At 43.3% G+C, this 144,179-nt stretch overlaps 5 protein-coding genes across 9 annotated transcripts; 3 read left to right on the top strand and 2 right to left on the bottom strand.

Moving 5' to 3' along the window:
• The first annotated feature begins 53,600 nt into the window (after nt 1-53,600).
• On the top strand, nt 53,601-57,682 carry pim1 (Pim-1 proto-oncogene, serine/threonine kinase). Its single transcript, XM_041945558.1, has 6 exons — nt 53,601-53,994; nt 54,263-54,369; nt 54,504-54,554; nt 54,712-55,078; nt 55,625-55,801; nt 55,909-57,682. The coding sequence occupies exons 1-6, from the start codon at nt 53,913-53,915 to the stop codon at nt 56,121-56,123; spliced, it is 999 nt and encodes a 332-aa protein (XP_041801492.1). The 5' UTR covers nt 53,601-53,912; the 3' UTR covers nt 56,124-57,682.
• Nucleotides 57,683-78,207: 20,525 nt separating this feature from the next.
• LOC121612968 (glutathione synthetase-like) lies at nt 78,208-83,678 on the bottom strand. Its single transcript, XM_041946170.1, has 12 exons — nt 83,544-83,678; nt 81,719-81,864; nt 81,370-81,445; nt 80,605-80,744; nt 80,310-80,426; nt 80,036-80,116; nt 79,862-79,939; nt 79,580-79,646; nt 78,983-79,177; nt 78,767-78,848; nt 78,440-78,629; nt 78,208-78,331 (listed from the first exon to the last, which is right to left on the bottom strand). The coding sequence occupies exons 1-12, from the start codon at nt 83,676-83,678 to the stop codon at nt 78,208-78,210; spliced, it is 1,431 nt and encodes a 476-aa protein (XP_041802104.1).
• On the bottom strand, nt 81,032-105,716 carry gss (glutathione synthetase). 4 transcript variants are annotated; one of them, XR_006007166.1, is made up of 14 exons: nt 105,622-105,716; nt 104,645-104,786; nt 103,407-103,552; nt 103,155-103,230; nt 101,680-101,819; nt 101,126-101,242; nt 100,119-100,199; nt 99,827-99,904; nt 99,609-99,678; nt 97,322-97,516; nt 97,049-97,130; nt 96,286-96,475; nt 92,450-94,270; nt 81,032-81,042 (listed from the first exon to the last, which is right to left on the bottom strand). XR_006007166.1 is itself a non-coding variant. In XM_041946167.1 (13 exons), the coding sequence occupies exons 2-13, from the start codon at nt 104,774-104,776 to the stop codon at nt 94,147-94,149; spliced, it is 1,431 nt and encodes a 476-aa protein (XP_041802101.1). In that variant the 5' UTR covers nt 104,777-104,786; nt 105,622-105,716; the 3' UTR covers nt 92,420-94,146. The 4 variants fall into 4 exon arrangements, 3 of the variants coding, with proteins under 3 accessions (XP_041802101.1, XP_041802103.1, XP_041802102.1); XM_041946167.1 differs by lacking the exon at nt 81,032-81,042 and having other exon boundaries at nt 92,420-94,270; XM_041946169.1 differs by lacking the exons at nt 81,032-81,042; nt 105,622-105,716 and adding an exon at nt 105,405-105,504 and having other exon boundaries at nt 92,420-94,270.
• A 1,902-nt stretch (nt 105,717-107,618) lies between these two features.
• zgc:103759 (U8 snoRNA-decapping enzyme) lies at nt 107,619-111,390 on the top strand. Of its 2 annotated transcripts, none has more exons than XM_041946172.1 (5): nt 107,619-107,658; nt 107,841-107,972; nt 108,227-108,267; nt 109,868-110,105; nt 110,216-111,390. In XM_041946172.1, the coding sequence occupies exons 2-5, from the start codon at nt 107,841-107,843 to the stop codon at nt 110,459-110,461; spliced, it is 657 nt and encodes a 218-aa protein (XP_041802106.1). In that variant the 5' UTR covers nt 107,619-107,658; the 3' UTR covers nt 110,462-111,390. The 2 variants fall into 2 exon arrangements, with proteins under 2 accessions (XP_041802106.1, XP_041802105.1); XM_041946171.1 differs by having other exon boundaries at nt 107,636-107,723.
• Nucleotides 111,391-112,461: 1,071 nt separating this feature from the next.
• On the top strand, nt 112,462-143,829 carry arhgap4b (Rho GTPase activating protein 4b). The gene is made up of 24 exons (XM_041946166.1): nt 112,462-112,598; nt 119,567-119,893; nt 121,247-121,418; nt 121,528-121,690; nt 124,067-124,129; nt 124,245-124,418; nt 124,709-124,837; nt 125,216-125,437; nt 125,571-125,672; nt 125,867-126,052; nt 128,734-128,818; nt 129,519-129,546; nt 129,824-129,920; nt 131,680-131,740; nt 131,916-131,993; nt 132,946-133,074; nt 133,767-133,872; nt 134,030-134,257; nt 135,408-135,463; nt 135,672-135,843; nt 137,045-137,131; nt 137,438-137,545; nt 137,974-138,076; nt 140,561-143,829. Exons 2-24 carry the CDS (start codon nt 119,824-119,826, stop codon nt 140,765-140,767), a joined length of 2,826 nt encoding a protein of 941 aa, XP_041802100.1. The 5' UTR covers nt 112,462-112,598; nt 119,567-119,823; the 3' UTR covers nt 140,768-143,829.
• The last annotated feature ends 350 nt before the right edge of the window (nt 143,830-144,179 follow it).

The raw sequence follows: 144,179 nt of genomic DNA, 5'->3' as shown, positions 1-144,179 counted from the left end.
TTCATGCAGGCAATGACTCTGTGACAACAGTGGGTGCCAGTTTTTCATTTCAGAGTTGTAAGTAGTAAGTATACACCAGGTCAACAACCATTTTTCATTATATTTACCAGACACTTTTAACAGTCAGACACACTGCACTTTCCTGGGAGGTTATTAACGGGTGGAGGGGGATCAGAGTGGCCACATCTCATGATGTTTGATTCAAGAACAAATCCTTAGTTATCATGAGCGCTTCACACCCCTGTAAGATAAAAACACATGCAATGTCATTCAGTGCTGGCTTAAATGATGTGATGAAAATCAAAAGTGAAAAATGAAGTAAAATGATGGAAAGCCACAGACAAATGTAGAGAAGGATGGCAGTTGAAAAAATAGGTGGAAGAGAATATAATTAGATGGGAGAGTTGAGGAAGAGTTGGGGGGAAGGTAGGAGAAGAAGATGATGGAGGGATGGAAAGGTAAAGGGGGGAGGGGATGAGGAGGAAGGAACCAGGGAGGTGGGGGAAGGGAAGCACCAGTACAACAGCTGATGCTAAGTTATAATTGCCTCAATTAGCTGATAGGGCTGCCACGGCAACAGTGTTTGAGTCGTTGCCATGGGGACCCGGATGCACCGTCTTTCCGCAGCGGGGTGAAGGAGTGGGAGAGCTGATGATGGTGATGATGGTGTTATGAGGAGAAGGGTTGAAGTGAGAGAAGAAAGAGGAAAGAAGATGGATGGACTGATGCAGGAGGAGGAAGATGAGGGGGAAAAGAGCGATTTGTGTCTGATTGATTATAATGGAGGCCAATATAAAGAGCCAGCACACTAGAAAAGAATAGAATGGATAGAAGAGCTGGTCGGTAGATGAACGGATGGTGAGGGGGAAATCAATTACGAGAAATAGAAGATGTGGAGCAAAAATAGCCCAAAGTCACAAAGGAGATCAGGGGAATGAAAAAGAGCAACATTTTGATAGAAATAACAAAAAGACTGATTTGAAATGAAAATGATGAGAGGAGGGAAGAGAAGAAGGAGTGAATGGCTGGAGAAGCACGTGTACGGCTTGATATGAAGGAAAATGGGCCGATTGATTCAGATGGAGGATGGAGAAAGAGGTCGAGGAGAACGTGGGGAGAGAGACTGGAAGAATAGGAAGGAAACTGAGATGTATAAAGAAAGAGCAATTAGGAAGGGATGCTGATGTGGGTAGATGTGGTGGGTGGGTGGAGGGATACGGGGACTGCAGGATAATGCAGTAGAAGTTCATTGTTATCACGCTTCCGTTATTTTCCCCTGTCGCTCACTGAAAAGGAACTTCATTTTCCCTCAGATTCCTTCCTTTCACACGGTGTGTCTCGTCAGTACAATGTGATTATCTTCGTTCTCTGCTTGTCTTCAGGCTTTTTAACCGCTTTAGACCCAAACTATGTGCTGTATTTTACTGCCAAATGTTAAAAGAGCACTCCACTGATGTAGCAATGCACACCTCTAAAACCAGGACCAATCAAAATTGACGCAGAAGAAACAGAAATGTCAGACTCTTGTCACACTTTTCACACTACATCACCCACAACTTGACTTCTGCCGGAGAGATTTGGGATATGAAACACATGCTGCTCTACAAACAAGTTTTAGTCACAATCTGCATGGTTAGATACAAGCAGGGACAAACGATAAAAAAAAAATTGTAATTGGGTCAAGCAACCCGGCCTTCAAATTAAAATTCCCCCACGCAGGTCCCTAGACACTACTTTACACAGCAGAGGACAGAGAGTGATAGGGCAAAGAGGTGGGTGCAGGGTGAGCGTTGTCGTCTCAAGGGGTCAGCTATTTGGCTCGGTCCTCTGCGGCTGTGATTGGCTGACTGGGACCCGCGGCCCAGTCGACCAGCAGCCCAAAGAACAATCTGTCACTCTCCCTGATCTGCTTGAAGATGGATGTTGCCGGCCAGACGGCAGCTGTGGTGCGAGTGTGAGCGCGAGTGTGGGCGTGCGAGAGCCGCCGAGTGTGTGATTCAAGCCCAGCCTCCCCCAGTGTGTGTGTGTGTTTCAGTCTCGGCCCTCCTCGCACACACTGTCACCAATTTATGCGTGTCAAGTGTATCTGCACGTATGTATGTTTATACATGCCTATCCACTGTCAAACCGCCGGTGTGCCACCGCTCGCGTCACAAAATCACTACATCTTCAATCATGTCAGGTAGAGCAGACTTGAGATGGCGACTTGGCAAAGAGACACACGCTCTTCCCATATATATTCATGAAAGGCCATCTTTTCACTGCAGACGGGGTCTTTCGCTCTGTTAGTCGTGTGATTTATCGTCCCGCCACGCCTGAAGGTTTATATATATGGAGACGGGAGGGAGCGAAGCGCAAACTGCTGAGCTGCTTAGAGCTCTTCAGCTGTGTGTGTGTGTGTGTGTGTGTGTGTGTGTGCCAGCAGTGGATGCATTTTACACACACATGCACACGCGCACACCATCAGTGCAGTGTGCCACACCCCGGTCGAGCCAGTGTTATGTATGGTCTCCCCCCACTGTGACAGCTCCACGGATTTAATTCAGCTTTAATATCTTCCTTTGACTGATCACACACGCCAAAAGTGAGAGAAGCTGGTCCTGGTGCGTGCATGTCTCTTCCTGTCTGAAGCCGGGCGATCGCAGTGACAGGTGTTATGATGTAGATCAGATGGCACATATTAATTTAATGCCAGTCAAGCCCTCTCGCTGATGCTCAGCCAATCAGAGTCTCTCTGATCCAGATACGGCCGCTATGTTTTATCCCCCACATAAAATGTCATGTGATGCTAAAAGGTCTCAATTACAGTGACACTATACTTGCACAAGCAGTCAAATCACATGCACACGCAGAAAATACACACTTACGCTCATACTGTAAATGTAGACAGGAGACACACAAACGCACACTCGACGCAGCTAGGCTGCACGTTCCACGCTGTTAAGCACATGTAAAAGTGATTTCATGTCAGAAGCCGCAATTTCTCAATAAATCTATACTCATCTCTTAAAATGTGCTTTCTCTCTGTGGCCTTCCACGAATCAGAAGTAAAAAAACAACCAGCTCCAGTCCACATTCAGAGGGGTTCGGGTGCTTGGATGGGTCAAGCACAGGACGTTAACCGAGCTGAGAGTGAGAATGTGTTGAAAAAACATAAGTTAAAAGTTTCTGGTGTCTCATATGAAAAACATTGTGTTAAAGGCCTGTTTCCATTACCTTCACTTCCAAAAGATTCTGAAAAGACAAGATTTTAAACTGCTGTGCATTGAAGTCAGAGTAACCCAGGCTTGGACATTTACTACCAGGGCTGCCAGTGGGAGGGCGAGAGCAAGGTGGAAGCAGAAGTCCATGTTCTCTGGTACTATATTCTATTATAAAAACTAACCGTACTCTCTGTTCCTGAGAAATGTCACGGTAAATCTCACAGGAAATGTATAACACTGTGAAGAGTAGAAAGTTTTCATGTATTTGGAGACACTCATGTGGCAAAGAGCCCTTTGTGGGTGAGTTGAAAGGGAGCTCAGGTGGAAAGCAAACCATCTCCTGGACCAAATATTTGAAAGTGATTCTTAATAGAAAATGGCAAGAAAGAGATACAAAGAATAAAATCTTCTCTTTTCTTTTTACAAATAAAATCGGACCAAAGGTGGTTTGTATAAAACGCTAGCAGTCAAGATCTTTGGGATGAAAAACATACTTCACATTTAAAAGTCTTCAAGGAGACGCTGAAAGTATGCAGCATTAACCCCATGCTGGCTCTGCCTTCAAGTAGCGCTGCTATAACTTATGATTGTTTCCATTAACGATCTGTGAGCTATTATTCTCCATCAATCGTTGGTCTGTGAAATGTCGGGCAACTGTTAAAAAATGCCCCTCGCATTTTCAAAAAGCCCAAGGTGACATCTTCAAACGTTGTTTTTCCAACAAACAGTCCAAAACCCAAAGACAGACAGTTTATTATCACACTATCAGTTTGCTACCATCAGCTCTGTAGCAGTTCATATCAGCTAGAAACATCACTCACTACAACAGCACTGAATTTTGGACTAATGGTCAGAAGTGCAGTCAAAGGTACTAAATGGAAAAGCTTCACATTGATTTACTTCTCCAGAGGTCCTCTGAGGGGGGGATTTCTATGGAAATTGGTTTATCAGAAACATTCCCTGAGATTTAGCTCAATCTCTAATGATGGCTAGTTGCTGGTTCAATTCCTGTATTGGCAGGATAAATACAAGAAAGTTAAGTAAGGCCTATAATTACCAGCTGCGCTGCACAGCAGTGGAGCTGCTCAGCGGGCAGCCGGTCAAACTGTGGTCGTGCCGGGCCGCTCCCAGGTGTCATCACTGCTTATGTCCCCTTTCCAAGGTCAGAATGGGGGAGCTGCATCTGACAATTCAAATTTCCAAATCTGATAATCTGACATTGCCTGCTGCCCATAGCAATTGGTGTGCAGCGGTAAGGAGGATTTCAACTTCACCCCCAACCTCTTTTCTAAAAACTCTTCACTCAGCTTCTCCAGCAGCTTTTCGTATGAGCGACACCATGGACGCCTCTCGAGGAAAGCCAGTCTGAAAGCATGCACCGTTATCCCCGTTTCAACACCCACCAAAACCTACATCAAGGCAGACCACACACCATACAAACTACTGTGTTTCAAGCGTAAATGCTTTGCTGGGCGAAGAGGAGCACTGCTGACACCTCCATCTTCAAACTGTTTCTAAATGGAGAACGACTGGCCATGAATCGCCTTCATCTTCTATTAATTATCATCAATAACGCCTCCCTGCCCATTTATCTCTCACGCGCCCACTAACCACTTCTACTGATCGTCCCAACCCCCTCCATTACACACAACCCATCCCCCATCACGCATCATACACACATGCACTTACATCCATGCACATCATACACACACCAACCCCCATTTCCACCATCCAAATACCTTCTTCAATTGCTCAATCCCCTCCCCCTCTGTTCTCCATCATCACTCTCGCCCATTCTCTTTCTTTACCTCACCCACTCAACCCCACCCTCCCTCCCCCCCTCTTCATCACCATCCTTCACTAGTACTTGTATCAAACCCAATCTGACTACTCCAGCAAGATCTGCACCACGTTGTCCACGAAGAGAAGAGCGAAGGAAGTGAGGATCTCCTTGGAAGCGATCCGGCAGAAACGCTGACTGAAAGGAATCAGAGGTTGTCCTCTCTGAAATCCAGTGACAGCGTTGTGTTGATTGGTAGCCGCCAGCTTATTCAGAACTCCTATCCAATTAAATGTAAGCACAAGCTGTAGTCTCTCAAGATGACCCGACCCACATGCAGCGTCTGAAGGTTGTCGTTTGTTTCTGCCGCAGCATTAAAATGAACAAACAGGCAGAGCTGACACTTTCAAAGTCTCTTATGTGTGCAGGAGAAGCCAAAACGAGCGGCAAATACAATTCGGTCTTAGGCATTAGAAATATTGCTTTAGGGGGCTTTGGAAAATGTTGAAAAATGACATTGTGGGGGATTCTGTAAATTGAAGTGTGCTTTCATGAAAAATGGGCTATTGTCAGCAAACAGACCAGATACTTCTGTGTCATTGCGTATGATGGATGAGCACCCAGGTCCATTTTATCTTGACAATTGTGCTGTACTGCCAACAGCACAATAACATGTCTGAAGGCTCGAATCAAACAGTGAGCTCCAGTCCCAAAGTGCACAATACTTAAGATCGTGCAATAATTTTGGAAGAGTGAATATGATCTATCGTTTGGAATATGAAATGAGTTCATCAAGAAGACATTATGCTTTTCACTTTATCATATCGAAGAGCATACATTTCAGCATATTGCACTGTTGTAGTGTGATGCAGCATGAGAGCGAATCGCACATACAAACACACGCTAACAACGTTTCTCTGCACCCAAGACATCATGCAAACGAGACACACACACATGCACGCACATATAACACGGATGAAGCGTGACAGTGGTCAGTGAATGACGAGTTAGCAGGTGGCTTCCCCCCTGTGGAGCTGACACACAGAAAAAGAGCATCACTTAGGCTTTACAAACACACACACACACACACACACGCAATGCTCACAGAGAGTCCTCGATACCCGCCAGCCAGAGCGTGCGAGCCTCTGGTAAAGCCGAGCTGTCAGATGCCCCCTCATTCTCTACCTCTTGATTTTATCACTGTGCTCTCTCACTCCATCCCTCCACCTCTCTCTCGCCCACACACACTCCCGATACACTCCAAAAAAAAACACTCATACGAACATGTATGCAAACACGCACTCACACTTCTCACCCACACACTTGGAGTAGCTTCCGTGCAGGCCTCCTACCCTCTAGCATGTGTAATCTTTGAGCTAAAGCGCTATATTAGCTCCTCCATCGTTTTGATCATTGTGCATGTGCGCCCTGATGTGCTCAGTGCAACGGCACCAGCTCACAGCGTGCAGCGAGCAAAGGTTTGCCTTGGGGCAGCTTCCCCAGCTTCGCTTTGGTCCATACAGATTTTCTTCCTTTACCAAATGAGCATCTGTGTCGATATGTGTGAATTCCTTGTGAATGTGCTGCACATGTTTGTATGTTTATGTTGCACGCCCAAGGTTAGCTTCCTCTATTAATGGACATGGGCATGAGGACAATGTGGGTGTGTTTCTGCATACCAACAAGTAATCTTTTCCCTTCATTAATCTCCTGCACAGGATATACAGCACGGAGAGCAAGTTAGCAGATTAGTGTTGGTGCTGCGCAGGAGGAGGTGTGAGGGAGGGGAGCAGGTGAAGAGTGGCGTTTGCCTCAAACGATGAAATGGAGCTAAGGTCATCCAGGCTATGCAGGCTAAGTGTGAACAGTTTTTCCACAGTGTCGCCAACAAATACCCTGATGAATAATGTGTTATGATTCTTTTTTCACATCGGAAACTAGACGAAAGCCATCACGTTGACGATGAGCTAACAAGAACCTTGACGTGTGCTGTGGTTCTAATGCTAGCATTACTTCTGTAGGAATTAGCGCAGCATTAACATAAGATGTCAACCATCCAAGCGTGGACCACGTGTATAAATGGTAATTTTCACCTTCTGTTTCAAAAAGAATATTCTATTCACACCACCTTTGTTTTACAAAGCATCGCAGTACGGATGAGAACATGAAAAGTTCTCCAAGCATGCTGTGCCAGTAGGTGACGATAAAGTCTACGATATCAACAATACGGCAAATACCGGAGGAGAACATTCTGGACATGCATATTGAGCTTATTTTCCTTTGGTGGTAGTAACTTCAGAACACAAATAACTAGCTAATTATCTAGTTTTTTCTAGTTATTTGACACCTGTCTGGCACACGGCCTAGCAGTGCTAACCAAACATAAACTAATCAGCGGGCCGCCATTGTTGTTGTTTCAGGTGACAAAGCCATTTACCAAATACATACCAAATATACACAAAACACTGTTTGCTTGAAAAGGAGAGGCCCAAACACAGAGAAAAAAGTTAATTTAGTAAAATATCCGTATATGTGTGGTCTATGCCTAAATCTTACAAATGCTTCAATAATCTTCCCGGAGATGTTTGCTGAGGGAATGTTATCTGGCATTTTTTACCTGCTCATCTCAAGCTAAACCAAGACATAGTATTTTAACAAAAAAGATGAAACCATTCTAAAATTACAATAATTGATGAGCTAAAAGCGTGGTTTAAAAAACAGTTTCCACAGAGATTAAATCTAAAAAACGATTTGGAAAATTAGAACGGATGCTATGGTTTAGCAGCCATAAAATTCAGAGTTGCCTCGCATTCAGTGTGGCTGCTCAGGTATTGACTGTTCTCCTTTGTAAACAAGGAGCACATAGCTATGATCAAAATCCTTTCTTATGCTTGTTCCGTATGTGATGAGAGAGGAGAGAAGGCAAAGAACGATGGTGAGATTCAGCAGACCTAACCGGGCTGTGATAACAGCGTGTGTGCACGTGGTTTAGCTTCAGATTTAGCGGCTTTAGTGTGGACACAGTTGAAGGCGGAAAATGAACCTCAAAGCTTAAAGATTTAATACTTCTCTCCTGCTTTCAGTCGCCTTCATTGTTATTTTGGAAGCATTAAAGTACTGAAAAGAGTTTGCTGCCTTCATGAATTATTGTAATTAACACCAAAGCTCGTTATGTGCAGAGGTAATCATTCAGATTGGCCTCAGGTGAAAACGCTGCAGGCTTGGCTTTTGTATTCCTACACATATTTTATGTATGTACTCCACCAGGAATCTGTGTGGAGAGGACGGTATTGAGGAAAGATCAAGTGTCTGCATGTCTTCTTTCTCCTCTTCTGCAGGTGATGCTTGGGTGTATAGCTCAAGGCAATTAACCCTGCAGTGTGGAGATGGATTTACATAGATGTCGGAATGATTTCCTTCCTCCGAGCAGGTGGCGTCTTTGCTTTTCTTTTCTTTTCTTGTTTTTTTTTTTTTCTTTTTTTTTTGAAGCTTGTTCCTCTTTATTTCGGTCTCTTCCTCCTCGTGTTTTGGGCTCTAAAGAGCGGTGATGACTTGAAGGAAGAGGTTTTTTCCATTTGTGGATACATTCCTGCATAAGCAATAACAGGTACACACAATTCCTGCGTAATGATTTTGATTTCTGTATATAATAAAAACAAATAGATTAAACTGTTGAATTGCTTTGACCATATTTTGCAGCCGGTGAACTTCGTCCTCTTGGCAAAATACATTTCATTTGTTGCTTTTCAAGTATCGCTGGGAAGTCGACTGAGATTTTACAGTCAATGATGTCAGTAGTTATAAAACCTCTCCATTTTTCCCTGAATGAGAGCATAAAACAGCCACTTGGGGCTATTAATTCTACCAGGGTCAAACATTTATGAGAAAATGTGACTTGGTAGATACTCTTAACCGCTGAAGTCAATTTAAAGTAGAGCTGCTGCTAACAACCATTTTCACTACGCTTCATTTTGATTAATCAATGGATTTTTTGAAATGTGTGAAACAACAGAAAAATACCCATCACTATTTTTTAAAAGCCCTGGAGATGTGTGTAACTCAATCATATCCCTTTTACGACAATATCTATAAGGCCATAAAAAGCAACTTTTGCTTGAAAATTACATGAAACAGTTGATTGATTGTCAAATTAGTAGCAAATTAAGCTCCTACGGTCAAACACATAAACTAACTAATCATTGCAGTTTTGACAAATAGTTCATTCTTATTGCATTATAAACCTGGCTTGCTCCTGTACTGCACATGTCAAACAGCAGATTTCACGCCTATAGAAGGCAAGCCACAGTTTCCTGTGATGTTATTCATGGAATATTTACATAAGCTTTAATGCAATTTATGTATAAGAAACGGTTTTCTCTCATCAGTCTTCAGTCAGATTGAAGTGAAACAAGCTTGTCCGACAGGCTGATACCTCAGTGTATACATGCTGAGCTATAAATGCTGCAGAGCTGCAAATGTTACGTTTTCCGTTGGGGAGGCCTGTGCCATCCCAGTGGAGCTCCTTTGCTTACATACATGAATAACCCCTGACACACCACATGTCTGACAATGTATAATTCATGGATGCGAGATCAACCTTTGATCTCTGAGGACTGCAGATGGTATCAGGTCAAATTTGTGCACGAGGATTAGAAGATGAATTTTCCCCACGTTTACGCAGCAGCACTTTGATTTGGTCTCCATGGAAGACTTTTTTTTAAAAAAAAAAGTCTATTCGATGCTGCAAGCTGCTTGGCTTTGAACCACTTTACAGATGCAAAGAGAGGAGAGTGGGGAGAGACCCTGGACCCTTCCAAGGACTGACTGAGGGAGCAAGAAGGGCTCCATTAGCACTGCAGCTGTAAACACTGAACCTCACTGCTGCTCAGATCTAGTGTTTTTGGGATGAACATTATTGCTTCTTCTTCCCTCCCCCAGGTGTCCCTGGCATTGCAAAGATTTTTCACATTTTCAGGCGATGGTGGTTCTAGGTAGGTTGATGTCAGTCCATCCATCACTCTGGTCCAGACTGAAGTAATGTATCTCAACATTAATCTGGATGGATGGCCACTGAATTATTCTACAGATATTCATGATCCCCAGAGGATGAATCCTAATAACTTCAGTGATCCTCTGAACTTTCCACTAGTGTCATTATCATGTTGGAATTAAAATTTCTGGTTGTTCAATACAATAGCATTCCCATCAGCCTGAGCTATACTCTGTGTTTAGTGCTAATTAACAAATGCAGGCATGCTAACATGCTAAACTAAGATCTTGCCTGCCTCTGGCCATTGGATCTTACTTTTATTTATATAGTTGTGGGTTTTTTTGTTTGTTTGTTTGTTTGTTAGTCTTTATTACTGCTTTATCATGAACAATAGATGTTTGTTGAGGACATACATGTGGTTGTGCTTGAAAAATCCTCTCTGCTTCAAACTCGTGGATCTGTTTTTCAAAGCGACCTTGTAATCTATTTCATCATCTCACCAGTACCTGAAGCAACACATCACCAGCACAGTCCACTGCATTGTTTCAATGATGCAACGTGTTATATGTGACCTGAATTCTAGTTTAAAACATTCAATAACAGTTCTGATGTTATGTCGAAGACGTCCATGTTTTGGCTTGCAGAAATATCTACTGAAGTTGGCATGCTAACCAGCTAGCCCCCGCCTGTCCTGCCTTATGCTGCTTTGCACCAAAGAGGCATCAAGACAAAGAGCATTTATGACCTTTTTGTACACAATTTGTAAAGACTATTTTGGAAAAGACCTTCTCCTCTCCCAGAAAACAGTGGTTACTGTGTAACTCAATGTTTTAAATGCCTTTCTTTGAATGAATTTCTGTGAGATGCTGCTTCAGTCTAGAAGGCTCAAAGCCAATAACACTGTTAAAATATTTGTGCTGTGCTGTAGGAAGTCTGCAATTATTATTTCAAAAACGCTGTTAATAAAAGCATGAATTGCTTTGCCCTTTCAGACCTTGAGACTTGTGCACTGTCTCTCTTTCTCTTTTCTCAGAAACGCACACGTAAGGTCAAGCACAAGCACTCATCTCATACAATCAGCGAGCAACGTGAGGAGGTCAGGAAAGACAGAGGAAAGATAGTAAAGATTTATTCAGGGAGGAACGGCATGTTGAACAAGTCAGGGTTCAGTCAACTTGGAGTTTATTCACAAAAGTTCATTCACTGAAGTTCAGTGAAATACAGCTCTTTAAATATCAAAACTAACTCCATCAAATAACTTATAGATAAAACGTGAAAGAAGACATGACGCAAATTTGCAAAATTTGCACAAAATGAAAATATTCAACATATTTGAACAAAAACTTTGTGCGTGTTATGGGGTTTTGCAGGAGGAACAAAGAGCAGAGCTCTGGAGGAGAGAGCCGAGGACAAAGCTGGAGCTTCTGGCGAAATAAAGACTCAAAGTCACACCAGATTCTGCTCTGATCTGAAGCCATTTACCATTCACTCGCCTGCAGCAGAGAACCACCTGGGCGCTGACCTCCACAGCTGGGTGGTTGTAGTAAGTCTCTCCGGCCATGGTGACTGCTGACTGGTGCTTTACTTCATGAACAAACAGACACGAGAGCGGAAACTAAGAGGGACTGGAGGGAAGCAGAAAGAACCAGTGTCTCTGGTGAGTGCTGAGTTCACTCAGAGGCTGAACTGAACACAAACACACACCTTGTGTGACTAACAATGACTCATTTGGTCTGAGCACACCTGCTAAATGCTAACATCAGCATTTTAATATCCGCTTGCAATGCAACAAGGTGATGTTAAAACAACAGTTATTGGGACAGTTCACGAAAAGTGATGGTGGCACCAGAGAAAATGTCAGTAGATCATCAGAGTCATTCGGATACATTCTCCATCCATATCTATATCTGTACAAAAATTGTTGTGAATCCATCTATTTTGAGATACATATATATGTAAGATAAGCAAAAACTTTGACCTCCTGGTGACACTACAGCAAAAAACAGGAGATCACCAAAGTCATTAGGATACATCCACTGGGGACCATTAATGTGTGACCAATCTATTAATTGTTGAGGTATGTCAGTCTGGACCAAAGTGGACTGACAGACATACTATGCAGCTAGCATGGCTAAAAAAAAGTGAAAAGTGAAACATAGCATCCACGCAGTAACTATCCCACTGTAATATTACACTTCCCTTCCTGGTCACTATGATTCATAAAATGAAGTTGGGTTCCAGTCTTGACTAACAAAGCTCATAGTCTATCTAAGACAATAGTACATGCTGTATATTGAGTCTGGATCTTTAAGGGCCGACTTCCTTTCTCTGTGTATTATTTATGTTTGATGCATCAGATGCAGGATGAAGCACGTCCTGTCCTCAGCTAACCTCAGATATCTGAATCATGCATGTGTTGCCTATACTTGTATTTGCATATATGCCTGTGTGTAATTGAATGAGCCAACATGCCATCTGCTCTATTCAGATGAAATAAATGCTGGCAATAGGCAGGATTGACCAGTGGAAGCCCAGGCATTATCGACAGGCAATATCATCACTGGGACGGAAAGCAGAAGTTTAATAAAAGCCTGAATGAATAGGAACAGTACCTCATGGAGCATCAGTCAGCCAGCATGGGGTTTTAGTCCTTCTTAAATTCAGACTTATTTTTTCCCAACAATTCACAATGCATTCTGATCAGAGATGTCTACAGCTCGTGCTCTTTAGTGTGATGGATTTATGGTGTATGTCTTCCACTTCCCAGGCCTCAGCTTTTATTAGCTGAAGCTAGCATGACAGTTTGATCTTGTCAGACTCTGTGGCTTTGTTTTCTCCCATAGCGTCTATCATAGAGGTGTTTTACTGTGGAAGGCTCGCGTCGGATACAATTTGTGAATTAAATTGGAAACAGACAATGACGGATACGTTTCATATCGTGTCCATTTTATCAGCATCCTCACACATGCAGGCTGACAAATAGAGTCCTGCTGAAAATATATGTGTGTGCCCTCTATCTTTGTGAGGACCCAAGGGTTAGTAGGGTCTTGGCAATGCACTATGTCAATGAGGGTCGTCACAAGTATAAAATTACAAATGTGTGTGTGTGTATGAGGACCTGTGCGTGAAGCTTAATCAACAATTTAATTTGTCAACAGAATTCCAATTAGTTAGTTTAATTTAAAGCGTAAATGTAGTTTCTGACAAGCCCGGAGGCACGAGGTTTCTGGACTCAAGAACGCAGACCCACACAGCAGCGAGATTTTCAAAATAAGAATAATTTATTAACAGAAATCGCTCAGGATGTAATACAAACTAAATATGGCAAGAATAATCAAAGTACAACAAAAAGCGCTAAGGATAATAATGACTGGAAAATAACAAACTAACTACGGCACAAAAGACTATGAGGAAAGTAACAAACAAAAGGCTTAAAGCAAAAACTAGGCACTAAGGCTGAATAACAAAGTATAAACAGAAGACGCTAGGTAAGACTATTTACTAAGGCAAGGTAACAAGGTACAAACAAAAGGCGCAAGGCAAGACTAATCGCTAAGGCAAAGTTCAAACAAAAGATATAACTATATACTACAGACAAGACTTACAAGGTAATCAGGAGACAAGGATCATGAAAGCTAGACAGCAAGGCAGTACAAGACATGGCACGAGACAATCTGGCACAGGACAAAGGGAGACGCGGACTATATAAACACGAGGTAACAATGAACAGGTGGAGACAATCAGGGCGGGGTAGACAATCAGACAGGCGGGAAACACACCGGGAAGTCAAGGGCCTGAAACGAGAGGAGAGTTAGGTTTCACAATAAAACAGGAAGTGCAAGACAAGACATGACACTCATGAACAAAACACATTAACAAATCTGACGAGACATAACAGTTTCATTTTAATGTTCTAAATAATACAGCAACCATAACAATGTGACATACCACCACGTGGGTCAGTAAAAAGACATTAGCTGATCACCAACCCATCAGGACAAACATTCAGCTTTTTTTAAATGTTAAAAAACAGCAGTTTTATTTGCTTTCACCACAAAGTGATGCTGCAGTAGAAAACAGACTCTGTGTATGTTCAGTAACGGAGATGTTGACTGTTTACCTGTGAGGCAGCTGGAATCACGAGACCACAAGATCACATGAAACAACAATGGCGGCTCACAAAGAGGTTAGTGCGGATGCTGCTATAGCATCAGTTCTTCTTCACTGAAAGAAGAGCAAAGAGTGGCACTGAAGGCTCTTTCAATGGGAAAGTGGACATCATTTTGTACATTGGACATAAATGGGAATGGTTGGCGCAGAATTTTCCACTCTGGAACTCCTGGTGGCGCTGTACCAAATGACGGACGTTTTTGTATTTGTAAAAGGTTCTTCAGTATTCCTACACGCTGTCATGTATCCAGATAGGAATGGCTTCGAAAGGAGGAGGCGCTCTGTCCTCAATCTCTGGTTTATTCTCTCCTGCATCTTACTTGCTTTCCTCTTTCCCTCCCTGCACCCATCCCTCTATTGTCCACTTCTATCAAAAGGTTAAAGGAGGATTATTCTCCGGATCTTAAGCCCTGTACCTGACATGCTTCCTGATGTTATGGCAAGGAGAATCACATCAGCACTATATTTTCAGGGTGGGTCTATATGAGTTGACTTTAATTTACTGTGTAGTGTGTGTGTGTGTGTGTGGGGGGGGGGGGTGGGGGGTGGGGGGGGGGTGGGGGGGGGGGGGGTGTGGGGGGGGGCTGATGCCAGGAGTTCAAAGGTTAAATATCTAACATGGTTGCAGGTATTGATTTTACATCAAATGATGCAGCAGTTTAAGGCTTTTTTTTCTTTTTTCGTGTGAGCTTCACAAACATCTGTTATATTCAAGCCCTGACCAAACGAGTTCACACAATGCTGATTAAGCCTTTCACCACCAGGTAAATCTACTGTTTTCTGCAGTATTCTGCAGAGTTTTTAAATCTGATGTCTGTGACCAGCAGTGATTGGTTTGCCAGAACTGAGTTTCAGACATTTCAGGCCCTGCGTTCCTATGATACGTCTGTCAACTCATGTGGTACACTACGGGCTAGAGCATGTCAACGTTTTTCCTCTTTTCCTCATCGTACTGTTGAGTTTGTATTTCACCCAGTACAGGGACGCCACCTCTCACACTCTGGTGTGTGACACACACTTTCACCGTTAGTGTCGCGCTCTCAGGCTGCTCAAACAATTCTGACACCAGATGAACAGGTGATGATTTGCTTTCCTTTTTCCTTTTTGACACGTTGGCAATTAAAAACAGAACAAAGACAATGTATTTAATGTTGTAATCATCAGCTTCGTTGATTTTTGCGACACATTTTACATTGGGAAGGTTGTGGAACGCTCCAAAAACACCTGCTTGGATCATTCCACAGGTAAACAGGTTGATTGGTAACAGGTGATAGTATCATGATTGGGTATGAAAGGCACAGTCGCTCACAAGCCAGGATGGAACGAGGTTCACCTCTTTGTGAGCACATGACTGTACGAAGGATGTTACTCCGTGGACCAGGAACACTTTATGAAACCGTTGTCGGTAAACACAGCTCATCTGCAAATGATTGCATTCTGTTTTTATGAATGTTTTACACAATGTCCCAGTGATTTCACTCTGACTTTAATGCAACCTTCGATTTGAGCAGCTAGAAAATCTCACAAGGTCGACACTGTGTCAGTTAGTTTTCCTTTGTGATTAGTTGTGTAAAGGGAATTGTATTTACAGAGCAGCATAATGAGAACGAGGGAGTTGCTGAATGGGGTATTAGTATTCAAGTGTGTACGCATGCACCCTGCTGTGAACTGGGCTTGTGCCAGTATGGGGGGTTATATAGTGGTGGTGTACTGTATGGAGGCCATGTGTGTGCATGTACAAGACACACACATGCGCACACGCACACGCAAACACACACACACACACACAAAATATACCAGTCCCTGCTGTTACCACTGCGATTTCATTATTCGCTATGCACTCCACTCATAAAAGAAAAGCAATTATGATGGAGCAGCCCAGCCTTTGATGTTGAAAATGCATGCTGAACGTTCTTCATGCTCATGGTAGGCAATGTGTGTAGGCTATATGTCCATGATGGGGGAGGTGTATCTCATGCATTGAGTCATTCAGTCGTGATTCCAGCGTACGCGTCTGTATTATTGCTCTGTGCATATATGTGTGCATGCATGTACCATTTCACATGCATGTATGATGAGCACATGAACTGCGGCTGTTAAAAATGTAGAAGAGCTGCCTTCATATTCCCCATCAGTGTCTCATTACCTGTGCATAGTAAATCAGCAGGCTGATTAATTCCACATCTGTTTTCATAAGGAACGGCATGCATGCATACAGTAAGACTGCCTGTTGGGAGATGGATTGCAGACCTCTTAAGCCCCTGCAACAGTGCGAGTCAACCCACGGTGCAGCTTACAGCCGACATAAGCCACACCCTGCAATACTGATCAAAGTCTAAGCATTTTCAGATGGAAACACAGAAACAATGAATATGAATACTTCTTGGATGGATGCAGTCATATGTGATTTAGGGTGGATTTAAAAAACGAAACACCTCCATGGAGTTAATTGATATTAGTCACTTATTTGCTTAAATATCTATTTTTGCATTCAACAAGAAGGTTACTGTTAATCTTTGCATTACTGGGGGCAGCTGGAAACTTTATATGTCTCAGTAGCAGGATAACAGCAAGTAATCCGTGGTGGAGAGGTAAACTGAAGCATAAAAAAGAACAGCTGAGGATTTTTTTATCATTCCCAACTGTGCATTTTCCAACAGGGTAAGTATTTCCTGGAGTCCACCAAAGGAAAGAGAGGGCTTTCTGGGGGGGGGGTGATAAAACCAAGTAAGTGTATGTGTGTGTGTGTGTCTCCTTGCCTGCTTGCTTGTGTGTGTGTGTGTGTGTGTGTATTCACGTGGCTCTCCATCTCTGTCGGCCTGTGTACATTTACAGTTTGTGCTACTTGTGTGTGGTGCAACTTCCTGGAAAGCAGGTCTGACTAATCTGGCCACCCAAACAGTAACAACAACAACAACACGTCTGAAAGATGACCTGCAACCACGCCAAGTATACACACACACACACACACACACACACAGGCACACAGCAGTCTGCAGCAGCCTTCCTCTCAGTCACGGCCATCTGGCTGCAACATTAATGATAATGTGATCACAATGGATTTCGTTTTGTTATTGGATTATCTAAAAGGTCACCGTGTCGGACTCCTGTTTTGGTCATGATGAACAGTTTTCTAATTAACTGTTGATATCCATCAGGGAGGCTCATGATTACATTTAGCAATCTGCCAAAATTCCTAGAAAGACATGCATCCACGCACATATAAAGAAAAAGCAGATGAATGTTTCAACAAAACAGGGCAGGTCACAAACACTCAGCCTTTGTTTCATTTGATACCCATGTCTGTTCTTGTTTGAGTGGTGAGCTGTGAATGGTGGAACAGGGCTACCTTCACATGCATGTATTTCTGTTACAATAGAGGAATGAAGGTCAGGGCCAGACGGAGACAGGATTACCTGGGATTAACACAGACTATCACTAGCCAGCTAATGAGGGCCAGAGGTTTCCTCTCTTGGTTCTGCCTCTGGTGTCAGTGCCAGAGTATGAATAGCATTTAAACCTGCCACACGAATCCATGTTACATACAAACAAACCTAATCCATTTTTCATTCGTTCATCTTTTGGACCAATTTTGTCCCATCTCTATGGAAGCTCATTAACGATGGCTTTACTACTCATGTAGCTGACAGCCTGGTAGGTAAAGGATGGCCGGGATGATGCTCTGTTTATTCTCCAGTCACGTGACTGCCCCCGTGAGAAAAACGCAGTGTTTGATAGAAAATGTAAAAAAAAAAATCTAAATCAGATGTGCTGTCGTTTGATCTTTGTTGCTAACACTAACACCGCTTGGTTGTGTTAATTAGCATTTTAAATTAGTCATCAAGGAGCACTCCACTGACGAACATAACAGAACATAGCTGAATTGTCATGAGGAATACAACTCATGTACAAACAGTTGTACACAGTGATCTGCTGCTCTGGAGGGAGCTTTCTGAAGTCTGGAAAAATAACCCTGATGATGTCATGGTGATGTCATTAGGGTTAGCTCATCTTGGCCTTAACACTCAACAAAAAGCCCACATCAAGAACTGCATGTGTGCGCTCTGAATGAAATGAGCATTTAAGAGGCAGGGACTGTCAAATGAAAGAGCTCATCTCATACCACAAACTATAAGACAGGATATCTCACCCCTCTCAGAGTAAAGTAATATATGATCCTTGTCAAATGCAGTGAAAAGTGGAGATAACTGTACATACATCATAATTCATGCAGATCCTTATTAAATGGTGCCTAGTTTGTATAGTCTAGACTGAGAGATAGAGAGAGGCGGATAGACGGAGCAGGTGGAGGTGGAGATGGTGTTAAAATGGGTGTTTATGCTGCGGTAACGTCAGCCAAACATTCACTTAAATCTCTGAACAAAACAAAGAAAAGTTTAGTCTGTAGTGATTTTACAGTCATTGATCGATGGTTAAGTGTAACTTCAGGTTTGAGAAACACAAACCACGACGTCCGTCCACCGTTTGCATCACAGAAGCATTGTGTTCATGAATAGCTGCATAATCTTCTTTTTTATCCTATCAGTTCTTAGTTTTATAGAAGTCTATATTTAATGCATGCTTCTTTTCCCAGTGCAATCATACTTGTGGTCCTTGTAAATCCCATCTGGACTGTGTTTACGCCGCCTTTTAAAAAGAGGAGAACTTTCCCTGGAAAACTGACGGTCTCGAACAGTGTGACTTTAGAAGATCCAGAGAAATACACAATCAGCCTCTGATTATTGGTAAGATTAGTATCCTCCCTTAAATGCATATGCAATGAGGAGAGAGACACACGCTGCAAACACGAACGTAAAAGACATCCAAAGCATGACCTTAGTGAATCAACCACTAAATCAATTCAACCTGCATTGGATGGTTTTAATATTTATTTTGCATTTTTGCCATTGATGTGGTTTTATGTTGTACTTCCGACAGTTTTGTTTTGCTGTTTGGTCCTGGACCCTCGAGTCAAGTAAATGTTTTGAAGTTGAATCCTTCAAATGTGCCATTTGATAGATGGTTTAACCACTCCAGTGTCGTGTAAGAGTTCACTTTCGTGCAGACAGCGCCAGGAGAAATCCAAACCATACGGTGGCATGACTGCTGCGCTCTTCCCTCTAAACTAAAACAGAGTCAAAAACAACTCGGACTTGCCGTCTGGGCTTTTTTCATCACACGGAGGGTCATCAAACATGCCGTGTGGTCCTGGGCACCGTCCACTGCACTGTTTCTCTTCCTGCATGAGCCTGAATGAGCCGAAGCCTGTGCAGCTGCTGACTTCACTGCATATCAACTCTGAAAAGGATTTTTATCTGGCTGCGGTAAAAAGCTCTGAATCACAGCTGCTGATTTAGCTGGTTTCTCTGCCTACACGGTTGTAAAACACTTAACAGAAAAATGTTCAAGTGTAATTTTCTGTCCTTTCATATGTGAGAACGCTGAAGATTAGAGCTAAAGTGATGACAGTTTTGGTTCATCTTCTAAAACACCGTGAGTGCTAAGAACCATCATTGCTCTAAGAAAAATGAGCTGCTGCTAAAAGGGTGTCTGAATACTGTACCAAATGGAGAATAACAAGTTGCACAGCTGTTTTCAGCCACTCCCGCCTCGACATATTTCTCAGGCGGAGTCACTGACGGCCTGTTTGTGCCGAGGCTTTGTAGGCAGAATTTTTGTGGTTTAGAAACCGAGTAGCAACACATCGTTTCCATCCCTGCTGGTGGCTTTTAAGTCTGTCTGAAAAACCACGTCTGGCCCTGCGTGTCACATCATCCTGACCTACATCCATCCCTCCTCTGCCTCTGTATTCCTGTCTATGACTGTTTTCATGCGGGGGGGGAATGAGTTCATTCTCCGACCACGAGACAATACCTCACCCTTCCTCTCCAGCCCTCTGAATCACAAGCTGCGAGGAGGAGGAAAATATCTCCATCTCCCCTCTCTCTGTCCAAAACAAACAGCTGTGGCTCGCTGAGTGTGTGCATGTGTGTCTGCGAATTAGCCATCAGGCCTGCGGCGCTCTGACAGGTCTCCAGTTGCCCGCTGTCAGGTGGTCGATGCAGATACCATCCTGCAGGGGACAAGCAGGGAGGGACTGTCACAGCTCCACCGCTGTCTCAGTGGACTGACGGTCTGACAGGATAAATGGTTAACTGGTCCGCTAATCTGATTAGTCTGAAGGCTGACTGGTTGACTTACCGATTGACCCACCGGCTAAATGACTGGCTGGACAGCTGAATGACTGAATAACTGACTTGTGAAGACAGTGTGGTGGGGATGAGTTGAGCAGCAGCTCATGTGCGAGTCACACCTGGAAAGCTCATATGAGAATCATTCAGTATTTTAACATCCAGCAGTTTAGCGGTATCCATTGAGCGCCATCATTAAATGCACTAATTGTCCTCAGACAATATCCTGACTCATACACTGCTCTTTGATGAATCAACAGCAAACAAACAGGTGGGCTGATTTAATGACAAGCTCATTGGTCCTCTGACTGGCTGCTTGATTCCATTTGTGTGCGCACCATTACTGGTAAATGCAGATGTGCATGCGGTGTGACTCTAGGAATGGCGATGTCTGCCTGCCTGTCCACCACTTCTTTACCATGTTTTTGAGTCCAATAATAATAATAATATAAGTTGGTGCAACAGCCTTGTTACCTGCTTGCTAAACGGCCAATTGGATGGCTGGATGACTTACAGGTGTACTGGTCTGCTTATTTGTATTTTGCATGATTGAATAACTGATTTGTTGGCTAACTTGCCGGCTGGGAAAAAGCTGAGACAAAAGCTGAGATAAATGAATCCTTGGCCAAAGCAGGAGCCTGAGATATATGAGAAGAGACCAGCAGGATGGGGAGAAAGGAGACTTGGAGCCTTTCTCCCCTTCCTGAGAGGGGGAAGATGAGTGAGGAGCATAAGAGAGTGAGAGAGAGGACAGAGTGCTGAGAATCCAATTCTGTTCATTTAGGAGTGATTAGGTTTTGAAGACGGCTCTGAGCTGTAGCTTAGATCTGGGGAGATTCGCAGCTCTGACGCTGACCTCAGATGAACTGAACTGGCTCTGTAACCAATTGGCCCATTATGTCTTTTTGTCTTTGTTGACATTTTCTAGCACAGAGGGATGCTGAACACATGTGTTTGTTCCCAGTGATGCTCTGCAGCCTCTGATGAAGCTCCACTTTCTTTATCAACCAACTGTCAGTGCGCTCATCGTCTTTGCCACTTTATCAGATGTGTTTACGCTGCTATGCTAACTTAGGCCCTGTTCCCTTCAGCCTAAACCACGCCTTTAATTCCAAAATACACTTTCCAAAACAGATGTGACTGCAGATATGTCCTGCAGTGGCGTTGGAGGATAGATGATAAGTGGTGCAGCTGTAGTGTAGCCACCGCTGTGCATCACAGCACCTTAGGTTTTGAACTCAACAACCTACGGACCCTGCAGCTTCCCAAAACTTTTAAGAAGCTGTAAGGCATTGGTTCTAGGTTGTGCTTTGCACTTCGACTGTGTGGAGACAATACCACACAAATGCCATTATTCTTTATGCTGGTTTGGAGGCAGCTCTACTTGCAGGACAGACAACAATGGAATAAGTGGCTAATCTAGTTTTTCTGTTTGTGTAATGACCTATAAAATGTTCTATTTACAATGGAGGTCTGTGTCTTTTGATTCAGAAGACAGGGAGGTAATGGTGAAGAGCCTGGTGGAGAACTAACTGTGTGATGTCGTGTCTTGTTTTTCCTTTACAGAGAATAAAAAACAGCTATGTAACATTTAACCTAAAGAAATAACTCACCATTGGAAACACTACTGGGATATAAACTTAAACTAGTGGCATGCCCAACACTGTCCAAACAAAATACAGCACAGTGGAAACAAAAGACAAATACTACACCTTAAGTTACAGATTGTCAGGTGTCTGTAGCGGTGGGGGTGGGGGGGGGTGTGACTTGACACCACCGTTTGAGCCGTTACTTCCTAACAAGTTTGGTTTCTTGTAACCATGTCTATGAACTTTCATTATAACCTCAGCCAAGTTTAGTGCTTAAACCTAACCCAACCTCAACCAGAGCAGCGGCACACCAGAAAACTCTCATGCGAATCATTTTTAGAATGGCCATGAGTGTTTTGAAAGGCTCAAGCAAACAATGTGGTCCTCCAGACCAGAATGCATCCACACGACATTTAAAAGGCGATGACAAGCAACCTGCTCCATCATCCCGTGAGCAGGCGTACTGAGTGTGATCGTATTGCTAAATGATGTGGCCTTTTATAAGAGATGAGGCAGTCGGGCTTCACACAGTGGACAGTAACATAACCAGCTACATACAGTAAATGACATATAAACCAGAAGCTCATGTGAAAAAACTGTTTTAAATATGTTTAATGTTCATGTTTGACTGCTACATTATACGGGTCTTGTATGGGATCCTTCGAGCGGGTATTTAATAGCGGTATTCACCAGCTAAATCTGAAAGTCTCCATGGATTCTCTAACAGAGAGACTTTTGCATGAAACCAAGCGCTGTAAAATCAAGGGTATTTGCAGCTAATAAAGCCGAGCCAAACTCTCTCCCTTTCAATGGCTCTGGCTCTGAGCGGGGAGCTAAATCTGTTCAGGGAATCTGTTCCCGTGGTTCCTGATGCTGTACTGCTGCCATGCTGGCTCCGGTCCCACTACTCCCCTCTCCTCTTCCAGGAACCGGCAAAGAAACGATGGGCGCCGTGGCAACAGATCAGGAGTCATAGTTGCCGTTGCTATGAATATCGTGTCTGTTTCTCATTGTAATGCTACATTGAGCTTTTCCTCACATGTTGAAAGGCGGGGACAACATATTTTGTAATCTCTGTGTGTAGGTGTGTGTAGGAGCCATTGTGTTTGACGGATCATACACAGCCACACAGAATCATAATCCCAAGTCCCCCGAGCCCAGAGCTCATTTGCCAGTCAGGAAACACCATAGTGGTTACTTCACAACCTGCTGCAGTCCGTTGGTCACCTCCTGTAGAGAAAAGCATCCTGCATCTAAAAGCAACATTCAAAACCTCAAATCTTGACTTCGCTCACTTGTTTTTACGCTCTGCATTAGTTTTTGTTTTTTTGTTTTTTTTTTTGCATTTGTGTACATTCATGAGTGTGTGCATGTATGCTCTTTTCTAAGTATTTGGAGGCTGTGTTTAGACCTGTTTTTGTGCTCACTGGTATCATCACTTTGATAGATGGGTTCCTGTGCGGTTTCATAGTCGCTGGGGTTAATCTGGGTGATTCTCTGAGGTGGAGTCGCTCATCATGCACTCATCAATTATGCAGGTCTTGGAATGCATTGCATCTGTAAAATGTCTCCAGCTGTAGTGTACTATTAACCTCATCCAAACTCCGAGGCTTGGGCATCCCTCCCCATAAATAAGTAAGCAGAATGCTTGTAGCTTTCAGAAAACATACATGTTTAAATCAGTGACACTTGAGTTAATGTCAAAAGTATACATAAAAGTTGGTTTTGCGGAAGAATATATGCACATACACAGCGTGCTGAGGTAAACAGAGCAAACATGGTGGAAGCCTGGACGCTCTGGCTCAGACGTACAGGCAGCCAACACGAGTGAGAAACGCTCACCATGCAAAAAAAAAAAAAAGGAAGGCAAGCAGATGGTGATGGCAGAAGAAGAGAGGAAGCGAGACGGAGAGGTGAATCCACACACAGCTAGAGGTGGCGGCAGATAGAGACGGAAGAGAGAAAGACAGAGTCATTTCGGGACAGCGTGAGGGAGCAGAAGGAGATAAGGAGAGGCATAGAGAGAGCGAGCAGATGAGTGTGTGAGAAAACCACTCGGCCGCTTTAGACAGCTTGAGAAAATAGACCACAGAAACCAGCAGCGAGGTTCATCTCAGGTAACGGCTGCCGTATTCATCCAGACGGCTGATAATAAGACAACAGTGCAGCAGAGAGCCCGGCTGCTAGTGCTTAGTTATCTTCGTGGGTGATCATCTTCTCTAAAATTACATTGTCAGCTGAGGACTGAGTTGTCACACCGTCTGTTGTCCCTCTTTCAGTATCAGTCAGGTTGAGAGGACAGGTTTTACAGGAGGGTGGTTTCACATTTTAACAGATGAGATGATTGATTCCACGCTCATGTCTGTACATTAAATAAGAAGCTTAAGAATTAGCTTCATGCAGATCCCCATGCTATCTTAACACAGAGACTGGAAGCAGTCTGGCACTGTCCAGCGGTCACAAAATCCACCTACAAGATCCTTTTTGTCATATTTATTTGACACAGTGACTTCCAGGGGTCTTGTAGTCACCACCAGCAGAGGTATAGAGGAATAGAGGTCTACATGGGTCGGCCCGAATCTGAAGAGACCTGATCCGGGTGCCATGTGGTTTCAGATCGCCGTTTCATACAGTCATTATGGTATGTTTAACATTATGTGTAATGCCTGAATAGATCTGAGCCACACAGCATAGATCATGATAGAAGTGCTGTGTGTGTGTGTGTGTGTGTGTGTGTGTGTGTGTATGCGCGCGCAGGGGGTAAATAAAGAGCCAGACCAGAATCATCAGAGAGCAGAGATGATAGTGAAGTAGCAATGCTAACGTTAGCAGCCGTGGCAACAAATGAGCCATCGCTATTATAGTTCAAAATAGTAATTTTTATCGTGCAACAAAACGGCAAAGTTGCTTTTACGTGAGTCGCGATTGTCATCTGTCACCATGACAGCGAGCAGACTTTTCACATGAAATACCAAGTGGATTAAAAGTGGTGTTTCCATCAGCAAGAGAGGACAGACAGGAAACATGGATGTATTTTAGCAGCTTTCTTGGCCAGGAGGATGGATAATGCATGGGAGCCAGACACGGGGGAGAAGGCTACTAACGCAACAAAGACACAAAGTTTTCATTGTGTTTTCTCTATGCATTATCCTTTGTGTTTATTCTCCCCAAATACCACGGACCATCTTTACGAATGAGTTCACATCAAAACGCATCGTTTCACTGACTTTGTATGCTTGGGGTCGCATTTATGCACGTCGAGCACGTAAAGTGAGCGAAACGTGAGCCTGTGGCAGCTGGATTGAGATGTGACAGATGTGTTGGACAGACAAGTAAACACTCTTTGTTGCTGAGGCAAGCTAACCGTCTCCTGGTTGTGGCTTCATATTTAGCATACGACCATAAGAGTGGCACCAATCTTCTCACCTAACTCAGCAAGGAAGTAAACGTTTGTTTTTTTTATCACATATCCGCAGTAAAACCTCACTCATTTACATGTGCTGTATTGTTGCTTTTACCTGCGTATTAACAGATCGTTCTTTGTGGTTTCGGGGGAAGTTGCATGCAAGAGCTACTTCTTGGCAAACAGCAACGCTGGCAAGCTGCACTGCCAGCGTAACGGGCGAATGGCCAGGCTCCTGTTGGTCAAGAAACGTAGCTCCCAAAATGAAATCATAGGTTACACAAGAGACACTGTGTAAATAGGAGCCTCCTCCTCCTCTGCCTCCAGCAGCATCACCCCCAGAAATCTTTCACAGGGGTAGCTGGACTCAAAATCTTAGGGTGGCACGCAGTTAAGATATCAGAAGTATGAAATGCATTGACTCAGAGGGGGGTTGCAGCAATTTTATCAGTGTGGCCATGCCCCCGCAGCTCCACTGGGCAGTAGTCTTTATGCTAAGGGATAAGCTAAGCTAGCCATGTCCTGACTCCAGGTCTGCACTTAATGCACAGATGTGAGATTAATATCTTCTCATTTCACTCAGAAAGCCAACACAAATGTCGAGCTATATTTCTGTGAGATTAATAAGAAAGACAGCATCGAGTCTGGTGACACGACTATAGGACACAGCTGCAGGAAACTCTCCAGCTGCTCTATACATTGTTAGAGACACCAGCAGCATCCTGTTTGTCTTGCTGTCTCAACGCGCACACTGACTAAGGAAAGCAGCAGCAGCTGCATCAGCAGGGATGGTTATTATATCATATAGGAGCAAAGTTACAGACTTTAAAGGCATCACAGAAGTTTTTTCCATGGTTGCAGCTGCACTTTTTCTCCATCACCAGGAGGAAATTTTAGAAAAATCCTGCAGCACTAATGCAGCACAGGTGCTTGGTGGGTACTTTTGAGATGTATTTGGTGATGCAGTGCAACTCGATGCATATCCAATGGGGACAGCCCACTGTTCCAAAAGCCCAGTAGTCTGTAAAGATCCCTGAATGTCCCTCTGATTGGCTGCTGTTCGTTGCTTGGTTAGAGTTGGGGCTAGATCGTTAGGGGTAGAAATAAACCAGGTCTTCGCGGAATATGGGAGGGAAAGGGGAAACTGGAGTAGTGGGCCGTCATATCGATGACATGGCGCCTTTTGCTATGAGCTTCCCAGGGACTCATTTGTTGTTTTCTTGAGTCTGTGCGTGTCTGGCAGTTTTTATGTGTGAATTCAGGTCGTCTAATCCATCAGGCAGGGCACAGTCAGAGTGGAAGTGAGAGCTGAATCATTTCAGTTCTCCAGCTTGAGTTTCAGTATGACTGAGAGAAAACACAAGCAGGGGGGCTTTGATCGGAAGCTCAGTCATCTTTATCTGAAACAGCTTTCGTTTAGCTTTAGCTTTTATTCCCATTACTGCTGCAAGTTCTGCTCGAGCCGCCAAGTACTGTCAGCGACTGTTTAATCTTGTTATCTATCGTCATCGATGACAGTAAAATTCCATAGTGGGGTTTCCATGGAATCATAATATCTCAGCTGTGATCCAAAGGAATTTTGGTCAGACTTGAGTCTGGACTGAGATCAGCCCTGCAGCTGTTTATTACCACACCAAATTCTGGGAAAGGGACGAGGGGAGTCAGCCGCCAAGGGTCAGCGAGTGTGTGGATGAGGGAGAAAATATCAGCTGTACAGTAAAAAGGAGGTCACTGAGTTGGTGGAAGGGGAGAGTCGAACTCCCCTGCCCGTCTCTGTGTTTGTGTTTCAATCAGCTGTGTGTGGAGTCACTGAGGCCTAAGTGAGGGCCACACAAAGCAGAACGGCAGCATTAACCAGACACGGCCATGAAACAGACCCACTGCCTCGGAGATGCTGCATCTTCCTGGAACTAATCGGACCTGCAGCAACATGCCTCTAACTGTCCATCCTGCTTCGCTCCTGCGCTCCGGGGAAATTCCCTCACAAAAATCAGCCAAATTCTCCAAATTATTAACCCTGTCTTCAGAGAGATCGAGCTTCAGATTTGCACAAAGGAGTAAAAGCTCTTTGACCTAATGATTATTCACAGGAGCCACAGTTCACAGTGAGGGCATCCAGCTCCACTGGGCTTCTTTGTGTTCTCTGCTGTTTACTGCACCTTGATTTCTACATCATTTCATGAAATACAGAGTTATTGAAGGATTAAAGACTGTTGAGACGGCTTACTGTTGGTCAATGGCACAGACTTGCAAAAGCATTCATCTTGCCAAGTATTTTTTCCTTCAGTTATTCTTGAAGAGACAATAGAGAAGAGAGCAAATCAACATCTACATGAACTCTAGGCCTCCAAGATCACATTTTTCCTCTGCAGCTGACAGAATGGAGAAGCTGGATAGAACTAAAAGGAGACAGAGGTTAAACGTAGTGCCGTCACCTCATATACAGTTGGGAAAAAAATGCTTTCATTCAGTACTTTCCTTCTCTTGTGCACAAGCATAAATGCCACCTGTTGCTGACTGGCTTGAGCAACATTGTGTGGCTCGCCACCTTGTTTTCGTTCTTTCAGCTGCAGAGCCAGGGCTGCTCACAAAAAAACGTTTTCTTTCAGCGTACACACAGAACTGACAGCTAGTGGACCATGAGGAGATATTCGCTGATTTTCATTTTCAAAACCTTCAGCTTCACAGCAAGCTGCCACCTAAACAGCAAATGGCCTTTTCACCTCACTCACCTTCCTCACCTAATTGGAACGTACCACCTGCTCAGGTTAGCAGAGGGTGAGCTCGACAGATACAAAGCTTTAAAAAAAAACAAAGCAGCAAAATATTCATGTAAAAATGTTTTAGTAGGCTAGCGCATTTTTGGATGCCATGGGTGCCATGAATGCACCGAATTTTGTCAACGTCATCAGTGTCAACAGTTTTACCCTCCCCTCCATAACTTGACAGTGTCCAGTCACTTGAAGAGGGCCTAATGATAAACACCTGTTTTCAGTTTCACTGATGAAGCAGCTGTGATCCCTCAACAAAGAAACATAAAGGAACAAAAACCTTAACTCGCCACAGCAGGGCTGACACATTTTAACAGATCATACCCTTGTGGAGCTCTAATAGAACACTTAAATTACTCAATTTAACCGTGCTTGTGTTCTGTGATTCGTACAATGTGACTAAGACAGATTCACTGAAACGTTGTGCGCCTGTTCATTTGAAAGTACATTGGAACCTGAAAATGACTTTGCTCCTAATCTTAAGTCATCCAAAGGCATGTGTTGTGAACTTTAGAAAATCTTTGAGATCATAATGTAACGCACAGGGGTTTTATCAGTGTTAGTGTTCAGTCTCTCAGTGGTTTTTAGGGTGTATCTTTTCTTTATTGCCGTGAGAAGTCCTTTTAAGCTGCGTGGTGCTGCCTGGAGAGCGTCTCTGAAGCCTGAGGAATGCACTGACATCATTGTTTAGCATTCTGCCAGGCCTGAGGAGTTGGGAGTAGTTAGATGCAACTGGCTGACTGAATCTCCTCAGTGTCCTCCCCATGCTACATTATGGCATTCCCATATGTTCTGTTTTTTGTTTTTTGTTAGCACTGCACAGTGTTGATGTATGAGCACAGAGAGACAACGCTTTTCTTTGAAACCCTAATGGCTGTGGGCTGAAGGCTTGAACTAATGAGTTTGGTTTGGCGAAATATCTCCTGTATTTGGGGAAAATCAGTGAATATTAGTTGTATTTACACCTTGGGGCCATGCTGGCAGCGAGGCTCTGGGGATGATATGGTCGGTCTAGCCGTCCATCAGTCGGTTCGTCACTCAAACACTTTGGCCCGGGCTGAAATCTCAAGCACTACTGGGTGGATTGTTGAGACATTTTGTGAAGACATTCATCGTCACCACAGGATGAAGCCCACTCGCTATGGTCACCTGACCTTACCTCCAGTGCAGCTCTAAATGTGACTGTCCAATTAAAACTGGGTTCTCTGTGCATCTCTGCCAGCATGCAGCCAAATCAGGGGCTTCTCAGTGTGAGGACAGCAATGTGCACAATGTTTAAAACATCAAACACCAACTGTTTTACACATCCAACGTTCTGGTAAAAAAAACACACCATAAAATCCGTCATAAACGGCAGCAGCACACGTGTTGACTACATTCTGAGATGTCCCCGCGGTCCACTTTATGTTGGACAAGCTGGAAGAGCTTTAACCCCTTGACGCCTGAATTTATTTAGAATTATATTAAAAATCTTTGTGTTTTTGCTTTTAAATTGATCCTAAATTAAGAAGATTTAGTTAATTTTTCTGTAGCACATACAATAGATATAAATTTAGGTATGATGCAAATTAGCGACAACAGGCGTTAATGCTTAAATGCAATAAAAATACTTTTTTCAAAATTCATAATTTCTCTTTGGAGATGAATAAAGTATCTATCTATCTATCTATCTATCTATCTATCTATCTATCTAAAAGCCACAAAATTGTTTACAACTATTTACATTACAGCACCAACTAGAATAGGGCTTAATTGCAGTAAAAAATATCTTTTTTGTGTATTCAAAATTCATCCAACGAGAAACCAGTGCTTGCGAAAGGTTCCTAGGTGTGTGTTGAATATGCACAAACCGGCATTAGAGGAAAGCATGTGCGATTCGGCTGCAATGTGGATTAAAGAGGTATGATGCGAATTCGCGACAATCTGCGTTAAGGGGTTAAAGATTTGTGTATCTGAACACAAAACTGCAACATTCACACCAAACATGGACTTTGCTCTTGCTCTGCATTATGCTAACCCCTAAATTCTACGCATTCAGGCCACGTTCCTTCTGTAACGCATCTGACGGAGCTGACGGACACAATGCATGCAATTCCACTGGCTGCGTCTCAGAAGGGTCCGAGAAACAGCTCTCCTCTCTGCCCTGTGGAGAGAGCAGACAAAAAACGAAACCACTGTACAATGAAGGCTACTTACCTGTGGTAGAGGCACAGATCTCACGCAGAAATGAGCAAATCAACAAAATTTGAGCAAGACAACAAAATTGGGCAGGCAAAAAGCTCTGCTTCTGAAACGTGTCCTGTGGGGTTTGCAGCCACAGGGAGACAATGACTTAATCACTGTTCTAGGTTAACTATATGCACAGTGTACTAAAATTTATGTCCAATTTCAATATTACTTTGTTTCAAATGGTTCGGTACTAGAATTTCCCAACATTAGTGCTTGTTGCAAATGTGTCCAGTGTAACCAAGAAGGAGAAATGTACAACTTGTCTGAATCTCTCCTATTTGGCAGCACTAGCATGGTAGCTGTTAGGCAGTTGTATGGACAGGGGTCACGCTCCTGTGCATCCATCTCCGTCGATACAGCATGAGCCTCAGCTTTGACTGCGAACCAGAAGCAACGCCTCTGCCTGAACATGTCGACGACAGACATCAGCAGCGTGTCATCTTCAGAAATAATACCTCCACGCCCTGTAGTGGCGAGCGAAATGGGCTGCTGAAGACTACCATACTTAGGTTACAGAGCCGACGCTGATGACAAACCCACTGACGCCGGCATGCAAAAGGTCAGTGTTGTGCAAGTTCACACTTCCCATGAGCTCGCAACATGTTCTGTTCACACAGTTTAAAACAAACTAGTTCAGTCATTTCTTATTCTTTTTTTTTCTTTTCTTTTTTTTTTTGCAAAGGCTGCTGGCTTCCTACTACGTGGTCTGCTAAGTTAAACGTCTGTCTTCTTGTTGGGAAACAAAGGTAACCGGTCTTTTAGAAAATGCTGTGAGTTTGACTTGGGTGGAGGAATTGAATGGCCGTTGGCTCATGATCTTATCCTTTGTTCATGATCTCTTGTGATCATTATTCTCTCAACGATATTTCCCAAGACTGGTCGGATTCTTCAGCTCGACGTGTCATTTGAAAGTCTATGACGTCCGGACTTGTTTTTTCAGACCTGTGTGCACAATTTGCATAAAAATGTGTTTGTTTGTTTTTTTCTGTTGCAATCATTACTGATTTGTTCATGAAACTTCAAATATTCATAGCTGCGTCTGCACGGCCAGGTGATCAAGCCACGCCAGCATGACGGCTTTTTTCCCTGGATGGTGAAGTATTCAATGCCAAAATTTATATCAGTCACAATGTGGTTATTTTAGAAATATTTAATAATATTTTAAAATATTGATGTTGTTTGTTCAGTTCCAAATACACATGACATTTTCTAAAGTTCTCGAGAAATGACTCCCCGGCTCTCCTGTTTACAGTCTATGTACATGGTTTGTGTTTATGTAACGAGAACATACGAGTCATAAGTCAAAAAGCAAAATAAGACGTTCTTTGTAAAAGAATAGGAAAAAGCTGTTGCCTTGCCTCTGGTAATATTGGATTATGCATTATAGATGTGGCCTGTGCGACTGCTTAATCAAAACGAGTGAACGTGAACATGGACGTGTCACAGGGGCCGTCATGCTCTCCCAGGAAACGTGCGCTGACTGCAGGCCACCACAACCAAGCTGCGATATTATAAACAAACAGATGAGGATGTGCAGCGTCAGTCGCCCTCACCACCCCTCCTTCCCTGTGTGCACACACATGCAGGCGCTCAAATACACGCAGACACACATATGCAGTGATGCACACACAGGAACAAACACACACACACACACGGTGTACACATGTCTCTGTGGAGGGCTGGGGTGTGTTGCTTTCTGTGTAAGTCAGGGTGAGATAAGAATGGGCCTGGGCTTCCACAGAACAAGGAGGAGGCGGCCACATGACAGCTGAGAGATGGAGGGAGAGCGCGGCGAGGGGAGGGGAGGGGGGAGGTGAGCGATCCCCTCGAGGACCTGCAGTGAATGAGTGGCACTGTTTTGTTTCTGTGGAAACATTTTACTCTGTTTGCTGAGCACATAAAGATGAGTCACTACGACGAGGCTGAAGAGTTCCTTATGCTTTGTTTACCCTGCTCTCCATTACTGCTCACAGTTTACAGTCAAACAGTGAACTGCAATAAAGAAATTACACCCTGATGGTGAACTATGGATGTGGCATCGCTGCAGAGGACGCAAACCACTTTCCAGTCGTAAAACCAAACAGTAGCTCATTCTCCATCATCGCTGGCTGACAGTCAACACTGCCATCTCTATAAATCAACCCTGAACCTTGTTTAAAATAACTGTGTCATGATGCGACTTGTACCTGTGCTCGGAGCTTTTACTGCTCGGAGCTCAGCTGTTTACATGCTTCACTTTCACACACATACAGCATGCCAGCCTCTGTAACCTTGTTCAAGATCCCGTGCAATGAAAATGTGCTTCTCCGTCAGCCGCTACAATCCCAAAAATATGTCAAATATAATAGCCATGTTTTTTTATTTTTATCAAATCATCATCTCACTTAAATGTCGGGCCAGCCCAGCCGACCACTCCCATCATGTCAACACTGCAGATCCACCATTCAGCTTCAATTCAGCTGCACACTGTGCAGGGAAAAAACTGTATAACATGAATTTTCATCAAACCATGGGGGAAAAAAAGCCTTCAAAGCCGCTTCTGAAAGGAATCTGTCAACACTGTTAGTGTTACAGTCATGTGTTGTCATTCTTACATTTGTTATTCTGTCTTTTCTACGTCCCAGTTCAGCCAACATGTTTGATCTTCTGCAGAGGGATTTGTCAAAATGTCCTGCACAAATAAATGTGCGTTTTACATATGCATACACAAATAGATTTAATGTCTCAGGTTTTGGTTCGTCAGTGAAGGAAAAGTGTTCACTTTCCACATTTGCAGCCTGTGGCAGCGTCAGCGTGCCAGATCTGTGGCACACACGCTCTGTGTTCTGCCGACTCCCCGTGCTGTTGCTGCTTCTGGAGCCACACCCAGAACGCTGCTGCCAGTTACTACGGCATTGCACTGATAACCTTTCAGTCAGGTCACTTGGTTCATTGAATATAAATAGGCTCCTCTCGTCTGGCTAGCTGTTAATGAGGAGGGATTACCCCAGGATCTGTTGCTAGAAGGCAGAAACCAACCTGTGGACTGGTGGACATGCTTATTGGAAATGTATTCATTAAAGGTGTGATTTGAACCAGAGCTTCTATCACCTGAGCTGCCACAGCTGCCCCTCCTCTATGGCGTCCAACAAGTCAGTCAGTAGACAGCTGTGTCTGAGCACTGTCACACTATCACACCTGTTTAGGTTGAAGCAAGCCCCGCCATGCTTTACCCAACATGCTCTTCTTCCTCTCTGAGAATCTTGTTGTATCTTGTTGAAAAAAAAATCTCAAAAAGAAATTGAATAAGCACATTTCCCAAGATGTCTTTATTTCAGCATGACTTTTTTTGACATTTTTTAGGGGTTTTTCATGATCATACAGTCACTATTCTGGTGAATCTGCAAAGCACAATAATGGTTGTGGACATCATTGATCACTGGGGACTGTGTAAATGCTGAAAAGGTGTCTCCAGATTGAAATGTATGGGAAATAATCAGCATACTCAGAAGTCAGCAACGGTTGGTAAAAAACCACAAGAAAAGGATCAAACATCCAGAAACTGTTGAGTTGTTCCATCAAAACACAGATGAAAAACGTTGCCCTAGTCCTATGAAGATTAGTGCCCTGTATGACTTTCTGCTACTTACACTGATCACTGGTTGATTTTATTTAGTCATTTTTAAACAAATGGTTAACATTCATGTTGTTGTTAGGCGCATGCACAATGCTGCATTCCTCAAGCCTTACATATTGCTCCTGTGCATAAAGAGATGTGTAATTTGAGAATGTGTTTTACTTCACTTTAATGGAAAGAAAACTTTTTGTTGATAGTGTCTTGAGAAACTGAGAATTGCAGCAACAGGAAAGAATTTCTTGACTTTTTTTCTGGGTGGGACGGTTAAAGTTCAGGGTTTGATTGGCTGAAGCTCCAAAAGACTTGTTTACATTTCTCCCTCCGTTAAACCACAGCAGGATACAAAAGCTTTAACAATTCTTTATTCCTCCAGCACACCTTAACCTTTATGAATGAACGTATCCCCATAACTGGTGCAGCACGGGACAATATAGGGGAAATCCATTCAAATCACTTTAAGATCATCAAAGTGCACAAGTTTATCCTGGAAGCAGGTCTGCAGTGGCGTGTGTGAGCTACAATTAAGTCGTCATCTAAATAAACTGCGCAAGCAAAACAGTTGCCTAAAAAAAGTGCTTATCCAAATTGCCAAAAAATCTGCCGCACCCTGACTCCTTCCCTTCTCACACCCCACCCATCCCACACACACGAAAACAAACACACCCCAGGTAAGCGATCCTCTCGAGTAACTCATGCCCTTTGTTTTCTCTGCTTTCTTTTCACGTGTTTGAAAGTGGTGCAGCTATTGTTAACCGGTGCTTTACTTTCACACTTGCACTCTGACTCATAAACAGAAAGAGGTGTGTGTGTGTGTGTGTGTGTGTGTGTGTGTGTGTGTGTGTGTGTGTGCGTGTGTGTGTGTGTGTGTGTGTGGAGCCGTTGCTGTTTTCGTACATGGCTTTGCATGAGTCACATCCTCTTTGTTTTACTACCTCGTGGACGCTCAACTGATGTAGAGAGTAGCTGTGGGTCTAAAAGCATGAATCTGAAGCCCCTGTGGAGGTCCACTTCTCTATTCCGCCATTCTCTGAGTCTGAGAACCATCTGTCTGCCTCTCTCTCTCCACCTGCCTCCCACTCCTCCACTTGTGTTTACTTTAGTTGTAGGAATAAAGCGAAAATTCTCAGTCTCGTTTTCCCCAGAAGACAGTTCTCATTCTGCAGGTGTTTCAGTTTCCTGGTAGTAAAAATCTGATTACAAAAGACTTTTCAGGACATTCTACATATTTGTGGTGACATTATGTACTTCACTGGGGAGGACAGAACACACAGCATGTACTCTCTCTCCTCACCACATCATGAGCCATCCCTTTTCACCTGCACACCTCCAGGCAAAGTGCAAATGATGTGAGAATGTTTGACAAAGAGGTTTTTGTTCTGACAGCACCAAAGCTTCTGTTATTAGTCGGCACGGTTCCTAATTGTGTCTAAAAGTTGAGATTAGTAAATGCTATTAAAAAAAAGGACTCTTTTATTCCAACCCAGTCGTTGAGACACCTGTGTTTATCTGGTCAGATGCCGACATGACCTCCACATGAGCGCCATTGTCACACCTGATAATAGCGCTTCCTTTTTAGCAGCACAGCACACTTCATTGTTGAACAAATGGAAACTAGGTTAGAAGAAATCCCCATTGACAACTGATTTCCAGTTCCCCTCCTGCAAATTTAGAGTCACTTCCTCATACTGGACCTTGTGGACAGCCAGCGACACAGCGGCGAGGGTGTTGCTGTTGACTGGGACGCAGCTGTGAGGCATTGTTCCCCTGTGTCACCGCAACCTCTTCCCTAATGTGACGCACATGGAACCAAAAGTCAGTGTTTCGGATGTGTTTTGTTGCTCATTGCTTTGGAGAAGCTGTTTATGTTTTTATTTAATGAAAACAGGAAATACTTCAAATTGTGTCAGACAAATCGCAATTATGAGTGTGATGACTATTGTGTGTGTACACTGACATACAGTAGCATGTAACTACTTAGTGAAATTCTCCTATATTCTACACTTAAAGCTGCTGTAATGGAAGTTTTCTGCAAACACACTGTATCAAATCATGTGAGAATGTGAAAAGTTTGTAGTGATGAACCCAGAGAATTATCACATTACTTTGCAGCTCCCCTCTGCAGCTTTATAGCGACTTTCAGCTCATTGTTTAGCTGTCAGTTGCGCAACTTCACTGTTTTGGTTCAGTCTCACAGCTGTCATGGTACTGTTTTTGGTCCCAGCAGGCAGTTGGTTTCAGTAAAAAAGCACAAAAAGCCGCTGTACACTACCTGGCAGGCAGACACAGTTAGCAACTAGCTGGTGGCAACTAGCACAGTGGAGCATTTAGCAGCTGAAGAGCTGCAAAAAACACGTTATAAAGGAGTGAATACTGGACATACATATGCCAGGTGACAGAAACACTGCTACAGATGAATGCTAATTTTGCTCTGTAATTGTTCGGGGTGTAAATAAGCAAGTGTTAGCCAACAAACAACAAATTCTGTTCTTGCAGGTCAAATGTATTTACCAGTGTTGGCTAGTTGCTTGAAAAAAGTCATCCATTTGTTATTACATAGTGCTCATTGAAAAGGTTGTTACTTTAAGCTACTTTACTACTTCCTCATCAGCAAATGTGATGAGTTACATTACTCATTAGCTTGCTGTCGTGCAGTGTAGCCAGATGTGTCGTGCTATTTGCACCTTCGGCTGGAGTTTAACGACGCATGCATGAGCACACTTAAGTTGCGGCTCGTTCTGAGGTTATGTGACCGCTGTTCCATGGTGGCGAGTTTACATACGTTAGTCAGCTATAACTGACCACATGATCAGATGTTAGACTGACTTCATGAAGAGTTTCATCACGTTGAGAATATAAGGCTGCGGTCAGGCAAACATCTAGCTAAGTAGTATTACGTGAGATGTTATTAAGCAATGCAGGCGAATGTTTTCATTGATGTGACTGTAGCGCCGAGCAAACAAGTTTGAAACAGCCGTTCTGGGGAAAGGCTGCAGTGCAGGCAGAGGTCAGCTTATCTAATAGGCTGTGAAAAGGTACAGTAGCTCATTTCCTGCAGGCACTGTGGATGCAGCACGAGCCGGCCAAGGTCAACATGCTGGCTTTGAAATGTATCACACATGAAGAAACCATCAGAGGAGTGACTGATGAATGAAAGGATGTTTTTCTTCACTAGTTAATGTTAGCTGGCTGTCGATTTGAGAAAAAGTGAGTGAATTTACTGTGCCTCTCAAAGGCTACCAGCAGCAACAGGCAACTTTTAAGGTGGAATGGTCTCTTGCATGTTGCTCAGTGCGTGGGTTGATGTTGTGAATCAGTCCACGCACCTTAAATTCTATTGGCTGTCTTGCATGACTTCAGTGGTGATTGGATATTCTGTCACTAAGTAATGCATGACTGCCCGACACTACAACACTATCCTGTTGATGTCACTGTGATGCTTACAATGGCAAACAAAGCACAAATGTAATTTTATAAAACTTATTCTGCATTGTCTCTTAATTGTTTCCAGTTTAATCCACAGGTTAAACTGGTGCAAAGCCACAGGAGAGTGCATGCTTTATCTACCTGCACTTTTACAGCAGAGACATTAAAAAAAGAATCTCATCTCATGATTCTGTACATGAACTAAAGACACTCAGATTGTAGGGAAATAAAGAATAACAGGCACCCTGATAACTGCATGCTATATCTACTGTATGTGCATTAATACAACGTGTCCATGTGTGTTATAAACATGCACATGATTTGAGCAGTTTGGGTGCTTTCATTTCTTGCCCTGACTCTCAGAATCTATTAATTCTCTCATAAGTGACAAACACTACGCAATATTTATTCAGCTCAGCTCTCTTTCGTGTTCTGTATTCAGTTTGAGTTACAAAGCTCCTTACACAGACCCAAATATGCATCTCCCCTGGTGTGTCAGATGTGCTGTCATTACATGATTTCCATTAAAGTAACTATTGGAAAAGCATCATTAATTGATGAAACGCACAAGCGACCTGATTCCCAAGTAGTTAAATGAGCTCAGCGGGGCGCCGCAGCAGCCAGCAGCACTGCGGCTTCTGCACAGATCAGCATGGAGGCATTGTGGTGCTAACTGTCTGTGATGCTCTATTGTTGCTAAATGGCCGTGGTAACAATAGATCACATTCCAGTCCCGCTAGGCTGTGCAGCCACAGCCAGCTACTGTATCTGTGAAGGCAGATGAGAGGTGTGCCTGTGTGTCTGTACGTGCATGTCAAGTTTGTGAGTTTTCGCGAATGCTTTGGGTCTTCTGCATCCGCCTGCAGTGTGCATGCTTGTCTGTGTGTGGCCTGGCTTTGCGCTATGCCCTCTCTGTCAGCAGAGGAACTTTTCAGAGCTTGGCTTTACATGGGTGAACTCACCCTTGATGACACTGTTATGGCTCCATGCTGGGCAGCCCCTTCATCTGCTTCCAAAGTTGGCCTCTATTGACCGCCCACATGGAGAATAGATGAGGGAAAAGACAAATTACAAGAAAAACAGCCAAGTGGTGGCAGGAAAAGGAGACAGCAATTCACTAAAACGCTCCTAGACATAATATAAAAGATCTATAAAGTAGCAATAAGTCAACATTTTACTGTCGCAAAGAAACAAAAGATATAACACATCGAGAGTGATGGGGTTGATCCTGTGCTGTGCTGTAAAAGTCCTGTTTCAAGAACCAACCACAAACTGCAGCCAACAGTAGTCGATAAAAGTCATAGATTTTCCTAATGCTCCGTTAAGCTCTCTCATCCTAAATCTAAAATTTAGTCTCTTGCCCTGGGAGCCATGCTCATTAAAACGTAGTACCATGAGGGGGATCCATCAGTAATAGGCCCACAACCTATTTAGAGTCCTGACCCACAGAAGGCAATCCAAAAGGAATTTCCCCAGAGAAATGCTTCATTTTCATGAAGAAACACCACAATCTCATTTACTTCTTGTGATATTCTATTGATCCCTGGGGGAGAGATGTTCTTTTCACTTTGCTGTCTTCACACGGAGGTCGGTGGCCAGGGTCAGCGGCAGAGCGGCGCAAACGATGGAAGGGATCCAGCATGCGGTGAAGGACGCTTCGTCAGGTGCTCGCTGCCCCAGAGGCCTTGAAACAAGACTGAGTGCTGCCGGCGCCCTGCTCTCAATGACACCGCTGTGCTCCTGCATGTCCACACCGAGGCAGATCAGACAAATGTGAAAGTGTTTCCGTTGGTGTATTTTTTCTCCTCCTGATTAATTTTAATGCTACAGGGCACTTGACCGTGTCTGTGAAGGCATGTGTCACTATTTTGGAAAAACTGAGGCGTACGGTAACCACACAAACCCTCAGGCCGGCTGACATACTAACGCGTCTGCAGTCTGCTCCAGTTCCTCCTCAGTCCTGCACATGTGAAAATCAGCATTTCAACACAGCAGAATTTCCAGTGTCTGTAGCCGTTTTAAGCTGAGGGGTGTAGTAATACATCTCTGGGACGAGTGATCCGAAAGTCGGAATACATTCCTGTGATGTTGTGACTTCTAAAAGTGGCGGAGTTTCACGCCCAGAGTCGCTAAAGAGGCACTAATACACAATTCTGCAGTGAGAAGCAGCGTGAAGGGGGTCAAACTCATGATGAATCATTCATGAAAGATTGTGAACACTAAATCATGTGTTTCACCTGCTGACGCTGAGCAAAAAAGAACAGGGAGAACAGCTTATGTCTATTAGTAAACCATGTAAGACGAGAGGACAGCCCTCCTCTACAGGCTGACTGAGCTGCTGATTAACTGTAGAACAACCAAGCTGCTCTTCCACAGAGATCACATGTAAACTACTGTCACAGCTCCACGAGGACCGCTTGAATGGCAACTGCCGCAAAACTGATTTCAATTTCTTTTTTCAGTTTTGCAAGTGCACCCACCTCTGGACTTTGACATGACGTTTTCATTTCATTTGTTTTATTTCACATTCATATTCTTGTCTCCTTCACTGTCCTTGTTTCAGGCTGATTTTCTTGCTGGGTTTTGTCTTTAACGCGACATCCAGGCTGTCTCCCCTCACTGATAATGGTTGTTGGCGCTGCATGAAGACCTGCAGACAGTACTCAGGGCTGCAACGCTCCCAACATAGTTGTTGCATTAAAAAATCTCTTTAATCTATATTTTTATTCACACTGATGAATGATCTCATAAAAAGATGCTAGAATTTAGTACCAGTCAAAGACAAGACAGTAAAGCACAGCGCTCTTTGGAGTAACAAACAGAGTTCCAGGTATTTAACAGTACCTTTACACCTTAACAAGATGTATACATACCAATTCAATGTTTTGTTACAGAGAGCAGCACATCCTGGAACTTTGCCCTTACATCATGTCCCGCCTCTTTTGAGTGAAAACAGCTCCTCTAATTGGACTCCAATTAAGATACTTTATTTTGGTGAGCCAAGACAAGTAGAAAGCTCATTATTAAAGGGAAGGTTAGCTTAATTTATGTGAATTATTAACATTAACATTCAAGTGGACAGACTGACCAGACTCCATTCTAAAAGCAGGTGTTTTATGATAGGGTCATATATATTCTTTCACAGTGAAAACTTTAGTTAGGTCATCACTAAGAATTTTTTCTGATTCCCTTCAAACTACAGGTGCAATCAGCATACATGGAATCTACTCAGTAACATCATTAACTAACCTGTAATGAAGTGTTTGTCATAGCTACCCACTTCCGTCCTCTCTTTGGATAGCTTGAAGCCACACACCTCAGATAGTGGTGCCATTTGGCGACGGCCCTTTTGCAGCACTTGTTCTCGCCCAAAGGTGAGCGTAAGCGTTCTGACCACAGGAGAGTGACGTATGCCTGCTCTCATCTATACTAGAATTATCATAAGTGACACAATAACCAATTTAATCTCTGTTTTCCACTTCACACCCTTGTCAAGACCCACACAGACAGCAAAGAAGAGCTCCAGCAAGGGGTTGTGGGGCACACCTGCAGCCAAACATTACGGCCTGTTACCAGCAGTGGAATGACACACATTCACTTACTTTTATTAACGTCAGCTGGGCGTGCTTTGTGTGCTTTCGTGGGTGTTACGTAAAATACTCTTTTACTCCTCATATTAGTTCTAAACCAGTATTTGCACTTCAATGAAAATAAAATTGAATTAAACCAGTCGTGCATAAGTAAACTGTTTGACTCCTCTCTTCAGTCCTGCTTGTGGCACAGACCCAGAAAGCAAGCTAAATGTTAACTAGGCCAGCCCTTTTCTGTTTAGCTCGTTTTGGCCCACTAATATTGCAAGTCATCTTATCCATTGAATGTAATACTCCTGAATGCCTGCCCAGAACATTCTGCCCACTAACAGGGATCATGTTCTCCTACCCCCCTGCCTATATTATCCAACTATTTGTCTCTCGTTCAGGACTCCAGTGGGAAATGGACACACTGTCCTACTCAGTGTGAGCTGTGTGTGAGGGTTTTCACTGTTGTGAAGAACAACTGGTGTTACACTCCCATATCATATATCACAAAGAAAAATAATCAGGGACAATAGCAGAATTCATGGAACAGTGTGTATCATCTGTCTGTATAACTTATTTGTGGAAAATGTTGCATGTGGGGATTTCGATGGCAAACAATGCAAATATTGTTCAATATGTCAATATAATAGTTCAATATGTGTTGCATCTTATCAATTTCTGTATTGAGCAGTGCACACACAAATACTCCTGTGATAATACACTACACGCACATGATTTAACTTCAGTTTATGCATTGCCCAATTTGTGGCTGACATTCTTCCTGAGATCTGCAGATTGCTGGTGCAGAAGCTGTCACACACAGATCTTCTCCTTCACTTGACTGAAGTTACGTAAGCAGACAGATGATCGGCTTCGGGGCCAGAAGTTGTAAAAGCAGGTTGAACTAGGAGGAGTCTGTCATTGGCAGAGTGTTGCTGCAGTTCGGGCCCATACAGCTGTCTCCACCTGCCTGCATGGGATTCCTTTTTAAACTGTGACATGACAATGCTTGACTGATGGCATAAATGAGCAAAGAGTGAAATGTGAGGAATCTGACTGAGTTATAGCTGTGGGAGTTCGGGCGGGGCTGGTGACTGGAGTCTGTTCATTCCTTCACAGCTTACCTGCAGTAAAAGTTAAATGTAAACCAGGCTGCTGTTGGATGCATGCCTGCAGCAGTCAGCATATATTGCATAAGATGAGGCCTCTGTCATGAGAACCGGGGGCAGTGCTGTGTTTCCGCATGCGCCCCCATGAGCACAATACCTCCCAGCCAAGTGATGAGTGTCACATTTGTCATGAATACAGATGGAGCTGCTGCAGGGCTGCAGAATAGACAGGGCCAAAGTGGAAGAGCGAAAGGACTGTCGCTGCTCCAGTGCCTGAATCAGAATGAATGATCCAGGGGAGATGACAGAGAATGGGGATGATTGAGGGGGCAAAACATCAATATGTGTGCATGAATAAAGGGGCATAAAATGACGCTGAGCTGTTGCAGTGAGCGCAAAGGCGAGAAGTGAGAACCAAAGGGAGTGAAGAGTGATTAGCCAAGCTTGGAGTTTCGAAATGGAAACCTCTTGAATCAGCGGCTGACGTCTGCCAGCGTCTCAGGTTACAAGCTTTACTTGGACTAACAGGACTTGATGGCCTATATTTGCTTAGCATGCCCATGCTGTATGATTTATCCCTGTGTGATGCGTGGCTGTTCTTCCTTTCCCTGTATTTTCTACATTTCCTCTTCCAAACTATTTTCTTTTGTCTGTGTCCACATCATGTCTTTCCTATCACTGTATTCTCTCCATCACTCTCTCTCCCTCTGCCTTTGCGTCTCCCCCCTCCCTGTCCTCTGTTTGCTTAAGATGTAGTAGAGTCACACAGTAATTCTCCCAGGTAAGTAAACAGGACTCTCCCGTATGGCCACTGTTGATCCAGCAAGCCCTCCACTCTGCGCTGACGTCAGGGCCGGAGAATGTCAACAAAGGCTGGGACTCCAGGCCGTGCCTCTCTCACGTTCCCCTCACATTACCGGCCAGTGTTTACAGTGGGCCTCGATGGTGTCTGAGGAGCATGAAAGGAAAGTTCCACATCCGTGTGCGCTGCTCAGACTCTGCGGAGGACTCGGCGGTTTTGCGTCCCTTTTGTTTGACCTGAAGCACTTTGAGTTTAGCAGGCGGTCATCTGTGGGAGAGGAGCAGAGTAAACAGCTGCTTTGACGTCAAACAAAGGACTTCCTCATAAAAAAAAGAACAGTTCACATAATGATAGATCATTTAAAGCCCAATTAATCAGTAGTACTAAGTACTTTTACTCAAGTACTGTGCGAATGTACAATTTTAAGGTTCTTTTACTTCACACATGACAAAAAATATTGTTGATTTCACTCCATTACATTTATTTCACAGCCATAGTTACAAATTATTTTTGCTATTATGATTTTATATGCAAAACCTATGATCAACTAATAAAATATGACATATATATATATGACTCAATCACGGGGGTCCTTTGTCTGCATAACATACTTGTAATGGAGTATTTGTACATGGGCTCATGGGACACGCATGAGATTTTAACTGCTTTAATTTTAATTTATTTCCTTAATCTTTGCTTTCCAATAATAATAATAAGAATAAACTTTATTTGTATTGCAACTTTCATACAGGAATTGCATCTTAAAGTGCTTTACAACAAAAAAAATCACATGCACCAAGCGAGTGCTTCACACAGAAACGAGTAGACAAAAAACAGGGATAAAAATGTAAGTTATAAACAAATGGAAAATAAGACAGAGAATAAACTAACTTGATTGGTTGAAGGTTATATCATCTTGTCACATAATCAGATTATGATTAAAGACACAATGTTGGCATATCTTCCATTCCATGCAGGTCTAAACAAAACAAACATTTTAACCGTCATTCATCCAACCGAGCAGCTGCTGCATACTCGCTGGATTGCGCCAGCAGTTTGTGCTTCACCCTGTGCCTCCTCTGTCATTAACTTCCAAGGTCAAGGCCTCCAGAGCCATAAAGAGGTTGGTCAGTGGCGTAGAGTCGAGGGTGAAGGCCGTGCACCGCAAATGAGAAAGAAAGCGGCAAAACCAAACAAACAAACAAACAAAGAAAAAAAACTATGCGCAGAACTAAAATTATTTCGTTTGTGCACACAAACTCAGTTTTATTCAAAATGCAGAGTATTTCTGAGCAAAAGACAAAAGCAATGCATACTTTTAAGGACATCGGGAGCAAAATCTTCATTTCCTCAACAGTTTGTATACTGAATACCGGATGTTCCCCATTTTCAACAGTTGGTGCAGAAAAGACAGGACATCATGTCCTTTGAGCCCAGCATTAATTAGAAAGAGATGTTTGTTTACAAGATTTCCATGAAGTGGGTATTTTCATTCAGTTTTATCACATGGAGAAAACCACCAGATGTGAAGAACGGAGGGCATGTGTCATCCTGTCAAGAGAAGAGAAGAGAAGAGAAGAGAAGAGAAGAGAAGAGAAGAGAAGAGAAGAGAAGAGAAGAGAAGAGAAGAGAAGAGAAGAGAAGAGAAGAAAGGGTTAAGAGCAAGAAGAAATGGGATGAGGAGGTGAGGAGCAAAGGAATTTCTGCTCTGCATTCCCGCCTTTCCCTCCAGGGACAGCATGGCCAGACGACTCCTCATGCTTCCTCCTGCGAGGTTACTAGACACACACACACACACACACACACACACACACACACACACACACACACACACACTCACATGCTGAGAGGCCCATCAGCAGCATGTGCTGTCTGCACATGTAGAGGGCCAGCAGAGACAGGAGGCCGGGGCCACTGTGGGTGAGGCCAGCAGAATGAAGTTGTGTTCCGGCCATTCAAAGGTTAATCTACTCATCAGGCATCAGAAAAGGATCATGTAGGTACACAAACTTAACCTCTTCAATGTGAAAGGCCCCTTTCTGGTGAAGTGGAGAGGGACACTGAATATTCAGCACCGTCAACATGAATAATGGTGAATACCACTGATAAGGCTCGAATGGAACTTCTTTTAGCTCGTGCTGAGCAGCAGTGCGGTTTCACTCATGGACGCACTTTACTGTGCCGCCACAAGGTCAAACACAGTCTTGTAAACTGCTAATCATTTTAAAAAACCTTTGTTTACACAGTAATTCCAAGTGGAGATCCACTTACACTTTTCTTGAACTTCTATCTGGCTGTGCCAGAATCACTCCCTATTTACTACATAGTGCACTGTATTTACTGTCTGCCATTTAATTGGAGTGTCTGAATTCTCAGTGTGAAATTTAACCACTACATTGTGCATCCAAAAATTCCTGTGTCCATGGCATGCACACTATTTTCTACGAACAATCCCACAATGCAGTGTGTTTTACGGCTTCGAAAATGACCGCTGTGAGACTCTGAAGTTACCAGTGATGAGACAAAATGATGATGTTTATTAAGTGAAATGTGCTGCTGACTGCTGTGTAAACAGTTGAGTCATGTGGGGAGGAGCGAATGAGGGAGCGATTTTGAACACCTCTAGGGTCTTTATGAGCAGGTGGAGTATGCTCTCCTCATCTGTTGATATCAGCAGCTCTTATGATTTCAGGACCAGCCGAACAGCAGCCCTGACCTCACATCCAGGGAGAATTAATATCATTTCTAAAAAAAAAATCTGCATACAGAATCTGCTGTTTTTTCATCTCTTGTCAAATCTGTAATTGCCAAAGACTAGAAGTTTTCCAGTTGGAAAATTGCTCCAAAGCAGCTAATCTCAATACTAGTTATTTTATTGCCGCAATATCTGCGCGGGCAGGCTGTGTAAGTAGTTCGTAGTATTGCTATAGTTGCAACATTATTAGCTGTTTCAGCTAATTCAGCGCTCCCGTCTGTGGTTTCAGCACTCTGTAAATTGCTCAGCAACTGAGTTTCATGGTTCGAATCATTAGATAATTTGTGAAGAGCTGAGTTTAGGTTTGACAGCCTGGCCATTTGCAATCACCTCATCTGGACCAATGAAAGATAGACAACTCCAGATCCTACAATTAAATCCCTTTCTTTGTGTCCTGCAGGACAACACGCAGCACTGACGGTGTGGGAGATGGTGATGAATCTTGAAGAAATTACCGAAAAGTAGCATCTAGTGGGAAGCAGTTCCAACACGTGCAAGGTGAGCTAAGTGGACCACGAAGTGAGCAGCACAATGCACCCTCAGAAATGTTGAATGATGTAAAGGGACAGACTGCTGATAACCAGCGCTGTGTGGACTCACTGCAAAGGTGGGGGGAAAAAAACAAGTGAGCATCCGTGTTTGTAAGCTACACGGGGTCATGACATGCATGAGTCAGCAGCACATCGCGGTACTAACAGTCATCTGCTGTCATGGGAAACGCCCACCTAAAGGTGCTTCCACAAATATGTCCAAACAGGCAACAGACAAACAACATCGCCGTGGGAAACCTATCCTAAACAGGAATGCTGGTACACTGAAAAAATCAATTCAAAACCAATTCAAACAAGCTACCAAAATGCTGGTTTCGCTCTACTAATCCAGCTTTGTCATTGCTTTCCTGATGTCATGCTGGAGAAGTTACATGAGGCTCGTAGAACATTTACGCTGCAGGATATTTTATAATATGACACATCACAGCTCTGTTACAACACTGCTGGTTGCCAATGGCTGTATGCAGAACACGTCAAAACAAACAGCGAATCACAAATATTGTCAGGAGCGCAGCCCTTTTCTGGAAAAAAGTAACGTAAGTGTTTGTGCAGCGAAAATCGTGTGTTCATTCGACAACAGAGAAGCAATGAAAAAAGCAGGCCAGCTGAGCGAGCTGAGCCCCGTTGTTTGAGTTCAGTGGGTTCACATTGGCCATCTCACCCGGCAGTGTATGGGAACCTAATCAGAAACCTCTCAGTCTCTTCCAAGCTGCTCTGCTATAACAATCAAGAAGGGGAAAAAAACGTCTGGACTTCCTGATACGGGGTTTCCCAGGAAAGCAGCTTTGAGTAGTTTCTGGGCCATGACATCAGCGGCAGCAACACAGAGGTGTTTTGATTCGGCCGCAGGAGAAGGAGAAGCTGGTGGGAAAACCCCTCTGCCATCACGGCAGCAACAATAACTGCCTGCCCCACTCTCTGGGCCACAATGCAAATCAACTGTAAACAGTGTCGAGGGGGTGGGGGGAGTGAGAAAGAGAGGACGAGAGGTGGGTGGGGGCTGAAGAGAGGCAGAAACAAAATAGAGCAGCTGAAAAACTTTAAATGGAAAGAAAAGGCAAAACTAGCCGAAACTTCTCTACAGTCGTGGGGATTTTTGAGATGTTCCACAACTCTTATTCATTGGAGACAGGGCTGTTTATAGGCGGGTGTGGGTGCAACCTGCCTCTGATGTTGTTTCTCACGTGAATAAGTGGCCCATTCACGCTGCCTCCATCCTGCTCAAAACAAAAACAGACCAGCTGATTGCCAAACATAAAGAAAGGCCAAAGGCAAAAAAAACCCATTCTATCCCTGTGGGAAGTTGGAAATAATCCCACCGCCAACATTCTTCAACAGTGACTGGCAACAGTGTCACTGGGCTGTTTGTGTGACGGCAGTTTAATATGTCACTACTGTCTGTTTCCCACGTGGATGAATGTGTACGGCTCCCACTAAACAACAACCCCACCCCCACCCCGTCTCCTCTTAACCTCCGTGGGAAGGTGACACCAGAAGCCTTCTTCCTGGTTCAGCACATTCCTCTCTATCTCTGATTCACGTTCCAGAGGCACAGGGCTTCCCGCTGCCCCCAGTCCCCCCACTTCTCTCTGTCACCCTTAAGTCCATTACTGCACCGCTGGAAGGGCAGCGCTGAGGGTGGTGTTTTGGTGCAAAACCAAGATGGTGCTACAGACCATCAGACATCATCTCGGGCTGGCTGTGGTTACAGAAATGATCCTTTGCTTCCCTTTAGCTACTGCTAAACCTGTCGAGCTTTGCATTTTGCGTGGCCTCTCCACTGAGAGATCGAACACCTGAAACAGCGTTTCACGATTCCACGTCGAGGTAAACAAAAGGGCTTCTCATTTCTAGCCAACAACTACTAATGTAGGACTGGCTCCCAGCTGTATGACATGACCCCTGCAACATAATGAAGTAATTTTTCATGGAGGTTGTAAGCTAGTTAGCCAGGAATGCTAGCTTGCAGCCTAAATGAGCGCCAACAAACAGGCCATTTAATCCATTCCTCACACTTCTGCTCTCGTGTTTCAAAGCTTCACAGGTGTGTAACGATTGGACAGTCGCTGCTTGGTAGAGGGGTTTGGTCTGCATGTTTATTTTATTCTAGTATCTTAATTTTATTGTATAATCTTTCTTATCTTTCTTATTATCTTGTTTCTAACATGGGGGTTGCAATGCAAATTTCATTGACATGTCATGCTCAATGACAATAAAGAAGTCTTGAATCTTGAATCTAGTTGATTGCATGTGCCAATATATCCACCACACTGCTTACTCCATTACTAATGACAATTAGTCTTACTTTACAAAATCACAGGGTTAACTAACTTTAGATGATGATTTTTTGGGGGGAGGGGGTGACTTTTTTTATTCATATGTAGACTAATAACTTCTGGAAACAGTGTTATAATCAACAGGAATCAGAGGGATAAACTAGGAAGTGTTATTTCCTGTGCACATTGTGAACCCTGTGATCCCCCATATGGATAGGACTGCAGCCGACAACTGCCCGCTATTATTGCATCTGCTGGCAACCTTACAAGCATCCTGCCCTTTTTACACACAGACTATATCCTCCTCCTCAACAAGTACGACAATGGCCTTAAACAAACCTCATATGGGTCCTTCAGTAGCCGAACCCCTAATTGAGACAAGTGGGGATAATTTCCTGGAAGAACAGTCTGATTGGCGCTGGACAGGTATGCCAATAACCTCTGACCCTGAATCAGGCCTGTGCTGACATGAAAGTTGACCCGCGGTGACCTTTAGGGTTCTCTACAGGCCCTCTGTGGTGCTTTCCCACATAGGCCTGCCTTTGATGTCCACTGAAGCCTGTTCCCATGGCCCTGCTAGTCGAGACCTCTCAGGACCTGAAGAGAGGAGGGTTTAAGAGGCTACCTGAGGAGAGGTCAGGCCACACCAGAGTTTACCACACAGCTATGCCTTCTTCCTTTAAGATACCGCTAAAAATAATTCTCCACCCAACCCCGTCCCCCACACTCTCACACATGCTGATGTTTTCCTTATTTGGGGAGAGTTAAAAAGCCTTTGCGCCTAATTTGGAAGCATGACAGATAATGTTTCAGCGTTTGTGTTTATTTGTGTATGTGTGTGTTTAAGTGTGCATCAGTGGGGTGGTCGGGTTAGTAACTTCCAGGGCCCGTGTTCTCAGAGTGGACAGCTGCCAACCATAACTTTCTCCTCAGACATGTTTATGCAGTGAGATCAGCATTGAGACGGTCGGCGAGGTAACAATCATTGACAGCTTGAATGCAAAACCAAGGGAACTCTGGATCAGAACAGGTTACACTGCTCCGTTAATACCCCTTCATGTTTCTAAGCGTGCATTAATTAATTCCTGAGCGTCGAGTTTAAAGAAATAAGAAATGATAACCCTGAAAGGCTCATTGTCTGGCAACCCAATCAACATAACTGACACGGGCAGGCTTTGTTTGTCTGTGAGGAGCGAGGCTGCTCCTCCTGCTGAGCTGCAGGGCAGTATTACAACCCTCCTCTAATTATGGGGTTATCTTTATCAATCACTGTCAAGGCACATGCAACACCATAAGACACCTGGCTTCATTCCATTTCTGCAGACTGCACTGCCCGTCACATATCCAGGATGACGGGCTGCCAGTGAAGAGCTGCTCTGAGTGATTTAACATTAGCGCTTCAGAGGATGATTGCTTAATGGTCTCATTTGTTATGCCTGTGTGAAATAGCCTTCACAGACATAAAAGCTTCATTATGAAGAATGTAGCCTATTTTCTACATCATATTTCTGTTGAAGTCCATGTATATGATGTTAGACATGCACAATAATCCTAATGCACATATGAAGCCTAATTACTGCTGCGAAACGGTGAAAAAGTGTTTATGCGTCATTCAAACCTATCTATTCAGAGAATGTAATTTATCTGCATTACCATCGTTACAGTTGAAAGGTTATTCCAATCCACAGGCTCGCGTAGCCTCAAACAATTAGAATGTAAAAACAGCAATTATCCTCCAGTTGGGAATATTTGCACATCTCCAGCAGTGATTTGTGTTGTCTGTTTTAAAGGTACCGTCACGAGCTGTCTCTGAAGTATCATAACCATTACTGGGGAAAATTACAGAGAAAGTGCATTAACCCATAACACAGTCATCAGTGCATGCATCTTTAAAGAAAGGCCTGCGTGCATTCACTTATTTTAAATAATTACAAGTCTCATTTCCATACAGATAGTTAAAGCATAAAATACAAATAAATCAACATATCTCATAATTATATACCCTCCTGCACCAGGATGCTATGTGAATATCTCTGTTTGTATACAACATGCACGTCTCCATGTGAGTGACCACAGAGGCCATGTTCAATCCATGTGGGTTATTAAGAGCCATGACCCTCCCTGCTGCAAGCCCACACTTGTCTTGTCCACCTTGGCCACTTACAGAGCGGCAGCAGGTGGGATCTGAGGACAGCTGGAGAGGTGATTGGCTGGCCATCATGATTGATGAGCGAACAAGTGTTTTAAGTGCAGACAAGTGGCTAAGCCTTTTACGACATCCAGGAAGGAAGAAAAGAGTGAAGGAGAGAGGCAGATCTCCGAAAAGACAGTAGACGTCTTCGGCAGACTCTGTGATGTCACGTGGGGAAAGTGAATCAGCTCCCCTCGTGGTTAATATGTTGCATGAGAAGTGTCATAACTTTGTGATGAAGGGCGGGGGCAGTGTACCAGGTCAAGGGTGTGCTCAAGGGTCGGGTAGATGACAGAGTTTATGGGAAGCTTCACTTTGCAACATCAATTAGGACACAACATTGCACAAAAAGGAAACTAACTCACAGTCTTGAGATCGAGTGGAACATGAGCTGCTTACAGTGGACAATGTGCTCAAGTCACAATGTGTTCTTAAACTTTAAAACTCCATCACAACTAAACAGTTATTTATTCAACAGAGTATTAACAAACATTACATAGAATGCATACCTTTTATTACACATGGAAGAAGAAACATTTAGTGGCCTCATAAACAGTCAAAAAGTTCCAAATGAAAAATGCTAAAATTCAGAAACTGGACATATCCCAGTGAATTGTGCACATATTGATCATAGCTGAATATTCTGCATGGAGAAATACAATTTTGTGTTGTGAAACCTCCCTGTGGGCAGCGTTTCTATTTATCTAGAAAGAGGAAGTAATTCATAGAAGTATTATGTAAGCCAAGTCTTTTGCCATGGTGATATTTTCCCTTGTGGCCTCTATGTGTCAGTGTGCGCGCAGGACCGATATGTGACCGAAACGGTGCAAACTCTTGAGTGACAGGGACAAAGGCTCTTCATATATAGGGCGGCGTGAGTGACTGTGAATTTATTTGGTGATTGCCAGCGTAAAAACTGGGATGTCCTGCTCTGCAGTAAGAACCTGTTTCCCTCTCCTCGGGGGACACTGAGACTTCCAGAGATTGGACTGAGCAGCTGGCCTCAAAGTGAACGGTGGAAATAATAATAATCCATCCCTCTGACAGATGAGGTTGGATGGCTGTCATTTGAGCCCTGCTGATCATGCTGGCAGGGATATCTGCAGCACCAGAGAGATGCGCTCACTGATGGCATTTCAGAGGCCTGCGGTCAGTGCCTCACTCCTCACTCTCTCTCCCTCTTCACTTTCACACACCTCTCCAATGCCCCTGACTGGGCATGAACTCACATGCTCCTGCCTTCACCTTATGCACCTTTCAGGACACTATAAAACCACTGATGCTTAGAACTGATATTACTACTGTATAGCGTTATTCATAGATGTTTTACAGATTCAGCTGTGAATTTAACTATTAGAGGAGCAATGAGAGAGCCATAAATTATGAAACTAGAAAAGCAGGGTGTGGTTTGCGTACAGTGCACTAATCTATCCAGCATTCACACTTTCATGTGTAGTCATTGATTGTTGGCACTCAGGAGTCATGTAGTTCAGCACCTGGTTTGCATATTGTCTTCAAACATGTCACAGGTATTAAAGGAATTTGCTCCGGGCATCCCAAAAGCAAGTATGGACACTCCCGTTCACTCATTTTCATTCCAGTCAGCCAGAGTGACTTACACTATATGAACTAGTCCACTAACTTTTTTACAAGTGCCAAATGGTCATAAAGTTGTTTTACATTAAATGTATGTTTCTGTGTGCAGATTTCCACATGCTTGCGCATGCCACACAGTCAACACAATTGCATGCAAAAGGTTGGACAACTTTTATCACGGAGCATAGTGCAGCTGGCAAAAGACCATTAGAATAAATGAATAATAACTAAATACACATTTCTCTCACATTTTCCTCCAGTTTGAGAGATCATGGCATTACATGTTTGTCAAATAGGCCTACAACATATCAGCGCTGTAACTTTTTTTTGTTTTTTATAACTTTGAATGAAATTTCAAAAGAAAACCAAACATGAGTAAGACAGGGACGGGCGAGAGAGGGAGAGAGCATGCAGTTCACACAATTGCATGCGCGGGAAGAGGAGGGCGGAGAGAGGAGGAGCAGAGAGAGGAGGCGAGGGGAGGGGGGAGTAAATGGAAGTCTTTTTATCTCTAGTTTCCCACATCCTGTGAACGGCTGCAAACGCGGCCACCCAATTTGAAAGAATGAGTGGAATGCGCCTATTCTCCCCGGCGCGCTTTGATGCGCAGCCAGTGGAGAGGCATTGTCAGGCAACTCAAATAAAGACCATAGTCCCGGACTTCACTTCAGCCAATAAACCTGTGTGTTTAATGTGAAAATAATCAGGTAAATGGCAGGGGTTAGAATAGCTGGAATGCAGTTGATGAACTGCTCTGAGGTTGTATAGGTTGCGTGTCCCTTCGTGCAAAAAGTCTTCATTAAGCCGTGTGGATGCTTTAGAGCAGCCAACAGCAACAGTCTGTTTCTGCTCTCAAATGCAGACACAAGGGGAGAGGACCAGAGGGGAACATAAAAAACAAAGTAACGGGTTTAATAATCAAATATGGCGAAACTGCATCTTTTCAAATTGAACAGAATATACATGTAGGTTCAGTAACTTGACGCACCCTTCGTGTTTTTAAGGCTATTAATAATTCTCTGTTCTTATCATATTTCCTGAGTCGGTTTCCCGCGAAAGGAGGAGACGGGGAGGGTGCGCTTGGCTTTGAATTTGCATTTCCCTCCAACTTGAATTCATAATTATTACTTCAGTCTCCCCCTTTTTTAGCGCGTTTTTTATTCCCGCCACGTCTGTGTCTGGCCCAGCCGGTTATGAGGTTGGCTTTATTTTCATTTGGTGATTGACGTGGGTTTGGAACGCGGACCTGGAGTCCTATTGGTTGCAGCGAACGGAAGAGGGCGGTGACGTCGGAGCGTATTACTACAGCCTTATAACCGTCCTCCCCCCACCTCGTTATTTCCAAGAGCCGGTGTCTGACAGAGGCATTGGTTGCTCTGCCGTCTTATCAGTTTCTATCGTGAATTTTACTCGGCTGTTTACAAAACATTGCGGGGATCATCAGCTCATACGTCCGTACTCCGGGGCGAAGCTTGTGCGACGTTTCCTCGGATCGCAAGCGGTTTTTTCTTCTTCTATCCGGATGAGAGGAGCTCTACCGCATTTTTGTTGCTGCAACGTGGACTTAAACCTCTGTCGCTCCACGGGAGACGGGAGAGGCGTACTATCGGAATAAAATTACTGTCCTCGACCAAAACAGAAGACGAAGAACGCGTCCGTGGTCGGCCTGTGGCGGATACCCTCAAAGGAATGCTGCTGTCCAAGCTCAACTCTCTGGCCCACATCTCCACCGTAGACATGCCGGCGAAAATCCAGCTCCAAGTTCATCAAGGTTAGACGCCCTTTTCCCACTGAGTCGTTAATGGAGGACGGAGCTGCAGCAATGGCTGGCACAGTGGCCCAGTCCACGCGCCGCTCTCTCGTTTTCAAGGGCGGCAGTTCATTTTAAACCACCGCTGAGTTTATTTACCACAGAGCCCGTAGTATTATGTAGTGGTATCTTGATAGTGGCGGTACTTTGCGGTGGGGGCGGGTGTTTTCAGCGGGGGTAGCGGGGTTTGTTCCCGGGTGTTTACCGGCTGTGTTTATGTGTGTTGCAGTGAAGGAGAGGGAGCCTTTCGAGAAGCTCTACCAGGTCGGCGCCGTGCTGGGCAGCGGCGGCTTCGGCACCGTCTACTCCGGTACGAGGGTAGCCGACGGAGCCCCGGTTAGTATGCCTTATTATTATCATTATTGTGATTATTGTTATTATCATTAGACATGTCGCGGTTTCAGCCAGCCGCTTCATGTGCTGTGTTGTTGTAGCTTACATAGCATTTGACGCCGTCTCTTCTTTGCTAGGTTGCTGTCAAGCATGTGGCCAAGGACAGAATCTCCGAGTGGGGAGAGCTGGTAAGAAACGATTTCTACAACTATTTCAGTGCTAATGTCGACCTAACGAACATGGTATTATTATATATTGTTTCTAACGTGAAGTATTTAATGTATATTATTTTATTTTAGCATGTACACATGTAATAAACTCCAATGTTTATCGTTGTGTGTGCAGCCCAATGGCTCCCGGGTCCCGATGGAGATCGTGCTGTTGAAGAAGGTCGGGACGGGTTTCCGCGGCGTCATCAAGATGCTGGACTGGTTCGAGCGGCCGGACAGCTTCATCATTGTGATGGAGAGACCCGAAAACGTCAAGGACCTGTTTGACTTTATCACGGAGAAAGGTGCCTTATCGGAGGAGCTGGCGCGGACCTTCTTCCGCCAGGTGCTGGAGGCCGTGCGGCACTGCCACAGCTGCGGCGTGGTGCACCGGGACATCAAAGATGAGAACATCCTCATCGACCTCCGCACCGGAGAGATGAAGCTAATCGACTTCGGTTCCGGAGCCCTGCTGAAAGACACCATATACACAGACTTTGATGGTGAGTCATCGATGTGATGGATTTGTGAACGATTTTATTGTAATGTTAGTCCACGGTTTTATTGCATACAATAGGGTGTTAGGATTTTTAACGCCATGGCCATTTCAGCGAGTCTCTTCAGTCTTGTGATTTGTGCCCGTCGACCCCAGCAGGGATTCCTGGGTTGTGTCATCTCTGACATCCCCCGCAGCAGCCTGTAAATACTGGCTGAGTAGCTTTGCCTTTGCTTTGGCGCCCCCCACCGGGAGCGAGCGGCATTTTTACAACTCAAAGTTTGTAAACAAAGTCACATGTCTGCTCCCCCTCCCACGCGCACACTCCTCTATCTCACACAAACACACTGCCTCTCACGCTCCCTGGCACCTGAGCTCAGATAATACCCCCAGAAGCAGGCTCAGCTGATAAATCTGCACTCTCTGTTGATAATTTAACTTTGTCTGTTGTGCTTTCATTTTCCGTTTCGCAGTGAATTATAACAAGTGATTTCTATTAAATGTGGTTTCAGTTTTTAATGATTCTTTCTTTTTATTTCCTCCCACCTGACAGGCACTAGGGTGTACAGCCCACCAGAGTGGATCAAATATCATCGCTATAATGGACGCTCTGCCACAGTTTGGTCCCTGGGTGTCTTGCTGTATGATATGGTGTGTGGGGACATCCCATTTGAACACGACGAGGAGATCACAAAAGGGCAGGTCCTCTTCCGGAGGAGAATTTCCACAGGTAAATTCACACTGTGATGCACGTTTTAGTCTTTTGTTCTCATCTGTGTCATATTTCATGCTCTGCTTAGTGCTCCAGACTTATTGGCTGTCCTCCTCCTTTTCCAGAATGCCAGCAGCTGATCAAGTGGTGTCTGTCTCTGCGGCCGGCTGACCGTCCATCCTTTGAGGACATCATCAACCACTCGTGGATGCAGAGCACATCCTCCTCCGTGGTCCCATCCACCGTTCAGACAGAGAAGACGACCGCAGAGATCCGGCTGCACAGCATCAGCCACGAGCCCACAGCCTTCATGCCCACCCCTGTGGGCGTGGCTCGGTGATGGAGGCTCGCTCCGGGCTGCTCTGGCCCGAACTGGAGACTATTACAGAGGACTTATGTAACAGACTTGAAGCAGAGAGGTGGGGTGGGCTGTGCACCAGGTGCACACACAGGCAAGAGCAAGGTGTAAAGGACTATACAAAGAGGAGGTCGGCATCATGACAAAGCCGCCACCCTTTGAATGCATCCTGACAAGCCACACCCTCTCCACCCCAACTACTTGATTTTCCCGGCTGTCGACCCTCATCAGCGTCAGAACATCATCCTCTCTGGACTCTGATCTAGGCAGCGGGTGTTTATCAGTCTGTAGGAGGGTTTGCTCTGTATCTCCGTTAAGCAAATACAGTACATGTGCTGGCTGTTCTGCTGAATGGCAAGCGGACAGCGCATAACAGAGTTATGTAACCTCTCGCTACACTGTGCTCTCCTCTCCCTCTATTCTCTGTCACTGAAGAGTAGGAAGAGCAGAAGCGTTGGCGTAGGGGGAGGGGTTTCAAAAAGTGCCTTCTGTGAGATTGCTGGGGGACCCTGAAAATACTTGAATTTGTGGAAGCAAAAAGGCTCCTGTTCTCGACAACCTTTTTGCTCCTTACTCTGTACAAGGCTTTATATTGTTTATCGCTGTTTTTCTTTTCCTCTCATGGGCCTAGATCAGTAAAGCCTATGCCATTTACAACCACTACTATCACTACTTCTACTACTCCAATGTCATTAGCAACCAGTCAACCTCATCGCTCCGGCAGCAGCCCGTGCAAACAGATCATAAAAAAGAAACACTGGACTTACCTCACTCTCTTTACTACAGCATCCACCTCTAATCTACAACCTCCACTTCCTCCTCTTCTCGTGTTGTACTGTATACAAACACGAGGCTTAGGCGACCACTCGTTCACATCCACCTGAATGCACACCACAATGCAAACTGAACCATACCGAAATACAACATCCTCTGCTCTTCGCTTTGATTTTTTTTTTAATGTTTAAACAGTGCCTCACACAGGTCTTAAAATTCGGTGGAGACAAGAATTGTAAATAATAATGATATTTATTATTGCTGTGACTTCTTTCTCACACTCAATGAGCGCAGAATTTATTTATTTATTTATGAGAGAATTTGGGCTGTATGTGCTTCATTCCACAGTCAGTGAAGGGCCAACAGATTATTTAAAGACAAACAAAGACGAGATGAATTTTTTGACCATATTTATGGCTTGAAATTTTAAAAGAGCAGACGTGTGTGTGTGTATGTTTGTGTATGTCGTGTAAATAACGTTGTAAATAGTCCCGAAAGCACTTCCATCTTAATGTATCTAAACATTGAACGTCTACTGATGGTAACTGGTTCTGTTACGCTGTCGTCTGCTGTGTGAGCAAGTGAGTGTGTGTGTGTGAGTGTGTGTATGAATGTCTTTGTGTGTGTGAGAGAGAAAGGATGAGGAAACTTCTGGTGTCATGACTGCAGCTTGGATTGTTGTTTTTTTCATCCATTCAAATTAGAATTGTAAATTATGCTAGAAACTATTTTTATACAATTTCAATAAATATTTTTTTTAACTATGATCATTGACTTCCTTGCGTTGCTTCAAGCACCACAGTCAGCTGTTGTGACCCCGTGTAGCTCGGCATGGTGATAAATGTACTGTTAGCGCTGCGGCACACTTCAGATCAAGGTGAAACCAAATGTCTTACACATATCAGAGTCAAAGCAGGTGTGCCAGGATACAATTTGTTAGACTTCATAGAAACAGTAAACGTGAACATGATACCGTGTTTTAAACCATAAATAGATTTACTAGGTCAGAAGGAGCAGGTTTCCTGTTTGATGCCGCTGTAGAAAAGCAGCGTACATGGAGAGAATAGATGAAGAGATAAAGAAGACAGGCTGGTATCTTCTCTTATCTGCTCATCTGTTCTCTGTATCCGGAGGGTGTTTACACGTAGAGCAGCAAACAAGCTCAAAGCAGCGAACTGACTTTCTACTACCAACTCACATTCTGAAGAATGGTAAACAACAACAATATCACGATAGAAAATAGTTCATTCATGCAGGACATGGACTTTCTCACCATGCATCTGAGGAGGCACCTCATTTAAAGGTGAATGAAACTCATTTGCCCAATACGTCTATTTGAAAAAAAACACATGCAGGAAGAGAGGACAGTGCACATCCCGACGTCAAAAACCACAATTAGACATATCAGGATTTCAGCTCTGTTAAACCACTGCTGTTCTCTGCTTAAGTACAGTTTTGACGTATTTTACTTGAGGATTTTCATTTGATGCTACTTTCTGCTTTCACTCAACTACTTTTTACTCTACTACATTCTTCTGACACATTATTATGGGTGGAATAAACCAGTAGTGTAATCCTGCTCACATGTTTATACATCATTAATAATAATCCAATAATATAATGCATAAAAGTACTTTTGATACTTTAATTCCATTTTGCTGATAAAAATGATAAACTTAACGACTTAATGACTTAATGACTAACCCCTTAACGCCGATTGTTGCGAATTCGCATCAAACCGCTTTAATCCACATTGCAGCTGAATCGCCCAGCATTCCTCTAATGCAGGTTTGTGCATATTCAACACACACCTAGGAACCTTTTGCAAGCACAGATTTCTCGTCGGACCGGTCAAAGTGAAAGAACCCCTGTTCTAATTCTTGTAAAAATGTAATGGTTGTAACCCAATTTTGTGGCTGTTTTGATGAATTAATGAATTTTGAATATACAAAAAAGATGTTTTTACTGCATTTAAGCATTGAAAAAAGTGGACTATACTGTTTGTTTGAACCCTATTCTAGTTGGTGAACCTACATAAATGTATATCTATTGTATGTGCTACAGAAAAATTAACAAACTCCTCTTAATTTAGGATCAATTTGAAAGCAAAAACACAAAGAATTAATTAGTGGCACGAGGCAATGCACGAGCCACTCGCCTCTATAGCTCAAAGAGCTCAAAGAGCTATAGAGGCGAGTGGCTCGAGCATAGCCTCGAGATTACAGTAGTGGCTCAAGCGTAGCAAAAAACTGCAAAAAATTTCCCATAAGAAATGAATGGGGAAATTTCCTCAAATTTCAGCCCTTTTCAAATTTCCGCTGCCTCGCCATACTTTCTCCTAGAGCCTAATTTTGGCTCGAAATGAACCTCGGCTCACTTTTTGATATCTCTTACGGTTTTCGATCCCTGACCCTCTGAAGACTATAAAGTTTCTCAAAAAATGCTCAGAATTTGTGCCCCTAGAGTGGGTGATGTCATCAGCTAGAGTGCGAGAGGCAGTGAGAAATCGCCTGAATTTTTTTTTTTTTAATTGCCATAAACTCCAAACAGTGAATAGGAGACACATATTTTGGATCCTTTTGTAGACAAACGTCTCTTCTCGCCTCTGATTTCAATTTTAAAGGGTTAGCCCCCACCAAATTTAAATAAAGAGGGATTTTGCACCAGCTGCCCTGCTCTGCTGCTCGTTACTGGGCTCTGCTGAGGCCTGATAACGAGCCGTTCATTTGAATCAGGTGTGCTGGAGCAGGGATACATCTAAAACATGCAGGGCAGTGGTACTCCAGGACCAGGCTTGAGAAACAGTGGTATAGATAACACCAGCAGCCCCCTCGTGGCACTGTCAAAATTTCGGTGGCGCCGGAATTGTCTAGTTTTTTAATATAATTCTAAATAAATTCAGGCGTCAAGTGGTTAAATTCAGGACTTTTACTTGTGCCTGTGTAAAAAAGTAAAAGTTACACTGTTAATAGTATTACTTTTACTTAAATAAAGGCTAAAGGTGCTGCTGCTCCTCAGCCATACAGTGATCACCCTGTGCCAGGTTACAGCTGGAATTTGGGCCACTGCTTGTCTTCATGGGTTTTATCAAACTAACAAGCTGTAGTTGCTCTCGTGGGTTCCTCTGTTGATAGTGACCAGCAGGCAGCAGCCTATAATGGATCTGCTCTCCTGGACAGATAAGAGTTGTAGGTTTAATCGCTTGCAATGCTCCCATCTGACCCCTTGGCTCCCTGCTAATCTTCCTCCTGACAGCGCTGCTGGGACCCCACCTACAGCAAAACCAAGATTTACACAACAGCAAATTACGTGGAGGCGACAACGCTGCCGCTCCCATCAGCCCCAGCTGACGCTCCAGCCAAGCTCCATATTTTAGAGGCACGTTTTTCCCCTCAGGAGTTGGGTGAGACCAAAACAGAGCCAAAAGGAGAGTGAATGTTGCTCAGTGTCTGCTGGAAGCGTAGGAACTGCTTGCTCACAAGTTTACCAAACCAACTCAAAAGGTGATAACACGTCAGTGTTGTGTTTAGAGATGAACTGTAATGACTGTGGCCATCCCCTTACTTTTCCTGTAGCACCACCAGGAGGTTGACATTTGTGGTTTTGAGTGAAGCGGTTCGACAGCCATTGCACAGATCTTAATGAAATTAGGTTCAGACATTCATGCTCCCCTTCAGGATGACTTGTAGTGATATCTCAACTTTGTGTCTATTTCCATCATCAGGTCAAAATTTGAAATTCTCCAATGCAGTTAGCTTTATGACCAAACATCTGAAAAACACTTTAAGTACTAATTAATTAATTAGCAAATTTTGAGGATGTTATCATGCCGACGTTAGCATTTAGCTCAAAGCACGGCTGCAAGTGGCCAGAAATAAATGGTTTCTCTGTCTACACTAATACATCAAGTGAGCTTTCTTTTTTGTGCACTTGTTACATAAATGCTTTTAATAACTTCTCTGTCTCGTTATGTTGCAGAAATGCTTCAGTTTAGGGGAGCTGCGTAAGTAACACGTAGGTAATTAATGCTTACACACAACATCACTCATTTGTGATACAGGATTTAAGTCAAGATCATCCCAAGGGTTTTACTAATGCCTCTCCACTGGTGCACACACACACTCACAGAGTCCGTCTCCGGGGGTTGCACTCCTTCAGCACAATCTAATCCTCGGCCTATCCCCGATATCTGTTCCCCGAGCCTTCAGCATGTCTATTTAACATAAAGCTTTACCTTTCAAACATTCTCAGACATCTGTGTTTGACCTGCAGCTGCTCAGTGAATGCATTTTTTACATCACATAATAATAGACAGAGGTCACCAAAGGAAACCAGCCCTCAAAATACAAAGTCGTCTCCAGCATGAATTCAGATTGTGCCGTCAGTCTTGACCAATCCTTTTGATCTAATGCTGGCTTTCTTCTGCAGGTGCTCAGAAAACATACAATTCCCCTGTAGAGATTACAGCGCATCGGAAACCACAGGTAGTTTCCGCGAAAGTCACCGCCATTAATTTCCCCTGTCATTCTGAGAACCACACGCCACATCAAACCCTGCATGTCGGCCTGTGATGGTATGAACATCCTCAAATGCAGCCAAGACGTTCTGCTGTAGGTTCAAGGTATTTTAAGCTGGGAAGCAGGACTTCTAAATGTCACCTTCTAGCCTACTTCTTAAGAAAATGTAACTGACTGATCACAGCGGAACAGAAACTAAAAATAGAATCTGTTTTTGTTTGGCCTGCAATGAAAAGTGAGCTTATAATCAGTATTTTTTGATCAATTTATCAAATGACAATATGAAAACAATGTGACATGTAACAGTGGTCGCTTGTAGTGATAAGAATTATCACCTGAATCTGCAGCTCCCCTCGGCTTTGTTCTCGTAGCGTCGTTTTTGGCCACAGCAGGCGGCTGTTTTCAGCAAAGAAGCTCTACAATCCCTTTTTTTGGGAAATATACTTAGATAATTTCTTTTTGAGAAGCAGATGAGAAGAATGATACCACTGTCATTTATGTATGTTGAAAATAAGACTACAGCCAGCAGCCAGTTAGCCAGTTAGCTCCAGCATAAATACTGGAAACCAAGGGAAATGGATAGCCTAGCTCTGTATAACGGTAACAGAATCCTCCTACCAGGCCAGCACCACTAAAGCTCACTAGCTAACACTTCTTGTCTAGGATGAAACAGAAATGCAAAAACAAGTGGATTCAAACGCAGGTTATGTGTCTACTGGTGCTGAACATTTCAGGAAGTCTTGTCAAGCCGGGCCAGCTCTCTGTTTACCTCTGTTTCTTGTCTCCATGCTACGGCTACAGTCATTTTTCACGACAACAACTGTTTCATGTTATTGTTCGTGTTATCATGGCTTGTTGACTACAGTTTCCTGCACATGCAAACAGTCTTTCGAGTCAGATGCAGAGTTGGGTATTTGCATGGACTGCTGGTGAGTCACCCCCCCAGACTTCATCAACACTGAGTCATCACAAAAATAGGACACAGTGAAACAGAAACCAGAGACATTTCAGAACAGCACTGTCTGTGCTCGGCTTTAAGAGGAGCAGACACACTGTTAACTCGTTTGTGTCTCCTTGAAGAGACCCGATGTTAATGAGTCAGTGAGTGTGTCATTTGTTGTGATCGCATTGCAGGAGCAATATGTTATTCTGCTGTGTGTTCCTCACCCACAGCCGGTGTCACTGACCTGGGAATTCTTATCGCCTCACCGCTAATAACCGACTGGCTCGTCTTTTTCTTGCTCCCTATGTACTGCGCCTTCGTCCTATGAGGAAGACACGGACAGGCCAGCTGTTGCATTATGACCCTCCTCCCTGTTCCAACTCTTAGGCAGAGCCGGAGCTGCTCCTTCAGCCCTAAAACACAGTAGAACTGGATTATTTTCTGGTTAAAAGTCCAACTGAAAGCTTGCAGTCACACTTACATTTTATTGTACTTGTGTGGGCCGTTCATTCACCTACACTCAAGTCTAACCTGCAGCTCTAATCTCGACCTAAACCCTGAGGTGGAAAATAAAAAAGTACATTTACTCAAGCAATGTCTGCGCACTTTTGAGGTACTTGTACTTTACTTGAGTTTTTTTTTTTTTTTTGTGCAACTTTGTACTTCTGTTGCATCTGAAAGGCGAAATACTGCACAGATACTAATATACACTCAAAGCATATGATTTAGCCATACAGGTCGAGTCTGTGCATGCTGTTATAGATCTAATGTACGCACTCAATATAACAGCACATGCAAATGAAATTATTTAAATTCCCCCCCTCTGAGACATTACCAGACACTGAGTGACAGAACGCGACCCCATCTGGTGTGCTCGTTTCCAGAGCTGTGTTCGAACGCCAAGTAATTTAAATACAACGATGTATTCTACCAACAGGAACAAGGCTGGGCTATGGGATTGCCTGTGTCTCGTTTTGTGGCTAACATTTATATGGAAGAAGTTTAAAGGTCAGCACTGGACACTTACAAGGGCGGTGCCACAAGCTATTGGCTCAGGTGTGTGGACGACACCTGGGTGAAAATCAGGAGCCAGGAAATAGGCTTTTTTACAGACCACATCAACACACCTGTCCCCATCTTACAATGCTGTGTTAAAAACTGCATCTCGGCACTGTATGGATGAACCAGTGTGCTCCACCTCCAGAGAGGGAGGAGGGGCAGTACTATAAGCTGCTGGGAATACCATCACCTCTGGAAAACACGCTGACAGTTCAGTGGTCATGTGACTTGTACATCTGAGGTCATTTGCTGATCATTTGATGTCTTTGTGTGTATTTCTTGCCAGAGGAACTTCCTGTAACTTTTTCCTACTAGGGACGGAGTTTGGATGAACGCCGAAACCTCTTGTGGATTGTTTCCTGTTAATACTCCAGTATTTCTGATAAATCCCTGAATGTCTATTTAGTCATTTTTCATGCATTTGTCCTTAAATATCAAAATGTTGCATGTGTAGATGTATTTTTTTTTCATTGTCTAATTTAGATGCTCTCCATCTAATTCATATCCTGCTTTTAGACATGTTTTGGTTTCAGGCCTTTCAGAACAAGATTAAAAGACCCAACACTATATAAAGAGGTTGGCTCAACCACTTATAAACCAATCATTTAGCATTCTTCATAAGGAGCACTCTGCCTTTTGATGCTTTAAGTAGTTTTTTTTTTAAGTAAAAGTTTGAATGCTTAACCTTTGCTTGTAAAAGTATTTTTACCTTCTTCAAAAGGATCTCAATACTAATTCCACCACTCCTTATGCATTGGGAGGGGTATTCAAGCATTTTACTGCTGCTCTTCCATAAAGTTGGGGGACTTTAGAGAATAGATTAAAGAAAAAAAGCTTGAATTGAATTGAAGCCACAAGGAGAGATAGTCTGACTTTTAGTTACTAATCACAAGAATTGGTGGACAATCCCTTTAATTTCACACACACACGTTTATCCTAAGCTAACTCTCGGTAGAGACAGGGGCAGCAGAGTGTCCTCATCTTGGAGAATTTCCTTCATCTTTGTGTCTGGATGAGGTCACTTCAACCTCGTAAAGGCAGAAGTACAGGAATACACACAGACTCACCCACAGACATGAAGTGAGTAATGGCTGGTGAGCAGCCAGCGTCAGTGTCACTTCTTCCAGCAGAGCTGAGGGTGCGATGCTCCAGGAAAGGTCGAGATGAACTGCCTCCTCATGGAGCAACACAGTGTTCCAGATGTCAACGACGGGCTCCAACCCTGCTCCTCTTCACTGCTCGTCTAACAGCTAATCCACACTGCATGTGCATGTGGTTGGGGGGGGCACCAGACTGTCGGGGTGGTCTGGCTGCTACGCTCAGTCAAATTTAGCCTCCAGGGAGTATTTGTCTGTGGCCACATTGAAAAAATCTCTTTCCATAGATTAGGAGCTCACAGTTTCCATCTCTTCACAGTGGAATGAGTCACACAGTGATGTAGTGGTAAAGGTGGGTGAAATGATGGCCACCAGCTGCTGATCACCACCAAAACCTCCATTTATCCCATTCTCCTTTATTTATTATAATGCAGTCTGCTATTATGGAGGAGACGATGGATTGAAACTATTGGTAATTTACTGTGTATACTAATAATATATTCACCTCCTTCCACAGCCACTCTGACACATAATAAACCTGCAGGCTTACAGAAGCTTCTTCTAACTTTTTGAAGATAAGAAATTAGAAATTCAGTATGCAATGGTAGTATCTAACAAAATAACTGCTAAGTACCACAATTTAAATCTTGTCTGACTGATTAAAGTGATGCTAGCATGCTGTCAGTGGGGGGAAAAAAAGCCATTGTTGCATTGCTGTGTGAATCTGATGTCTACATCTCCAGGAATATTGTGAAAGTGAGACCAGTTGCCCACAGACTCTTGTTTGAATGATGTCATACATTGCTGCAGTAGTTTTTCTCATTTGACCTTGTAGATAAGTTTGTAGATATGCGCCCTCATATCTCTTTACTGGCCAGACAATCTCATCCTAACACAAAGCCAACACCACATTAATGCACTGTGCAGCGTCAGTTAGCCCCACCAATCTGCACCTTCAAGCAGTAGAAAACAAACGCCCACCGACAGAAAACAGTGTGTACAGTCAGTAAAATAAGAAGGCAATCAGGAGCTGAGAGATGAACCGACTGCTGCCCATGTGATTCACAGAGGGCACAGAAGGACACGTCGACCCTGTCATGCTTCATTATATGTGTTTGTTATTATTTTGCATTATCCCGAAGGTCTTCATTTACAATGTGAGCTATTGCAGAAGTCATATAAACTATCTATCCTGGGTAGTATAGCTGCGGCACAGAGCAATAACGTATTCTCAGAGCACCAGCAATGATGATTGTATTTTCTGTGAGAAGTACGTCTGCGGATTCATTGCAAATAGGAAACAGCGGAGTGTGAAATTAATGAAGGCAAACAACAGCAAAGAATTAGTTCACCCAGCGACGTTCCCATGGTGTCGTTATTTATTGCCTCATTAAGTAAGAATGTTCTCCTCTGTCTTCTACGCAAGCTCCTCCACTTCACTTTAATCTGCATGACAAGACAGCTGGCAGTCATTCTCTTTCTCAACTTGTAGTCACATGAAGGCGGTTGTGCTGTTGACTTTGTTTTCACATTTTTATGAATGACTCACGTCATAATGAGAGAGGAAGAGAAAGAGAGGGCGGACGGCTGCCCGCCCCACCTCGATAATCTCTCAACGGCCACGCTGGATCTCACGGGTAGTGGCCGTCCCCGGCCGCGCTACGCCCCCACGACGAACAGGCCTGGACACGGAGGGAGCAGGGAGGCATGAACACACGGGCGCCGCCATATTGTGCAAGTGCTCCTGTCGCAACCTTTTTTCCCACCCAGATTGTCCGTTGAAGTTCCCTTGAAAAATACCAGAATTGCTAAGAGATTATGGGAACCAGAGAGCACACATGTTCATTTTTTATGCGCCAGATCAGACAAAGCAGCCAGTTTTCACTTCACTTAAAGGAAGTGGTTCGACCTGGGTCGTCCATCATCTCTATCAGTTATGATACCATCAACATCTACTGTAATTGCCTGGACCTGGGCGCAGAAACACGAGCGGTCAGAAGATCAGACATGGTGCCTGAAGTGTCGGTTTTAATCGGTTATTGCAGAGCAAAACCGTGTACATGCACAGCTACGATAAATGTGGAAAGCTATGGAAGAACCAGGACAATTTGACGAATAACTAATACCTTCCTTCTCTTTTCCAAGGGAGTTGGGCCAATAAAATTTGTATTTTGTTCTGATGCTGTTTTTCATCACATCTGACTTTATGGAGCTGTGGATGGTATTTCTCTGTCAGTTCATCACTACAAGCAGCATATTTCATATCAAACATAGGCATCAGACCCACTGCTAATTAAAAATATTGATTACAGTAGCTGTAGGGACTTTAACATTGGACCGGGGGGGAATTCATTTGGATCAGGACCAGAAGGACTGCAGTCTTCAAGCAGCAAAAGATGAGCTTAACATCCCTCCTCTATCCACCAGAAGAAAATAACAGAAAGGACATTGAAGCTAAGGAAGAAATTAGGAGCTCGGAGCTGACAGAGGCCCGCTGAAGCTTCCCACCAAACACACTCGAACAGCCTCTTCTCTTTTATTTGTCTTCGTTAAAACATTTTCAGTAAGCATTTTTCCCAGGACTGGCCGGGAAGTGTGGGAGTCCAGGACCTCACTGTGGTAGCTCAGCAGCCCTGTGTTTGTCTCCAGGATGCCTGTTGGGTTTCCAGGGTAGTGGGAGTGAGTTGTCTCAGCCAGGGGTGACCCTGACTTTCTCTTTGGCTAATTCCCTGAGCAGCTGATAGGCTGTGGGAGGGGGAGGCAGCAGATCCTTGAATCTGAAAGGTTGTGGGAAGGGGAGATGGAGGAAGCTCCGCAGAACAGATTTGGACAAAATCACCAAGAAAGGGGTCTGCTTTGCATTCACGATGGTGTGTGTTTGGATTTTTGTCATGACCTGTGCCATGTCGTCCTGAAGAAATAGGTTCATATTTTGGGGACTACGCTCACCAAATCAAGTCTATTTAATGTATATGTTCCAAAATCACAGCTCAAAAATTTGCCTCAAAGGCTTTCCATTTTGTGAGGCATACAACACCCTCGGGTCAAAGGATGGAGAGAGAAGATGTACCTTCTCGAGTCTTAAATATGAAGTTGGAGGCAGTTAGCTTAGCTTAGCACAAAGACTGGAAACAAGGGAAATAGCTAGCCTAAGTCCAAAAACACTGACACCTGCCATCGCCTCTCATTATATATTATTTCACTGGTACACAATGGTTGCTAGCTTACCAAGAAATAGTAGCATGTAACTTCCTCTAAAACCGCAACCTGTTTCCTTGAACAGATTAAACCAAGGTATTGGTTAGCTTTAGAGAATATGGTTTGCAGATTTTAAAGATCTGTAGTGAGTCAGTCTTTGTGCTAATCCAAAATCATCACCTCCTAACTGTAGCTTCATTTTCAATTCCCCACAATGTGCAGCTATTCCTAACAGCAGTAAATTAAGCAGTATATATTAGCAGCATGTATGGTTTCACTTCACTCACATTGATTCCTGAATAATCATCACAGAAACTCCTCCTTTGAGCTCCCCTGAGTTTCAGCAGTACTGCAGAGCCGACCTCAACTCAGAGTGAGAGTTGTGTCGACAAAACTTTAACCCTGGGTAGCACCAAACAAGTTCATAAAACTAGACAAATGACATGTTACCTTGCATACCTGTCAGGTTAACACGACTGAAATCCGTGCTCAGTGGTTGGGCCAACCCCACCGCCCACACACACACACGTGAAAAAAGACATCACAAGAAGCATTGCACACCTATCAGAGAGTAATTTAAGAGCCTCGACTCATAAATTAGGAGTTATAGTAGATAACCAACATTCACTTGGTTTAATCATTGCTGCACCAGTAAGACTTTGACTGTGATATGTTTGCCTGTTCGTCTCTGTGACTGTCGCAGTGTTTTGGTATGACAATTGTTCGGGAAGCGTAAGAGCTTGAAACTGAAGGTGAAAGCGTCTGTCACATGCCAGAAGCTTGAAGCCTGGACAGCGTCAGAGTTATTTGTCTCAACAGAAGTAAAAGCTGCTGCTGGTGTCTGCTTCTTGACTTGCAGAATGAGGTTGGACCTGAGGTTACGGGAGTGGCAACAGCCAGAGGGCCAAACGAGCAGGCTTGCCACCAGGTCGACCAGGTCGACCTGCCTCATTCAGCTGGAAGAATCTTGGTGGGGCTAACGACTGAGTTTCACCTGAAACAGTAATTATGTTAAGGGTCATTGAACCGAGAGCATCACGAACATACAGGAAGTAGACTGTGTTAGTTGAAAGGGGAGAGTACACATAGCGTGTTTGCTAAAGGTGCCTCTTGGTTTTTGGTGATTGCTAATCGGCTAAAAAGAGGTGTAAGGAAGCCATCACCAGATGGGCCTGAAGGAGAGAAATATGACTTAGCAGCAGTACTCCCAGAACTCCCCTCCAACCTCTCCATCTCTGTGAGAGCAGGGGTTAGTTTTCCAGGAGATGCCAGGGGAGTGCCGCATTCCTATTGGCTGACTCACGGGCTGCACGTTGTGCCGACTGCTGCCACGTCCTTTAAGGGAAAAGGTCAGCCCGCTCTCCCTCGCTGTCAGTGGGTGAGAATATACAGCAACACAAGACATGGACCTAAAAATACAGTCACAGACACTGCAATGCAATGCAGGGAGAACGGTGAGCCTTTCCATGCAGTTACAGGAAGCACACACACACACAGCTTTGACACACAGATCAATAAGCTAGAGTAAACACACGCACGTTACTGGCCTTTGAATCATGCTGGTTTCTGTATGTTTCAGCACCCTGTGTTTCTGGCTGTCTTGCTGTGTGTGTGCTGTGTCTGTCTACTTTCCTTCAACTGGAACATATTTTACCATTTTTTTTACGACATTGTGAAAGGGAACACAGTGTATCTCTGCCCCAGGCTTATTCCCTTTTTCGAAAAACCCCTTTGCCAAATGAGACTCTGGTATGAAATGTCCTTTCACAACAACCATCAGGTTTGCCAAGAGGTTGCAAGCAGTAACGCAGTAACAATGCTAATCCAGAGGCTGGGTGTGTGCTCAGAGGGCGACCACAGCGCCAGCTAGATGAGAAATGTGATTACTCAGCCTCGGATGTAATTAAAGTTTTCCACCTTTGCACTTTGTCTTGCTCCTTGTCCCTCTCTTCCTGTCTGTCTTAACAAATATTTGTCATAACCTCCCCACCCACATGCATTCCCATTAGCCCCTCCCTCTCATGCTCGCTGCCTTCCCGTAAAGATGCTGCCTCACACACTTCCTCATTCCTGAAAAACCAATAAAGAACACCGATGTGGCAACGCTCAAGCTTCTGCTTGCTCGTACTGGCTTTCGGGGCTTTGATCCTCGGCGAGTGCGTTTGGAAATGAGCCATTGGGGAGTGATGTTTGATAACCTGCATTTCTTAACCGTGTTGCTGTGGATTGTCACTCAGAGGTGACTAATTCTTCAATGATTAATGACTAACTATGCTGTGTGAAAGTGATCCAGCCATAGTAAACAGGTTTTATTGAGATATATGCATTGCAGATTCAGACGCAGAATGTGAATTATTACAGATTAAGCTAGCTAGCAGTATGTAAAATAATTAAAATGAGCCCCACCTTTACCACACTAATGCATCATTATTATAATCCAGTAATATATATTATTCTGAAATGAGCCATTCTGTCCTTTTACATTTGGTACTTTTGTACTTGTACTGAAATAACACTTTGAATGCAGGACTTTTACTTTGAACAGAGTATTTTCACATTTATTCCACCACTGATTGCATGTGACAAATAAACTTGATTGATTAACTGTATAGAATGGCCAGGTGGTGGAGTGCCTCCTTATGTTTTTGAAGAGGCAGGACTATAATCTTCACTTGGTGTGTTTTTTCACCAAAACAGTCCAGTTCTAGTGGGTTTGGAGTGGAGGTGAATAACTGGAGAAATAAATCTCCTGAAACTTTTCTAAAGCACTTCAGCAATCCGCCAAAGAAACCAAAGAAAAAGGCCTCGGCCGGGCCGCTGGCTATCGAGCGTTAGCACACGTTCCCTCCGGCAAGATGGCAGCTAAACTCACTGAGCTCAGTAACGACTGCCGCGGCACTTTTTATACCAGAGGCCTCTTCTGCCAGACAAGACATGTTTGCGTATGCTAATAAACATTAGCTAATCCAAATAATGAATGAATGTGAATGTATTTAGTTCATTTGACTGTGTGTCAAATGTGGTTATTTCACAAATGTTAATCGTGTCAGTACGAACACTGAGATGAATAAAAATGTGTTATGAGTTACATTAGCATTCACCCTTTCCATTTTGTAATGTTTCAATGAATATATGATATCATGCACTGCATAACTTCATCAATTTGTAGTTGCACTGTTAACCTTAATTTCTTGAAATCCACAACCTACGGAAAAAAACTGTACGTAACCGAACTGATGCTCAACATACAGTAACTCAAAGTGTGTGGACAGGAGAGTCCACTTATTTTTGCCAATTTATAATCAAACTAAGTTGCAAGCATTGCAGCTGATCCTGCTAGTCAGCAGGTCAATGGTGACATTATACCTCAGTGAAAGGTATTATTAGCCACACCAAAATCCCATTTAAGTTACGTAACAATGGTAAGTTTATCCAAACCACAGATATATTAAACTGTCTAATTTGAAAAATATCTCGCACATCACTCAAGGCCCCATATTGTTTAAACAAATCTTTATTTATTCCATCAGCGTTTCAGCATCAAACCGGCTCTCAGGTCTCCAGGACAGCATGGATTACCAGGTCACACTGTTCGCTGTGTCCATACCATCTGAAATCAATAGCATTATCAGCTGCTACATTTACTCCAGGAATGATTCCTAAAAAAGATATTTTATTAAGGAAATTAAAATGACACAATTAGACCACAACTCTAATGTGCTGCATATATGGAATAGATTTTAAGAAAGTAATGAGAAGCGGAGTTATTGTGTTAGTGTCTTGTGGCCAGTGTGGACTAACCCTGAAATCATTGCACCCTGGTACAAAACCCGTTACCTGCTTCACACCTCTTTTCCACACGCACATGTGCTGATTGGATGCGCTCACTCCACAATGAGCATCCCAGCTGATTGAGCCGTGTTTCTCCCATCCTGCAAATGACTAATTTTCCAGCAGTGAGTGACATGAAGCACCGAATTTCCCGCTCTCACACTGTCGGCGAGTGCAGGCTTTCCAGCTCCAGGCAAGCTGACAGTAACTGCTGAGTATGGAGAGCCTGTCAGCGGCCGCTGAGCATCAATTATATAAAGCTCCCCTGACTGTACTCCCTGAACTCTACATCGGGCTGTTTGTTAATCAGTCATTAATAGCAGAGGAAACTGGGGATTATGTGGTCTGCAGTTTATAGTAATGAAGAACTCGAAAGGGTACAAAAACAGGAACTGACCTTGACTCTTCCTGCTGGCTGTTTGTGTGCGCGAGGCTGTGCGATTCTGCTTCCTCTGAGCCAACTCAGGTGGACAAAGCTTTGTGCGTGTGTGTGTGTGTGTGTGTGTGTGTGTTGGAGCTGGAATGTACGTCCATGAGATGGGAGTTCCTGTGTGTTGAAATTGTCTGTCACTGTCTTGACTGTTACTGGCTCCATTCACAACAGCAGACAGGATATTATCATCACAGAGCGGTGACAGAGCAGAGGGTGATAATTAACTGCAAACCATGCAAATAGGCCTCGTGATGAGAGTAACGCTACAAATATGAATATACAGTATTCATGTCGGACACCAGTAACAGTGCATGCAGACGGCGATAATGAGACACATATCAAATACTCAGACCTTTCTCCTTATAGGAGGCTGAGCTGAACAGGACTAACAGCACTCAAAGAATTTGAAAAAAAAAGTGTGTCAATATCCAGCAGTTTGTAACCTGCTGCTTGATATTTTTGCTCATGTTTTATAGGAGCTGTCTACACCTAAGACACAATAAGAAGTCACTTTTTGCTGTCCCAGCCACTGTACCAAACTTCATGACAATGCATTCAAATGGTTCTTGTGACATTTCACTGTAAACCTCATGGTGGCGCTAGAAGAGTCAGTCAGGAGATCGTGAGTAGGATGATCAGAAGTCAGAAGGATTCATCCTCCAGGAACCATTAACATGTGTACAAAATCCATCCATCCACAAGTGTCAGTGTTCAGTATACAGTGTTTACACTGAGCATGAGAAACCTGGTTATTCATACCCCGTCAGTCATCAACGTGTCATGTCATCAACGTCATGGTGGTGCCTGAGGAATCACAAAGGTAAGTAGGATGATCCTCAGGGTGCCACGAATGGACAAAATGCAATGACACGCAGTCCAGTAGCTGCTGAGGTATTTCAGTCTGGACTGAAGCAGTCTGACCAATCAACGGCGTGACACACACCACAAGCACGGGATTTCCTTGATGCAATTTTAGCATACAATCACTCAAGGGAGCTTATTTTAGCACCGTTATGAGTGTGATGCCAGTAATTCCGCATGTTCCTGGACAGAAGGTGAAGTGACGTCAGCTGTCAGCCTAACTCATTGATATATTTACCGTTCAGGGAAGAAAACCAACTCTGGTGCCACAGCAGGAAATCGGGAGTTGTTGTCACAGTCGGCGATGTACAAAGCAAAGAGCCAGGGGGCACACGTTCCAGCCAGTGACAGCAGCGCTTTTACTTCCAGCTATTCACAAAAAAAGTGGGACGCTGCATGTGCCATAGAAAAAAATGAATGTGACAAAAGCTGAATTGAAAACAGGCCAAAAACAATATCTTTCATGTGTTACCTCACCAGCTTCATTGATTTTGTAAACATCTGCTTATTCTGAATTTGATGCAGCAACATGTTTCAGACAAGTCAGGACAGGAGCAACAACAGACTGGGAAAGATGTGGAACGCTCCAAAAACACCTGTTTGGATCATTCCACAGGTAAACAGGTTGATTGGTAACAGGTGATAGCATCATGATTGGGTATGAAAGTAGCATCCTGGAAAGGCTCCGTGGTTCACAGAGAGGATGGAGCGAGGTTCACCTCTTTGTGATTATATGATTGTTTAGAGGATGTTACTACATGGGCTCAGGAACTCAGATGATTGCATTTTGTTCTTATCTAGGCTTTTTTGGAACCAGGGTATTTGTGGAAGTGGCAGGAACGAAGCAGCCAGTGCTGCGAGGTGAGGAAAAGCCTCAGTAATTCTCAGAGCAGAGTGATGCATTTCACAAGAAGCTGCGTTATGAATAACTACGTTCTCTCTCTCTCACACACACACACACACACAAATATCTGAATCTTGCTGACGTCGTTGCTCCCTAACTTTCCTCTCTGCTGAGCCGGAGCGTTCTGACCCACTTCCATCCTGCGACGACCCACATCGTGACTCTCTTCCGCTGTCCTCTGCATGTGCAGCGCTCACTCTAATCCACACACTCTGTGCTCACACCTAAGAGAGAGGGAGAGGTCGCTGCTTAAGTGGGCCAAGGCTTGTGTAACTGGCTTATTACGCTGCACTGACAGTGTTCGGTCTGGAGCGGGATTGTGAGCAGTTAGAGCTGTGTATTGGGATTTCTACAGAAGATATAACAGGGATTTGCTTGTTCCACTGAACATACAAATCTAATAAAACGTAAATCAGGAGGAGTACAATGCATTAAATCAGCAGACTGGCTGATCTATATGTGCAATTAGAAACAACAACAACAGAGAGAAAAGACACATCGATTAGTAAGACATGATGACAGACTCTCAAGTCGTTGTTGACTTAAACTTCCCATGATAATCATGCAATGCTGCACATGGAAAACAGACTGAGGCAATCCAAATTTGACAAACCTAAACTAGGCGAAGGTCTAAGGTTCACATCCGTAACCTTGCATTCACCCTCTCCATGGGACAACAGCTTCAGGGAGCCAAACACAGAGGTGTTTTTCTTTGGCTGCTCTGCCAGTAAAACAATGAACGCTGGAGCGTTTCCTGTGGGAGATTCTCCGGTGCTGACAGCCCTCACTGACAGCGACCTTCGTCTTTGTTTGATGACCTGGGCCACTTACTGGAATGTGTCACACTTGCAAGTCAGCACCAAAGATTTCTAATCATTACGAAGAAACGAAAACAGGAAATGGACAAAATAACAGCAATGCCTTATTTGAAGTCAGTGGTAATGTCTGAGCCTGGGCTGCACTGTGTTGGGTGTTATGTAAGGGGTAATGATCAAGCAGCAACCTCTGGGGCTGAAAAATGAAGCCAACAATTACAGACGCCAAAAACTGCAGTTCCTCAAATGGCCACTTGAGGCTGCCTCTAAAACTGAGTCATTAAAATGTCCAACTTCACAGCAGAAATACCCATGTTTACACCCTGGTACAAAACCCAATTTTGGTCTCCATAGAATATTTCCCCGTTCATGAGAACTACACAGGGCTGAACTCACTCATTCAATTTCTATGAATTCTTGACTATTCATTAAGCATCATTATGGGGTGTGGACACTTTGAGTGACAGCTAACCCCAAAGTTTCAACAACCAGGCTTCATATGGCCCACCTCTGCTCCACCCACGCTCCACCTCTTTGGCCATATTTGGATTAGGCGGGAGTTTGGTGGAGACAGCCAGTTTCATACAGTCTGTGGATAATACGTGGCAAGGTGTGGGTTCCATGATCATAATGGATGAACCACCTGACTCAAAGCAGGTACTTAACCATGGTCACTGAAAAATGAGAGATTCTGATTGGCTGAAAGGTGTGGATTGATTTTTAGAAACCACACAATGTAAAAAGTAATCTATGACGCAAGTGCTTGTTTGTCATTCTGAGTTAAAATGCCCATATTAAACTGTAGGAAACCAAGGCAACTGTAAAATGGTAAAACAGGAGGGGAAACTGAAGGTGAACTACGGAAGCCGAGAACAGCCAGGTCCGTATACATTTTTTTTTTACCGTTTTCTTGTGATAACGAATTAATTATTTCGTGATCTCGAGATAACAAAGACCATTTTCCCGTGATAACGAATTAAATTATTTGGTTCTCAGCATAGACTGGTTCTCGATTTCAGGGTTTCTACACAGACAAATCCCTAACGAAGGCTAGTGCTAATTTAGCACGATGTAGCTTGATAAAGTGTTTATTAGCAGTGATGTGATGAGTGTGTTTACATTATGGTCAGTGCGGCACAATGCATTACAGTGATCAACTTAAAATGTGTCTATAATCAGAGGAAGTATGCCCCTTTGTATTTAAAGTTCAGGGTTTCCCCCAGTGCTTTATAGGCCTGGCGGGCCGCCAGGCTTTTCTTGCCCCCCCACCAGGCTAAGCATCGATTGTTTATGATGAACGATACATTGTGAACAACAACTTGTGTTTAAAATCACAGTAACTAGCAAAGCAAACCTTGCTGTCGGCAGACCTAACGAGCGCTGTTCCCACTGCTCTATGCTGTGTTCATCATGTCAACGAAGTTTTGTTTTGTGACAGCTGTTTTTTAGACAATTTTATAGTATTTTGAGTATGCTTGTGCAAACATCTTGCCAAATTAGCAGCTAACAGTAAGACATCCTAATAAACAGCACGTTTACAATGAATAACTCCGGACCGGAGCAACACACAGCCTTCAGCAACGATGACAGAGATGACAGAGACAATGCAGAGGCGATTCCTGGTGGACTGACTGCAGCAGCTTCCTTACTAAACTGTGAGCTAACTGCAGCTGCCGTTGCTAACATAAAGTTAGCAGCGTCTGCGCTAATGTTAGCTCTGTGAGCACTCCTCTCTCCTGACTCAACTCTGAGTTGTCCAGAGCCAAACTCGGCTCTGTGTTCCCTTGTCATCAAATTAACCGCCCTCCTGTTGGAGGCTCTGTGTGTAGGCTATACGGAAGCCGAGAACCAAATAATTCAATTCGTTATCACGGGAAAACGGTCTTTGTTATCTCGAGATAACGAAATAATAATTCGTTATCACGAGAAAACGGTAAAAAAAAATTATACGAACCTGGCCGTTCTCGGCTTCCGTAGTGAACACCAAAAAAATGAGAAATTGAAGTGTCAAAATCTTAATGAGTTGTCTTGAACAAAAAGGAAAAAACACAGACAGGTTTATGCTGCCTGGTTACTGACAGTTAACCCACACCTGACAGCCAATCAGAATCTAGACTGGTCAGAGGCCATGGTATAATGCAAGATGTTTTTATTCCCCTCTCATACCCAAAGTTGAATGAAACTGTCCATTTCACTGGAAAAAGGTGCATGTACTTCTCAATATGGTATCAGGATCATTGACAAGAAGACAGAAACACAACCTGTCAACACTGTCACTTCACTTTCTCCTGCACTTAGTATCCATTCAGTGTCCAAGCATCTTTGTCTTGTTAATGGTAGAAAGACAGAGAATCATAGTCCTTGACTTCAGGTTGGGTTGTTGCTCATTAGTCATTACAAATAAGGATAAATAATAGATAATTACATTATTACAAGGTTTAGAAATTACCACAGTCCAGACAGCAAGTGATGGAAAGTAACAGAGTACATTAACTCATGTACTATATTCATTAGTACGAATACATGTAATTACTCATACATGTGTTTATTTTACTTTATACTTCTGTTCCAAGACATTTCTGATTTATGTTGTGATCCTTTGGAGCAGCCTGACCACCAGGCTGGACACCAACAACCTAACTGTATATAAAGCAGTTCAATGCTACAGTGGTAAAATACTTCATACACTCTATTGCATCAAGACCAAAATGTATTAATGTCATATATAATAATGTATCTTACTTCAATACAGAATGAGTACTTTTGCTTTTGGTAGTTAAAGAACATTTTACTGATACTTGTACTTGTACTTGTGTACTTTTACTTAAGTAGGCTTTTGATCAAAGGACTTTTGCATTGTAGCGTTGTTGCACTGGTACTTTTATTAAACGTTATGGATCTAAGTTCTTTTCACACCACTGCAGGCAGCTCCTATTTTAAGTCAAACTTTTAAGTTATATTCGCAAAGACTTCAGAGCAATTAAGGTAAAATCAAAGAAACATCTCAAGGCACATTAAAAATGTGTCTCCACCACTACTAATTTATTGATGCCTTTGCGGGACATTATGGGGAAATACGGCTTTATGTCTCCATCTTGCACCTTGGAATCTCAACATCTGTGCACACACTGCTGACATGCAGAATAAACAGGATGCACAAGGCTCATATGAACCCTGTTGCCCTGCTTGCCATGTGAGAACACTGCAAACCTTCCCGTGTGTTTACTTTATGTGGAAAATGCCTTTGGTTTTACTGCCATCTAGTGTTGAGCTTATGGAACTACAAGTTGCTGCAGTTTGATTAAAAACGGATTTAAAATACAGAAGAACTGAAGCTATTTCCACATAAGCATGTTATCTTTGTTCCACCACTACACTCTTCATACTGTAAACTGATAACCCAACCCCAACCCTAACCCACTCAACCAAACACAAACAACACAACCAAATATAGAAACAAAACAAAAGACAGAAACTGTGTATTTGGCTGCGTTTTCTCACTTTGCTGTGTTGCTTTTTTCTGTCTATGTTGTGAAATTGGTGAGCACATTTTCTTCATTACCTCGAGTTTTGTCTAATGCACATGTTTTCTGCGTTGAACTCTCGGGGCCACCGTACCCGCCACAAGGAGCGTTCAGATGAGGAACGGACTGTCAAACGCAGAAACTCCCCTAACTACCCCCGCATCATTGTGCTCGATGCTCTTCGTCTTCAAAATGTGACCTGTGACCTCATTGAGGACCATTTCTCCTGCACGCCTGCATGGAGAGACAGATGCATCATGATTATTGAGCAATCTGTGCCTGTATGATTTCTCTTTTCATTGACACCACACACGCATGCTGTACACCTCTGTGCACGCTCACCTCACATAGACTCCGAAGACTCCTATTTCAGAACAGACACAGGCGAGTTTGAGTGGAAGTCCTTTCGTCAGCAGGATGTTTTGTTCTCTTCTGGGTCGGATCCTGTCCATCAGAATATAAGCAGCTCTTCTTTTATCACTTTGAACCCCCTGCAATACTCGGACGATGTCCTCTCCGAAATAATTGTTTCCTGAAGTGGCAAAGCAGACGCATGTGAGAGCGCGCGTGGTCGATAGCTGACACAATGTTCCATTCAGTGGCTTGTGAAGAAAGTGCAGTACCTGTCACATGCTACCTTTTTCAGAGAGCATGCTGATGTCATCTTACCTCCTCCTTCTCTCTGAGGCTTCAGGACAAACACATGTGGGTTGGCCAAAGCCATGGCCACTGTGCGGTCCCCTTCTGGACCCTGAAAAGCATACCTCTGATTTGTCATTCACACACATACTGTTTTTTGTCGAGAAACACAAGAACTTTCCACGGGGCACCTTTAACGTAATGTCACCTCCTATGAAACAGCTGCGTGATGGGTTACTTTCTCACCATGTCCAGAGTGTAGAGGCCAGCGAACGTTGCTCTGATCTGCTCCACTACTTGGGGCTGGTCGGGGAAGAACTTCTCCAGAACTCCAGGTCTGGCGAGCACCTGCTGGACCTTCTTGGTTCCAGCCAGGTGAGTGCTGATGTCTGGACATTTCACAGCCAGTGAGCGCTCCATCAGAAGGCGAGCATCCCAAGTCTACACCATTCATGAAGTCTGTGTTAGAAATGATTCACAGCTGGAGGCGTTCCTCACTATCAGTTCAAAGGTTTTCTAAAGAAGAAAGGACTCCTTGAAATGCAAGTCAGCACGAAGTCATCAGGTGTCAATAGACACTGTGAATTTATGTGACTGGACATGTTGGCTTTTGTGACGTATCCTAATAGTACAGAACATGACCACAGGAATGATTCTGACCAGACTCTGAAGTCTGAACCCCTCAGCGCTTTAATGTCTTTAATCACGGTTTTGATTTCCCAGCATGTAATCTCAACTTTATAAGGTGACAGAATGCCTGTATTGTGATTGCAGCTTGTCTCTGCTGCCCCCAAGTGGCCAAAAATAGGCTATCGCAGCTTTAAAGTAACACAAATGTCGTACCTGTTGTGTGTAGTGGTCTGGCATGTAGCCATAGCGGTAGTACACAACAGCTACCTCCAGCCCATCTCTGCAGAGTGACAGGCCACAGGAACAGGAAAACATTATAACTTCATTGTAACATCATTTAGCTTAGCTTAGCACAAAGTCTGGAAGCAGGGGGAAACAGCGAGCCACAAATTGTTTTTAGATTTTGGTTAAGCTAAGATAAGCATGCTCACTCTGCAACATTTACAATTCAATTACACAAGTTTTACAGTTCTCAAACAATAAATGCACACCCACATAAACAATCTTTTGTGACCATCAAGCGACGCTCCTCTGGACACCTCATCGAACCTTCTGCAGATAAAAGGAATATTCCTGCTCGGAAGGAGAAAAAGGTTGTTTCTGCTTAACAACTGTGAAACTCTTGTTTTGTGTTTTCATGATGTCAACGGAAGTCTTTTAAATCTCCACCTGTTCCACAGCTCTTTCTCCATTCCACGACGGCTGAGTTTGCTAATCTGGAAATCCTCAACCAGAAACATGATTACCGCCCTGCGGAAGGAGAATGTAGGTCATTACTGATGTGCTATAGCTCAGTTAGTCATAAAGATTAAAAAAGCAGGTTATTACCCTTTTTAGTGATGGGTCAACACTGCACTAAAACAAAGTCATTCGTTCTTCCTTCTTTCTAAATATGCTGTTGATTAACATGCAGCATGTTGACCTCCACCGTCACTACACTCACTTCTGTCTGCCGTAGAGCTCCCAGGCCTTGGCAAGAGCGGCGCACATTCGAGGAGTGCTGTTGCTGGCCTGGACGCACTCGCTCTCCTCCAAGAGACCAACTGACCTCAGTGTGTGCCTGGCAGATGAGGGAGAACCGCGTTTTTGGAAAGCACAGAGAGGAGGCATGAGCACGATAAGTTGATTTACAATGATGCAGGCGCTCACCCTTTGTGAATTTAACGCCACCTTAACAGCAAACATGCACCTGAAACATTTGATGTTTAATGAAAACATTTCTGCGTGCTCTCAGATACCTGTGCACCACAGAGACACGGTCAGACACACTGAAACCAGCAGCAGCAATAGTGTTGATCTCTATTTGCTTCAGGGAAGAGGTCCCATCCTCTCCCCGATCCACCATGTAGTCCGAGCGGTTCAGGCCCACCACGATGGGCTGGAAAGAAGATGCACAGATTCACTCAGACAATCAACCGCTGCAGCCCCACCTGCACAAATACACTGCGGTCACTGCAAACACAACGCACCAACCAAATATTGGAAATTATGTGAATCTGATCATCTCAACCCGATCACTGGGGAGTGATCTCTAAGCACATTCCTTCTTTATGAACGCTGGGCAGCGACCAGGTCAGAGCTTAGTGTACGCTGACTGTACTATATAATGTTGTAGCTTTGGTTATATTGTTCTTAATGTTGAATTTACATGATGAGGTATAGTGGGATTTGCTGTTCTACTGTAGGTACAGCGTGTTCTGCATACCTGCCTGGGAATGCAGCAAACACATCAACTGGCCGGTTAAGACTCCCATCAATGATACAGCCAAGTTTATGTTTTTTAAGACACATGAAAAATACAGCAGATTTTCTCAAAATGGATGGCTGACATATTTTCGTTGCCCGTCACAGGAGGTGAGTAAGCACTGTGACACGAACGCATTTTTGGCTTTGGTACCTTCATGGGAATCGTTGACTGTAAGAAACGTTTCGAGTTCAAATACTCTTTCAAAGCCAGGATATACATAGATTGTATATCATAGATTGTAAATCAAGTTTCTTACCTGTGTCTGACCTTCCTGCTGCACTTGTCTGTATATGTCAAACAACTTCGCTGTGAAATCATCTGCCTGGATGGTGCTGTGATGTGGAAGGAGACAAACCATCAGTCTCATTAGACATGTCTAATAAACCTGTCTAAACCTGTCAATAAAACTCTTTTTTATTTTATTTATTGTCTAACTTAAACATCTGTATTGCCAGTCATGACTGGTGTGACTTATTTGTCAAATTTAGTCCTACACCTTCCAGAAATACTCATTTTATCTGGGTTTATATTTGCTTTGTTGTGGCCGGAATCTGCAGCAACCGCATTTCCACATCACCACCATGTTGCCAACATTGCCCTTGTACCCTGCGAGAGCCTCTTCCAGAAACTTTGGGTCCTGGCTAATCTTGTCCACTAGTGTGTTGAAGTGAGTTTGCACCGCCAGGGCCTGGAGGAAGGCGGCTTTGGGCACAGGAGAGGGGAAGAGGGTGAGCGGAGTGTAGGTCACAACCTGAAAACACGGCATGAGCGGCATTAGTACATTCTGCAAGCACTTTTCAAAAATGATTTGTCTTTCATTTGAACACAAAATTTACACAGTGGGACATTTTTTGTGTGTGTCAGATCCCCCTTCTACTCCAAAAAGAAGTTAGAATGTCACATAATTAGTTGCATGGTACATGTGTACTTCGGTTTCCATAGCCACACCTTAGTTTGAGATGCAAGCAATGCAGTTCTCCCATGAAAAGACCGTCCTCGAGCTGCATGTGTAAGCTGCCACAGAGGATTACTGGTTCCTGTGAGTGTGGCCTTTGATGTGGAGCTGTCGTATCTCTACAGTACAACTGGCTGAGTTTCATTACTGTTGAACTTTACCACCATTTACTGGATGTTAGGTTGTATGGCATTCATTTCACGAAGGCCAAATGCCGAATCTCACAAAGTTAATGAAATTAGATAATCTGTGCTTCTGCCCCGTGATCTGCCCCCTACCAAGATTCATGAAAATCGGGTCAGTAGCTTTTCCATAATCCTGCTGACAAACATCCTCCTCTGCAGAGGTCATGATACATTTTGTCTTCACTTCAAGCCCGTGGTGTGAAAACACCAATAGACCATGCCCACTGTTTAAGGCATATTTAAACCAGGACACCCCTTCATTAAAATGTTAAGGCAGCAGTCCACTTCCCACAACATGAAGACATGAATCATTTATGATAAACATACAAAAGAGATGAGACTGACAGCTGCTTATTTTCATATTCAGCAGGTACGGAGCAACCGTAGCATTCGTTTGTCTCGCTAAACATGACTCGACCAACACTGACTGAAAGCTGCCAAAACAACCAAACTCAAAGCAAAAGTCTGAATGTGAACCCTTCTGCATGCATTGAATCATTTTTTGTTTGCTTTGTTTTTTCTCACTTCGCTGAAGACAAAAGTTCACAGAGGCTGAGCTCTGCAGAACGTGACAGTGTATTGCTGCACAGCTGAGATCACGACTGCCACAGATACTGAGCACAGTAAGCAAATCAGTGAGTGAATTTTAACTGTTAATATGTGTCAATTTTAAAAAGCCTTCAGCTTTAAATGCTTCGAAAACAGTGAGTGAATAATATTTGCCAGCAGGATCAAACGTTTGCAGGATGTCCAACCTTTATTTCACAAGGACACATCTGATGTCATACTAAGCCATGCTCAGTAGGTATATTAACATGTTGTGGAGGAAGAGAAAATGAATCTTTCATCTACTACCCTGAAATGTTGGGCATACGAACTTGCCCGTGTTTCTACAGAGATTTCTAGGTGGTCCCTTGCACAGCAGAGGGTCCCAGCGTACAGTACGGTACAGTACAGATCTGCTGCTCTGACTTCAGTTCTCATGAATACCTTTGCCTTGTCCTACAACCTCATCAGCTTGCAGTCAGAGCAAACACGTCTGTTAATAACACACTGTCATTTTCTGCATTCCATTTTTCAACATCTCGAGTCACTTGACGCCTGTGCAAGGCTTCAGGTATGTCCATGACAGTTCAGCGTTTAAAACTGTTCTGCTGTCTTTCACACGGGAGCCGGACAGTCGCCATGCCGATGGGCCTGCTGCTTTCTTCGATGCGTTGTGTGTTTTATGAGTGAACCAAACCAGCCTCCAATGGAGGCGTACAACAAATCTGTGTGTTTACCCCCTACCTCAGACGAACTGGGGGCCTCATACGTGTGCATGATCATCCCAACTTGAAAAGCAAACTCTTTTGCTTCATCCGCTAAACTGGTTAGTCTGTCGGGATTTGTGATCAGTCGCTGGAGAACAGCTTTTGTTGCCATCGTGATGGGCCTGAGGGGTAAAACACAGCCACCTTTCAGGAAACAAGTGGAAGAAGATGAAAACACATGTCGATCCCTCACCCCCATCAGTCGCTGTACTCGCGCATGCATGCTGTAAGTATCTTGCAGCTGTCATTAAAGGAACGTTCCAATCATATTAATATTTCCAATGTCTTTCTTATTCTAACTCTCCAAGTCTGTTGCAGGCATTTTGGACATGCAACTAATATCAGGTAAGCAGTGTAAATAAAGCCTGAATGGGCCAGTGGAAGGTGTGATAGCCAGGGGCGTAGCTATAGACAGAGCAGACAGTGCAAACACACAGGGGCCCGTCCTGCATAGGGGCCCGTATCACGAGTGGGCGGAAGTGTGTTTTACAGTAAAATAAGAAGGCAATTAAGCATTTCAGAAGGTGTACAGTTGTATTTTTCTGTTTAATAAGGAAAATAGGTGCATGAATATTTCCTGTCTTGACATTTTGTGGGTTTATTTTATTGATTTATTGGACAAAAACTACGAAAGCTGATGAAAAGTAATTATCACCTCTTGATGTGCAAAGTGGTATTACGAGACAGGACGGGCCGCAGCTAGCTGGTTCAATACAAAACTTCAATACATATCTCTGCAACACAAAACACAAACATCTCTGGCGTAAGAACTGCTAGTTTGATAATTATAGTTAAATTTGGAACATTAAATCGCATTTACAGCACTTTGTGCTGTAAATTGTTTGCTGTAGGCCAATACAAAATCAATCTGCATACACTACATGGTAGTAACACACATGCTTACCCTTTACAGCCGCGAGTGCCTGAGAGCTCAGTGTAAGTGAGTAAATGTTGCAGCAGAGGCACAGTATCGGGCGCAAAATGATGACAAGTAAAACTTCATCCTCACTCAAACTGCTCTTACTCCGTCACACCCATGTGCATGTATGTGTCAGTCTAAATAAGCCACACCCTGCCAGCTGCAAGCAAGTCCATCAAAATGTCAAGCTCTATCTTATCTGGGTGCTACACCTGACGTCGAGTGGAAGATTGACTTCTGGCAGGCGGCCTTCTTTTCATCTCATCTCTGCCTCATTCCTTTCAGTTTTCACTGTCAAAATGAAAGAGCCGGTTTCAGGGCCGGTTTTTGCTATGGGCAATGTGTGCGACCGCCCAGGGCGCAATCTATGTGAGGGCCCGAGCGCCCTCAAAAAAACAGGCAAAACAAATCAACTAAAGTCAAAACAAAACTCGCCAGTTTTCTAGACTACCGCTTATTTCCATGTCTAGTTAGTGGAGAGGGCTGCTGCTGAGGGTCATACAGGTTGTGTGTCTGAGAGTCAGACAGGTTGTGTGTGTCTGTTCGGACGCTGTCCGAAGAGGCAAGGGGGAGGGGGGCGAGGGATCAACTTGCGACTGCAGAGGTTGGCAAGGGGGAGAGGGGGGGTTTATGGACTGATGCCGCCAGACCACACAACACAAACTGCTTCGTAAGCAGTTTGTGTTGTGTGATTGTCTAGTTACGTAATGCTTTGCATTTCGTAACTAGACAATTCCGGCGCCGCCGAAATTTTGACAGTGGTACGAGGGGGCTGCTGGTGTTATCTATACCACTGTTTCTCAAGCCTGGTCCTGGAGTACCACTGCCCTGCATGTTGTAGATGTATCCCTGCTCCAGCAAACCTGATTCAAATGAATGGCTCGTTATCAGGCCTCAGCAGAGCCCAGTAACGAGCTGAGCATCTGAATCAGGTGTGTTGGAGCCTGATTCATGCATTGCCTCATGCCACTAATTAACATAGAGATCAAACATGGAGTTTGAGCTCTCTGGACCCCAAACATAAATAATATAGGATAACATGCTATTTCTTAATCTGTGAATGACTTCTCTGCCAACAGAAATAAAACACTTCTTCATGCATAGCCCACATTACACACTGTGTAAAACATGAAATATTTCCTTATGTGGAGCATTAACAAAGCTTTGGTCATTTTTATATTTTGTAAATGTGTCCAAACTCTAGGCGCCATCGTATAAATAAACGAGAGACAGCATTGTTCTGCTTTAAAGTCTCACAGTTTGATACACGATCTTAAGCCACTTGTACATACATAATTTGTGTTGCAGCCACAGCTGCTACCCTCCAGCTGTGATTTTTGTACTCAAATGACTGGTAAAATAAAGTAACATGGTATTGTGCAGATAAAGAGCTCTATATTGTAAATTGGCAAACAATTTAATACTAAAATGCAGCGATACTGGACATCTGAGCAGAAATCTGGTCTGATTCAGTTCTCCCTGTAATACAAGGGTGCGTATGAGTAAGAGGTTATATTTACCTCCACCCAACAGCTACAAAGCCCACCTCCTCTCGCTTTTCCTCGCCCATCTTTTCAGAGGTCCACAGTAAGTGGACTTAATCAACCAAGTTGTAAAGCAATGTAGTGTTGAGATACTTTATAAATCTGCAAATAAAATGGCCAAAAACGGCCTTTCTGGAGGCATTCTCTATATATCTTAATATAAAAGTGTACCTCAGCTGTTTGCACAGACTGTACATGATTCCTTGTTCTATCCAACTTGCCTTTAGACAGTGACTGCTGAGACTCAGAGTCTCTGAATAGCAAAAGACAAAGAGTCAAAAAATATACTACCTACTTTATAAAACCTTATTTAATTTTTGATTCCCACTGTGAGAAATTTCCAAAGATATTATCATCATATTTTACCTAAGTGCAGTTCCCGCATCAAACCACACGTGTGTTACCACACAGTGTTTTCAATGTTATTATATAGCATAGTCAAGGATAACATTAGTGGTGTTACTGTGGTGATAAATCCAAATCAATATCAAACATTTTTTTAGTAGTAACTGATCATGATAAAACCTATAAAGCAGTTTCAAGTTTAACTGGGAGAATGTAGGTGATGATAATGTCCTGTGTGCCTCATGTGGTTCTCTACTGAATAATAACCGATGGGCTGAGTTTGTGGTAAAGCTAAACCACTCCTAAAGGGTTTTTTAGCCTTAATAGTCCTGTTCTTGCAGGAGTTGAAGGAGTTTGGTGGTCTGAAGAACATCGAGGCTGAGCTGCCCGACTGTGAGCAATGTCACGGTTCTGCATCTGGCAGCAGCTGAGGAGCTGGCAACTGGTCAGATCAAAATGACGCTGAGCCTGCGTGATGCCTCCGTTTTCTGTTTCTCAATGACTTTTTTATCGAATCATTTTCATGTTCTGTCCTTTAATTTTGACTTTTTCTTTCATATTTTTGACTTTCTATCTTATAACTAACGATTAATTAGCGTTCACACTACAAAAACATGTGGTCACATGCATCCCGGACCAGTTGTCAAGAGTAAACAGGCTCCATGACCCTGACATTAACAGCTTCTTGGCTGACGAGATCACATGTGAACAGCACTAAATGACCACAATGATGTATTGTGATCTGATCACTCAAAACCACTTTAGCCACTGTGAAACAAACATGTCAACATGTAATAACTTTGCCCCTTTGTCCATGTAGTAGAAGTGACGTATAGGCAATAACAAAATCTGAACACAAGTGGTCAGCTGGACACCTTGGAGACACAGCTGTGAGCGGGTGTGTGTGTCAGCTGCCCTCTTGTGATCGGGTCATGATGCATGTTAATGCCAGGTGTAATCAGGGCCTTTGATGCATGACTGAGGTTCTAACACCTTTTCCATCTACAGAGATGTGCTTTACAAAATGAATCCATGAGACGGTTTCAGAGGCTTTTCCTGTTACTTTTAAAATAAAATTATTTCATAGCCCGAAAGGTTAAAAAAATGGACTTGTTTCAAATCCTAATGTACTCTGGATTCTGAAGCAGTGACAATGAGCAGGCAAGTTCAGTTTTAGCTTTTTTTATTATTATTTTCATTATTAGTATTATTGTAATTATTCCAATACATTATTCCAACAACATATTATCATTATTACTATCAACAATTTATGATTATTAAATACAGTAACCAATTATGTTTAAACATTCATATTTATTATAATTATTATTGTTTGTGATGAAGCATTTTATGAACAATTTATTATTGCAGTTTTGTTGTTATTAATGATAGTCTATCATTGACTTATAGTAACTGAATTAAATGAAACTGACATTTATGTTATTTCATTTTATTTGACTTTATTTCATTTTATTTTATTTATTTATTTGTTTAATTGTTCTCCTACAGTCCAACTATAGGAGGAACTGGCTGACCACTGTAGAAGTCAGTCTTCATTGACGATGTCTCATTTTTTAAACATTTAAATCGTTTGCTTCTTTTGCTGTCCTCTCCTTCATCGTCTTCCCTTGACCTCTTCCCCGAGCAGTGGCGTGCACAGGGGGGACCGCCCCCCCTCGTGGCCCAATTGTTGAAAAACGCGTGCTAAAGTGCCACCTGGGAGCCACAACTTGCATTAAAGTGCCCTCTTGGAAGCCAAAACGCGTGCTTAAGTGCCCTCTTGGACGCCAAAACGCACGCTAAAGTGCCCTCTTGGACGCCAAAACGCGTGCTCAAGTGAAGTCTTTTTGAAGAGCCCCTGCTCTTCAAAAAGTCTTTGCACGCCACTGTCCCCGAGCACCCTGGCCGTGGGTCTTCCTCCTCCTTCTGCTGGCTGACTTCCTCCTCAGTCTCTTCCACAGCACCTGCATCCTAAGCCATATCAAGATTGCAACTACTATGAGCAAGATTGCGACTAGTTGTGGCTGCAACAGTGTCGGAGTCGCTGTCAGCAAACTCATAACACCGTCTTGATTTTTTGTTGCTGCTTCCCTCATCTTCATCTTCATCTGCATCTGTATCATGCTGTCTTGGCCGTTTCCTGGATGGACCAGGCAGAGGGCCTTCACCTGCAGCTTCAGCCCGAGCACCTGTACATCTGACTGGACTATTTACAGTATTCCTGTATTCTCCTGTATTATTATCTTTACAGTCAGTGCTCTCAGTGTCACAGTCAGAGGAGCAGTCGAACTTCGACCGTCTGAATCGTTTGCTGCTTCCCTCATCTTCATCTTCATCTCTATCATGCTGTCTTGGCCGTTTCCTGGATGGACCAGGCAGAGGGTCTTCACCTGCAGCTTCAGCCTGAGCACCTGTACATCTGACTGGACTATTTACAGTATTCCTGTATTCTCCTGTATTATTATCTTTACAGTCAGTGCTCTCAGTGTCACAGTCAGAGGAGCAGTCAAACTTCGACCGTCTGAATCGTTTGCTGCTTCTCTCATCTTCATCTTCATCAGCATCTCTATCATGCTGTCTTGGCCGTTTCCTGGATGGACCAGGCAGGTCTTCATCTGCAGCTTCAGCCTGAGCACCTGTACATCTGACTGGACTATTTACAGTACTCCTGTATTCTCCTGTATTATTATCTTTACAGTCAGTGCTCTCAGTGTCACAATCAGAGGAGCAGTCAAACTTTGACCGTCTGAATCGTTTGCTGCTTCCCTCATCTTCATCTTCATCAGCATCTCTATCATGCTGTCTTGGTCGTTTCCTGGATGGACCAGGCAGAAGGTCTTCACCTGCAGCTTCAGCCTGAGCACCTGTACATCTGACTGGACTATTTACAGTATTCCTGTATTCTCCTGTATCATTGTCTTCATCGTCAGTGCTCTCAGTGTCACTGTCAGAGGACCACTCAGGCTCCCACCATCTGAATGGACTATTTACAGTATTCCTGTATTCTCCTGTAACATTATCTTCACAGTTAGTGCTGTCAGTGTCACTGTCAGAGGACCACTCAGGCTCCCGCCATCTGCTTGTCTCGTCAGTGTCCAGTTCATCCTCCTCTCTCGACGTTGTCCCGGATCCTCCAGGCAGGGGGTCGTCTTCTTCTATTCCCTCTATTACCTGGTTGACTCCATCAGCAACTTCAAGTCCAGCACTAGCAACACGACCAGCACCAGCGACTTGTGCATTTTCATTGTTGTTAATGTTAACAATGTGATTGTCAATGTTGACAACTACATTGTTGTTGATTCCATAATTGTTGTCGAGATTGTCAGCATTGTCGAGATTGCCATTGTTTTCACCGTTGCCATTGTTTTCATTGTTATTGTCATGGTTGTCATTGTCGGCTTGGTTTTCATTGTCGTTACCATTCTCCAATGCTTGGAGTAAATTCAATATAACAGCTTCAAGCTCATCCATTCCATTTGGGTCAAAAATTAAATCGAAAAGATTTTCTATCCAGGCATCAAACTCAGGGAGAGGTCCCTCTCCCTGTCCTGATAGCTGATATTCTCTTTGAAGATTGATGGCTGGAAACCACTGGTTTCCACCATTCTGAGGTCCATCTCCTGTATGATCCATTTTAACTAAACAAATTGAACACTACTATTAGATGTAAAGAAAAGCTAAGTACGTAATGTGTTTTAACGCTTGCTCTGTTTTGATGTGTATAGTAAGTAAATGTAGAATTCATAGCTCCAGTCTAAAGACATGAGAAAAGATGCAGCGTCATAGTTCAAAGCCAGTGATGACGTCAAAGCACTTTGTTATGTTGTCATAGTGACCAGTGTTGTGTTGTGTTGTGACGTTCAAGAACAAACTGGTTCTTTTGAACGCTCGTTAACATGAACGATGGGAACCGAGTCGCAGTTGGGAACCGTCCAGCTGTGCGGTGCTTATTAGATGTGCAAATAGCATCACGCCACGTTGTGCACGCTGCCTTCACGTGAGTGCGCCAGTAACAAAAAAACAAAACAAAAAAAAACACAACACAGAAACACGTGAACGCAATCAATGTGGGGGCGCACGAGGGCGCCGCGCAAAACTAAAGTCAAGACAAAACTCGCCAGTTTTCTAGACTACCGCTTAGTTAGTGGAGAGGGCACCGTCACTGTCACGTCAACCTGCTGCTGAGAGTCATACAGGTTGTGTGTCTAACAGTCAGACAGATTGTGTGTGGGACGGGGGCGTGGGATAGACTGATGCCGCCAGGCTACACAACACAAACTGCTTCCAAATAAATTGTATTTCATAATTAACATAGACTCATATGTCTACACGTAGTTGATTGGGTTATGTGAAAAACGCAAAAAAAAAAAAAAAAAAAACTACGTTAATTTGTTTACGTCACGTGACCCCGGACTCTGGTTGACTGACAGGTGAACGGACGGTGTTGGCAGAAGGTAATGCGAAAGGTCATGTTACGGAGTCGTGTCTTAAACGAAGATCATGGATCAAACTAAAACACCAAAGAAGCCATCAGGTGCCCAGTTTCGAAGAAGAAAAAAAGAAGAAGAGGAGAAGAAAAAGATATGCAGATTTCTATGAGCGATAGGCTATCGGCTATTTATTAGCCTCTTGCTAATATGTTGCTAAGCTACAGAAGACGATAACAGACATTGCCATGGCATTTTGTGAGCTACATGTGATATAGCTTTTAAATAATTTGTAGTATGTTATGTTTAGTTAATAGAATGTTAACAAATGTTAATAAAATGTGCATTATGCTCATTTTAATTGGGTAACTGATGCATGTGTGATGTCAGTGTGATCTAACTTGCATGTTGTATCTTAATTGTAAATTCAGGGGCAATTCTGAAATATTTTGGGGCTGGAGCACTCACTGGCCGAAATGAGGACTCAGCCACAGAAATGGTCCTGGAGTCTGATGAGGAGCCATCTCATCAGCAACATGTTCATTGCAGGAGTCCTCAGGTGTGTGTGTGTGTGTGTGTGTGCGTGCATGACTGTGTGGGTGGTGTTATGTGTGCATTTTTGCATTTTTTTTACTTTTGTAAACACTATAAATGTTGTGAATAACATGCACACTAATGACAATACCATTTTCTCTTTGTTAGAAATGCCTCAATTAGAAATCCCACCAAATCCAGTGCCTGAGGATGAGCCTCTGTCTGCTGACCCTGCTAACTGGCCTTCAGTTCTGACTGACAGAGTTCAGAGACAGCTGGTTTGTAGAGGACCAAGTGAGGTAACTGCTGACTTTGCCTTCCCCAGGAATGGTTCTTTGTATTTAAGATTATATATAGAGTTGCCTTATTTTGCATTTTATTCGTCTGTTTTTTGTATTTATTAATATATTTAATAAAGTCATCCAAATAAAATAATGTACTGTTGTGTTGTTTGGGGGCAAGTCGTTTGTTTGTGGAGGGTTTTTTTTGGGGGGGGGGGGCTCGTCCGCCTCCACCACAGCTACAGCACTCTCTCCTGCCCGGGCTAGTGAAACCAAAAGTGCCGGAGAGGTCACCAGAAGTTTTCCCCATCAGTGTCTCCCTGCCTCCCCTGTGAAGGACACGGTGGCATGAACACATTTGGACACCCCTGGTGCTGTGACAGGCAGAGGGTCTTCACACTTCCAAACAGTATAAAGTCACATTTGTTTAATATTTAAGCAGGTTTGGGTTTTGTTTTGTTTTTTTTGTCTTTTACAGTTTGAAAATAACAAAACAGGAGAAGGGCCTGGAGCAAATGTTTGGGCACCCTGTGTGGTCAGGGGTTATTAACCCCACCTTTGGCAACTATCAGGTATCCCAGCTTGGAAAGGCTTTTTGTAGCCAGCTCAGAGTCGTTCAGTTCTTGTTTGAGGGGTTTTTCGCCCATTCTTCCCACAAAAGGCTTCTAGTTGCGTGAGACTCTCGGTCTTGTGTGCACAGCTCTTTGGAGGTCTATCCACAGTTAGCAGTCAGGTAATTAAACAAGCAGAGATAAAGAAAACAGCTATACACACAGATTTTTGTATTTGTTTATTTAACATGTTGAGCAGTAATTTTTGGTCCAAAGAGCGACATTTGGTTCTTAATTCTCCTCCATCAGTTCTGAAGACCTGAAATTAGTATGCTACTCTATTGCACGATCATAATATCAAGCCTCAAATGCATCATACTGTGGAACAAACTGTGGTGGATTTCTTGCAAATGGTCTCCACGCCATCCTGCATGTGTCGTCCTGCAGGAGAGTCCTTGAAGTAATGGTGATTTCTCTTTTCCCTCTTTTCATGTCTAATCATTTGCAGTGGTTCTGATTTGCTGTTACTTTGTTCTCCCTCTATATAAAACCATTTTTTCTACTTTAATATAACCCAAATGAACGAAATTAAAAAAGAAAATCTTAAAATGTTCATCACAACATTAGAACAATACAAACGCAGTTCGCTGTTTAGTTGTTTTCCCTTAAATGAAAGCACTTTGAGCTGTATTTCTTGAAAGACGCTAAAAATATAAATAATCATTTGATTTGTCTTATGTTTTTTTATAGAATATAATTGGTTATTTGTTATATAGATTTCTACTCTCTAACTGAAACTGGGGTAATTTTAGCCACTGTTTTTGCTGAGGCGGATTTAAGACATCCCAGCGTAATGTCAGCGTGTCTGTATGTTGAAAATAAACAGTTTGTTAGCTGCTTGTCTCAATCATTAAAAAGCTGCAATCATAGTTAAACTGATAAAACCAAACAAATCAAACGAGGTGAACAGCTGAAAACAGCTGTTTAAGGACACTTGATTTGTTTCTCCTTGAAACCTCAAGCACCCATCACTCCTGTTCAGCCTGATTTTTGTTCATACTTAATAAATGCAGGGCAACCCTCTCCCAAAGCTCTACAGTCAAACTGACCCGCCATAAACCGTCTACTTTCAAACCACACTATCACAAGCCTGATAAGTTTTCCAGTTACAGTCAAAAACCTACAATACGCTGTGTTGAGGACTGTTTGAATGCTGCAGTGGTGTTGAATTATACTGCAATGTGTTGTTTATAATATTCTTATATTTGAAACACCTGTCAGCAGGCTGGCTTATGTTACCAGCATGTTGTAGTAACAAAAGCCAGCCACAAGATGGCGCTTCAGCTCCACCTCATTTCCAATGTCAATGCAATCGAAACAATCGGCATGTCAATCGTACCAAAAATGTTCCCGGAGAGAAAAGTGATTATGTCCCTGAAACTCTGACAGTGAGGCTGTTCATATAAACATTGTATAAAATAAGATTCACATTGTGATTCTAAATTGACAGATTAGAGATGATGGCTTCAGATTGTCCATCTATTACAGAACTGGTCCTCTCTTCATTAGGGCTAAACAAAGGCTGCGACTGAATTTTAATTTTTGTGCAACCAAACCGAGCATGTTATTAAGTGGTTAAACTTGTTTAAGCCCTTGAGTGTGTATCTGAGAGCAGCACTGTTTACTGACAGTAAACATGGTCCTCACATACCCGTTTGGAAGCACTGATATTGATGATAATAATACAGACAAATGGCAAACAGCAACATGATTATCAGAAATAACACAAAGACATTTGTCTACTGCATCACCTCTAAAAGCAGGAGGAATCCCACAGGGCTGCTGTTCCTGTCAAACAGGTGGGGCACAGCGTCGTTTTCAGCAACAGTGACAGTGTGATTGAAAAGTGCAACCTTGATTTCACTGATGTCCATTAGCAAGCTGTTTTGTTGAAATGTCAGCAGCTAGGAGTGTGAGTCTCAGACGAGGAGAGGATTGTCCAGCACAGCCACTCCTGCAGCTACGCCTCCGTCTGAGTGCTCCGAACTCTTGGTCCTCAGCAGATGACCCACACATTCGTTCATGACCATGTCTTTACCTTGCCTGGAAGGAAACAAAGGGAATGACAGGTAAGAGCTGTAAATGCTGAAATACATCATGTAAACTAGGCGCAGTTATAATTAACAAAACACCAATCAGGAGAGAGCAGACTTGTAATCTGAAGTTGCATTTACAAGTTCACCCTGCATTATCCAGTGGTGGGTGGTGCACTGAAAATCTTTACACAAGTCAAGGTACAACCTCTTCCTCTCCTTGTTTTCTTTTGTTGCTGTGGCATCCTGCCATGAAAACACTGCTCCTAGTGTTTCATATGACATATTTGCAAGTTGTATTGGTGGTACTAAGACGACTAAATGGTCATAATCTGGGGATCTGGCGTAATCTTTACAATACATGACAATAAGAACACAGGAGCAGCTGTTGAATGAAGTAGGTTAAGCCTACAGAGGGAGGCCTGTGTGTCCCACGTAAAGCTCAGCAGGACTGTTTGATCCATCCACACCTGCTCTCTTCACGTTGCTCAAACATGAGCGTTTCCTCAATAAATAACAGCTGATAGCGTCCAGAGTGAAAGCCGCCATCAGTTTCACCAGCGACATGTTATTTCAGGAATTTATCACCAGGCATTGCTATAAAACAAACACCAGCCAATACAAATTGGGGAAAAGAAATAAGCTAATTTCCCATCTTTTTCCAATTTCCATGTTGCTTGGCAAGCGTTCTGCTAAATGTCAGTGAAGGACTGCACTGCTTGGCAGAAGAAACATTATTTGTTATCACTCATTTATTGCAGCTTTTTGTTGCTGTGTGTTTATTTTCTGAAACCTTACCGGATGTATGTAGTTTTTAGGTTTCATAAAAGCAATAATCCAGGCAAGGCCGTGGTTTCCAGTGATTTTAGAAGAGCTCAGGGGTTTTGTTAGGCACAACGTCTCACTCAGCCTCCTGGGACATACTGCTTTAGCAGACAACAGGCCAGCGGCAACAAAGGTATTAAAAGTAGATTAATGGCCAAAACAATACACGAGTAAAAAGTACAGTTTTAAAAATGTACTTGAAAGTTGCCATTCCTAAATAGAGACAAAACAGAAAACTAATTTTGAAATCATTTGCGACCCACCCCTGGCAACATCTTTTTTGACGGTTACGGAGGGACGTAGTGTCTCTGCCAACCTGGCAACTGTAAGTTCATAGTCACTCTCTTTTAGCTCTGTTTTTGGTCTCTACCAGCTGCTGGAGGAAATATCTGACTTTTTAGCTGCAAATCGCTAAACCCACTTTGTTCACCAGCTCGTCGCTGTGTCTGTGTGCTGTTTGATTTTCACTGAAAACAGCAGCCTGCTGTGGCTGAAAACGCTGCAATGAGTGCTGCAGAGCGGACTGCTAAACGACGAGCTGGAAGACATCACATGCTCTGCACAGAGGAGAACAGCTGAGTCTCTGTGGGTTCGACCTGTTTCACATTAGAAATACTCGTTTGAGCAAACATTAGTGCAGCTTTAAAGATAAATTGCCTTGATAGTTAATATGTCCAGCATGCTGGATCTGGGAACATTCACAGCAGTCTACAGCAACAAGTTTTCCTCTATAACATATCAATGAACATATAGTGGCCCCCACAAAGAGGACATTTGTCACTAAAAAGGGTTTTTCCTTTGTTAAATATCATCTTGAATTAAATGATCATTTAACATTACATCAGACTTGGCTGAACTTTGGGATGTGCCTCTGTGCAGGGTTTTGTCTCTCATCACACCGAGCTGAGAAGCTCCTGCTGCAGAGAGAGAGGATGAAGGATTATCAAGACCAACAACCCTCTCTGGACTTACTGGCAGCAAGTATATGTAAAATCAGGATAAACCTCATAACTCTACTGGTATCCTTTAACAACCTTTATATTATACAGCTCTATCTGCTAGCAGGGCAGTTCTGGGACATTGAGAAGCGGTTAAAGCTGAAATGAATGGACTAGTCCTGAAAGTACAAAAACTTTAAGATGCCATCTTGTCATAACACAATGTAAATGAAATATTAAAAATGTCATAGTGATTACATACCTGACATACGCTCCAAACACTCCCAGTTCGCTCAGACAGTTACTGATTTGGAGGGGAGCGTCTCGTCTCAGCAGGTAGTTCTGTACCGGGACGGGATGGATTTTATCCATCAGAATATAGGCCATCCTCTCTGCACTCCCCTTCACTTCCTGCAGGACCTGGCAGATCTCTGATCCATATATGTTGTTGCCTAGAAAAGCAAGCGTGTAATTAAGTGTGGAAAAAAACCCTGAAGAACTGGACTTGAAACCTCACTTGAACTTGACTCCGCATGCTAAATATGAAGCAGGAGCCAGGAGACGTTAGCTTAGCTTTGCGTGAAGACAGGAAGCAGCAGGAAACAGCTGGTAGCCCAGCTCTGTCCAAAGGTAAAAAAAATCCACGTACCAGGACCTTTAAAGCTTGGGAATTAAAATGTTATATCTTATTTGTTTAGCAGCAGTTCTGGCCGTGGCGTTTACTAACGTTAAGCTACTAGCATTTCAAACTCTCTTGGTTTCAGAAATGGTGAACGTGTGGCAGCAGTTGTAGGATTTGCTGCGAAGGGAAATTCATTTCTTTTCTTTTTTTCTGGCATTACTGCTTTACTGTGATGGTGACAGCTGGAGAGAGACAAGAAAGACATAGAGAGGAGAGAGAGGGGATGACATGCGGCAAAGGGCCTCGGGCTGGAATCAAACCCGGGCCACTCATGGTACGAGCTGTTCAGTGTGAGCTTCTGACGCCCTGTGGGAAATTCCTAAAGACGTTTCTTGCATCATACCTCCTCCCTCTCGCTGAGGCTTCAGGACAAACCCTTCTGGTGCTGCCAAAGCCATTTCTACTGTTTTGTCACCCTCTGGTCCCTTGAGACAACAACAACACAGACACAAAACAGGGAAGGAAAACTCGCCATTAGATCATTAGAATGCAACTATTTGATGGAACATTTCTGTACACTTTGATCCCTGAACACGAGTAAATGAAGCACCAGCAGCACACACTTTGTTCTACAACCTATTTGATGAGTAAGTTTAGGCATGTGTCACTTTCTCACCATGTCCAGAGTGTAGAGGCCAGCGAACGTTGCTCTGATCTGCTCCACTACTTGGGGCTGGTCGGGGAAGAACTTCTCCAGGACTCCAGGTCTGGCGAGCACCTGCTGGACCTTCTTGGTTCCAGCCAGGTGAGTGCTGATGTCTGGACATTTGACAGCCAGCGAGCGCTCCATCAGAAGGCGAGCATCCCAAGTCTACAATTCAAAAAACTCAAGTGAGTTTCTCTCCTCCTTGCAAGAACGCTGACACATCAAGTACATTTAAGTTGCAATTTCAATACAGCTGGACTCAGACCACCAACACATTACAATGCAGTGCAATAAAATCTGATCCCGTCTGGAACCAAATCTTTGAGTCCATTCCTACTGACCGACATTAGTACTGCATGAAAACACAGCCACTTCATTCATTTCTGTTGACACAGCAGCGGTGCTTCTGCAGAGGTCTCTGCGTCTGCGTAGGCCAATCAAACGTACAAGCACACAGTCCTGCTAGATTCTCTTAATTTTCATTTTAATTTTTTAAAACTGAACTTCTTGGGCCATATTTTATTGTCTCACCTGTCCCCAAAACAACATGACTGCAGCCACTTCCATTTCAACGCAGGGCTGTTTTGCAGCCCATTCAGTGTGTTTGATGCCCGCTCTCTCTTGGTCAACATTCCTGACATAACAGAGGGCACATTGGACAGCCAAGCATAAAGACGTTTGTTTTTCTTTGACTAGGGGCAGGGAACATGTTGCCCTGTGCTGAACGGTGACAGAAGAATGAATCAGTGCACTGAACACACTGTCAGCGAGTGTTCGATCAGTTTTGAAAAGCTGCTAAAAACATGCTTTACAGGTCTGCTGAACAAGCAGTAGCTAACCGGCCAATCAGAGTCCAAATAATATTTCACTTCTTATTATTACCTTAAATTCAATTGTGATCTGCTCCCAGCTTTAGCTTGACACCACTGGAGATGTCCAAATTATGTTTTTTGCTGCTTCCAAACTGAGTAAATTAGAGTATCTGATGACTGTAGTTCTGACCAGATTTTTATACTGTTCATAATACTGTGCATCAGTGCACTGACTGTGCACGATGGCAAAACAAACCCAAGCTTGATAAGACACGCCTGACAAGTGAATAGCTCTGCAATGAACAATGTGTTTATTAGGGCTGTCAAAATTGACCAAAAATGACATCCTCTAATTACCCACATAGGTTTGAGCTATTTATTTTTGCAAATGATGTGCATAAAAGGGAAAACCAAAACAATGACAGACTTGTATATTATTTCAACATAAATATATCTTTTAAAAGATCTACCTACCTACTCATTATAATATAAACAAAAATAAACAAAATAAATACTATAAAAAATAAAATAATGTCCTTATTGTGTTGTTGAACTATGCGCTCATTTCAGAGGTTTTGTGTAGAGGTGCCAGTTGGTGTCCTGGAAGTCTTCAATGTCCTGGACAAACAGGATGAGTTCCAGTCACAGCTCAGCTGATCATAGAGCCTATTTTCACATGTTTTTTGTGTCCAAGTGATGAATAGAGACAACAACTTTTGAATTTTTGTTCAGTGTCGAATGAGAACGCTGCAGCAGGCAGCTACGAGACAGGCTGCATCAATGTACATCCACTAAAAGTGTTTGTGCCACTGACAGGTTCAGAGTGTTTTAGGTGTCTCACAATATTACAGAAAGAATCTCTGCAGAGAAAGACCTTTTTGTTCAAGAGTAAGATCAGTTTTGTTTAACCAGAAATGGATCTTTGGTTTCAACAAGTTATTTTATTATCGTAAAACAAACTTCATTCACTGTTAGTCTTTTTACTGTTCTGATAATCATCACTAGCTCCTTATTGGTTGAAACAGAAACTGGTGCTGTGGCTCCTATCCGACATACAGTGTTTTCAGTGCGGCCACAGCGGCGGTGCAGTTTTTTCCCCCAACAATCAAATATCAATTTTTACAATCGAATGTATTCATATTTTTACAGTTCGAATTTTATTCTTCAAATCCAGCCTAATGGCAATATTGATTATTCTGCCAATTTATGTACATGTAGCAGAGACTGGAGCAGCGAAGAAGACAGAAGGTCTGTCTCATTTATGAATGTAACTGCAACTGTTTGATTTGGCAAAATTTAGACGCAGTCAGTTTATATTCATCCATTCCCAAATATACTTGAAGGTGATGGTATCTGCATAAAATATCATTTTCCATGTGGACTGTACTCCAAATAGTCAATAACTAAACTAAACCAGCATTAGGAATAAAGATTTTAGTAAAGACCTGTTCAGAATTGTAGTTCTGGGGCATGTAGCCATTTCTGAAGTACACCACTGCAACCTCTTGGCCATCACTGAAACGAGAGTAACATAAATGCACAGTCAAAATCAATAATCAGAATTATACCTTACCCCTATGCACTGTATAACACAAAGTTTTATAAGAATGATCAACAGTATACAGTTCATTCATTTAGATTAGACTGACTGAAACAGACTTACACAAACAGCCTCTTGTCCTGGTCGAGGGACCCCGTCTTACAAACATCGTCGAACCGCTTTCTTTTTGTGGGAATGTTTCTGAAACACAAAGACAACAGTGTGCTGGTTAAAAAAAGCTCCATTTGCACATCATTCACAGTTACCTGACAGCAACACAGTGGATCAAAGATACAGATTTGGATAAGTTTTACATTAAAATGACGTAATATTTCCATAACAAATATAATGTGGGCTAAAGCTATTGGGGAACAACTTGTTTCCGTACAAACAGCTCCTTGGCACTCACACGTACCTCTTCCACAATTCGCTCTCGATGTAACGCTGATCAAAGATGTTCCTTTGGTTCTCTTCCACCAAGAACATGACGATTGCTCTGTAATGACAACAATTGCTCCTGTAAAGCACTCTCACTGCTACCTTTAAACATTAATTTGCGATAAAAGTGCAGTAATATTGCTTTGACTACACTCATAAGCATAAATAATGCTGTCTGACGCACTATATCAACAGTCACACAATACCATAGATGTGACTTATAATGAATTTTAGCTTTAAGTGTCATAAGGATGCTCTGGAGTAGTTATAAATTGGAGGTTTCTGATGGGGCTTATAATACATTATGACTACTCATACTCACCAATGCACATCTAAGAAATCAGTAAGGACTCGTCACATTCTATAATACCACAACAGTCCATGCAAGATCATAAGTTATCGTTGTATGTGTCAAGTAAAGTGAAGTACATATTGGTATCATATAGGCTTTATAGCTTAAAATATAAAATATACACGAGCAGACAGAGGACAAACAGGGAGCAGAACTTGGCATGAAAAATGTAACATGACGAGGATGAAATAATGGTCACAATAATAAACATCACTGTGACCTAAATACTCGGTTTTCATAGGCATCCAAATCTGTATTTCAAAACTGTTAAATATGGCAAAGCGTGTTTATATGTATTAATGTGTGTACAGGAGAGAAGAAAATAATGCCAATAATAACACATGTATTGAAAAATAATTAATCAATGGCAATAATAAAGGAGGCTGGACACAACTAACTTAATAAACAGTTTCATTGTAAGTCACATTTATGATGATTCATGACGGTTGATATAGTGCATCAGAAATCATTATGAATGTATTATAATCCACCATGAATGCCCCCATAATGCACTACAGATGTGGTCTTCATAGAAAGTGTATCTAGCACTTGAATTTATGCCTAATAAAGACATCTGGGCATTGACAAGTAATTTATTAAGGCTGAATTCAGTGGATGTGTTTCTTTCCTACCTCTCTGATCCATAGAGCTCCCAGGCTTTGGCAATGGCCCTGGCCAGACCAGCTGCAGGGTTGTTGTCTAGGATGCGCTGGCTCTCCTCCAGACGGCCAGCCACCTTCAGGATGTGTCTGTCGGGTAAGATGAAGAATATTTATGGCAACATTAGTCACGGCAAATGATATATTATTACTTTCTGATTGTACTTTATTCCACTCTCTGTCAGTTTTTTCTCCATGTTGCTTAAAGCAACAACACACCACACCACAATGGCAAGAGGGATGGTTTTAATACAGGAACAGGAGCTGCCTAAAGGGCCAATCAGAGTGTATGGAATGACAGTGGACCAAACCTGACTGCCTGGGACGACTGCTGGGCCTTGTTAAGTGGCCCATGTAGTGTGAAAAGTGCTGATCAGCAATAGATGACACAGTTTTTCATCACCAGCTATAAAACGGTCATAATGAATTTTAGTTGCAACACTAACCTAATTATTTTCATCACGCTTCAATAACCCTCACTTTAAAAATGCCACAGTCTACAGATGATACGCTAATGACTGACTTACCGGTGTACATCTGGCGTGCGTGATGAGAGACCTCCAAAACTGGCAGCAAAGGTGTTGATTTCTATCTGCTTCAGAGACGATGAGCCATCGTCTCTCTGGTCCAGCATGTAGTCCGACCGATTGAGACCCAACATAATAGACTGGTGAGAGGGAAAGGATGAGAGTACTTCAATCACTAAACGGTAATGATCAAGGCTGAACATTCAGCGCAGACCTCTTTGTGCAGGCCCTGAACTCGAGCCTCTCGGCCCATGATATTGTGCAGAGCTGAAATAATAATAATAATAATTAGCAAATCAGTCCTTTTTACAGAAGATTAATTGGCAACAATTTGTACGGTCAATTAATCATTTATATTAACTTTAAAGCACAAATATCAAACTTTCCCTGGTTCCATCTTTTCAATTATAGGGTTTTGCTGGTTTTCTTTGTCTTTGCAATCCACATTTCATTTGGGGGTTTTGGACTGTTTATTAGAGAAAGCAAGCTATTAAATATCATTATTATAATTAGAAGGTAGAGGAAGAAATTGCAAAGGACATTTTTTTTCTGACATTTTACAGACCACTCAGTCAATTAATCAAGAAAATAATGTGCTGATTAAATTAGAACATTATTTCAATGATGGGGCCAGTGTGGTCACAGCAACTGACAGATCAACAAGGCTGACATCTGAACATTATAGTAGCAGCAAAAAAGAAGCCATACTGAGCAACAGGTTTGGGCAGTTGGACATAAAACAAAGTCCATCGCTGGAGGGGGGCATGCTATGCTGCTTTACTGTTTATTTTAAGGGTGAGCATGGTGAATTTGGCTTTAGCACATGCTAGTAGCATCTATAGCAGACCCACACGCTGGAGCAATGTTGGCATATTTAATGTAGCGTTGAACGTTAAGCGTCATTTGATGCCAACTCAATAACCAGACTAGTAGGTTGGATGTAGGAAACTGGTTTTTCACGTTGCTTTTTGTGCAGTTTCACACAGCCAGAGCTAACGTTATCTCCACACTTCATGCTGCAACAAAAAGCTGAGCTGGTTGTGTTGTTTCAGGAAAGCCTCCTCTGCTGCGTGCTGCGTCGGTATGTGTGTCTGCTGCTGCTGTATGTAGATGTTCTTGACAGACATGCCCTGACTGTTGTACTTCTATAACATACAATCACATTTCATTTAATTATCAACCTACATTATGAGGCAGGCTACTTCTTCCAAAACACATGCAGGCCTATACCTTATTTACATTCCTATATGGAGCCAATCAACACATGCAGATTCAGTTATATTGCTAACAGAATGAAAAGAGGTAGAATCATGTTTTGAGTGGAAGATCTGTTTCTTTTCTGTGATACTGTGACATCATGTAAAAAAATAATAATAATAATACAGTGACATAAATAAGACAGCATCAGAAAGGGCCCGTAATTGAACAGATTGAACAGATTAACCATCAATTTTCACAATCCCAGAATCACATACCTGAGACCTTCCTTCTTTTAGGATTTGTTGGTGGATCCTGAACAACCTCGCAGTGAAATCATCCACTGCAACTGTGCTATAATCAAAGGATGGGACTCCGTTAAAATCCTGAAAACCACTTTATCAAAATGTTACGTCAATTGCTGCAGACACACTCAGACAATCTAACTATAAAGTGATCTTTAGGAGAAGTTTGATCTTGACATGCTATGCTGAGTAAAAGGTCATAATCATTGGAGGCTCATGTGCTACCTAGCTAGAGCCTCTTGCAGAAAGTCCAGATCCTGGCTGATCATGTCTACCAGTGTGTTGTAGTGCGTTTGCACGGCCAGAGCCTGGAGGAACACAGCCTTAGGCACGGGGGTGGGAAAGAGTGTGAACGGAGCGTAGGTCACCAGCTGAAAAACAAGTTATAAGAAAAGAATACTGACATCACTGAACACAAGCGCTCTGTCCCAAATCCTGCTCCCTGAAGCAGAACAAATTCCCAACATGACTTCACATGGAGCATGCCTGTTCTAACAGCCCACTGGTATGGTATCATGTCCTCTCTTACTGGGCATGGCTCACTTTGTTAAATGACACATGTTTGCCATTATTTGCATTAACATGGAATGAGAAGGTGCTAGGTTGAGACTTATTTCATTCCCATTTGCTCACATTCTTTATGTGAAGCGTCTTACTGAACATTGACTCATTCATCCATGCAGTCTGCATGAATGAGAATGGAGCACATAAAGAGAGGTCTGATAATTACTGAGCTTGTTTCTTTTTTTAAACACTGATCTGATACCAGAAGACCTCAAATTGGCACATTCACTGTGTTTGCTGGTTTGTTAAACACTTTTTACTCCCTTTGCGCACACGGTAAGACAAGCTACTTGAGTGATTGCTTTATTGCAGTGCTCTCAAGTTACAACAAGTTAATTTTTAATCTCTCTCTGTGTACTGAATTTTGTACTCCTGCAGCCTTTACCTTAATCTGACAGTAATTAATTCAGACTCGTGCCGTGAAGCTACGAGTGAAACAAAAGTGCCATGGCTGTGTCACAAGGTCTGAACTACTAAGATTGTGGCACTGTGACTCTTACATAACAGTGACTCAGCCAACAGGTAGGCAAGGCAATTAAGTACCTTTTGCAGCTTTCTTTGTAGATGTACTCACTATTACTGTAACTACCCAGCAGACCAGTGACTAACTTACCAGTTTGGGACTCCTGTTCAAACAGTCAGTTTCAGACAGCTGTTGTCTGTGCTTATGGAAATTAAACTGCAGGGTTTATGAGTTATGTTGTATTGCAGGTTAGTGGCGTTTAAACATTTTCTGCCCAAGATGAGGGGCAAACAAATTAAAAGACAAGACAGCAAGATGCATCCTTCCCCTTCCTGTCCTGCCACAGTTGTGCCACGCAATGCTACTGTAATATTGTGTTATTTATAATACTACCATGGTCTGTGCAGGTAATGACACCTGTGATTTCACTTCTCACCTCCGATGAGTTGGGGGTTTCTTGGATCCGCATTAAGACACCCTGTAGCAGCGCTGCATCTTTTGCCACATCTGCCAGTTCTTCTATCAGCGCAGTATTCATTATCACCTCATCTGGTATGCCCTGGGCCATTCTGACTCACCTAAGATATGAAGAACAGTGAAAAGCTGCGGTGAAATAGTACAAGAGCACAGAGGAGGGGGACACACCTCGTCATTGGGTCACATAACCAAAAAAAGAAAGAAGAGGGTCTTTTTTTTTACTTTGAAGTCACATATTTCCATTACCGCTGCAATCAATCCTTCAGCATAAAACACTGGAGAAATTGACTTAATTGTTGATTAGCTCTACTTGCTGTATTTACACATTTGTGAGTGAACTAGGAACCACAGCAGACCCCAGCTGTGTATTTTGAGTTTTGCTTGAAGTCACCTTTTTTTATTTGACCACAGAATCTGCCAGTACTTTAACCTTCATACTACACAAAAGGGCCAACTTAACGCTACTGATATTACTAAAACACTCACAAGAAATCGTATTCCTCTTCTTCGTCACTATTATTATTGCTGTCGTTAGTGAGTAACGCCCTGTTGCACTCATGTAGCTCAGGAGTTCACAAAACGCTTCACACAAAGCCCGAAAACGTCACAAACATAATGATGGATAATAAACAACAGACTCGGCAGAACTAACGTTGCACGTAATAAGACATCAGTAAGTTAACAAACATTAACATAAACGGTTGCCCCTGGTGTAATACCTGCGTACACGGTACGTAAACCACAGCTGTAGCTCCACCTTCCTGACCCTAACTGGCCGCCGTACACACGCTGAACACCGCGCGAGCAGCCAGCGGCTGGTGGTCGTGGCTAGTTGACGGTCACCGGAGCGATAGCTATCGACCTCCGAGTTAGCAGGTTTCTCCGGTGTTTGATGTCTTGTGTGTGTGTAGCTCGGCATTAACCGAATAACATTACCTTCTGAGGGGCTCCTCTATCCTCTGTAACGCGGTTAAAGTGATGTAGTTGAAATGACAACACAGCCGAACGGCGTGTCTGAAAACCGGATGTGCTGAGTCTCTACGGGCTGGGATCTGGTCGAGAGATGCTATTGGCTAGACACAGAGCTGCTTGCTTTATTCAGCCAACCAGTGCTCACAACGTCATCAACACCTTAAAGTCCGCTGTCCGTGATGATGGTCATTTACCCAGGGTATGGTAGTTCTACATACCTGAAAACGCAACCGGACTTGAGGTTATAGATGATGTCAACAGTTAAGTCCGGTTCTGCACTGCTGTTCGGCTCCTCACTGTCTGCACAAGCGGTGGCTGTGGATGTTTATCAGCCAGGTCCTGCTGAGCAGTGGTGTGATGATGATGTAGAGAGGACTCTGCTGATACAAGCTTGAGTTGAAGATCAGATGCCGGCCGTCTGAGAGAGCTTCAGGGTCAGATCAGAAAACTCTGCCCTTAACATACAGACAACACAATATATAGCATGGCGTTTTTTCTTACTCCACCCATATCTTTCTTGTCTCAAAGACCAGGTCATGCTCTGGTCATTGCCCCACTAAGGAATGTTGTCCTTTGGATAATCTATATTTACCTCTATAGGAGATTTACGTCCTAATAGCCCCATAAACATTTTAACCTCTGGTTGATCTTTTCCTGATCTGACCCCACGTGGTCCTGCGTGGCCTCACATACCACAACCAAGAGTGGTCAACATTTTAGACATCACTTTACCCCTGATCATGCTTAATCTGACATATATTTGATATTTGATTGATCTGATTATATACCTCACTGACTTGGTGAGCTCAAAAATGCTGACTGAAGGATGATACAGCAGTTTTGTATATGATGTTGTGTTTGGTTCATATTTGAATGGTTTTGCCTCAATTCATAATAGTACTGCAAAAGCAAACAGTAATAGTAGAAATATATATATAATACACTTCCAGCCCAGTCTGTTGCCAAGGTGAACAGGTATTTGTAGCTCTCCACTACCTCTACCTCTTCTCCCAGAATGGAAATAGTGTTGAAACTACCCCTAGTCCTCCTAAAGCCCACAGCCATCTCGGTCTTGGTCACATTTAGGAGGATGAGGTTCTCACACCGTGCCACGACTGTGAAATGTCTGTGGAGTACAGTGTAAAGAGGAAAGGTGAGAGTAAGATCATGTGAGGTTCGCAGTGCTGCCAGCTTCATCCGTGAGACAAAGATGAAAAACTTTTTTCAATGAAACTGTGCATAAGCAAACAGTAATAGTAGAAATATGCCAGTGGCTGAATGCCAAATCAAACATCAAAACCTAATTATAAACCACATAACCAGAACAGGTCCTGCAGGTAGTGTAGTTAGCAGAGTGGTTAGGCTTGGGGGTTGGCGTGCTGAATAGAATGTACTGTTGCACTTCATTTATGGAAATATAACTTTTAACATGATATTAATTTGTTTCTTTATTTATTTTAAATGTTTGCCGTTATAAAATCAACTGTTGTGAATGTAGAATTTTGCTAAGAAGATACACAGCTTCATAATGTTATGCTGTTCTGAGCTGCATTTGTAGAAAAAGTTACAACAAATATATCTGTAAAAATCTTTCCAAATGTAGCTTATGCTTTTTTTTAATATCAAACACTGTGAATTATGGGCAATTACGCAAATTAAAACATTGTTAATGTAGAGTTATAATAGAGTCGACATTAGAATAAGAAAGAAAAGAAAATTAAAACAAAAAATATATGTAATATCTTATAAAAATATAAAAAATACACCAAAAAATCGTATGCACTTTGAAATATGTGAAACATTATAAAGGATTGGTGCAACAGGCTTCATAAATGCCCATGAAAAGCTGAATGCAGGTCTGGGTTTGCTGTTGTCAGCCTCCACACCAGCAGAGGGAGCTAAAACTTTTCTGATACAGTAACATTTCGGCTTCCTGGTTCTGCACAGCTTTCCATAGGCTATTCTGCTTACAAATCCACAGGCCTCCAAGCTAATCAAAAGGTTTCAGTAAGATCTGCTGACTCAAGCATATGAGGGAGGGACAGAAATTAACAAAAAGAGCAAGTGTAGGTGGATGATGTCACACTGGCAGCACATGACTGGGGGGAAGCCATTCAGAGTGATCAGTAAGCTCTGAACTGTGAATGTGTCATTTTGCTCTGTGTTTGTGTGTGTATTTGTAGATGGCGAGTGGACAGCTGTCAAGGGCGGAGGCCCTGGCGTGCTCGGACTGCAGGCATGCATGTCATGTGATGCTCTACTCTGACACGAAAACTCAGCTGTTTGGAAGAACTCCCATCAGACATATTATACTGGTGAGTGTGAGTGTGTGTGTGTGTGGAGGCAGTAGTGTATGAATGGAAATGATTGAGTCCTTGCATGCAGAAGTGATGTAGACCTTTGCTTTCAGTGTTTCTGCCTGTTTGCATAATTACACAGTCCTGTTTGTGTCTATGTACCTCTGCCTCTGTGTGTGTGTGTGTGTGTGTGTGTGTGTGTGTGTGTGTCTGTCTGTCTGTGTGGATGCATCAGTGTGCGAGTGCATAACAGCCTCTGTCACTTCCCACAGATGCAGATGCGCTTTGACGGTCTGCTGGGTTTCCCTGGCGGGTGAGTCTTTCCTGGTGCTGCTTTTGTTTCATCCTCTTCTGTGGACAGGTACATTTAGCTTCGGTTTGTAACCCTCTCTTTTTCTCCACGGATGAGTCCTGTCAAACGATGTAAACCTGTACGACACAGAACAACTATTCACACATTTTCAATGGGATGCTGACGAACAGTGGAACATAGGAAAATATGCACGACGGGTTCTTTTGTCGGGTACCTTATCTTGCTGTAAAAACAACTATTTCAAATTGCCAGACACATACTGCTTAATTAGAATTCAACTTAATATGAGTCACTTGTGCCTTTGTATCTGTGACTTACAGTCGTCACTGCCAGAATTTCTGAAAGAAGAAAAGTCTGAAAAATCATGATGATGTATGTAGAAGGCAGAAAAACTGCATAAGCAGATGGGAACAATGGGTCAGAAGCAGCAGTGTCCCAATTCCATACTGCATACTAAATGTATACAGTATATTCCATCTGGTGTTAGCATACAGTGTTCGTACTGAGTAAACGATATATTGGCAGCTGTAACAATGCAATGTTCCTTTACTTTCAGCAAAATGTTCATAGAATTCGTATTTTCTTGCCTTCTGGGGTATTTACAAAGCTGTTTTACCACCATTCAAAATTTGTTTCAGTTTTTTCTGCTGCGATCAGCTCATACATTTCCTTTGTGCAGTGCATCATGGGAAAACAGTGTTAGCAACATACTCAGAAGTATGTCCAGAATTGTTTAGTGCATACTACATGCTGACTTTTCAGTGGATATTGGAGGGATTATGAGGAAATTTGATTCAGCCGACGTTTCTGTGTCTCTCACCTAGCGCCATCGTAAAGTCTCTGGTTTATGACTTAACACCTGAAAAAGTTGAAAAGTTGTACTTGGTGTTCAGTGCTGATTAGGGCAAATATTAGCATGCTAACACTCTAAATTAAGATGGGGAACATGGTAAACATTACACCTGCTGAACATCAGCATGTTAGAATCGACATTAGCATTTAGCTCAAAGCATCACCGTGCCTGAGTACAGCCTCATAACTTACAGCTTTATGCATGGAGTATATTTTGAGTGAATACACGACATACCCCAGAACCTGCTTAGCATTAGTATGTAGTATGGAATTGGGACACAGTACAAAACTGACCAAGTACTGCCTCAAAAATGGAAAATTCTGGAAAAAGAAAAACATTCTGACAGAGAACAAACAATAGATAGTGAAAGTAGGTGATTCCACACGATGGTGTTTGCTGTGTGGCTGCTGTCTTATAAGGCCTCTCTGTTATTTTGTCTTATATGACATGGACTCAGCTCTTCATAAAGTTGGATTTGACTGTTGGAAATGTTCTGATGTCTGATACTACTTTTCATAATAGTTATGTTTCCTGAGTTGTTGTATGTCACTTGATTCGGTTGTCGAGATGACTAGTGACGCTCTTGGGACCCGGGACGAGATCAAACTAGTCTTGGGCTTTAAAATTCAATGAGCTTTTCAATCCGCTTGATTTATTCTGCACTCAGGACTCTCAGGAGAGCAATGTGGCTGGCACTGTTTATCTACTTCCATATCCGACCCTGACCTTTGACCTCTCACACTCCAGTCTTGTTAACCCATCTGAGGAGACCCTGGAGGCGGGGCTGGGCAGGGAATTGTTGGAGGAGCTGGGTGTGGCTCTTCCTATATCGGTAGATGATCATGTGGACTCCTGCCGTGCCCCCGCTTCCTCCCCCTCTTCCTCGCATCTTATAACTCACTTTTACGTGAAGAAGATGGAGGAGGAGCAAATTAGGGAGGTGGAGAGGGCAGCTGCATCCACCGCAACAGATCATGGACAGGAGGTAGCGTGTGTGTTTGTCCTCTTCCTTCTAGAATGACTGATTGCAGCCATTTACCTGATCTCATGCTCTGTTCCTCATCACCTGTTCCCTCTCTCTCTCTCTCTCTCCAGGTTCTAGGGATGGTCAGAATCCCCCTCTACACCATGAAAGGCGGGGGAGGCCTCGCGTCCTTCCTGTCGCACTCGTTCATCGGCAACGCTCGCTCCCAGCTGGTCGACTCTCTGCTGCGCTTCAACCTGATCGCCCCCGAGGAGTTGCACAAGGCCCTCACGCACTCTCTGAAGATTCACACACACACCGCAGAGGACCTGAAAGCGGCCCTCGCGCTCACAGAGGCGAGGAGGAAACGGTTTTGAAACACACCTGGCCCGTCATCGGCACATTATCTCCAGCAGGCACATAGATGCAGTTTGGCCACGAGCGATGTTCAGCACATCCCTTCAGTGACACACTAGTGCGATCACAAACACACACCGTCATTCTGATTCGGAGCTGCTGACTCATAATCGACTGCTGTGCATCAAACAGTTTGGGGAGCTGCTGTACCATTAATGGAAATAAAGTCATTTACACAGCCCATCATATTCCAACTGGATCTCCCCCGAATGTTGATTTCAAAGAGAAAAATCGTAAAAAGAATCGCATGATGTTTGAAAGCAATTATTGCACTGTCTTAACACTGCCTCATTAACGCTCTTTATATCTTAATGTCGTGACTATTGCATTTTAGTGATTCCATCAGGAATTTTGACACATCTGAACATCTTGCAAGCTAGTGAGAGCGCGTCCAAAATAGCAGACACAAAGGGCAACGCATGATAATAAAAAATGAACAGAGAAAACACGGAGCTGTGCTACCTTACATGGTAATGCATAGGCACCTTGTGGTATTAAGTGAATGTAAATTCCCGGATCAAAGGGGCAGGAAAGTACCCTCCTTTCAACGAGGGAGAATTCTTTGTCTGTCTCTGTGCTGCTCACATTTCTAGTGGTTTCATTTATGAAGTTATTGCGCGGCGGTGCTGGTGCAATCCGAGGATTAATTACGTCCGTGACATACTATAAAGCCTACAGGCGAAGATTTGATTCCGTTTAAGTGTACCCTCGGTGCGCATAACGCGCCTGCACCAGATGTTAGTAACCTCATTCCCAGACAATACTGCTGGCAGTGAGCAGGAGCAGAGACATGATGCTGCCTAATGTTGATACCCACTGTAAGTGTACAACATGAACCTACCCTGACATGTGGATATAGTATCATGTATATGAGTGCAATGCAGAAATACAGTTGATACAGCAAAAGACAGAGTCTATCCTTGATTTATTAATCATGCAGCAGGTTTACAAGCCAGCGATCACTGTGATAAATCAGCTACAGCGTTCGATAAATTTAGTGTATCTAAAAGATGCAGTGAGGGGATGAGAGATGCTGAGAGAAACACACTCATTCACTTGTCTTTTATTCAGCTTGATAAATACAATAGATTTGTTGTAGAGTCCTTGCATTTTACAGGGACTGGCACATCCATTAATCATGACTGCATACAGATTGAGCAGGTGTTGGTAGAATTACTGATGCAGGTCATTTTATTTGTGACGGAGTGAGCACAATGTGATCTGCCGTCGATATGTGTCTCAATCAGAGTGTGTTTTTCTCAGCTGTCAGAGGAAAAAATGCACCACATCCGGCGCAACAGACAGGAAGCAAAGGAGACGGTTTGTTCGAAACCCAGTTGTCTGTGGATGTGCTTATGCAAGTCTGTGGCTCTTTCTGTGTGTGCGCGCACATGCAGCTGCTCGAGGACATTCCTCCCTGAAGCATGCATGCATGCGTGTGGAAACGGCTGCATCCTGCACAAGAGTGGGCAAAGAGAAAGGATGCTGTCATGTGACGGCGCTGTAAGGGCGAATAATACAAGGTCATCAGGAAAAACGCTTGGAGAGAGAAAGGGATGGAGCGAGGGAGGGCAGTGCAGGCGAGGGATGGATGGATGGAGGGAGGGAGGCAGAGAGCAGGAGCGAGGGATGCTGAGGGAGGAAGACGGTATATTCATAGCAGCAGCGGTATTTATAGCCGCCCAGAGGACAGGAGAGAGCGGGAGGCGTGGCTTGGGTTGTGGCTTTCGCACTGCTTCACAAGGCAGAGAGGGAGAGAGGGAGGGAATGGGAGGAGAGAGGCAGCCCTGGCGCGAGTGAGAGAGGGGAGGCTATTTGGCATATTTGGCAGGAGAGGGAAGAAAGAAAGGAGGGAGGGAGGGCTGTTTTTGAGTGTTTGTGTGTGTGTGTGCCTGAGAAATTAGAGGGAGAGGGAGGGTGAGAGGGAGGGAGGAGGGTACTGAGCTGAGAGAAATCTGTCAGATTCAAACACACTGCTCTCTCTGTCTGTGTGTGTGAGTGTGTGTGTGTGTGTGTGATAAAGAGCAAGAGCGAGGGATGAGAGGAGAGGAGGAGAGCTGAAGAACAGATAGAGGCAGAGGAAGACCATAAAGTGAGGTATGTACGGCTGTCATGCTGCTCATGAATCCAATAACAACCTGTGTGTTTACATGTATATATCTGTGTGTGTGTGTGTAAAAGTGCATGCATGCTTGTGTACATGTGTGTGTCTCAAGTGAATGTGTGTGTATATATATATAGTTTACTGTTTTAAAGGGACACTGTATTCACTTGGGCTTTTCTAAGTGGACAAATGGATGTAGGCTTCTGTCAGGGATATCAATTATGTAATATGTGTGCACCATTTTCACTGCTCTGTGTGTGCGTGCGCGTGTGTGCGTGTGTGTTTACATGCTTGTGTAATTATGCCGAGGTGTTTGTGTGGCCATTGTGTGGAGCCTTGACCATATGGGGTGATTTACGGTCATTGTAAATATAACTCAACACTCCTGAGCCCTGCACTGTTAAAGCTGTAGAACCCCCCCTCCTCACCCCATAAACTAAACTGTATTGACAGCTAATTTACATTTTGTTATTATATAATGAAGATAAGCAAACGGCTTAAACATCCTTCTCAGAGGCATCTGCAAAGTAGCATTTCCTTTGTGCTGCTGGTTTCCAGTGCAACAACAAAGAATTTGATTGTAATGTAACAGACCAGCCTTGCCTGAGGAATTATAATGTTAAAAGCTCTTGTAGGTCTTCTTTTTTTTTTTATTTGATGAGTTGAAGTTTTCCTAATCCTAGGAGGAGGTCCAGTTTCAGCATCAGAAGCGGTGTCTTAAACATACAATATGGTTGTGCTAAGATTATGGCTGTCTGTTGACTTGTAGTCGACTGTCCACATTGATTTCAATCATAGCAATGCAGCTCAGAGGGTGAAATACTGTACTTTTCAAAATCGCCCTCAGAAAAGCAAGTCCAGCCGGCTCTGAAACGATGGCTGGCGCTTTTGCTTTTGCTGCACCAGAACAGCTAAGAAAACAGTTGCTTTGCACAGACAGAATGCAGAATATGCTTCGTACCAGTGAGGGACGTTTAACCAACAATGTTTTTCATTTTGCAGTGTTGGAAGACGCACTCAGACTGTTTTAGTAAAAGTAGAACTACCACAGTATCGAAATACTCTGTTACAAGAAAACGTCATGCATTCAAACTAATGCATTTGACTTAAGTTAAAGCACATGCCTATAAATAATGCTTTATTCTTCAGTACTCAAAATATGCTTTAAGGACTCATTATGCAGAATGAGAATAATACATTATCGACGTATTATTCAAGTGTGAGCATCACTTTCATGTAATGACTTTAGAATCTGCAAAGTAGCATAAAATGGAATAACTTCAGTACAGTTATCTCAAAATGGTACTGTGCAGCGCAGTATTTTAACTATATGTATGAGATACTTTTCCCCACTGTGACATTCACTCGTGCAACCTGTAGTGCAGTAGAACCTGGGTTAAAAATTGGCAGTGGAACCAAATCTAAATTGACCTTTTTTCAGCGAAACTCCGGTGGAGAAGTGGAGGTTTCAGCGGGGTCTGACGGGCAGATGTGGCCAACCCGACAGCTTCTGAGCCCTCACAGTGCCCGACTGTCCTCAGCTGTTTTCATTTCACTTCTTTATTCATTTATTTTCTATGTTTGCCCTCTGCCAGGACGTACAGTTATGCATTCCACAAACATTACCCATAAATGATCCTCTACATAAAACTCCACCATGGCAGGACCTGAGAAATGTAGACAGCAGTGGAAATTTTCTGTGCCCTTTGACTTTAATTTTGTAGCCCTGACTGATGGCAAATTATCCTTAGTGTTACTGCAATTAGTTACCATGGCAGGATCTGAAAGGCACCTTATCCTGTGTGTAAAACATACTTACCAAGCTACCTTGCCAAAGCCTATTAATTTCACCATTTTATTATAAATGTACACCTTTTTACTATGTACAGTGCTTAAGTCAGGACAGTGATGCATTATGTGCAGTTTTCCACTGCCACCTTGAAACTAGTCGTCCCTGTGATGTGTGTTTTGGCACTGATCAGAACCAGGATTAAGCTGCTGCTGAAAACTTTGGGTGAGATTTGCAGGTACAGAGTAATTCTCTACAGATCGCACGAGAGTAAAAACCTGTGGTAGCGTACTATGATATGGTTTCCTGTTTGCGATGCACGAGTAGCGGTTGAGAAAGAGCGTAAAGAGACTCTGGCAAGGAGCAAACTTTGTCAGTGACATTATGAGTTTGGATTTTGCTACTTTGCATAGCTAATCTTGCATCGCCCTAAATCTCATGACACGTTCTAAATGAAACCTGGGGCCGCAGCCAGTATGAGGGTGCTCTACCTGTTGTAGCACAATCGGGCCGGCTGCATGCGCCGCCTTCAGATCTGCTCTGAAATCCAGCAGCCGGTGAATGAGCGGACGCGTCAGTTAGCTTCCAGCCGTTCAAAGAAGATCAGCTTGAGTGTTTAGCAGAGGCATGCCTGTGAGAAAGAACAGGCTTAGAATCTGATTGCTCATGCATATTCCATCTGAAAGTGAGACTGAGTAACTTTTGAAAGTAAAAAAATAACACTTTTCTTACTCTTACAAATGAAAAGTTAAATTTGTCAGCACTCAGTTCAGCACAGTCTGGCGTTTTGTTGCTGTAGCCTTGGTTTGGTTTGACCAGTAGCTTCAAGTAGCTAATGTTAGCAAAGTCAACATGCCGTCTAACTGACGATGCTGAGTCAATTAACTGATGATGTGACTCTTCTACTCTTGTTCTACTGTTCCAGCATCTGTCATTCATGGCTACAGTGGCTGCTGCTCAGCAAAAGCTAATTGTAAAGAGCTACTGCAGCAGTTTTGAGTTGTTCCTTCATAGAGCTGGGCTACTAACAGGAGAGAGAGAAAAAATGGTCAAAATCCATGCAGCAGAGGCCACGGTACCCTGACTTTTTAGTCCAGTATGCTCCAAGAATTCCAGATCATACATTTCCCATAATGCCACTCATCAGCACCTTTGTCCCTGCTTAACACCCACGAGTATCAAACCCCACAACCAAGTTGGCAACACAGGCGTTCTGTTTCAAATTCGTAGCCTCCAAGCCAAACAGGACTCATCTATTTTCACAGTCTGAGTCGTACTTCTCAACACAGTAAGCTGACTTTGATGTGCAAAATAGGTGCAGTGCCCCTTTAATTAAGCCATCTTTCGCTGGAGGGACCTGTGCCATCGTTGCCAGACACTGTATGTCCATCCAAATAACATCATTTAAGAAAAGAAAATACATGACAGAGCCCAGCAGCTGTTGCTCTACCGTAAACTGAAACACATTTTAATCTCCCGCTGAAACAACTTCAGGTCATGGCGAGGTCTGTCGGACAGAAGCTGCTGTAAGCTCTATAATTTTGACAGCACAGGCTCTGTCTGTCGTTGATAATTTCATCTAATTCCCTCATGTCAGTAAGGTAACACGGTGCAAATACAGTATTAATCACTCTTCAGTGCTTGTATTTTGTTCTATGCTTTAATGTTTAAAGCCATTTTGAGTTTTCCAGTAAGATCTGCTCTGTTTTATTCTATGATATTCTTCCAGCGGTTTATCTCCCCGCTTCCTCCTGCAGCAGAAATTATAACATGCATCTTCTCCCAATCACGTTTGTGTCCTTAAGAGGCTCTCCAATCAGTCTGTCACACAGATGAGTGTCGCCCCTGACTCCACCTGACTCGTTAAGGGCAGCGGATGTATAGCTGCAGCACATCTGACAGCACAGATTAGCATGAGATCGTGGTCGACACTCTCGTGCGGCCTTTTAACATTCAGCTGCGCTGATAAAGACGACACTTCAGCGCCTGTGTCTGCTGCTGCGACTCAGCTGAAACCTTGGATTTCCCAAAAGTCATCTTTTCAGGATGTGAGATCATGGATCAGAGGGTGCCGCTGACACCCGTGTGTTTTCTTTTGGACTCTTTACGCTGCATTAGCAATGGTTTGGCTTAGTCCCAGGTTCGCATCTGAGGGATCGGGGGTGATTTTCTACTCACAGGAGGCAGCTGTTAAAAAACAATGCAGCTGCAAGGATTTGAAAAATGGGGACACACTTCTGCAAGAAGCTTGTCACAAGATAATGTACAGTAACAGGGTCAGCGTAGCACAGTGAGGTTGGCTCTCTCGCCAAAGTCAGGAAATCCCCGCTCAGTAGCGGCCGTAGCACAGTACGCCACTTGTATTGCAGTTTTGAACTTTTTCATTTTTTTCTTCAGAGGAAATTAACAGAAAATCCCCTTAGTAGCAATAAGGATCTATCACACTGCACCACATGTATCCTCTCTGGTCTTCAGTCTACTTTATATTCACTATGTGAACCACATGACCTCCTTCTTTCAGTGACCTTGACTTTAAGTATGAAACACTGTTCCCCGATAACCTCCATCTCCTTGCCCCCCATTCCCCCTGCCCCCACCCGTAAATCGTGTTCTCTCTTTTCCTCGGTCTTTTGCTGAATGTCTCACAACCCCTCCTCTGCCTCAGATCATTTACATTCGCTTTGTTCTGTGCAGATTAAGGTCGCACGCTGGTGAGGGCCTCCAGAGCCTCCAAGGTCTCGAGGCCCTCACAGTCTCATTTGCGGAAATCTCTCTGCATTTGTTCGCTGCACTTCTGCATAAACTCTCTAGTTCTGTCTGAAACGTCCACTGAATTGGATCACAGTGGACCACACCGTTTCAGGAGAGGAAATGAGAGTGAAGATCTAACAGCACTTCTTAGGTTCTGACTGATAGGCTTTAGTTATGCTGATGTTGATGTGTGCGACGAGTCAAATCTTTTAAACAATTCCTTCATGCTGTCAAACCTGCATCAGTGATACAGTTCTGTGGGTTACTGGAGACCACATGAAACCAGATTAGTGTAAGGCAACATTATATCAGGCGTGACTGTATTTTGGTCACGTTTTGCTTCAGTTACCCTTCATGGTTTTAACCAGACTGAATTTGGTGCTTGAGGCTGATTGAGGAACAATGTTACCAGTGAGAATGGCTCGTGTTGACACTCATTGCAGAACCTGTTGAGAAACTGACACAGGATGTGGCAAGTGAAGCTGCCTCTGTGGGTGTGTGCGCGTGCACGTGTGTGTGTGTGTGTGTGTGTGTGTGTGTGGACAAGACAATGTGTTTGTGAACTTATCGTTTCAGTGCAGTCTATGCTGACCAGTAAACATCCATGCAATGTTAGGTGTTATGTTATGTGCATGCAGGACTAATGTAGTAAATGTAGCGGGTTGGCTTTCTTATTCAACAGCATCCAGTTCTTGTCATTTAAAGGTACAACCCTGCCTTCAAAGGGGCCCTTTAGTGATTCAGTATTGCACTTCCATAAAGACAGACAGATTAAAAAAAAAAAAAAGAGATGCTGAGATGATTTTTAGTCCCCAGTTTTGTCTCAGGTGGGCTGGATCCAACACTTCCCATCATGCATCTCAGAGCTTCTTGTCATTCCACCGTCTCTGCGCGATGAACAGCCCCGTCTTTGAAATGGATTCCCCCTATCTGTCCCACATGCTTTCTGTTTATAAGCTGCGAGGTGGGAGGAGCTGTTTTGGATCTGGAGGTAAAAGTCCTGTTCACTTTCTCCCTAGACAGTGTTACATAATCGCCGTTGGAGCACTTCCACAGCTCGGAGTGAAGTGAAACCCTCGCATGAGTTTGACCACTGGGTCGTTTGTGCGAGCCGATTTGATTCACCCAAACATCCAATGTACCAACTCTTCAGACGCTAGCTGGAAGATAGCTAGCAACAGCCGGCTGTGTGTGGGAGTGTGCCCTCGTGTGTGTTTGTGTTCAAACTGACTGAACTCACCAGAAACTCTGGATCTTTCTGCTATTTCCCACTGAGCTCTCTCCTTTTTCGTCTGTACGTCTATATGTAAAGGAATTTTTGCTCTGAACTTAATAATATGTTTAATTTCCATCATTGACATTCATGTCACCCCTGGTGAATTCTCGTCTAATTGGCTCTTTCCCTTGATTTTATATGCAATTGCACTGCTTCAGAATTCGCCATGCGTTCTGTCTGAATACACATTCATGTGGGCCACGAATGACTGACTGACTGAAATACAATCTGAAGCTGCCACAAATTCAGTTTTGATTTTGGGTCAAATTTGGATGTATTTAGCAAAAGCTGATGTGTTTCGTTCACAAATGCAGCAACAAAGTGTTTTGAATTGGCAACAGCTCCGATTTGCGACATTTACTGGCTAATTCTCCACAGCAACAGTGGGGGCTGAGGCTCATGAGTACTGTAGTACTTTAACCCATTCACTATGAAGCGAAGTGGAAATAATAGATTCCTATGCCGATTAACAATTAGGAAAACATTCAGGAATTCTCTGTTATGATAACCCTGATGACGGTGATGATGATCAGTAGGACAGCTTACGGCTGTATTTCACAGGCTGAGTGGTACATCTCATGATGAGGAGACTGACTTTGACGTGTGAAATTGGTGATGTTTCCCTTTAACACGTGTAAACAACATCGATGATGATCACAGGCCAGTATGAGGTGGGTCTCCAAACAGTGTTTCCACCGTCCTCCTGTGGCCCCCTGGTTCTCATCTTTGACCTCTTCGAGGAATCTTGATAAGCTTGAACAGTGTGTAAAAGAACAATTGGAGGCATTTGCTTGTTTATGTGACCATTACCTTTATGGACACCCCCAACCCACGACCTCAGGGCACTGAATGTCCTTCATTACTGCTGTTAGTCATCACCTCTCATCTTCCCATCCCCCATCCTTCATCCTTCCTCACATCCCATCACTCTGGCCTCTTACTGTCCATCCTGGTCCTCTGCCCCCCCATCCCCACTGTCCCTCCTATTAAATCTCCCTTCTCTGGTGTCACTGTCTCTCTCCGTCTTGTCGCCCTGGCCTCATTTGTCCTCTTTGTCCGGCACTCTCATTTTTTTCATTCTGGTCTCAAGGAATCCCCTTTTGTTGTCATTCATATCCACTTCTTCTCTTCCCTTTATTTTTCAGGCCACTTCACCTATGGATCAGTATTCATATCAGAAACCCAGGGGACCTATCAGCACAACCGAAATTCCTCTCAAGCGCAGCCCGTCGACACTGATGCTGATGTCCTGCACGCAGCTGTAGAGCAGCAGAGGCCAAAGGGGTCAGGGTGAAAGGTCACAGACTGCAGAGCCGGAGCAGGCACTGAGGCTGAAAGGGTTTGTGAGGGGCGACTGTGAGGCTTCGAGAGGAATCAAGGTTCAGGGAGGAGGGAGTCAAAGATGATGACCTCGCATGGAAAGCTGAGGAGGGAGAAGGGGAGTCTGGCTGAGTACGAATCGCAGATGAAAGGTAAGTCACTCCAGATGTGCATGCGTACGCGTCACATGCTCGTCTCTGTGTACACCTGAGCCCTTTATCGCGCTTCTGCTTGTGCATGTGCTTTCCTTATATGCATTCATGCATGCAGGTAAGTGCACAGTCATGTATGAATGTGTGCAGTTGCTCTGCACAGTCATCTAGCCGTGGACTCTCACTGATTGTATTCGTGCATATACTGTGTGTGCTGTACATGTGTGCACTCACAAACTGATGACGTCGCCCTTCTCTGGAACGTGATGACAATCCATGCAGAGTCTCCTACAGTCGATAGGAACACAGCATGCTTTCGATCAAAGTAAAAACATGAACATAACCAATATTGGTGTTGCGAGATTTTTACATGACAACAGCAGTGTGTGTGTGTGTGTGTGTGTGTTACATACTGTGTTTTTGAGGGTGCAGGCCATGGTTGGGCGGCTCTCTGTACTGTACTACAAGGGTGTATTTATAGCCAGTATTAGTGATGCTGTCTCCTCACATTCAGTCAGCCCCGGGCTGTGTACTCACACAGAGACAGAGAAAAAGAGTAAGAGGGGAAGAGGGAGTGGATGGACCGGGGTGGGAGGTGAGGAGGGGGGAGGAAGAGTGAGCCAAGAGCAGGTAAAAAAAAAAGAAAAGGGGGACAGAGAGGAGAGGGCAATGTGAAGGCGGCGTTATTTGATGATGTTTGTATTAGCCTTTTCAAACCAAAGTGCAGCGCCGGGCCGTGTCACTACTGCTTAGCTGTGTTTGCATACAAGCTTGTGTGTGTAATACAAGGTTATGTTGGGTTATTAGAAGTGAGCTGTCTGTCCTAACCTATATGTTGCTGTCAAATAAATACAGCGGTGATCACACCTCCAAGTGGACAGCATTTTATTAATTCTTGTTACTTGGAGGAACTGTGTTGAGAGACAGATTCAGGTGAACAGTGTGATCGTGTGCTCTGATTGGATCATTTCGCATGATTAGTTTCATGTGTGTCCATGCTTTATACACATGCTATACGTGTCCGTACTTTACATGTTATGCCTGTGAATTCATGCATTTGCACGCACGAGCAAGTGTGATATGCATGGATCTGTTTTTAGCCATTTATTAACACGAGACATGAAGACATGACATGCACATACAGTAAATAAAACTTCACCAGTAATCTTGAAATGGAATCTTAGAAACCTCCTCCACTACTCCATGTAGTGTATATGTGTATGTGTCCTCCTTGTGTTTGCATATGTCAGTATGTGTCCAGGGTGAGAAGCATGCATTGACTTAAATTACTGTCTTCTATCTGTCTCTCTCGCTCGGTGTCTGTCCATCTCTGCCTGTCTGTGTGCGTGTCAGACCTGCGGGCCCAACTGACCGACCAGATCAAGATTTTAGACTCTCAGGTGGAGGTGAAACAGCAGCAGCTCTCAGACCTCTCTGAGTTTCTCCGACGCAGAGGCGACATCGAGGCTGAATATGCTCGAGCCCTCGACAAACTCACCGAGAGATTCACCCACAAGACTAAGAAGTAAGTGTGAATACAGCGTGGGAGTGCACGTGCCTCTTTTCTATTTCTCCTGTGATTCTAGAGTGTTTCTTCAGGCCATATCTCAGTAAGGATGTCTGTTTTTCTCCAGGAAGGAGCAGTGGGGTCAGTCTGTGTGTCAGGTCTGGTCTGTTTTGCTGACTCAGACGCGTCTGGAGAGCCGGGAACATGCAGCGCTGGGTGACACCTGCTGCAACACACTCACACAGCGGTTGACGCACAGTACGGAGGATACACACCGTCTGCACAAAAGGGTGAGTGGATGTTTGGCGTTAGGTCACGTGCATGCAGAAATGCCAGAGACAGGTACAGGCCTCTTGCCCCAGTGTGCAAATAATCCACTCAAATTCAACAAGAGTCTTATTTTGAGGTCATCCTCCTATCATTCCTCAGAGCAAATGGCACAGGTTACTGCTGAGATATGGAGATGCAGTTTAAACAGCATATTATCTGACCCTGAGAGTGAAGGTGAATGCCCCGTTGAAAAAAGTTATAATTAAATTCTACTTTTTAAAGAATGTACTAAGTACACTTTGTGCTATTCTTATTGCCTTCAAGCATACTCAAGTGTACTCAAGTAGTCCTTGAGTAATACTTGAGTGTACTCTGAAGCTGCTAAATTGGCACAAGTGAAAATAAGGATTCATGAGCATTCAAAACACACTTGCAGTACAATTGTATTATATCAATGTGTTGGAAATATACTTGAAGTAAATGAAGTAAAAAAAGTCCACTTTAATTAAGCATGTTAATAGTGTATTACAAAGAACTTGAAGATTAGTATACTTTTATAAGTACTTTGAAATATCACTTTAAGTGTTGCAGAATTAGTATGTTCATTTTTAATACATTTAAGTAGAAGTTAATGGCATCTATCTTGAAGTACACTCTTTAAAGGTTTGTGTCAAACATACCTAAAATTAAGCACAAAAAGTAAAAGGGTACTTATAATGACTTCTCTACACTTAAATTAGATTTCTAATACACTAAAGTCTACTACTTTTTGTAGAAAATGCCAAGAACATTTGCAGCCTAACCCTAACCCTCAACGTTAAACTTTGACCTATTCTGACCTGATCTTTGAGTTTTTGTGCTCGAGATAATACATCAGAATAAAAAATTATGATAACCAGCAGAGACAGCCAAAACCATTCAAATAAGGCTGTAATTTTTTTGCATATCAGATTTAAATCTTGTGTTTTTAAATCACATATTGATTTCAGGAATGTTCTGCAGACTGTCAGTATCTGCAGCGTTGAGACACAGCAAGCTGATCACCACAGTAATATCAAGTTACACAAATACACAACTGGCATCACTCGGCTCTGTCAGCTCCATCTCCTGTAAGAACAATAAGCTCCAGACTTTTGTCAGTGCAGCCAGATTCATTTTGTAATACAACACAACACTGAAATGAGTCCAGTTGTTATTTACCAGCATTGAAAAGTGAACAGACTCACCAAATAATCTATTGTTGACACATACTGAGCACAATGGAAGTCTCCTTATAAATGCCCCTTCATGTAGGCCTATTTGTCCTGTTATCTTGGTACCGCAGTCGCATCTGCAGTCTCATTCATTCTCTAAAGTACACAGGCTCATCTTACTGGTTGTCAGACACACTCTGTACCCTCTCAAAGTTTAAAAGTGAGCAGAATTCTAATTATTCCACTTGAGTCGTTTCAGAGCAGCTGAGAGGTGTCGTTAGGCCTGACGCCAAGCAGACCCAAAACCTTTTAGCTTTAAATTCACCGCCAACATTATAGTGAATCTGTTATTGCTAGCATCAAAGCAGCTCTGTGCAGATCTACTAAATAACAATAAGAGGGCTAATGGCTACATTAGAATAAACATTAAGCATTATTTTTATTGAGAAATATAGTTCTTGAAAAGTAGCTTAACAGCACATTTTTCTGTAGCGACATTTGTGTATCAATTTACTTTTACCAGTTTTCAGTAAGTCCATTCTTTATTCAAGCAGCTTGACCTTCTGGGACTATTCGCTTTCTTGCCTGGAGTTAAACGAGAAGATTGATACCACTCTCACTGTTGTATGCTAAATGTGAAGGTATAGCCAGCAGGCAGTTAGCCTAGCTTAGCATTGGCTAAAACCTGGAAGCATGTCACTCAGTAGCCTGGCTCTGTCCAAAGGTGTAAAAATCCACCTACCAGCACCTCTAAAGCTAACTAACTAGCATGTCATTGTTCAGCCTGTAAAAATTCAACTGCATTATAAAAATGATAACAGGGAGGTGCGTTCTGGGGTCTTGTCACCCTGATGTCAGGCAATTAGCACAAAAGTCTAACATTGACCAACTTTTTTACATTTGAATTTCCGTACTGATTAAATGAGATATAAAAAAGTCAGTTTGTGGACTTAAGAGGTGCTTGAGATGTATTTCTGAACTACAGAGCTAGAGCTAGGCTAGCTCTTTCTGCCCATTTCCAGTATTTTTGCTTAAGCTAATCACCCAGTGGTTCAAGCTCCAACTACAAGCTAGCTTCTACAAGTATCTCCTCATCTAACTCTCTGCAAGAAAGCAAAGAAATGTATGTCACCACATTTTCTTTCAGATAGTTTTTACACAGTCAAATGTTTTTATCAAACAATCTACTTTTGTAAATTTCAGAGCAAAGAGGTTGGCATCCAGATGCAGGATGAGTTGCTAAAGGTCACCACTGAGCTGCAGACGGTGAGCATTTCATGTTGGTGTCCTTGCATGTAATAATGCAAAATAATGTAATGATTCACTGACACTGGAAATGCTGACGTGGAGTATCCGTTATGTGACACGTGTGCAAATTAAGGCTCTGAAGACATATAACCAGTACCACACAGACTGTCTGATAGCTGAGGGGAAGCTGAAGGAAGCCGAGCGGTTGGAGGAGAGGCACACCGGCAAGTCAGCTGAGCTCGGCCTCGGCCAATCGGGGGGGCAGAGGCGGAGTTCCGTCAAGAAGATGGAGCGATTAATGGAGAAAGTGAGTGTGTGTCAGACGTGTGTGTGTGAGAGAGAGAGAGAAAGAGAGAACAGGAAGTCTCAGAGTGGTTTTCCTGTTGTTTGTCGGAGTGTGTTCAGGTGCATGAATTTGACAGTTCTGTAAATGCACATCTCCTGCATGCCTTGTGTATGAGTGTGATGGGCTATGATGTAGGCATGGGCACATGATATCATAATGTATTGTCTTTTTATCAACACATGTGATTTTAGGTACGTATAATATCTTCTAACGTATGATACTTGTGTGTGTGTGTGTGTGTGCGTGCACAGAGGCATGGCAGAGTGCAGGAGACCCAGCTGAAGTGTACCAAGGCTCGTAATGACTACCTGCTGAACCTAGCTGCAGCCAACGCAGCCATGAACAAGTACTACCTGCAGGACGTCAGCACTCTCATCGATGTACGAAACACACAATTTGTGTTGTTTAAGTGTGTGTTTGTGGGACTGAGACATTCAGTGGTTGTCGGTTACCCTCTTTGTGCCACTATTTCCTGTTATTTTCAGAGAAACATGAAATGCTGAGATAATATGGGGAGAAAGAATGAAGTAGTTTGGAGTTTCTGGAGAACTGTCTGTCCAAAAACAGAAAGCCTCCTCTCTCACACTTTCTGACACCTCAATCGCCACATAATGTGTTCTTCTTTCCACCCTTTCTTCTCCTGCTTTCCTTTCACTGCCTTTCCACCTCATCATTTCCTGTCTTTCTGTCCATCCTCCCTCCCATACTCACTCACTCCCTCCTTCCATCCGTCTCTTCCGTTCCCTCCCTCCTCGTAGTGCTGTGACCTGGGTTTCCATCTGTCTGTGGAGAGGGTGATGAGGTGCTACCTGGCCAGTAGGTGGCGCATCCAAAAGACAGAGGAGACGGGGCTTAAGCAGCTGGAGGCTGCTGTGACCTCCCTGGACCAGGGTGGAGACAGAGATGCGTTGCTACAGCAACACGACGCTGCCTTCTGCCTTCCATTCAGATTCAACTACCATCCTCATGAAGGGGACCAGGTGAATTCACTGTACCTCTGGTGCAGGTGTATAATTTCCATGGAATTCAGATGAAGCCTATGCAACAAACAGCACCACATTGGTTTGAGCTTGATGTTCCCTTGTATTATTATATTTTCTTTGTGTGTTTTAGGTGTGTGAGGTGAGTGCAGAGAGCCAGGTGAGGTACGAGCTGGAGACCAGGTTCCAGCAGCTTCAGTCTCGACTTGCTGCCGTTACCTTAGAAACAGAGGAGGTCAGATTATTATTCTCATTGCCTGTTTCCATAATTATCTGTTTGTCTGTCTGTCCCTGCCTGTCCGTCACTCACTGAGTGAATGAGCGACAACGGCCAACTTTACAATATAAACCATGTATTAAAATTGCTTTGACAAAATAAGAAACGAATCGACCGAAGTAACAAATAAACATTTCTTTCCCTTTTCTCAGGTCAGTAAAACGCTAAAAGCCACACTCACAGCCCTGCTGGACAGCATGTGTGAAAGCGACTGTAACCCCTCCCCCGACGTGCCCAGCAGCCTATCACACGAGCCCCCTGGGGGAAACACCGCACCAAAACTTACCCTCGCCAAGCGTCGAGCCAATCAGCAGGAGACAGAGACCTACTATTTCACAGTGAGTTGTTGCTCTTGTCTGGAGGTGGATGCATTGTTCTTACAGCATCTTCAGCGGTGGTGGAAGCAGTGCTCAGATCTTTTACTTTAAAGAAAGCAGCAGTACCACAGGGTATAAATAACCCAGTCATGTACTCAAAATTTTCCGTAAAAGATAAGGTAATCTTTTATTAATCCCACAGCAGGGAATTCTGCAGCGTGACAACAGCAAAGGGGATGGTGCAACAGTAAGATATGATAAATAAGTAAACAACATAATCAGTAAAACAGACAATGGTTGAAGTCACATTATTGCACGTGGTAAATATTGATGTTGCCACGTTTTGTATACATGATATTGCACTTGGATCAATCGGGTGTGTGCAGTCTACTGGAAGCAGTGTCGAGTGTCTAAAGTCTGACAGCAGCAGGAAGGAAGGAATCACTCAGGGTGAAGCAGCCTGTCACTGAAGGAGCTGTCAGAGTGTCCTGTACGGGTTGAGACGTGCGCACCATCAGGGATAACAGCTTAGCCATCATTCTCCTTTCTCCCACCGCCTCCACCGCGTCGAGGTGTCACCCCGGGACAGAGCTGGCCTTCTCAACCAGTCTGTTAAGTCTCCTTCTATCAACAGCTGCTCGAAGATGGCTGATGCTCTCCTCTACATCTGTGATCAGGTCAACGATTGCAGAGTCATTGCACGTGGCAGTTAGCTGATTTGTGCATGGGGTCTGCAGGGTAGAGGGTGAGGAAGGAGGGAGTCAGAACTGTTCCCCGCCAGCAGACAACCATATGGGACTCACAGTCCTGTATCCTCACATGCTGTGGTCGGTCGGTCTAGTTGTCCGTAGTCCATGCTCTGAAGTCGTCCACACCTATGCACTTCAACTTGTCCCTCAGAAGCGTAGGCTATACGGTTTTGAAAGAACTGGAGGCATCAAAGTGCTCCCAGCCTTTACCAGGGGAGAGAGGGATCGATGCAGGGGGTTGATGTTTGTGTTATCCATCCCAAAGCCAGGTTTACAGGTGATCTGTAGAGGGCCCATTGATAGGCTCCCCAGGAGGCAGAGGTAGACAAGCCCCAGCCTCTCCAGGTCTTCGTCAGGTGTGGTGTCAGTACCATCAGCGTGTAGCTGTTGAGGTCCTTGGGGTGCGGAGTCTTTGGTGCTGGTACCACACAGGATGTTTTCCACAGCTTTGGCACACTCTCCTGCTTCAGGCTCAGGTTGAACGGGTGCTCACCTATCCCACACAACCGGTCTGCACAAGACTCGAGAAGCCCTTCTCACTTTGATCCTCCTGAGTTCTTTCCTCATCTGGTTTGTTGTGAGGGACAGACTGGGGTAGGAGGGCTGTGTGCTGGAGGTTGTTGTGGGTGGCGAGGTAGGGTATTGGGCAGGAAATGCAGTGGATGGAGGTTGCAGCAGGGAGGAGAGAGAGGCAAATGACCAACTGTTGGTTTCTTCAATAGAACCCAGAGGTCTCTCAGAGTTGGTTCCTTGGTTTCTTTGTAGATGGTTTAAACACTGCCAGCCTTTCTCCCTTCCTTTTAGCGTAGTCTGACGTTAGCACGGTTAGCTATGTCTCTCTCAATTGCATAAGTGAATATTCCTGCTGAGTCAGCACTTGGCAAAAAAGTAAATATGCTCAAAGTAAAAGTAAAAGTACTCATTATGCAGAAGAGCAAATTTCAGAATAATATATATTATGTCATTGGATTATAATTATTGATGCATTAATGTGTTCATCACTTCAGTGATACAGTAGGTAAAACTAGGCTAATTTCAGTTATTTTATTTTATTTTGTTTTAGCATCATGCTGTTAATGTCCTTTAAACAAAACTTAAAGCTGGCCAGTCGCTGTGGCTGCTGACATGATTTATTTTTTGGAGCAGTCTTCATATATAAAAATCTAATATATCATGACTGATCCCTGTGTTGGAGATCACTCTAATGTCCTTTGATAGAGTGAATAGCATTTCCACCCTGACAAGGATTGGCTTCTTGTGGTTTCTCACTTGCCTCGGCACACAGCTTCCACAACTTCTCAAATCCATAGTTAGTAATGCTCACATATATTTCTTATTATGCTCAAATGTATTTGCGCAATTATGTTTTGACCTTGCTGTGAGCTTTCTAAAGTGGATTTTTCACTGCTTTTCTGTTGCATAACAGCTTAAATGTTTTTTGTGTTCACATTCCACTTTACTGTTTAATATAAAGTATATGAAAGCTTCCTGTGAATGGAGGACATACCAGAAAGGTGAACACTGACCATGAGAAACATTTAAATGTACTCTGGAAACTGGTTTCTACAGTATAACATTTGACATAGATGCTTTTCAGTTGGCCCTATAAGATATTTGACTTTATTATCAAATGATTTTATCTATGTCTCACTCCGGAATGAAATACACAAACCCAGTTTCAGCGCCTGTTGTCATACCGGCACACCACTGTGAACTAACAGACTGTCTTAGCATTTCGTTGGTAGCGATAGACTCATTGATTAATTTATTCACTCCTGACACATGAGCTAGATGATGGGAGTGAGTAATGGCCTTTTGAAGAACAATAGAAATGGTTTGCAGCACTGTGGAAACTGGTGTGATGATTGCATGTTTTGAGAATAGGAAACTGTGCTTCAGCCATTGAAGAAAAGACTGTAATACTTGATCATTTTGTTTTATTTCTCGTCTCAGAAAGTGAAGGAGTTCCTCACCAGCAGTTCTCTGACCTCCAAACTTCAAGCCAAACATGACCTTCTACAAGATGCCATACAGAAAGGTACTCTCACACTACAATGTGAGATGACAGGAAGGGCAATATCTGCCGATGTTGCTAATGTTGCTAATGCTAATCTTGAATCTGTGAAGAATCGGTACAAATGATGCCACTGCTGACTCTGACTGCGAAATCTCATGTTAAACTTTTGAAAGGTTAAAAGAGTGCCCCACTGATGAAGCATTGCATTGCTTTAACACTGTAACACAATGGACAATGGACGAAATACATCAAAATCAATAGAGCAGAACCAGGGACATCATCTACTAAATCCACACGTTGCTCTTCCTTGTTAACTCCTGGTGCTCGACCACCAATAATCTGACATCCAGGCATGTTATGATGCTAGCAGCTTGTGTAGCCTGTGTCAAGCAGAGATGAGGAGTGGGCTGCAGAGGTCTGGTGAGCTCACTCCTCTGTAACTCCACACCTCCACATATATTTGTCATTTTCAAACTTGTAGTCTTCAGCCCCAGGCGACTCAAGTGACATCACTTGAGGACTTTGATGAGGACTTCACACAGCTCCCACTGGAGCCACAAAAGGCTTTATACGACTTTTTCACACATGCAGCAGCACTCCCAAAGATCTGTAAACAGACTTTAATGTGTAAAATCAGCTTTTAATAATGCTGCACATTGTTTGCACCACAACCCTAAACCAAACCTTCCTCTTTCACTTGTTTTCTGTCTCTTTCTTCTAGCTGAGGCTGTCGACAGCGACCCTTCCAGGTAAACAGTGTATTTACACAGCAAAAAAAGAGAGTTCGACTGAGAGAGGCATAGAGACATGGAGAGAGCAGAGAGGACGAGGAGAGGAAAGAGATTCAATCAATTTGAACCCAAATGCAATTTTTGACCATTTCCTGCTATGTATAAAAAGCAGATTTTTAAAGGGGGAAATGCTAAAAAAAAACTGATGATAGCAATAAGCAAACCTCATTAGAGCTTGAGTATTAATACCCACATGTCAAATGGCATTAAGCATTTTATTTATTATATTTCCCAGAATGCAATGTGCTCGCTCAGTGCGTGTTCGGAAGTCCAGACCTGTTTCCCAATTCTGCCACACACTCTTCACCACAGACATAATCTCCTACATACAGGTAACACACTCTCTCTCTCTCTCTCTCTCACACACACACACAAATAAGAGAAGTCCCTTTGAAATACACCCTTGCTTTTACCTCGTTTTTATTTGCTTGCTGCACTGCTGTTCAACCCTCCAAAGGAAATGATTTAGAAAAGCCTGTCACACTGATGCCGAAGAACTGGTGGGGGATTCTTGCAGCACATGCACACTCTGACAGTCCATCCCCCCCCAGTGTACTGCTGCATTCATGTGTATGGTCATGCTTGTAGCTTATTGCTGGCTTTCTCTCCTTTCAATCCATTCCCCCCTTTTATCTCTTCCTCTCTTGTGAAAAGGATTAAAATGCACTGGCCTCTTTGCTGCCTCCTCTCTCGACTCCTCTATTGAGTGTATGTGTGCCTATGTGCGCCTCTTCCCACTGCCTCTAAATCTTTATTCCCTTTATTTCTTACTCTGCCTCCTTTTGTAATCTGTGCTTTTTCTCTGTCTCTTCTCTGCTGTGCTTGGCTTGGTGCAGAAGAAGAAGGAGAATGTCTCGGACACAGGTACCAAACCCCATCTGTAACAGGCAGGCTGGTGTTTCCCACAGTGAGCAGGGCCGTAGCTGCCACTGAGGACCCGCAGCTCACGTCTCTGGGTTTTTGTTAGGGAATTTTGAGTTTAGCAACCAACCAACAGCAAAAAACTGTGGAATAATTCATAATTTCGGGAAATACGCTTCTTGACTTTCTTGCCACGAGTAAGATGAGAAGACTGATGCCACTCTCATGCCTCTACAATAAATAAGAAGCAGCCAATTAGCTTAGCTTAGCATAAAAAGTTGAAGTGAGAGAAACAGCTAGCCTGCCTCTCTCCAAAGGTAACAAATTTTAATCCAGCCTGTAACTGTTAGTAAAACTACACATTCCCATTTATATAGTTCCAGTTTTGTATGAAATAAACAGAGGACTAGCTGTATAAGCTAACAGGGCTGCTAGTATAGCTTCACGCGTAATGGACAGATGCAAGACTGGTATCGATCCTCTTACCTAACTTCTAATCTTTAAAAAATGTCAAACTATTCTTTTACTCCACTTGTCATGTTGGATGTTTCGTAGGCTGATTCCAGTACTTTTAGACCCAAAATCTGAAACATAAATGGCCAACAAAATCATGAAAGAAATAAAACACAATTCTGCATGAAAGTGTCCTGGAAAGAACGATGAAATTTGGCACTAATTGCCAATTTAGTCTTATTTTAAGGAGCTGAGTCAGGTGAATTTATGAGCAGTTGGCAATTTCCAGAAGAATTTCCTTGAAACAATTCTTCATTTTCAACCAAACTTGCAGTAAAGTAAAATTGAGCATGTTAATTCAAAAAAAATAAAAGGTAAAAAAAAAATCAAAACATAATAATTTAATTATCTTAGAAACTCATTTTGCGGTCTGAGAGGGTTTTGAGGGGGCTTTGACTCATGACCTCAGTATTTCAGAGCTTCTGGTTCTGGCCCTGACAGTGACATCATGCATTGTACCTGCACCTCACATCACAAAACACATCAGAAAGCACTTGGTGATTTTATCCCTCACTCAGTGTTTTTCCTTAGCTCAGCTCCGTAGCCCCTCTCCTCTGTTTAATCACTGTTTTCCTTGTATTGCATCTTCTTTCACACGTTTTTCCTCCCGTTACGGCCGCTATTTCCACGCCGACCTCTACCTTTGCATCTGCTCTCTCCTCCTGACTCTAACACTCTCCTCTCATCTCTCCATCGCTGCTCGTCTGTCCTCTCCAGAGCTCTGGGCAGCAGATTCCTGTGGTGGTTGAGAGCTGCATCCGTTTCATAAACCTTCACGGTGAGTCAGTTTTATGATAAAGCAATGAGCCGTGCTGAGAGAGCGCTGGCCAGTGAGAATGAGTAGGTGGAAGTACTTGTTTGTGGATGTGCGTGCTCTCCTGTTAATGGAATATCAGAGATCAATCAACATGCAATATAATGTCATTGTGTGTGTGTGTGTGTGTGTCTGTCAGGCCTCCACCATGAAGGGATATTCAGAGTTCCTGGATCACAAAGGGAGGTTAATCTCATCAGAGATGCATTTGAGAGAGGTAAATGAGCTTCTGATATTGCAGGACATTTTCCTGTGGAGAAAAGCACATTATTCTAATAGCTGTTTCACACCTCACATTTTCCAGCCTCTCTAAACTCTTCACTGAATTGATGTCTATCGAGTGATTAACTTCCAAATTTCAGAAATGTAAGAGAAATCTCAGCTGAACACTCCTAATTCTATTGTTCAGGCTCTATAAGTCTCAATCCTGAAAGCATTGTTGAAGAAATTCTTGTTGTAGATTTAAGAGAGTGCTAATTCTCTGAAGAATTACAGACACGGTGTGATGAATCAGATCTCTTTACTTCACATGCAGCATGGAGAGAAGACTAGTCCACAGCGTTCTCTGCCAGACTTTCAGATCATTCACCTTATATAGTGATAGATCAAAGGAAGGCAAGTTGCTAGACTCATAGAATGCAAAAGACAAGATTGACCAGTTCCTGGAAGGCTTCCTCAGTCAACCATGGCCCGAGTGTTGGTATAGATGTTATCTGTTAGTTGGCGTTTAGTGACCTTCACCTCACAAAGAGTCATAAAAAGAGTCTTACAAAGGGTAACCTTATCAACTATTGTAAAAAGATCATCAAAGAGTCTGCAAAGAATTAATCCCTCACAGCATATTGAGCACACAGGTGGTGGATGTGCCATGCTCTGGCCCGCTCTTGCAGCAGTAGCACCTTTAGCTTGGTCATAGGTGGCAGTGAACATTAGTAGGGCTGAGAGGCCAGTGAAGGCTCAAATGCTAATCACAATGATCTAATTCCTGACTAATACATCACTTACAATAATTAGACATTCTGAGGAACACAGCTTTACCTCTAACTGCAATGTCTTGCCCTTTTTCCTGGAGCCCCGCTGTGTATAACTACATGTTTTGTTTCTGCATGGAAAAGTGCACATCGGCCCTTGTTGCCACATTCATCTCACGTCTGTTTTCCTCCCTGAAGGAGACGATCCTCTGTCAGACAGTGAGTGTGACCTGGATTCTGTGGCTGGTGTGTTGAAGCTGTACTTCAGGGGCCTTGAGCCTCCTCTCTTCCCTTATGACAGCTACTCTCAGCTCCTGGACTGTGTCCGTAAGACGCCTTTATATTACTTTATATACCTCTGTGCCTGTGCGTTTCTGTTTTCAGAGCACTCACATCCTCTTTCACTTACTTAGTTGTTGATTGTATCACATGGTTTATTCTACCTCAGTTCAGCGGCCTCACACAGTATGGGTAAACATTTTTGCATATGAGTAAACCTGCTAGTTTTGATTGATCTTTTTGCAGCTTTAGTAGCAACCTTACACAGCAGCTACCACTTTACTGATGCTCCACACATAAAGTAAGTTGTAACAAATATGCATAGTGTTGATGCAAGGTGGTGCAACTTCTCCTCTCTCTACTGGTGCGTCTCACTGTCTTGTTTGCTCTCTGTTGTTATCTCTCTCACTGTCTCCCTGTTATTTCTCTAGGCGTATTCTGTTTTCCACAGTTTCTGAGTCACAATTTGCACAGCTAATCCAGGTTGTGAACCTGCCTTCAGGTTGTTTACACACCATAAATACTTGGATTTCCCGTCAGTGGCCCGATAAATCCACCCAGCCACCTCACCTCAGTAGTTTAAGTACTTCGTCACAACATTTCTCTAAGTCAGAATAGAAGGTGATCTGTGCATCTGACCCCGTTTCTGCTGGCAGCATGGAGAAACTGTAGCTGCATCAAATCAAACTTCTCATCATCTTTGCTTTCGCTCAACTTCTCCTTGTCTTTGTCATGATCAGAGATCGAGGGGGTGACGGAGAAAGCTGCCCAGATTAAAGCGATTGTCTCCACCTTCCCACGGCCGCTCCTCATCGTGCTGCGTTACCTTTTCGCTTTCCTCAATCAGTAAGCTACAGCTTAACACAGTGTGACTTATGAAATATTATTATTATAAATATTTACTATGGTATATAACTCAACGCCGGAGTCCAAAATAACAATTCATTGTGTGTGTGTGTGTGTGTGTGTGTGTGTGTGTGTGTGTGTGTGTGTGTGTTCTCAGTGTGTCCCAGTACAGTGACGAGAACATGATGCAGCCCTACAACTTGGCCGTTTGCTTCGGTCCGAGCCTGCTTAGGGGAATGGATTCTGATGACGCTGTTGCTAGGCAGCCGCAGGTCAATGACCTTGTCAAAACCATGATCCTCCAACATGACATCATCTTCCCCAGCCAATCAGAACTGCCGGGCCCAGTTTATGAGAAGCACATGACTCTGGAGCAGGAGTACTGGTGAGGGAGGGGTGTCATTGATATAAACCAGTTGTGATGAAATGCTGTTAGCATCGACATGTGATTGTTGAAAATATAAGGTTGAATATATGGGCCTCCGGAACACTTTAATTTAAATAAATAAATGGAGATGAAAAAACTTTATTTTTCCTTATTACTAATCAATTACATAAAATTAATTACACTATTAGCTATTAAGCATTTTAGCTCACAAGCTACAGCTAACAATGTTAGCCAGCAAATGCTGTTTTTTTTGCTTGCATTTATTTTTATGAACTAATACTCAAGGAAAAGCATAACGCTTTTTGTTTCTGTATACACTCTGTAATGCACACTGTGATTATTTAGCTATATATGATGTATTTAGTTGTATGTCTGACTCGCCTGGTAAGCTCTAACATTTATATTTTGTCAGTTTCAGGGCTCGTGTGTACATGATCTCAGTGCATTTGTTCAAATCTGGTTCAATGGTTGAATTAATCTGCTGTGAATATGTGATCCATCCGGCTTCCATTATCTGTGTTTGAGCATGATGTCATCTTTGCTTTGAAAATCTCCCCTTATTGCTGTCCTTGGATGACTTGTAGTAAATGAATGACTGGGCAACAGCCTCACATTGCCCCAGAGATGTGTTGGTCATGTTAGAGTTTAGGACTCTGATGGTTCCAAGTATGTAGAGCAGCTTCCCCCTTTGCTCCTTTTTCATGGCTCATCCTCTTGAAACAGATTTTCATGCCATGCCAAAGGCATTTCTGTGCAGCTTGCAATGCTTTGTGTAAAAACTGTTTAATACTATTAAGCTGATTGCTCACTAAAGTTGAACACAAGCCTCCAGCCTATCGACAGTGTCCATGGAGACCTCTAATACCCGCTCAAGGGGAATTCAATAAAACGTCCTCAACATTTATATAACATAATTTTTGACATTTGAAAGAGCATTATCAGTGATTTTGTCCCTTGTTTTCTGTAGAACAGTGAGGTTTTAGGGTCATTTGAGAAATCTGGCAGCTGTATGAAGCCTTATGTGAAACCACAAAAGCGAAGTGAGGAATTGCACAAAGAAAGCCGGTGGTGTCACAGCTGGGCTGAGTGTCAGACAGAAGTGAAACTGAGAATGACCACTGACTTTTCCTTTTCTGCTTGTCCGCAGTGAACCAATCACAGAGGAGGGAGATGGAGAGACTGAGCATCTGCCCAGTGAGGATGGTGAGGCCGTACATGCACACACACACACACACACACACGTGCGCGCCAGAGTTTCCATTAGACATAAGCTCTGCATCACTTGCTATTCTTCCCATGAATGTACCACAAACCAAGTCACATTTGCATTTTGAATAAGCGTTTTAAATTAGGATTCATCGGCATGCCTGAGTTGATTGTGAGCGTGCTGTGTGTTTGCATTGGTGTACAGAGTGGGAGGCGGTGGCTATGTTCGACTACGTGGCGCGATCTCCAGCAGAGCTGTCCTTCAAGCTCGGAGAGCTTCTCATCCTTCACAGCAAGGCCTCCTCTGATTGGTGGAGAGGTGAAGTGGGAGGCGTTAAGGGTCTCATCCCACACAAGTACATCAGCGTGCTGGACGGGTGAGTGACATATCTACTCCCGAACCATTCAGGCAACCGTTGCCAGCGTATTCAGAACCAGTGCCAAGATGATTTCCTTGATGACACAAGTGGGTCTTAAAATGGATGCTGGAGGCCTCTTTCCCAGTTTGAGACAGAAAATTTCATTCCAGTTTTGCCTCCTATAATTTGCTGAATTTGCCTTCCAGCTGAGTCAAATACTGTTTCTGGAGTGCTGCAAGGACTGGCGTGATTCGTTTGCAAGAACCAAGAACTGCAAAACTTATTAATTTAGAATTTTGATATGTCTATTCAATTACATGCTACTTATTGTCTTACTTGCATCAAGTGAGATGAGGAGATCATTCTCACATCTACTGGCTGAATATGAAGCGAGAGCCGGGAGATGATTAGGTTATCTCTGCTTAGAATAACAACAGGAGAAGAGCTAGCCTGGCTCCGCCGAAAGGTAAAACTGAAGTGTAAGCGTCGTTTTATATACGGGACCATTTCTTGACTGGGAGCGGCGACGTCCTCACGGTCACGACAAGACTCCCAACGAGCTGCTGCATCCCAGCCCTCAGCACACACAGACCCAGAGCCAGCCCACCAAAAAAACAGTGCATGTGGTGGTCGTGTGCCATGAAAAAGAAAAATGACATTAAACAGGCACCACAGTTTGAAAAGGCTTTGGAAGCACTGGTTTAGACACTCTCAGAAAAGTATTTGAACATCAGTTTAATATTCCGTACTTGTGCGTGGGGGTGTTTAGACTGCATATCAAATTCATATTGCCTTATACCATTCCACAGTTATTTCTGTGCATAGTGATTACAGTAGCTGTACAGAGAAAGTACAGGTTGTATAAACGGCAAGTGTTAACAGAAATATCTGACACCACTACAAGCCATGCATTTAAATGAACACAGACTCAAACAAAACTTTACATCACAAAGGCAGTGTTTCTGGAGCTGATGCATTGTGTTGTATTTTAAGGAGTTTGCATTATTTTGTCCACCCACCATATATTTCTGTCTCTTCTTTTTCACAAAAGATTTCATGTAAAAAGATCTGGTCACACTTAATTTTACTCCAGCTCCTGCCGCCTCCTGCGGTTATTTTGCCGCTCAAACTTTAGTTCATATTTAAACTTGTACTGGTTGTACTTTCTGAAGTGAAAGATAAGCTTTATATATATCTCTCTCTTCTTCTCCTCCCTCAGGTCAGAGCGAGGGAAAAGAGAGGAAGGAGGAGGAGGCAGCATTGGAAACCTGACAGCAGAAGATCCACAGACGGAGAACACAACCCGGTACACACACACACACACGCACACACACACACACGCAAACACACGCACGCACACACGCACGCACACACACACATGCAAGCACACACACACACGCACATGTACTTGAATGCACGCTGCAGTATATGAATGCATTTGTGCCAACAAACACACGTAGCAATAGATGTAGACAGCAAAATCAACACAGACACACACACACACACACACACACACACACACACACTCACAAACAGAAATACTCATTTCCACATTATTGCACATGAATGCACACAAAGCAGAGTTATAAAGTTTCTGTGCTCGTCTTGACAGGATGCGGGTGAACAGTGACAGCGCTTCGTTGCCTGGGAGACAGAGAGGAAGTGAGGGGAGCCCCAGTCGAAAGCCGCCAACCTCCCCCGCCACACGACACCTGCCAGTGTAAGACTGATATACTCCTCAGACACCGGTGCATACTGTATACCTGTGCCGTATAACATATGAAAACACTGCGCTTGACTCATCAGTCAAACACAGGGTTGCAGCATGATAAATCTTATTCATGTAGAAACACTCAGCATGAAGGGAAATAACAAAGAAACAACACACATTACCATCAACTTCCTTTAAAAAACATGTTTTTATATTAACAATGGATTGTATGACTATGTGCATGTGAAAGGAGTCACATGACGAGCCCACAGACAGTTATCGGTTCACTCTCACCGCTCTCATCTGTGGCAGTTGTGTGTGAGGCTTGTGTCTGCTGCATGTGTACAAAGGCACGGTTTACCATCACGTTCACCATATCAACTGAATCAAATGTAAGTTGTTAATATGTCAGTGTTGTGTTAACTTTTGTCTGTTAGGTCTCAGGAGCGAAGACACACTTTGGACACTGTGAGACAGGGCGGCTTCAGGCCCACAGACAGACCTCCGTTTGGTCAGGCAGAGAGAACAACAGTGGACAAGGTCAGTGGTTCATCCTCAGGACAGAGGACTGACACATCACACCTGTGAGGCAGTCAGACTGTTCATTCCGGAGGCCTGCTAGAAATTCAGTTGACTCAATCATATTCTGTCATGTTTTGGATGCCAGATGATGCTACTAACACTTTCAGGCACAATTCCAAACAGCAGATTGGATCCATTTTCTACATAACGCTGCTGAATACAACCCAGGACTTATGCAAAAACTACTACCTGCTTCTTGGAATGGGCTTCAGATTTGGTGTTTATATAAAGAGCTTGTAAACTAACAGCCGTATCTGATAAGCTAACACTGAAGTCCTGTTGTAGCATGCCTCATTTGCACACAACCAGCAGCTCATGTTAACCTGCTTTGCATTTATCCTGCTTGTTAAATAGCTAGTTACAGGTTTGCTCTGGTTGAATGTGCTGATGCTGCTGATGTGTTTTGGTGTCAACGGCTAAAGATAAGACACGTATGATGCAATCACCTCAGTTTCAAAGGAAATCGATCTAATCAGACTTCTTCTAGTGAACTGCTCATTTTCCTCTAACAGCGATTTGTGCATTCTGTCACTTTTTCCACTGACGGCAGCTTAGCTAACTTTGCAACTGAAAAATAGGCCTTGCCTCTGCAGAAATCTCCCTTCTGTCCCATTTGGATTTGGGTTGCTGAATAAACAGACAAATGCAAAAGAAATTCATTTGCATTTGAGTACTTATACAAGATTGGGTTTAAATGTGATCTAACAGACTTTTGGTAAAGGCATGGTGCTGCCAGGAGGGTGCGTTTGAGCGTTGCCAAGACTATAGAATTGCTGGGCTGCAGAAATTTTTGAGACGTTCTCTTAGTGGGACGCAGTGACAGAGCACACTACGCTTCACACTCGGTGTAACAGCAGGTCACCTCTCCTGTTCATGACAAACCCCTGAGGGCCTTTGGGCTTGGCTCGGACAAAACTGCTGCCACCTTTTAAAGTACAATGAACAGTATTAAATGAAGCTGTCAAACAGTTCACTAGTTCTCATCAGAATAGTGTGCAGTGGCCTCCAGGCCTCATCTCCTCAAGATTCAAAAACAGTCATAAACAAAAAATGTGCCACTTAAGTAGAAATCATTATTTGAAATGATAAAGAGTGAGAATGGCTCTTCAAAACTTTCATTTTATTTACTGCTTCTGCTGTTTTACTGTAAATAAGGATGAGGAAGTCTTTACACTCCAAAATGGCAAAATGATGGTCATCATACCTCAGATATTTTTTTAGTTTGATCATTTAAAACGGAGTAAGCTACAGTAATGCTGTATTGTGATGCTGGAATGCATATAACCACATACCTTTTTTAGTTATAGAGCTAGAGCTTTGTTCTTAACCCCCGTCTGACAGTTCATGCAGTGCTCTGCCTTACCCGCGTCCCCCCTTTCGTCAGTATGTACCTCCAACATTCACACCTAGCCGCCTCAATAAAGCAAATTCCTCAGCACGGGAGGATGTGTTAAACCTTGTGAAAAACTCTGAGAAAAACACAGAGCTTGGTGTTGTTCTTCATTCAACTTTCGCCGTTAGCAAGTTGGCAACTGGACTTGACGGGCTCATTTGTTTGCAGGAGCTTGTACCACATTTGTGTGTTCTCTTCTCTTTTCATTTTTCCAAATAATGGATGACTAAAATTCTTTGAGCCTGTCTAAAAGAAGCATGTTTTGTCTGATAGATGTGGATGTGCCCGACTCGCTCGCTTACTTGATAGCTTTAAGCTCCGGAAAATCTTGGAGCCACTTTTCAGAGGAAAGTCTTTTGTTCTGGGCTTGGTTTGATGTGTCTTTGTTGGTAACAGGAAGTAGCTGCTTAATGTCTGTCGTTTCTGGACATCTCTAACAGCAGGTTACTTCTGTCACTGGGTCAAAAGTATTGGCATAAGATGTGTGGACTACAAATGTTTTATTGATGACCATCGACAGCGATGATGACTGCTGTCTCCCTCTTCTGCTGTTTTATGGTGGTTGGCATCAATAAGTGTTGCATCATCGCCATCTGCTGGATCGTAACATCTTCACAGTGCAAAGTTTTTACAGTGTCCACACAACAGGATCCCATTGTCTGCTCTATAACCCAGAACTCAGTCTCTGCCTGCATGCAAAGGCACATTAAGAAACAGCTTGACAGTCTGCGTTTCTGATTTTTGTTGCACATGTTTAGCTGCATAGCTCTTAAATGCACCCTGCAGATAACATTAAACCTCTATTTGATAGTAACAGTAGTAATAATGTGGCCACAGTCACCTCATATCAGTCTTAACAATCATCTTGTGGGTGAACCTGAGTGCAGCATCATTGCAGCATCTTGTGCAGCGGAGAGGTGGGAGGTGGTGCTTTGTTCGGTGGTGTCGTGAGGGTCAGACTCTACTGAACGAGGCTCACTGAGGTCACATTCTCACGAGCTTCCACGTCTCTTCCTCTCTCCCCTGCTCTCCTCTCCTCTCTCTCTCAGGAGATGATCAGCCGTCAGATGAACTCTGTGTTCAAGGAGCTCCTGTCTCGCCAGCCTCCTGTGCAGCAGTCCACCCTCTCCACCCCTGCTGCTCCTGCTCCCTCTTCCTCCTCCTCCTCCTCTTCCTCTCTTCCTCAAGCTGCCCCCGCTGCCAAAAAAGTAGGATTCGGCCTCAGAGGACGGGCCCTTTTCAGACCGGTGGACTAAGAGGATGAGGAGAGGATGACTGGAATTTCCGATTTATTATTTGAGAACGATGGTTATGCTGATGCCGATGATGCATTTGGTGAAGATCTTGATTTATTTTTTTGACACATGTATAATATTTGCATCTCTGCCATCTCATAGTGCCACTAGTCTCGGTGCCGTGTTACTGTACGTCCAGTGTGTCTGTTTTCCAGCTGTTTTTGGTCTCTTTATGTTTTGTACTGTTTTTGTTCTCCAGGCATTTGCAGTTTTTGGAGAATCAGGGATGTGACATCGCCAGTGATATCACCAGACTGACTTTTTAAAGTGGTTGCCATGATAGAACAACAAAAGACTTAAGCTGCCCCCTAGTGGCTCGCCCTTCTAATGTTTGCTTTATTTTAAAAACAGAAAACTGATCCTGGGCCTGAGTGCCTTCACATCCTTTACTATTCACATTTATTTCACTTGAAAACGACCTGATAGGTTTGAACTCTGCATATAATGTTCAAAAAGATAATGCGATCTGGGAAGGTTTTATGAAACAATTGAAGAAATTGTTAAAACTCAGATCATTATTATTATTTCATGAGAACATATTTTGTGCCCTTTTTTCACACACTTTATTTGATAAAGACATTTTTCACTTTTATTTCATGTCAAGTTTTATTTCATGATGTCACTTTTCATGACAGCGACGAAGTCACCGCCCCTCACATTTCAGCATGACATCTTAACATAGCAAACTCATCAACTGCTACTAGATTAGCCAGTTAGCTCCTGTTAGCTAGAGCAACAACAATGTCAAAGTTGTGTTACAAATGGCAATTAACACAGTACACTGACACAGTAACTAAACCTCTGGAGCTAAAGCCTTAGCTTCACCATGCTGTTCATGCTGCCTACATAAATGATCAAATACAACCCTTATCTGAAAAAGTTGGGAAACTGCATAAAATGTAAAAAACAAGAAACAGAATGTACTAATTTGCAAATCCTTTTCAACCTATATTCAATCAAACACAGTACAAAGACAAGCTATTTAATGTTCAAACTGATAAATTTGATTGTTTTTTGAAAATATATTCTCTATATTTGATGTCCGCAACACATTCCACGACGCTATACGATCACAGATGCCGGCCTTTGAACTTTGCACTGGTGACAGTCTGGATGGTTCTTTTTCTCTTTAGACCTAACGTCCATGATTTCCAAAAACAATTTGAGATGTGGACGTTTCTACTTTGTGTCACCTCAGATAAGCATAATGTTCCTGAGCCCAGGTAGTGATATCTTTTATGCAGTCATGTTGGTTTTAATGCAATGCAGGCTGAGGGGTCAAAGGTCACAGGCAGTCAGTGTTGGTTTTCAGCCTTGCCCCTTATGTACAGAGGTTTCTCCAGACTCTCTGAATCCTTTAAGGATTGTTGTTTATGTTTTACGCAGCATCTCGACTTTTTTAGAATCAGAGTTGTAATTACATTGGTGAGCTTTACTTATTATTCACCCGCAAAGTGAAGAGCCTGTGTTAGCTGTGTTAGCTCGCTCAGCAGAGAACGTCTGTCTGTCTTTTTGTTCCCCACAGAGTTGTGTGTCTTTCTCCTAAAAACCTCTTTAGAATCAAAATGAGGCAGAACTGAATTAACCAGTTTACATTAGCCAAAGCTAGCCTAGCTTCTGCCGTTAACATCTGTCTCTTCACTTTGACGCTGAGTAATTAGCCAAGCTCAAGTAAATAATGTGACGTTAGCGTCCCTGTCTGTTCATTTACAGTAGCCGCTAGACAGTAGATTCAGAATTACTTTGACATTGTGGTTGCTCTAGCTAACAGGAGCTACAGGCTACATGTGGTAGCAGTTATTGACTGTGCTAGCTTGAGTAGCAGGGAGTTATGGATGTATGAAAAGAGCTGCATACGGTGCCACCACTCAGCCTTCCCTCCAGTTTTTCCCTGTGGCCACTCTTGGTATTGCAATGAAAAATCCCCTGCAGCCTAGCCTTCGTGTCATGTCTCGGGATTGTCACAGACGCTACAAACTTTTTTCAAATATGCACCAGGGAAGCCATTCTTATTGCATTGAATAGGCACCATCTTTGGTTCAGTATCCAACTCTATCAATGCAGAGTGTATGTGAAAGGTGAGAGGGCTGCGACTACACCACTGTCATGAAAGATTGAATTAGAAAATGAAAGTCATTCTGTTACACTGTTATTTCATCACCTATTATGAAAATAAGTGATGGAAACATTTTGTAACACACTTTTAATAATTTTTTAAATTAATTTCACAAATGATTGTTTCATTTACAAAATGATTCATGTGAATATTTATTTTTATTTATTTAATGTTGAACATTTTGGGGGTCCGCAGATGTTAGCTGAGAAAACTGTAAACAGTAGTACTTTTTATCAGCATGCAGCGTTAGCATACACACACACACACACACACACGCACGCACGCACACACACACACACACAGAGATGGAAAACACATTCCCCTTCATATGTGATACATGGCCTAATACACAGGCCAAAACTCAGGGCTTTTGCAGAGTTAGAGACAGGCTAACTCAGGTTTGGCTTCGAAGGAATAAGTAAAAGTTTCTCACTCAGGGCTTTGGTTGACTTACTCTTCAACTGGAAACTGTGCCCTAGCCTCAAGAGCCAAAACGGCCCCCCAGAGAGGATTCAGTGACTTCCTCTGGCTTAAACTGTGAATGCAACGGCGACGTTTTGGAGCCACAATTGATTTTCTTGTCTCATTTATCGACACATTTTGGCCCCCCTGACTATATCTAGCACCATCCACAGGTCCCACTCAAAGGTGTGTTTCAGGATTTTTGCAGTGCGGTGTACAATTACTTTGACTCCAAAAGCATTTGAAATGTTTTTACATATGGCATCTGTTGTGTTTCAGTACTGGAAACATAGAAGTAGATTCCCTTTTTTCATTGACTCTGCTTCTATGATTAAAACACCCTGTTGTTCTGGATCACTGTTTGATGATGTCACTAAATTTACTGTGTCCAACTGTATATGTGATTAAAAAAATATGAATACAATAAAGATGATCAAGTGGTGAATGATTGAGGGGTTGTTGTTGTATTAAACTGCATCTGCTATCTGTCCCTAAGCTGTCCACAGCAGTGAAATACTGTACGTAATAGATAGTTACACAGCGCTGTGCCTAACTTACACAGTCAAAGTCACTCAGCAAGTCCGCCTGAAGCGCTGCTGCATCTGAGGTCGAGTTGGAGCTTCAAAGTTAAACTAAAACCACATAAGTAATGAATCTAATATGCAACTGGATTCAATAATCAGAGCATGCTCATTATTATAATCAGTTCCAAGTTCAGTTGCCTGCTACGATACAGCTGGTGGACTTGTTTCTTTGACTTTATGTTGCATTCCCTTGTTTACTGTGTCCTGTTTA

Source organism: Chelmon rostratus, chromosome 10, assembly GCF_017976325.1.
Source record: "Chelmon rostratus isolate fCheRos1 chromosome 10, fCheRos1.pri, whole genome shotgun sequence".
Taxonomy (NCBI): domain Eukaryota; kingdom Metazoa; phylum Chordata; class Actinopteri; order Chaetodontiformes; family Chaetodontidae; genus Chelmon; species Chelmon rostratus.
The sequence above is the reverse complement of the archived record's forward strand: the minus strand, read 5'-3'. Positions and strand labels throughout refer to the sequence as shown.

What these genes read in the sequence shown, in the direction of transcription:
- pim1 (XM_041945558.1), top strand. Translation starts at nt 53,913, where the DNA reads ATGCTGCTGTCCAAGCTCAACTCTCTGGCCCACATCTCCACCGTAGAC. An exon ending in TCTCCGAGTGGGGAGAGCTG is followed by an intron (nt 54,555 to 54,711) that starts GTAAGAAACGAT and finishes TTGTGTGTGCAG; the next exon opens with CCCAATGGCTCCCGGGTCCC. An exon ending in CATATACACAGACTTTGATG is followed by an intron (nt 55,079 to 55,624) that starts GTGAGTCATCGA and finishes CCCACCTGACAG; the next exon opens with GCACTAGGGTGTACAGCCCA.
- LOC121612968 (XM_041946170.1), bottom strand. Translation starts at nt 83,678, where the DNA reads ATGGCAACAAAAGCTGTTCTCCAGCGACTGATCACAAATCCCGACAGA. An exon ending in GAGCTCTACGGCAGACAGAA is followed by an intron (nt 80,117 to 80,309) that starts GTGAGTGTAGTG and finishes CTCCTTCCGCAG; the next exon opens with GGCGGTAATCATGTTTCTGG. An exon ending in CAGACCACTACACACAACAG is followed by an intron (nt 79,178 to 79,579) that starts GTACGACATTTG and finishes TGAATGGTGTAG; the next exon opens with ACTTGGGATGCTCGCCTTCT.
- arhgap4b (XM_041946166.1), top strand. Translation starts at nt 119,824, where the DNA reads ATGATGACCTCGCATGGAAAGCTGAGGAGGGAGAAGGGGAGTCTGGCT. An exon ending in TTCACCCACAAGACTAAGAA is followed by an intron (nt 121,419 to 121,527) that starts GTAAGTGTGAAT and finishes GTTTTTCTCCAG; the next exon opens with GAAGGAGCAGTGGGGTCAGT. An exon ending in CACACCGTCTGCACAAAAGG is followed by an intron (nt 121,691 to 124,066) that starts GTGAGTGGATGT and finishes TGTAAATTTCAG; the next exon opens with AGCAAAGAGGTTGGCATCCA.
- zgc:103759 (XM_041946171.1), top strand. Translation starts at nt 107,688, where the DNA reads ATGAGGGAGGGACAGAAATTAACAAAAAGAGCAAGT. An exon ending in AATTAACAAAAAGAGCAAGT is followed by an intron (nt 107,724 to 107,840) that starts GTAGGTGGATGA and finishes GTGTATTTGTAG; the next exon opens with ATGGCGAGTGGACAGCTGTC. An exon ending in CAACAGATCATGGACAGGAG is followed by an intron (nt 110,106 to 110,215) that starts GTAGCGTGTGTG and finishes CTCTCTCTCCAG; the next exon opens with GTTCTAGGGATGGTCAGAAT.
- gss (XM_041946167.1), bottom strand. Translation starts at nt 104,776, where the DNA reads ATGGCCCAGGGCATACCAGATGAGGTGATAATGAATACTGCGCTGATA. An exon ending in CGCACGCCAGATGTACACCG is followed by an intron (nt 101,243 to 101,679) that starts GTAAGTCAGTCA and finishes CTTACCCGACAG; the next exon opens with ACACATCCTGAAGGTGGCTG. An exon ending in GCCTCTACACTCTGGACATG is followed by an intron (nt 97,131 to 97,321) that starts GTGAGAAAGTGA and finishes TGTTGTCTCAAG; the next exon opens with GGACCAGAGGGTGACAAAAC.